Source organism: Hippopotamus amphibius, chromosome 10 (genome assembly GCF_030028045.1).
Source record: "Hippopotamus amphibius kiboko isolate mHipAmp2 chromosome 10, mHipAmp2.hap2, whole genome shotgun sequence".
Taxonomy (NCBI): domain Eukaryota; kingdom Metazoa; phylum Chordata; class Mammalia; order Artiodactyla; family Hippopotamidae; genus Hippopotamus; species Hippopotamus amphibius.
Genome location: NC_080195.1, coordinates 107,042,585 through 107,186,763, shown reverse-complemented (window position 1 = coordinate 107,186,763; position 144,179 = coordinate 107,042,585). Strand labels below are relative to the sequence as shown.

The window sequence follows — 144,179 nt, the reverse complement described above, 5'->3', positions numbered from 1 at the left end:
GGCTCACGGGCTTAGTTGCTCTGCAGCATGTGGGATCTTCCTGGACCAGGGATGGAAACCATGTCCCCTGCATTGGCAGGCGGATTCTTAATCACTGCGCCACCAGGGAAGCCCCCTAAAATCACAAGATTTTATATCTCATTCAAGACGTGACTTACCTCAAAGTGTCACATGTGCTCCTCACTACCTCAAAATTTCAGCAGTTATTAGATCCGCCTCTGGATTTTATTTGATGTGTTCACAAAGAAATACATATATTCCTTCATAGCTTCTTATATTTCTTCTTCTTTTTCAAATGTCAGTGTTTATTGTGTTGTTTTTTTTTTTGATTCATTTATTGGCTGTGTTGGGTCTTCGTTGCTGCACACAGGCTTTCTCTAGTTGCGGCGAGTGGGGGCTACTCTTCCTTGTGGTGACTGGGCTTCTCAGTGCAGTGGCTTCTCTTGTTGCATAGCACAGGCTCTAGGTGCACAGGCTTTAGTAGTTGCAGCACATGGGCTCAGTAGTTGTGGCTCAAGGGCTTGATTGCTCCCTGGCATGTGGGATCTTCCCAGACCAGGATCGAACCACGGATTGAAACTTCCAGAACCAGGGATCTGTCTGCCAATCTCATGCATTGGCAGACAGATTCTTAATCACTGCGTTACCAGAGAAGTACTATATTTCTTCTTCTTCCTATTTATTTATTTATTTAGTTAGTTAGTTAGTTAGTTGTCTGTGTTGGGTTTTCGTTGCTGCACACGGGCTTTCTCTAGTTTCAGTGAGTGGGGGCTACTCTTCATTGTGGTGCACAGCCTCCTCATTTTGGTGGCTTCTCATTGTGGAACACGGGCTCTAGGCATGCTGGCTTCAGTAGTTGTGGCACATGGGTTCAACAGTTGTGGCTCACAGGCTTAGTTGCCCCACAGTATGTGGTATCTTCTTGGGGCAGGGATTGAACCTGTATCCCCTGCATTGGCAGGCAGATTCTTAACCACTGGGCCACCTAGGAAGTCCCTATGTTTCTTCTTAATCACACATTTCTTCTTAATAATTGATAACTATATTTCAGTGTAATTGGCTTTCTTTGATAATCCTATGCACTTTATTTTTTTTAATTAATTAATTAATTAATTTTATTTATTTATTTATTGGCTGCATTGGGTCTTCGTTGCTGCATGCAGGCTTTCTCTAGTTGCTGAGAGCGGGGGCTACTCTTCATTGTGGTGCGCAGGCTCCTCATTGTAGTGGCTTCTCTTGTGGAGCATGGGCCCTAGGCAAGTGGGCTTCAATAGTTGTGGCACATAGGCTCAGTAGTTGTGGCTCATGGGCTTAGTTGCTCTGTGGCATGTGGAATCTTCCCAGGGCAGGGCTCGAACCTGTGTCCCCTGCATTGGCAGGTGGATTCTTTACCACTATGCCACCTAGGAAGTCCTGCACTTTATTTTATACATTAAAAACATTACTCTGAAAAGCATTCACCAGACTAGCAAAGGGATCCATAGCTCAGGAATGGTTAAGAACTCTTGAACTAGAATTTGTTTCTCAGTGGTATTTTAAATGAAACCCGTGTGCCTAGCTAAGTGAGTTACACAGGTGTATTAATTTGTCAAAGTTATACAGTTAATGAAAACAACCTACATGTCCTTGAACTAAGGAATGGATAAAGCTAATTCCATTCGTACGATGGAATACTTCTCAGCAATGAAAAGGCAGAAGCTACTGAAATATGCAACAACATGGATGAATCTCAAATGCCTGATGAAAATTAGAAGAAGCCAAACTCAAAAGGCTACAGATTCTATTTATCAAAAGGCTACAGATTCTATTTATACAACATTATTTCCCTAAAACAGACAGAAAACAGATTAGTGGTTGGCTGGGGCAGGGAGTAGAGTCAGGAATTGCTGACAAAGGGCACAGGGAATTTTAGAGAGCCGATGGAATCTTCGTGTTTCAATGTGTGGTAGTTTACCTAAAAATGCTGCAAATATAACCCATATGCTAGTTGCATGACTATCGCCTGTCTCCCAGCTCTCCCCAGGAGGTAGGTGGCTGGAAGCCCCATCTGAGCACAGAGGGCAACCCAAGGCCTCTCCTTTTGCCTCTGCCCCATCTCACGTGGTCCCCTCTGGCTCTGAGCACCTGTGTCTGCCCCACCCCCATCCCATCTCTACCTGCTGTTCCCCCCTCACCTCCTCATCTTGGCTCAGGTGAGCCCAGCCTCTTTGCCTTGGTTTTTCAAGCATACCTCCTCGCAGAAGGTAATTGGCATAATTGGGACATAGTTTATAGCCCAAACTTGGACACTTTTGAAAGTGAAAGTATCACGCTGAGGCTACAAGCATAAACCATGAGATTGCCCTGGCAATCTAGAACACGTGCCTCCATGGCGTGGGAGATCTCTACTTACGATTTAGGGCTGACGATGGGTAGTGGATTGGAGGTTGGTTACATCAGAACCACGACGGGAAAAAAATGCCAAAAAATTGAACATTAGACACACAGATTCTTAGAGCCCTTAGACCATTCCTGGCCCCAAGAATTTTCATTGGTTATACCTGTAACTGTGGTCCCACTCTCCCTCTCCTCCGTAGCTTGCTCACACTCAACTCCCAAATCCCTGTTAATCTATTATGCAAAGCAAGCTAGCCATCTCTCTGTTTCATTCCTCACCAGATCTGCCTATTCCCTAAGAGCTATTGTTCCAACCAAAATGGCTCATCAGGGGGCTTTTGATAATCAGTTCTCTCCCCTGATAGGATCCCTCCATCTGCTGGAGAACAAAACAGAGGCAGCAACATTAATAACTAAAGCCTGAATGTGCTAAACTCTGCAGGTGGCTTATCTCGCTCCATCCTTTCAGAGCTCCAGGAGACACCTGAAATTATCATCCCCATTTGCAAGATAAGCAGACTGAGATTCAGGGTATCAAATAACTCTGGAAAGCAGCAAAGCCAGTGGTCCAACCCGGGTATCTCAGACAGCACATGTGACTTCTGTACCCCTACAACAGGCCACCGTCGCCCTTGCTTCGTCCCAGGTGCCTTGCACAGTTGTCAGGCAAATATTTGCTGTCTGCCTGCCTACCTGGCTGCCTGATGTAATTGTTTAAACAACCAAATTAACTCAACAGCTTCCAAATAATCTGGCTGTTTCCATTGTATTCCCAACTGCTTGAGCTCAAATAATCAGTAAAGGTCAGTGTGAGCTGATGGACACAGGATCAGGAGTCAAGAAAATGTTCCTATTCTTGGCTTCTCCTGAGTGGTGATAACCTTGTTCAGAAGTTTGAAGTCATTTCCCTTCTAGACACCAAACCTCAGACTTGCCACCACATCGGGTGATTTCTCTACGGCTGCAGACCTGTGAATGCAAAGCTGAAAATGTGGATGAATTCGTGTTTTGTAATATTGTACGTCAACTACATTTCAATCAAAAAAAAAAAAGATTTCAGATTTTGGTTAACTATCCAATGGCATAAATACGGAGAGTTAGAAATACCCCCCAAGGCAGATTTAAATTTTCCATTTCAGCCAAATGCTTGATAACATGGTTTTATGTAATGGGTAGCCCCCTCTTTTCTAATGGATGTGTTGACAAGTCAGAAGCGAGGAAGTTGAGAGGCATTTTTCTCATGGAAATGTTGTAATAAATGGTGATTAGGTGTCCAGAGAGCTCCCTCATGTGAGTCCAGAGGAGAGAGGGCCTCCAGGGGAGGGGGAAGCAAAGAGAGTTTCATTCTTCTTTCCTGGACCCCAAATTAACAGACCATAAATTCTTGTAAAATGAGTGAGTTTCTGGAATCCTTCCCTCCTCTTCTGCCTCTTGGTTTTCTCCTTTACTGACATAAGGACGCCGGAGCATACCTTGTCTCTCTCCCCTTCTGTCTTCACCCCAATCACCTACCGTCTCCCTCAAATCAAAACTCTTATGCCCTTAGGGACTTCCCTGATTGCACAGTGGTTAAGACTCCATGCTCCCAAAGCAGGGGGCCTGGGTTCTATCCCTGGTCAGGGAAGTAGATCCCACATACATGCCGCAACTGAGAGTTCACATGCCACAACTTAGGAGCCCATGTGCTGCAACTAAGACCCGGCACAACCAAATAAATAATTAAATAAATTTTTTTTAAAAAAAAAAAACCTCTTATCCCTTAGTGTGGGTGAGTTCTAGTAAGTGTTCAGAAACTCTAACAGCAAACTCTTCTTTAGCACTGACGGTCTGCCAGGCACTGTTTTAAGCATAAAACTTATATTAACTCATACGATGCTTATGATAATTCTCAAGGTAAATACTGTTATTACCACCCTACATGAAAGGTGATGGCCTTGTGGAATAGAGAGGGTAAGTAATTTGCCCAAGGGCACCCAGTTGGAAAGCAGCACAGCCCAGCGATGCACCTAGACAGCCTGGCTCCGGAGTCTGTGAACTTAATCCTGTGAACTTAACCCTTCCTCATACTTGGGAGGCGTCGATCAGGTGCCAGGAACGGTGCGGTGCGTGCATGTCTTGAGCAGATATGCCCTAAGACCTGCTTGCGTGCCAGTCAGTGTGCTGGGGCCGGGGACACAGGGGTGACAAGGCCACATAGCCTTTGCCCTAACACTCCCGGGAGGCCTCAAATAGTTAGCCAAGCAATTACAACACGGGGGCAGCAAATGTTCTGTTAGGAGAGAACCACCTGCTAGGAACACGTAGGGGCAGTGCGCCACCCTGACTTGGGGCTGGATAGATGTGGAGTGAGGCTTGGTCAGGTCTAAGGAACACCTGAAAAAAGAATAGAAGTTTAGCTGGCAAAAGGAAAGAAAAGGAAAGAAAAGAAAAAAGAAAAGAAAAGAAAAGAAAAAAAAAGTGGGAGATAGCATTCAGCAGGGCAAAGAGCATGTGAAAAATCCCAGAGCAAGAAGTATGTCAGGAAAAAATCATCTCAGGGAGGATGGAGCAAAGCGTGGACGGCGCCGGGAGGCAGGCTAGTAAGGGGGGATCGCCCTTAAGAAGCAGGCAAAGACGGAGCACAGAGCGACCCCATGAGCCGGTCAGAAAGTCTGGGCTTTATCTGAAGAGCATTGAGGCTCCGCAAAGGGTTGTCCTCTGAGGGGTGATGGGAACTGATATGCATCTGGAGCGAACACTTGCAGGAGGCGAGTTAGGAGGACGAGGCTGTGGTCCAGGAGAGGGCACCAGCCACCACTCTCTCAGATCTCATGCACCTGCTCCCTGAAAAGTGGAGGCTCCAGCCTTGACGTGTAGGACTCTCACAGTTGCACTGAGCTCCATCACAAAGAGTAGCGGGGGTAGCGGTATCTGGAAAGGAATCACCCAACTGTGGGGGTGACTATCCATCAGCAGTTCTCAGCTGAGCGGGACATTTGGTCAAATCTGGAGGCATTTTTTTGTTGCCCCAGCTTGGGGGAGTACCACTAGCATCTAATGGGTAGAGACCAGGGACACTGCTAAACATCCTACAAGGCACAGGACAGCCCCCTACACCAAAGACGGATCCAGCCCAAAATGCCAGTAGTGTCCACGATGAGAAACCATGTGCTAAACAGATGACCCAAACTAAGCAACCTGTGAACAAGTCACCACAAGTGTCCCATGGGGCAAAGATGGAGGAACATTGCTCTCCGAAGTGGCTATACTCAAAAAGCAAAAGAAATAAAACAATGCTTTAAAGAAATTCCAAGCAGAAAAATAAACTAAATAAAATAAGTTAGCATGTCCCTGTGCCGGACTCTAAGTCCTGGTTTCAGCTTCCTGACTCCCTGGAGTAGGCCTGCACGGGGGTCACACCCAGATCCAGCCTGTGTAGGCTGCGGGACCCGGCACCCACCTGGGAGCCTCATCTCATAGGTGAGACTCTAATCCCTGGGTCCAGGATAAAGGTGAGTTGATAATGTGCTGACCCATGAGAAACGGTCCATCAGCATCAGCCCTCTCCCCCCTTCCCCCTCCTCCCTGTGAGTCTGGAACAGGGAGATGAAGGCACATCTCACCCCTCCCCCCACCTCCGAGATCAGGGGGTCCCAAAGGGGGTAAGGTGTCCACACCTCAGGTGCAAAGGAAGTAAATACATACTGAGACTTTGTGTTTGGTATTAACACTTCTAGTTTGTGCGGATCTTTGTTGCTTGACCAGGGATTGAACCTGCACCCTCCAAAGGGAAAGTGCACAGTCCTAGCCACTGGACCACCAGGGAGTTCCCTTAACACTCTTAATATCTGCTTTTTGATAGCCAGGACATGGAAGCAACCTAAATGCCCATCAACAGATGAATGGATAAAGAAGATGTGGCACATACATACAGTGGAATATTACTCAGCTATAAAAAGGAATGAGATGGAGCTATATGTAATGAGGTGGATGGACCTAGAGTCTGTCATACAGAGTGAAGTAAGCCAGAAAGAGAAAAACAAATATTGTATGCTAACTCATATATACGGAATCTAAAAAAAAAAAAATGGTACTGATGAACCCAGTGACAAGACAAGAATAAGGATGCAGATGCAGAGAATGGACTGGAGGACACGGGATTGGGGGGAGCGGGGGGTGAAGAGGAAGCTGAGACGAAGTGAGAGAGTAACATAGACATCTATACACTACCAACTGTAAAATAGATAGCCAGTGGGAAGTTGCTGTATAACAAAGGGAGATCAACTCGATGATGGATGATGCCTTAGAGGGCCGGGACGGGGAGGGTGGGAGGGAGTCAAGGGAGGGAGGGAATATGGGGATATGTGTATAAATACAGCTGATTGACTTTGGTGTACCTCAAAAACTGGTACAAGAGTGTAAAGCAATTATATTCCAATAAAAAAAACCTGCTTTCTGTGTATGTTTTGTAGTGTAACATTCTGTAACTAATACATAAAATTTATGAATAAAATAAATATGCAAATATGTGGTTAAATTTTTTAATTCATATATTTACATGTATTAGGGTACTGGGAGTACAGGCTCAAAAAATTTTTTTCCTGCTAATAGGGGCCGTTTCATCAAAAACTGTTGGCCTTGCCTATCGACTATTTGGGCTCTGAAATGGGGTGAGGTGGGAAGTTGCTCTTTTTCTTCCAATGCATTAATATTTTTTTTTAGACCAAAGGTTTCTAATCTCCCCAAATTAAATTTCTTCCCTTAGGAACTTTTTCATCAAATGTGGACTTGAAGCAATTGTACAAATAAGGAAGGTTTTCAACAACCGGCCTGGGTCTGGCTCCATCACGGTCCCAGGGCCTCACTCAGCTTTGCTTGGAGGCTCTGCAGTGAAGTGAGGGGGACCCCTCTGGCCCGATGGGTGGAAAGGAGTCCAGGTTAAAGGTGCCGCTTCCTGGCGAGAGCTGGAAAGGATTGTCTGTTCAGTCGAGCCCTTCTCTTCTTTCCTTTCCCACATTCCCAGAGCGGGCTGGCGTCTCCACGCAGGAAAAACAACAATATATAGTTACTGGAGGGGGAGTAAAAGTGGGAGTGAGTCGTTTCTCTGAATACTTTTTTAGTATGACTTTGACTGTTGATTCGTATACACTCAATTTATTATATTTAAAATTGATAATATTAAAAAGTATTGTTGCCACTTCAAAAATAATATTTAGGGAATTCCCTGGGGGCACAGTGGTTAAGAATCCACCTGCCAATGCAAGGGACGTGGGTTTGATCCCTGGTCTGGGAAGATCTCACATGCCTCAGAGCAACTAAGCCTGTGCGCCATATCTACTGAGCCCGAGTGCTGCAACTACTGAAGCCCACACATCTAGAGCCTGTGCTCCACAAAAAGAGAAGCCACCTCAACAAGAAGCCCTCACACCCCAACGAAGAGTAGGCCCTGCTCGCTGCAACCAGAGAAAGCCCACGAGCAGCAATGAAGACCCAACACAGCCAAAAAATTAATTAATTAATTAAATTTAGAAAATAATAATATTTAAGTAATTTTTTAAAAAAGATGTTAGCCACTCAGATTTCCAAATTTCTATCGCTTCTGAACTTTCTTTGCAAAGGCTGGATTTTTCTGATGACCTTTCTTCTTAATAAACCGGTGGCATTTTTCTCAAAACATCATGTTGGCTGATATTGCCTTCCTGTGAAATTTACACAGCGGATGTGCACCTTTTTTCTTTTAAAAGGCTCAAACTTCCCTTTAATCTTTCCTGAAGCCAAACAGCGGTCTGGTTTCAGTGAATCTTGTTTTGTTCCAGGACTGACCTGTGAAATGCGCTTATTCTACAGGGAAGCTTTTGAATGAATCGATCACCTGATCCCTCCCTGGTACCCACAGGCTCTGAGAGCTCAAGGTTCCTATTTTCTTCCACTGCTGCCTCCCCGTCCCTTCACAAGCCTTTATAGAGCCCACCGGCTCTTTAAGAAGGTGGATCATGTATCTAAGGTGTGCAAGCCCTCCTTTCAAGACACGTTTACCTGTAAAGGGATTTCTGGCAAGTGATCAACCTCCAAAGGAATATGAAGCCTCGACTTGCTACCAGAAGCCCCAGATCAGAAGGCCTAAACTCCCTGAATTAGGGGGTCAGCCCATGGAATGTATGACACACCCGTCTGTATCAGACAGGCTGTCCTGCCTCCACCACACCCAGACAAATGGAATTTAAACCCTTCCAGCGTTTCCAGGGGCTGGACCTCGGCCGGCTCTCTTTGGAGGTGATGTGAGGCAAAGAGGCTCCAGAGTCCTGGCTGGACCCGTAGGAGTAAACAAAAAGGGGATTTGATGCAGAAGGAAATTCAAGGTCCAGCGCAGGGGGGAGGTTCCCTTTTCCGCAGGATCTGAGGGACATGTGATGCCCTCTGGGGACACTCTACCACCAGAATCCTTCCCCTTGAAGACAGCATGAACTTTTTTCATTGAAATAATTCGAAAGTGTGATAGTTTTAATGATGCTGAAATAGCCAGCCATCGATACTGGAAATATGACACTAGGGCACCTTCGTAAATGCCTAATCACTAAGTAGCCAAATTGGCTTGTTTTCATACCTAATAAAGACTCTGATTCACAGACACCATTGAATAAAACCTGTAATGAGAACTAAAAGCTTAGTTTTGTCAATGTAATTTTTTTCTTAAGTGGGTGTGAGATAGGAGGAAAAAAATACATATATATATGTGTATATATATATATGTACTGGTCTCTGCCCCTGGTTCCCAGCTCAGAGCGCCTGAAACCCTGTCATTTCCTGGGCGACAGGAGTGTCTTTGTTCTAACGAAGCAACTCTAGGTGGGCTCCTGGACACCTCCTGGATGCAGGCTGGTCACCACAAGGAACAAGCCGCAATGAGAAGCTTGGAATTTTTGGCCCTGCCTCCCATGCTCTTCAGAAGGGAGAAGGGCTGAAAGTGGAGTTCATGAGTAATCATGCCCACTTGATGATGCTTCTGTAAAATCCCGATAGTAGGGGGTTCCGAGAGCTTCCAGGCTGGAGAGCACGTGGAGGTGCCAGGAGAGCTGTGGAAGCTCTGCGCCCCTCCCCCCACACCTGGCCCTACAGTCTCTTCCATGGGGATGCTCATCTGTGTCCTCCTTCGCATCCTTTTACAATAAACCAGTAAACGGAAGTAAACTGGTTTCCTGAGTTCTGTGAGCAGCTCTAACAAATTAACTAAACCCAAGGAGGGGGTCATGGACCCTCTGATTCATAGCTGATAGGTCAGAAGCACATGTGACAAGGTGACAACCTGGACTGGCTACTGGCATCTGAAGTGCGGGGAGGGGGGTTTGCGGGACTGAGCCCCTAACCCGTGGGACCCTACGCTCTCTCCTGTTGTGCCAGGACAGAGTTCAGTTGTAGCACACTCAGCTGGTGTCGCAGAAGTGCTGGGTGTGGGGGAAAAACTCACAGACTTGGTGACCAGAAGTGTCAGAAGTGACGTGTTCTTTGTGAAAGTAAAGGAGACACATTGGGGCGGGGCGGGGAGGGGGGGGCACCGGGAGACGATGGGTTGTTTTGTTTTTCTAACTCAGTGGGACACTTTGGCAATAAGTTCAACATAGAGCTTCAACATGGTTTAACAGCGAGAGAGAGCCAGAGAGAGAGAGAGAGAGAGAGAAATGTGTGATTCAAATGGTCTAACTCTACAGAGGAGGATTTGGTATTATCTAGCAAATTTATATATGCATTTGCCCTTTGACCCAGGAATCCCACTTCTAGGAATCTTTCCCAAAGATATATTGACAAAAAGCAACAGAGATACATGCACGAGGCCATTCACAGAAGCATTGCATTTAAGAACAAAGGCTGGAAACAACCCAATGCCCATCAATAGGGAACTGGTTGAGTAAGTTAGAAACCGGTTGAATAAACTAGGGCCCAGGTACACGATGTAGAAATGAATGAAGAATAGTTCCTATACCACTATAGAATGATTTCCAGAAGATTGCGTTAAATGAAAAAAGCAAGAGAGAAAAAATAGTAAAAATACACCCACATTTATTAATAGCTAACACCTGTTCCTGACACTGGGCGGGACCTGCAGATGAACAGAGCTCTTCCAGGTTCCCTGAAAGGTTCCTCTTTTCCTAGTGTGTTTCTAAACCTCTGGATTTCTCAATGGTAGTGCACTCTGACCATTGTCTCTGGATTCCAACCCCTAGGGCAACCATCTAGTTATTGATATCATGGTAACATGATGCTTTCCTTGATTATTATTAAATTATCACAGCAGAGCTCTTGAGAGGAAAGGATGTGAGAGGTTGATTTGTCCTATCAACCAGGCTTGTTTGCTTGGGGCATTTTATAAGAGCCTACATGGAAGTGGGCTTCGAGGGAAAAAAATGAACATATGCACGATTCTTCTGTTATAACATTTGCAACCTAAAATGGACCTGAACCCCCTATCTTGCATCTGAAGGGAAGTCCAGTGTGCTCACTGATAGCTCGATAAGTTCCCAGGGGTAACAGTCAGGCTATGGTTATGGTGGCCTCCAGTCCAGGGCTGAGTCTCATTCATCTAAGCTGTCCATGGTAGTCCCACCCCCCCCATCAAGGCCGATCCCAGCACTCAAGCACCAAAGATTAGTTCAGCCGTGGACCCACTGGACTCATTTAAAGGAGGTTTGCTGGGGGGCCTCTGGGGAAATTCCTTTGCTCTTAGAGAAAAACCACAGAAGGAAACGCTCTTCTTGTCCTCAGAATGCTGTCGTGCCTGGAGGTGAGACCTAGAACGTGACATCCACCTCACAGAAGGGCAGAACCAAGAGAACCATGGGACATGGGGTCTGACTGGCAGTTCGGTGAGTCGATAAATAAGCCACTTGTCTAAGCCAGTCTGAGATGGGCTTTCTGCTATTCACAGACAACACCATCCCAACACAGGGTCTTCTACTTGCCTGTTCCTGTCCCACCTGAAGTCTTGAACTCAACCACATCTCACCATTGGTGGCTCTTCTTCTCCACTGACCCATGTGTTCCACTGAACACACCTCCCACACCTGCCACCCTGGGCAAGTGAGCCCCCAGGGGCTGCAGGTTTGGGTCTGCCCAGCCAGGTATATGCTGGTACCATCAGCAAAAAGCCTAAAAGGAAGTCACTCTTTTCCTAGGATGTCCTTCAGCTACACATGCCCCCATCTTCCCCCATGCTGTCCAGTCCCCACCCCTTCTCTATGCCCTTCTCTGTGTCTTGTGAATAGAGGTCCCCTCTGGGGTGGGAGGTGGGTATAAGCGGGAGGGAGCCCTGCAGCTTCTAAGTTACTGGTCACTTGGGTGGTAGCTACATGGATATTTATTTCGTTACTCGTGAATCCAGACGGATACTTTATACTGTCATGTCTAAGATGCATCTCACAACAAAACAAATTTAAGAGGCCACTAGGAGATGAGGTGGGGAAGAGATCACCATAGCAGACCCCACAGTTCAGAGCTGAGAGAACCTCGCTCAGCCCAGCCCCTTCGGAGACCTGCTGGGCTCCTCTCTGCCTGCAGAAAGAAGTCCAAAGCCCTCAGCCTCAGGTCTCCTGCTATCCACCCACCTGCCTTTCCAGGCCTTCATCTTCCATTGCTGGTGTTTTTTTCCTGAAACTCCTGACTCACCATGGCCTTTAGCTCCACCCCCACCCCACCCCCACCCCCACCCCCCCCACCACACACAGATCTTCACCCAGAATGGGTCTGAGGGGCTTGTGCTCTCTGGACTGTGGTCGAGGTGTCACTGCACCATTTTTTTTAATATTTATTTAGGCTGCGCAGAGTCTTAGTTGCAGCACGTGGAATCTTCGTTGGGTGTGCAGGATCTACTTCCCTGACCAGGGATCGAACCCAGTCCCGCTGCACTGGGAGCGCAGAGTCTTACCCACTGGACCACCAGGGAAGTCCCACACCGGTTGTGTTTCCACATGCAGACAGCCACGCCCATCTTCCGCGGCACACATGATGGGCAGGCCCCAGAATCCGCCCCCCATTCAGGCTCCACCCCGGGGCTCCCTCCCCGCTGGGGACCAACCTGGGGGGCAGTAGGTTTGAGGACCCCTCTGAGTTGCCGAAGAACTTGCATTCACGTGCAAGGTGAGCAGGCAGCCACCAGCCACGGCTGAGGGAAGAGGGGAGTAAGGGGGTGAGAGCATGAGGGCAGGGAGAGACCCAAGCTCTACTGACTGCCTCTGACTCCTGGGACTTGCAGCAGAGACAGAAAGATCATTGATTCTGTGACTTTAACACCAAGGTCAGCTCTGTGGGTCTTTGGATTCAACCTGGTTCAAGCCTAGGCTTGGAGACCCTTGGACATTGTGAGGAATCGGGACTCATAGATTCAGGGCAAGTGGGGACTCGATTCCTTGCACCCAGGGAAGTATCGCCACCATGCAGCTGATACTGTGGCTGAGTAAACAGTTGGCTAATGGCTTTGTGTTCACATCAAGGAGCTCTGCCCATCGAGGGCAGGGACCACGCTCTGCTGTGAGTCCTGCATCCGCTCTCCAGCCCTCGGGGTACCTTTTATCTTTAATCATCCTCTCGGCAGTGGGCTTCCGTAGCAGCATCCTGGGACACGCTGGGCTACCATTCGAGGCAACGATTTTCTTCCATTCAGATACTGGGGGTACTGACTAGGAATCAGCAGGTTGCTTGGTGAACATGGACCAGAGCACAGAGAAGCATTTATCACGGGTCGTGTGGGACATCTGATGACACAGCACTGGCTACACAGCCCAGCTTGCACCTGCCACTTCCTGACCACCTCCCTTTTTTCCCCCTTAGACTCCATACTGGTCACAGCCTGTTTCTTTGGCTGTTAAAAATATTACAGACTAAACCACAGCTTTCTCTTAAATTCTGAAGCCCTAAGGTTTACACAGATCTCGAGAGGGAAGTGATCCTGCCCTTATAGAGGCCCTACAGACAGCCCCCTTCTCTGTTACATGGTGAGTTTACAATGTAGACTCCCAAGAGTGCAGTGTCATCCCCAGCATGCGGGCTACCTGTGGTAACCACCTTACACAGACTTAAACAATGAGTGCTCTCAAAGGAAGGATGGGCCAGACAGAGCAGTGGATTGGATGTGAAGGTCAAGGATTTGGGATTAACAGATAAACACAACTATATAAAAAACAGATAAACAAGGACCAGCAGGGAACTATATTCTGTGTCTTGTAATAACCAATCACGGAAAAGAATACGTACACGTATATATAACTGAATCACTTTGCTATACACCTGAAACATTGCAAATCAACTATACTTCAAAAACAAAATGTTTTTAAGTGATGGAGAATTTGAGTCCTTGTGATGGTCAATCTTATGTGTGGGTAGACTTGTCATGCGGTGCTCAATTAAATGTTATTTCTGGGTGTGTCTGTGAAGGGGTTTCTGGATGAGATTAGTGTTTGAATTGAAGAACTCAGTAAAGAAAGTGGCTCTCGAAAGAGGGCAGACAGCAGTATCAAGCAGTATCAGCAGTATTTCGTCTTGTGGAGTTGAAAACCACAGCCACAGAAAGATAGAGAAAATGATAAAGCAGAGGACTTTGTACCAGATGAAGGGACAGGATAAAACCCCAGAAAAACAACTAAATGAAGAGGAGATAGGCACCCTTCCAGAAAAAGAATTCAGAATAATGATGGTGAAGATGATCCAGGACTTTGAAAAAAGACTGGATGCAAAGATTGAAAACTTTACCAAAGACCTAGAAGAATTAAAGAGCAAACAAACAGAGATATGCAACACAATAACTGAAATGAAAAGCACACTAGAAGGAACCAATAGCAGATTAACTGAGGCAGAAGGGCGAATAAGTGACCTGGAAGACAGAATGGTGAAAATCACTGATGTGGAAAAGAATAAGGAAAAAAGAATGTAAAGAACTGAAGACAGCCTAAGAGACCTCTGGGACAATGTTAAATGCGCCAACATTCGCATTACAGGGGTCCCAGAAGGAGAAGAGAGAGAGAAAGGACCCGAGAAAATACTGAAAGAGATTATAGTTGAAAACTTCCCTAACATAGGAAAGGAAATAGCTACCCAAGTCCAGGAAGCGCAAAGAGTCCCAGGCAGGATAAACCCAAGGAGAAACACGCCAAGACATATAGTAGTCAAATTGACAAAAATTAAAGACAGAGGAATGTTATTAAAAGTAACAAGGGAAAAACGACAAATAACATACAAGGGAACTCCCATAAGGTTAACAGCTGATTTCTCAGCAGAAACTCTGCAAGCCAGAAGGGAGTGGCGTGATATATTTAAAGTGATGAAAGGGAAGAACCTACAACCAAGAATACTCTACCCAGCAAGGATCCCATTCAGATTCGATGGAGAAATCAAAAGCTTTACAGATAAGCAACAGCTAAGAGAATTCAGCACCACCAAACCAGCCATACAACAAATGCTAAAGGAACTTCTCTAAGCAGTAAACATAAGAAAACAAAACGACCTACAAAAACAAAAACAATTAAGAAAATGATAATAGGAACATACACATCAATAATTACCTTGAATGCAAATGGACTAAATGCACCAACCAAAAGACACAGACTGGTGAATGGATACAAAAACAAGACCCATATATATACTGTCTACAAGAGACCCAATTCAGACCTAGGGACACATACAGATGGAAAGTGAGGGGATGGAAAAAGATATTCCACGCAGATGAAAATCAAAAGAAAGCTGGAGTAGCAATAGTCACAACAGATAAAATAGACTTTAAAATAAAAAATGTTACAAGAGACAAGAAAGGACATTACATAAAGATCAAGGGATCCATCCAAGACGAGGAGATAATTATAAATATATATGCACCCAATATAGGAGCACCTCAATACATAAGGCAAATGCTAACAACTATGAAAGAGGAAATGCAAGGCAGAAATAGAGACACAGGTGTAGAGAACAAACACATGCACACCAAGTGGGGAAAGCAGGGAGGGTTGGGGGGGATGAATTGGGAGATTGGGATACCAAACTGTACACTCTAAATATATGCTGTTCATTGTCTGTTAACTGTATCTCAATAAAAGTTCTTAAAAAAAAAAAAAGAAAGAAAGTGGCTCTCACCAGGGTGGGTGGACGTCACCCAGTCCACTGAGGGCCTGAACAGAACAGAAGGTGGAGGAAGGAGGAACTGTGCCTTGTTGCTTCAGCTGGAAATACTGTGATTCCTCTTATATGAGGTACCTAGAATAGTCAAACTCACAGAGACAAAAAGGACAATGGAGGTTATGGGGCTGGGGGAAGAGGGAGAGAGAGATTTATAGTTTAATGGATACAGAGTTTACATTGAGGATGTGGGAAAAGGGTTAGGTGTAGACAGTGGTGGTGGCTACACAGCATTGTGCAAGCACTTACTGCCAGTGGATTGTATACTTACCCATGGTTAAAATGATAAATATTAGGTATGTTTGACTGCCGTTAAAAAAACACAGAAATTTATTCTCTCAGAAATCTGGAGGCTAGAAATCCAAAATGAAGGTACTGGGGAGGAGAAAGAAGGAAAGAAACGTAGATCAGAGATTTTATATTTTTTGGTGAAGTTTATACAAGCTACTGTGATAAACCCAACATTGTAAATCCCTTGCAATAAGGTGGGGTATAAGTACATGCATATGTACTTCCTCTAAGACCTCTGATAGTTTTAAAATGCACTGTTGCTCATGGACAGTAGTGCAGCTGTAAGAACTGATGTGCTTCCTGTCCTAGACAGCTGACCCACCTGAGATCTTGGAGAAAACAGTCCGTTAAGACTGCCTGGGCCCATTCCATCATTCCTCAGATCCCTCGGAAAACATCTTGAGACAGGTATTGAAAGATCTGTTCGGACTTCCTAGGCGGTGCAGTAGTTAAGAATCCGCCTGCCAATGCAGGGTACGTCGGTTTGAGCCCTGCTCCAGGAAGATCCCACATGCCGTGGAGGAACAACTAAGCCCATGAGCCAAAACTATTGAACCTGCACTTTAGAGCCCATGAGCCACAACTATTGAGCCTGTGTGCCACAACTACTGAAGCCCACGCACCTAGAGCCCATGCTCGGCAACAAAAGAAGCCATGGCAATGAGAAGCCCACACACCACAGTGAAGAGTAACCCCCCGCTAGCTGCAACTAGAGGAAGCCTGTGTGCAGCAACAAAGACCCAACACAGCCAATTGATTAATTAATTAATTAATTTAAAAAAAAGATCTGGTCATCAGGGAATTCCCTCATGGTCCAGTGGTTAGGACTCCAAGCTTTTCACTGCCCAGGGTGTGGGTTCGATCCCTGGTCAGGGGACTAAGATTCCACCCTCAAGCTGCACTGCACAGCCAAAACATCCAACGTGATGCAATGCAATGCATCAACAAGGATCTACTATACAACACAGGGAACTCTGCTCAATATTATGTAACAACCTAAATGGGAAAAGAACTTGAAAAAGAATAGATACATATACATGTATAACTGAATCACTTTGCTGTACACCTGAAACTAACACAACATTGTTAATCAACTGTACTCCAATATCAAATAAAAAGTTATAAAAAAAAAAAATCTGGTCATCAGATTATCCTGACGACCGGAATGCCTAAAACTGGTGAGTTCCAGATTTTAGTGTAATTTAAATCATCTGAGATTCTTATAAATGCATATCTCCAGAAATTCCAACCCAGTAATCCAGGTTAAGCCCAGGAGTCGGAGTGTTTAGCATGTATGCCCAGTAAATCAGGCGTACGTGGTCAATGGATTTGATTCACTAGGTCCTGCCTTTAGGTACTCATTGTCTGATGCGAAGAAATAGTGCACCACAGCATCAGTTTCATCAGCGTTAACACTATGACCACCACAGTCTTGGAAATCTCACGGTAGCCCCCAGCAACTCAATAGAGTGTCATAGGAGGTTATCTTCACCAATCACTGATGCACTATAACCGGGGTCATCTTCCTTCTCACACTCAAGAGTCATTTGAGTCCTGTTGCATACACAACTGAGGTATCTGGCCTGGGGCCATCGGAAGGTGACAAAACTCCAGAGCTTCCCCATCAGGGGAAGAGTCAAGTCCACCTGCCCTCAGGGGTTCTGACCTATTTCATCAGCTCCTGGTTGGTGCTGGCAGGTTTGAGTGCTCTGCTTCAGAATCCATTCTCTACAATCTTGAACCTGCAGGCACAGCACCGTGAATTCTTCCAAGATCTGGGGAGGGGTTGGTGTTCTTCAGCCCACAACTGCAGGCCTCTGGAAATTTCCAAGCTGTGTGTCTCTGAAAGAGGGCTGTCAGGCCCCAGATTCCACCAGGATCATACCACCCCCACCCACCAGCTCCTGGGTAAACTCAGAAACACAAAAATATATTTGCATCAATATCTGAAATGCAGAGCAAATGTCACCAGGCTTCTCACCAAAACCTGAGGCCTCTACCTGGCTCAGAGGGATGCTTCATTCTGAGCCCTGGTGTTTGGTGCCTGTGACAGCACCATGCCTCATATTCCATCCCTACTAAGTCAGCTTGCTAACCTGCAAGGCCCTGTGGTCACTTATCCTCTGAAGGTATCTCATCCCTTTGGCATTGTCTTCCCTCCACTGACTTATCCTCTGTCTTCAGGGACTACAGCACTTTGTAAATATGCTCCCCTACACTGTCCTACCTCTTCTTCACTGGGATCATACCTGGGTTCAGACACCAGGGGAGGCCCTTACAACCTCTAGGCCTTGGGTAGCTGTTCATCTTCCCAGGTCTCACCTGTGCAAGGGGTGTGAGAGTTCCCATCTGTTTCAGGCAGCATCCCTTTGCAGCTGTAGGAACCAATCTAGTTATTCTAAGCAGAAATAGATTTAATATCAGATTTATGTGCTTACAAAATCTTCAGGAGGGCTGGGGAAGTAGGCAGCATATAAGGCTTCCAGGAATGACTCAGAGAACTAACCTGCCAGGGGAGCTGCCTCTTCTACATCCAGCAGGAAGCTCCGGAATCTGAAGGCTGCACAGCCCAGGAACCTCTGCCTCCAGTGACAGAACGCCTGGAGTGGCCCCTCCATACCTATTAGATCTGCATGAGCAAATAAACAGATGAATAAGTAGGTGCCCCCAACTGTGCCTCTCTGTGCACTTAATCCCATTCCAAATTCAAATCTCTTCTGGCTACAGCTCATCTGCAGCTCCCGAATCATATCTGGAGCCCTGTTTGCAAGGCAGGCTGGCAAATGCAGTTTTAGCCTCCCCAGCCTCTGCAGAAAAGGAAAGCCCATGGAAGCAGGTTGGAATGAATGAATGAGATCTCTTACACCAGCCATACCACCACATAGAGGTGTTGGGAGGAATCTAGCCAGTGTATTCTGACATCCTCATCATTTCACTCATTCATTCATTCATTCATTCATTCAGTATTTATTGCCATTTATTGTACCAGGAGCTCAGCAATGAATGAGACACAGTCCCTGCCCTCAAAAACTTACAGTCTATGCTATGGACTGAACAATGTCCTCCCCCCGCCCAAATTCATATATGGAAACCCTTACCCACAAGGTGACTGTGTTTGAAGATAGGCCTTTTAGGCAATAATTAAAGCAAAATGAGGTCATAAGAGTAGATTCCTAATCTTCTAGAGTTAGAGTGACCCAGCCTTCTCTTTTTACCCCAGACTGAGGGGAATAACCCTCAGTTATTAATGATGTTATCAGGAAAGCTATAGAACAGGCTGCATACAAGCAGACTTCCAACAGTTGGCCCTTTATTGGGGCAGAAACAACCAAGCAGAGATCCCCCTTAACTTAAAGGAGCCCAAAGTCACAGACACACCAAACCAAAAGCAGCTCTGGCGCACAGGGAAAGGATGTCGTTCCTGGTGGCTTACTCTATAAAGCAATTCAGGCAGGGTGTTGTGGGTGACCCCCCCCCCCAAAAAAAAAGCTTGTTGAAGTCCTAACTCTCAGTCCCTGTGAATGTGACCTTATTTGGACACAGGGTCTTTGCAGATGTAATCAAGTTAAGGTGAGGGAGTATTGGATTAGAGGTCCCTAATCCAATGACTGGTGTTTTTATAAAAGAGGGAGATTTAGAGACAGAGACACACAGGGGAAAACCATGTAAAGATGGAGGCAGAGATTAGAGTGATGCAGCCGCAAGCCAAGGAAGGCCGGGAGTCACCGGACGCTGGAAGAGGCCAGGAAGAATGGTCCCCTGGAGCTTTCAGAAGGAGCGTGGCCGCCTGACACCTTGATTTTTGGCCTCCAGAACTGTGAGAAAGTACATTTGTGCTGCTGTAAACCTCCCAGTATGTGGTACTTCCTTTCAGCAGCCCTTGGAAACTGATATACAGGATAATCTGGGAAAGAGCTGTAGAGGCTGAAACTGGAGTCCCTTCATAGCAGGAATTTTCCTCCAGTAAAGCCACGTGGTCCCGCGTGGGCCACATTCACCTGCTAAAGTGTTTCACCAGGGGCTGCTGACTCTGCTGTTGCCGCAGCCTGCAGCAACGTCAGGGAGTAGCGAGCGCCTGCTCTCACTGCCTCCCTGCTTCTTGCCCTGTGGGTCTCCCCTGCACCTGGTAACTGCGTTCCTCTACACTTTCTCTCGGCCAGGAGCCCTGGGTCCCCCTCCCCCTGCTCCAGAACCTCCCACCAAAGTCTCCGTTCCTGCTCCCTTTTTTAAGTCAAAGGGATACATCTCTGGCACCCAGGAAGGAGGGCTAGAAGGCTGCCTATTTCCAGATGACATGGGAAGCCTTTGGGTATAATGTTCACGCCCCCCTCTCCCACTCCCCCCGCGAGCACCCACAGGAGTGCCTGGAGCAGAATAGGCGCTCACTAGAGACCCACTGAATGAAGGGTGGCTGTGCCTTTTGGACTTTTGCACCCTGTGGGAATGAATATCAAGAGGTGCCTATGAGCAGTACTGCATGGCAGAAACGTTTTTAAGCGAACAGATCCTGCAGTGCCTTTGCAATCTCTTATCTGTAGGAGCCTTCTGGGTTCACCTGATCTCATCCTTCTGCCAAGGTCAGTCTGTTTGATGGGAAATGCTAGGTACCTGACCACATGGGCGTCCCAGCCCTCCTTCTCCTTCTCATTTTCTTTCTCCCTTTGCTCATTTCTTCTCTCTCCCAGCTTTTATAAAGGGATGTGGGCCCTTCCACAGTGTTGGTGATCACATCACAAGAGTCTGACCAGTGCAAAGCCATAAGCCAAGCTTTTCAAAGTCTATTCTACCACTAGGTGGCAGTGTCTCCATGGCTTGCTGTCCCCTATCCTGCAACTTACTAGGAGCCCCAGCAGCAGACACAGGAGTTTGTTCTCTCATTGTTTAAGGAGGGAGAACACCCCCCCACACACACACAATTAGCTACTTTAAAACCAAATCATTTCTTTGATGTATGTTCTCCAATATTATCCGGGAGAGGTACAACTTGCAACTTGGGTTCTGGCAAGTTTACTTGGCTTTCTTGCTTTAAATCAGGTGTTTTGTGGCCATGTTATTAAGCAAATTTTTAAAATTTAATAGAATGTTTTTTAGATCAGTTTTAGGTTTACAGAAAAGTTGAGCGGAAAGCACAGAGAGTTCCCTTTTGTCTCTTCCTCACCCCCACACAGCACAGTCTCCCTTATTGCTAATATCTTGTGTCGGTGAGGTACATTTGTTATTATCGATGAGTCAGTGCTGATATATTATTATTAACTAAAGTTAATAATACTTTAACCGTACAGCGATTGATTCAGCAGGAAGAGTGGACAGGACTTGGTGACTGGTCGTCTGGGATGGGGGACGACGGGCCAGTTTTGTGTGTGTGTGTGTGTGTGTGTGTGTGTGTGTAAGACAGGGAGCAGTTTGCGGGATTCCTGGTTTCTTCCCTGGTGACCAGGCAGATTGCAGGGTACAAATTAAAACAGAGCAGAGCAGGATGAGCAGGTTTGATGAGAAAGGTGAGGACTTTCATTTTGGCCTTTTGAACTTGAAGTGTTTTGGAGGTTAGCCTGTGTTTCTAAACCCAGTGATGACCTAGGAGCGGGGAGGGGGCAGAACTCAGTAAAGCCCAGTAAGCCAGCCCCGCAGCCAGAAGTCACAGTTGAGGTCAGTCCAGGTGGAGGCAGCTGTCCTTGGTGGAGTCTTCTCCGTTCTGTTCATTTACTCTACTGGTCAAGGCCACTCGGTGCGGTGCATCAAGGAAGGAAGGAAGGAAGGAAGGAAGGAAGGAAGGAAGGAAGGAAGGAAGGAAGGAAGGAAGGAAGGAAGGAAGGAAGGAAAGAAAAGAAGGAAAGGAAGTAAAAGGAAGGAAGGGGGGGAGGGAGGCAAGGAGGGAGGGAGGAGGGAGGGAGGAAGGAAGGAAATTATGGTCTGTTGATCTGCTTTGTGGGTTGACCCAGGTGGTCACTCTCACTGCAGGAGCCAGACCGGCAGGTGTCACGGGGGTGCACCAGGCACCCTGTTGGGACATCTGGGGCTCCAGGTGGCATGGGTTGATGCCACTTCTCACTTTCCTTGTTCCAGAATTTTGCTGTTATTGAGGATCCCAAATTTCTATTAAGAGAATTTGCAGGTTATCTTATCTAGTTCGTAACTAAATGAATCCTCATGAAAATAGACAAAGATGCCCACTAAACAGTGGCATGAAGATATTTCTAAGGAAGCAAGCAGAGGTGGACCCGCATGAGGAGACCTGGCACTTCTCCCCTCCAGGTATGAGCAACTGTGAGCCAACTTATGAAGTCTGAGCCTTGGCGGGAGTGTTAAATAAATAAATCAACAAGCTTAACCTGCACCTTCAAGATCAAGGTCACATGAATGAGAAAGTAACCACTGCCAGGAAAGTGTGCTAGGGTGAGAACATTTTAAAAACAGACGTTTGGAAAGGTTTTTATCATTAAGTGATTTTATTGCCAGCAAATGATGTGTGAATCTATAAAAGCTCTCATGTCTCACATTTTAAAACTTGGAAACACCATTTTCTAACCTGTTAAAAAGCTTCCAAGGGATTCTCTGGGTTTTAAAACCCATTTGTGAAACATATAAAAACAAATAACTTCCAATTAATTTGCAAGAACCACTCTCTGACGTCAAGGAGCATAGAAATGTACTAACTGCACCTCAATAAGAATAAATTATAATAAACCTTTGCATATTTGGCAGATGGGATTGAAATACGAGTATTCTGATTTAATAAGCAGAGCACACACTACCCACTATGTTTTTCCAAAGGGATGAAGCATGTTCAATCACATCAGTCTCACTAAGACCTTGTTAAAAGTAATTGAGAGCAACAGAGATTTTTGAGAAAACAGAATTTTTTTGACTGTTGGTAAAGACTTTGCCTTCATTGATCTTCCAAGCTAGAGGAGATGAAGATAAAAACACAATAAACATTTAAATGTGTGTTTATTTTTCTTTCCTTGTACTTTTAAATTTTCTATTTCTATTTTTGTTTTGTAATCTGCATCATGTATTCTGAATTGAGTTGGGGAGACAGATAACTCACAAATAAATGTTTTAATTGTATCTAATATACATAGCTTATTAATGCGCTATTACATACATCATCTGCATGTATTTCTACACATACATAGATGGATGAACATATATTCATATACCATATTAAATTCGTATATATTAGATACTATTGATTGTAATATTTTGTAGTGTGTTATATTATATTATGCATATTATATATAAATATTGTATTTGTCTATACCTATTAATGCATATGTATATATTGTAATTATATACATGTATTTACAAATTGTAATTTACACATGTTATACTACATTTATGTGTATACATTTTGCATCTTACATACAACCTTACATTTTCCTAGTCCGTTCACTCTCCCGCAATCCTGGAAGACGTCTTCACATTTTCTTAACGTAAACTCTCAGTGCCCTCATCCTCACCCTCAGCTAATGGCTTTGCTTCCTATTTCACTGTGGAGATCTAAGCACCCACAGGGAACTGTCACCATTCCAGCCCCGCTATCACATCGCCCCGCCACCAGCACCTGTGCCGCGCTTCCTACCTTCTTTCCATGACAGTGAATGGATGTTAGTCTTCCTTCTGGGGCCCGCCTCTCCACTCGCACCAGGTGCCCTCCCCTCCCATCCGCAAAGAGATGGCTCCAAAAATGCCCCCTGCCCCAGCCGGTCATCAAGCTTTCCCTCTCTACTGGGTCATCCCCATCAGCATACAAACCTGGGGGTTCTTCTCCCATCCGTAAACACACACACACACACACACACACACACACACACACACACACAACAAAACAAAACAGCTCTTCCCTTCCTCCCACTTCTTCCAGGTACTGGCCCATTTCTCCATGCGCCTCTACTGCAGGGCTTCTTGAGTCACTTAAAGTCATTGTCTCCAATTCCTCTCCGCCCGGTGGCGCATTTACTTCCCACTATTTCTCCAAAATTTCTCTCCCCGAGGTCAGTAATGACTTCCAAACTGTGAAATCCAAAACTCACCTCCCTGTGGTCCTCAAAGCCAGGCTTTCGGCAGCATGGGACACAGAGGACCTTTCTCGCCCCCGTGAAGCCCTCTCTGGTTTGGTTTCCAGGCCTCCCCGCCCCCCGCCACTTGCGGGCTGCTGCCTGTCTCTCTGACCTACCTCCCAGGCACCTGGTGACCAAGCTCACTCCTGGCCTCACTCCGAGGGAATCTCTCTCAACAGCCTCATGCCTTTAAATCCCACCTAGAGCTGCATCCCTCCAATGTGTGACCCCTGCCTTCTCCCTTGAACTCCAGATGCGCTATCCAATTGCCCCCTTGACAACACCACTTTCAAGTCTAAGTGGTCTCTCAAGGCTAAGTTGCCCCACCATGAGCCCCTGATAAATGTTCCCACCAGCACCTGCTCCTCTCCAAGGTTAGAGGCAGCTCCTTCCTGGCAGCTGCGCACACCTAGTTAACCTTGACCCCCATCTTTCTCTTAGCGTGGTAGATATCATAACAGTCCCCCCAAAAGATTCCCACACACAAAAATCCGGAACCTGTGGCTATGTTACCTTTCAGAAAACAAGGACTTTGCAGATGTGATTAAGGTAAGAATCTGGAGAATTGGGAGAGAATCTAGACCATCCAGGTGGACACTGCAATGGAATCACAGGGGTCCTTTTAAGAGAGAGACAAAAGGGTCAAGGTCAGAGCTGGACATGTGATGGTGGATGCAGAAGTTGGAGTGGTGCACAGGAGCACAGCTCTCCTGACCCAGTTTAGACTTCTGACCTCTGCCGGAACAATAAAATAATCAATCGGGGGGTGTTGTTTTAGCCACTGAGTTTGTGGTGTTTTGTTACGGCATCAATAGGAAAAGAATACGCTACAGAAATCCTGTTGGCTGAACCTTCAAAATATAGAATCTTACCACTTTCTCACCACTTCAGGTCTTCCATCCTGATCTGAATCCCCATCACTTTTCACCTGGATTTTTGCAGTAGCTTCCTGACTGGTCCCCAGCTTCCACCCTGGTCCCCACACAGGGAACTGGGCACATAGCTCCTCAGTGAGCCCTGTTGATAGTCATAAGAAAGTCAGATCATGTTAGTTGTTTTCTGTTCAAACCCTTCACTGGCTTCCTGTCACAATAGGGGTGAAAGCCAAAGTCTTCACTGTGCCCTACAAAGCCTTTTAAGATCAGCTCCCACCACCTCTCTACTCATGCCCTGATCACTCTCCCCAGCCACACTGGCCTTTGAAAGGTCCCTCCAACAGGGTAAGCAGCTGCTGCCTCAGGACCTTTGCACTTGCTCCTCTGCCTGGAATGCTCTTTCCTAGAAGTGGGGATGGCATCCTCTCCCATCCTCAGGTCTATACTCATGGTCTGCCCTGGCTGACCTAGTTGAAATCCTTCCCCCCACCCCACATACAATTTCTACTCCCTCTCCTCTACTTTATTTTTTGCTTTTTAGTACTCATCATTGTAATCTACATGTTATATTTATTTAGAAACAACTGCATGATGTCTTTATTTATCTTCTTTATTGCCCACTCTTCCCCCCCTCCCCCCAACAATCACCACTAGAAAGTACATTTCATGAGGGCAGGGATTTTTGTCTGTTTTGCATAGCACCATATCCCTATCATCCCAATGAGAATGGGAGTTCCCAAAGTCAAAGTCAGGGTGGGGTTGGGCCTAAATGAGGCTGGCTTAATGTTGTCACCCCAGCTCTGCTCCTGGTGAGTTGATGAGCACCAAATCTCATTATTCAACATACCAGGCACTGTTAGGCATCACAGGCAAGTAACATGTGGCTCCTACACCATAGGGTAAAATCAAAGAAGGAACCCATCACAGTGGTTAAAACCGTCCCTGAGGAAGGGCACTGGGAGAGTCACCAATGATATTCTACCCCGACCCCTAAAACGAATAATGATGACACCAGCTAGATCTCAGGACAGGCTCACCCAGCACACACAGGTAGCTTGCAAGGACAGACTGTCAATAGACTGGGTGTGAAGTGGGATAAATCATGAACGTACTGTCCATCTCACAGTCTAAAGAAGAACTTATAACAATCGTGATAGGGCTTCCTAGGTGGCGCAGTGGTTAAGAATCTGCCTGACAATGCAGAGGTCACGGGTTCGATCCCAGCTCCAGGAAGATCCCACATGCCACGGAGCAACTAAGCCCGTGTGCCAAAAAAAAAAAAACAATCGTGATAGCTAACTGGTCCCCAGACCCAGCCCCTACCCTGGTTTCATTCCCTAGTAGCTGGCCAGAGGGGACGATTGATTTACCTGTTCGTCTTATGTTTAATTCTAACATAGAGGAGAAGGAGGTCTCCAAGTGGGAGACCAAGAGTAAAATTCTACTCCCTCCATTCTGAGCCCCTTCTGTGTACCAAGAAGTGGCTGGACGAGGTTTCTAGCCCCCGAAATACTTCTGAAAGGAAGCTATTTTTCCATCACCTATCTATACGTGAGGATTTGGAGACTCTGACAGGTCAAGTGACTTCCCCAAGGCCACCCAGATAATAAAGGACAGAACTGGAATTTAAACCATATGTACCTGGCTTCTGAAGCTGTAGAGGAGATTGTGTGATACTATTACAGCAGAGATTATTTTATGTCAAAACAAAGAAGGACATTTTGAACCATGACTGCTCACTGAAAATGCATGGGCTGCGGTCTTTCAGAAGTGGACACCCATTTGCGTTCTGAACTCTCCCCCATCGCTGATGGCCTCAAGATGGCCCAAATGACAGCGTGGCTTCTGGACAGCAGTTGAGGTCTGGTTTTAGGACCTTCCCGAGTCCTGGCTTCATTCCTGCCTTTGGCTACCGAGAGACACTCAACATCCTTAATTTAAAGCAGCTCCAGGGGTTTTGGTTATTTGCAAGCAGAAGAACCCTAAATTACATAAAAGCCACACAAGTGTCAGCAATTTTGAAAGAGAACTTAAGAGTAATGTAAAAATCAGTAAATTTTCTCTCTAAACCTGGAAAGGCAAAGTAACCAAATTGCAACATTTCCCTCAAATCCTAATTTATAACTCTGGCTTTCTGATTTAAAAAGCACCAGAAGACCATTAAAAATAACAGGGATTTTTAGGGGATTAAGAGGCACAAACCCTTCTATGTAAAATAAGCTACAAAGATATAGTGTATAACCCAAGGAATGTAACCAATAATTTAAAAAACAGGGATTTTTAAGAGGGGATTTTAAGAATGAAGCTTGAGTAGGGAAGAACATTCCTTTCTCTAAAACAAACCAAAACAACGACAACAACAACATAGCAGGTATTTTCATTCATTTGACAGGAGGTAATAAAATAGAAATTTTCAGTTGGGGTATTTAAAGGGTTCACTCGTTTGAGCAGTCTTTGGAAAAGGTCATTCTTTGTGAAAGCAAACACTCAGAAAGTCAGCTATTTGCCTCTATCTTAAGTTTTTAAATGTCTATAATTGCCCAGAATGTGCAGAAATGCCTTTGGTTCATTTAATAAACATTCAGCGGGTTCCTCCTGCACACAGCCCCCTTCAATTTCCACAACAAAATAGGAAGAGATTGAAAGTGTCCTACAGCGAAACTTTCCCACCTGGCAAATGAATAGGCTGGTTTATCTGCGCACAGACATGTTTGCATAACTGGACTGCGTTAGATGGAAGAGACAGGTGCTGAGAACAGAAATAACCAAATGTGGCTTTCTCAGCGCCTCTTCGCCTTCTGTATTCCGTAATTGGGATGGCTGACATGAAGGAAGTGTGAGGGGAAGAACATGAATGGGAGGTGGTAGGATAAACTAATTGACATGTGCACCCCTTCCCCTATTTCAAAAAAAATAAAAAATCACTGAGAACAGCTCTTTACCTATGTTGGTTTCCCTTTGATAAATGGAATATTGCCGTCCAGATCGGTAAACAAAGGATGTCACAGTCATCAGCTGCCGCCACTGGACAATGAGCTGGTGAGCCCTAAGGACACTCAGGACGCAACACCTCTCACCTAGCAGCCATCAGACTGCAGCCACTGCCTGTGGTGAGCCCTGAGGAAACTCAGGATGTGAAACACGGGATACTGGTCCCAGACTCTTGCATCTTCCCACACACGGAAAAGCCTTAAAGTCTTTAACTTGAGATATCTGGTTTTCTGTAATTAACAATAATCTTTTGACGTTCAGACTACCTGCCCTTTTGTTGCAAAACTCTTATATATCCTGGCTCCTCCCCACCCCCACCCCCATCACCACCTTGGAGCAGTTCTCTCAGGGTTACTTGAGATGCTGCCTCCCGGGCTTGAAGTCCTAAAACTTCCTGATGAATAAAACGTTAACGCCCAACTTTTAGGCTGTGAAAATATTTTAGTCGACATTTTCCTTTCCGGGTATCTGAGGATTTGGATCAAATCTGCTCCTTCGAGCCAAAGAGGAGGAAAGGCTCTCTGGTTAGAAGCCAAAGCAGGAAGCAGGGACAGATCTTAGATTCCACTGCCACTGCTCGAAAAAGAGGGACAGCTAAGAATTCCCAAAGGATGCTTCAGGAATTTTGTACCAGTTTTACGGTGAAATAGCTCTTAAAAGATTACCCTCAAGTTTAATTGATTTCATCCTTTGAAATGTCTGCACTCATACCTAAGCACCATGTTTCGCTGAGTTTCTGCCTGAGCTGTTGACAGCTAATATTTTCTGTTTTTTCCTCCTTGGGACAGACCACTGATTTTTTGTTTGTTAATTAATTAATTTTATTTCTGGCTGCCTTGGGTCTTTGTTGCTGCTTTCTCTGGTTGTGGTGAGTGGAGGCTACTCTTCGTTGTGATGCGCAGGCTTCTCATTGCTGTGGCTTCTCTTGTTGCAGAGCTCGGGCTCTAGGTGCGTGGGCTTTAGTAGTTGTGGCATGTGGGCTCAATAGTTGTGGCTCGCGGGCTCTAGAGTGCAGGCTCAGTAGTTGTGGCACACGGCCTTAGTGGTATCTTCCACGGCATGTGGGATCTTCCCAGCCCAGGGATCGAACCTGTGTCCCCTGCATTGGCAGGCGGATTCTTAACCACTGCACCACCAGGGAAGCCCGAGAGACCACTGATTGTTGATATTAATTGTTAGAGTCGGTGGGTGAAGTCATAAGGTACAGTGTTTGCCTTTCTCAAAGATGAAAGTTACCACAAAATTTTATATTCTAGTTGGAAAGGAGAATCTGACATTTTATTACTAAAGATGTCACCTGTGGTAGGGAAAGAACCTTGGGCACCCAGATGTGGAAGGTATGACACTAATTCTGTTGCTGGAAAGGGAACCCCTTCCAGGCCCCAAGAGTGGGCCCTTGTCTAACTCTCAGAAATGAATTGTCCGAGGAGACACAAGTGCTGACAAAGCAAGAGACTTTATAGGGAAGGGGCGCCCAGGCAGAGAGCAGCAGGGTAAGGGAACCCACGAGGACTGCTCTGCCATGCGGCTCGCAGTCTCAGGTTTTATGGTGCCAGGGTTAGTTTCTGTGTTGCCTCTGGCCAATCACTCTGACTTAGGGTCCTTCCTGCTAGCTTGAGCATCCCTCAGCCAAGGTGGATTTCAGGCAACAAGGATTCTGGGAGGTTGGTAGGACATATCGAGGCAGGTTAATAAAAGCAGGAAAGGACAAGGCAAACATAAGAGAATGCAAGCCTCAGGGAATAAGTAACTTATGGCCTCTTTCACAAGATCCTGCCATGGGCAGCCCAGACATCTGAATCAAGGAGATAAGGGAAAACCTGCATCTACACTCTGGCTTCTGTGCCTTGCTCCTGCATAGATAAACATACCTATAGGCTCCCAAAAAGCACGGGAACTGGTTTATAAAAGGAGAAACTTTCCTTTGGTTCGGGGCTCAGTCTTTGGATGTGAATCCACTGGGCCTGTACTGGTACAATAAACATTGCTTCCTGTATTACAAGGCTCGGTGTCCTGCCTACCTCTACCGATCCCTCCAACAATATGGACTGGAGTCTCCTCTCTCCTTTTGACCTTTCCCGGATTCTTCCAGTTGGTGATAGCTTGTTAACTCTGCATTCCTTACCAGGACCTCATGTTTAAGATAACTCATGCAAATGGTTACTATCTGCCTGGCCAGGGTGGGCGGTTTCAGTCAGTGGTTCCCTTAACAATTCTGTTTATTGAGAGTGTCAATGAAAAAATGTTGCCTGTCGTACCAGTAAACAAAGGATGTTGCCACCATCAAGCCATCACATTACAGTGGCCCAAAGTTGAGCCCTGAGGGAATGCAGAATAGAAACAGGCTGCCCACCATCAAGCCCTCAGCCACTGTAGCCATCCCCAACAGTGCACCCTGAGGAGACTCAGGATGGGAAAGGATAGGAAAGCTGATGCATCAAAGGAATGATTGCCTTGAGCCCAGACTCTCGCATCTTCCCATACACAGAAAAGTGCTCAATTTATTAACTCGAGATGTCTGGGTTTTCTTTATTTAACAGTAATCTTTTGATGGCCCAACTGCCTGGTCTTTTTTGCAGAGACTCCTTTATATACCAGCTCCTCCTTTACCTCTTTGGAACAGTCCCTCAGAGCAAGCTGAGAGTCTGTCTCCTTGGCTTAGGTCCTCGATATGTCCACTGAATAAAACACAATTCTCGACTTTTAGGTTACGCATTATTTTTTCAGTAGACAAGAGCTTCCATCATTTTGCTCTGATATGTTGAGAGCTCTCTCTGTCTTGAGCAGCTCTCCCAGGGCTGGCCCTGCATCTGTGAGAGTGGGCCCTGCCTGGCCGGCTCTTCCCGGCGTCATCACTTTGAACTGCCAGCACCTCTTACCTCTGCTTTCCATCTCCTTACCCCTCGCTTTCCCCTTCTTTTTCTCTGCTTTATTTTCCCTTTCTTCTACTTTTCTCCACCATTTTTCTTTGGTTCCTTCCCTTTTTCTGTTTCCTTTAGTCCCAAAGGGCAGAGGCAGTGCTGGGATAAGAGAAAGAAAGCTCGTGTCCTGCTTTGTCATTTGTTGCATGTTTGCTTGTGAGAAGATCATTCCATTTCTTTGAGCCTCAGTTCTAAGACTCTGGAGTAATAATAACTGTGTGTGAGAACCAGGTGAGCGGGTTTAGGTGTACCCCCATCAACTATTTAAGAGCCACCCGAATAAAATTGATGTTATTACCGGAGTCATACAAACAACTACGCGATGATACCCTCTTTACTTTGCTGCCTGGGGAGGGAGAGGAGAGAGAGAAAGATGGAAAGGTGGAATGGTAGGAATCTAAAGTCACTGAAGGAATGTGTGATGCTTTGTGTCTTAGTGATGACTCACTGCATTCCAAAGTCAATTACAGGTAACTTTGTCTTCACCACTTGCCTGGGGTGGAACTTGCTCTTCCCTCTCTTAGCTCAGCTTCTTTCCTTCACACTCTTTTATTTTTATTTTCTATTATTATTTTTTAATATTTATTTATTTGGCTGCACCGGGTCTTAGGTTGCGGCATGCATGCTGGATCTAGTTCCCTGTTCAGGGCACGCACTGCACAGTGCCTGGCACCCGATCGATGCCTCCCAAATATGAGGGAGGGTTAAGTTCACAGGATTAAGTTCACAGACTCCGGAGCCAGGCTGTCTAGGTGCATCGCTGGGCGGTGCTGCTTTCCAACTGGGTGCCCTTGGGCAAATTACTTACCCTCTCTATTCCACAGTGCCCGTCACCTTTCATGTAGGGTGGTAATAACAGTATTTACCTTAAGAATTATGATAAGCACCATATGAGTTAATATGTTATATGCTTAAAACAGTGGCTGGCAGACCGTCAGCACTAAAGAAGAGTTTGCTCTTAGAGTTTCTGAACACTTATTAGAACTCACCTACACTAAGCGGATAAGAGGGTTTTGTTTGTGTGTGTGTTTGTTTTTAATCTATTTATTTGGTTGTGCCCGGTCTTAGTTGCAGCACATGGGCTTTTTAGCTGTGGCTTGCATGTGGGATCTAGTTCCCTGACCAGGGATGGAACCCTGGCCCGCTGTATTGGGAGTGTGGAGTGTTAACCACTGGACCACCAGGGAAGTCTCTCCTTTGCACTCTTTGTCTGCCAGGCCCAGCCCGCCTGCCATCAGTGGTCCAGGGAAGGCAGGGATGGAAGGAGCTTGCTGTCTTAAGGCTGATGACAACACAGACCCACCTGGCCCTCCGCCTGGCTGGGCGCTACTTTTCAAAACTGGTTCCTCATCCCCTCTGTTACCTTTTCCAGAATATCTGGCTGAGCTTCCAGAGAGTTTTCGACTCTGTGACGTCAGCCACTCTGCCACACTTCCTCTAAGCCCTCACGGCCCTTATTATTTTCCCTTTTTGGTAAATACCAGCTCTATTGAGATACAATTCACGTGCCATAAAATTCCACCTTTAAAGTACAATTCAGGGACGGGTAGTCTATTCATGGAGTTGTACACACATCACCACAATCCAACTTTAGAGCATCTTCTTCACCCCCCAAAGAAACCTCCTACTCTTTAGCAGTTAAAAAATATCCACAACCTAAATGTTGAGCGTTACGTTTTATTCCGCAGGGAGTTTTAGGATGTCTAGCCTGGGAGGCAGCATCTCGAGTAACCCTGAGAAAACTGCCCTGAGGCAGTGAGGGGGTGAGCCAGGTTATATTAGAGTCTTGCAACAAAGGGCAGGTAGTCTGAACGTCAAAAGATTATTGTTAATTAAAGAAAATCAGATATCCCAAGTTTAGGAATTCAGTGCTTTTCTGTGTAGGGGAAGATGGAGGAGTCTGAGCTCACTGAAATCATTCCGAAGATATGCCCCTCAGCTATCGAGGCTGGTATCCTGTGTCTTCATCTTGAGTTCCTTCAGGGCTCACCACAGGGAGTGGCTGCAGTCTGCTGGCTGCTAGATGGAAGGTATTCTTTCCTTTCTGAGTTTCCTCAGGGCTCACCAGCTCACACTGGAGGGCTGCAATCCTGGTGACTGTGAATCCTTTGTTTACTATCTGGCAGGAAATATTCCATTTATCACTCCCCCTTCTCTATTCCCCCAGTCCCTGGCAACCACTACCTACGCTCTGTCTCTATGAATTTGCCTACTCTGGACATTTCATATTAATGGAAACATACAATAGGAGGCCTTTTGTGACTGGCTTCTTTCACTTACTGTCATGTTTTCAATGTTCATTCATGTTGTAGCATGTATCAGTACTTCATTCCTGAGTACTGTTCCATTGTATGGCTCTACGTCTGGTTTACCCACTCATCGGTTGATGAACATTTGGGTTATTTCTACTTTTTTGGCTACTGTGAATAATGGGGCTACGAACCTGCCTACATAAACCTTTTTTTAATATATATATATATTTATTTATTTATTGGCTGTGTTGGGTCTTCATTGCTGCACACAGGCTTTCTCTAGTTGCAGAAAGCAGGCGCTACTGTTCATTGCAGTGCGCAGGCCTCTCATTGCCGTGGCTTCTCTTGTTGCAGTGGCTTCTTTTGTTGCAGAGCACGGGCTCTAGGTGCGAGGGCTTCAGTAGTTGTGGCTCAAGGGCTCTAGAGCACAGGCTCAGTAGCTGCAGCCCATGGGCTTAGTTGCTCCTTGGCATGTGGGATCTTCCAGGCCTGGGGATCGAATCTTTGTCCCCTGCATCGGCAGGTGGATTCTTAACCACTGTGCCACCAGGGAAGCCCCCTACATAGACTTTTCTGTGGACATATGCTTTCATTTCTCTTGGGTCTATACCCAGGAGAGGAATTGCTGGGTCATGTGACAACTCTCTACGTTTAACTTTTTCGAGAACTGCCACACTGTTTTTCTGAAGTGGCTGCACCATTTTACATTCTCACTAGCAATACGTGATCATTTCAATGTCTCAAGATCGTCACATCACATTCTCTTTCATGAGTTACCTCCGCGTGCATACCACCACTCCCCTTGGATTTAATCTCCTAAAGGGCACGAACTGCACTGAGACTGTCATCATAGCAACCACAGCACAGGGCAGGTTCCGAATAAACCTCAGCTGTTAGGTGGATAAACTTTTTACTATAATCACATACTCACTTACAGTGTCTAACTAGAAGGTAAGTCTACTTCAGGAGAAAATACAGGTCTAAGTTCACATCTTCCAAAGAAGTCACAGAAACCCCACTGCCACTTATGGGGCCCTTCCTGGATTCTCACCATATACAACCTTATTTTTCAGATGAGGAAACTGAGATTCAGATTACTCGCCCAAGTAATTAATGGCAAAGCTGAAATTTAGACCCAAATTGTCACTGAACCACATTGCCCTTGACGCTGAAGGAATTCTATCTACTTTGCAGGAAACGGGGTAGGGGGGAGGGGAAGGGAGATGGGGAGGACACATTTGAGGGCCTCCGTTTTCGGTCTACAAACTCCCCAAAGGCGAGGACCAAGGTTTTACTGCTTTTGTTATCTCCTATTGTACACAGTACATAGTAGTAATTCAAAAAAGTATTTCTGATTATATAAATTTTGAACAATGACTAATAAGCTAAAATCTAAAGGTAAGGTATTGTTAATCATGATCTAGCTCAATTCCCTATTGCGGCTATATCTGACTATATACGGTAAGCATCTAACCACTTGCCAACGGCCACAGCCAGGACTATATCTCGTTTAAATCCCCCAAAGTTGGCCTATGTGCCTCCAAAACGTCACCTCACGGGAACCACAGAATCGACGCCTCTCCAGCTATCATCCCTGCGTCCCAGACACCTCCTGGCGCCTTCAGCCGGCATCCGCTGTCAGAAAAGCGGAACTGGCCAAAGAGACCTTTGCCCCTAACCAACATGGCCGCTCTGAAGCTTCACGCTGAGGGCGGTGCAATGAGGGTCACGTGAGAAGAATCCCGCTCCTCTATTGGCCTCCTCTCCTGAGCGGCAGGGGGACAATGACCCACGTGAGCCGGCATTAAAGGGCCCGCGGCTAAATCCGCCTGAGCTCCGCCCTCCGTGCCAGGCGGGCGGGACGCGGAGAAGAACGGGGCGGGCTGGGCAGGCGTTCCGAGGCCGCGTCTCCGGGAGCCGTGGTGACCGCCGCCGGCTGCAACGCGAGCCCGAGGAGGTTAACCCCGGAGTCGGCGGACGGGAGAGCGCGAGGATCCCGCGCGAGCGCGGCACAGCCGGCGGGGGCGCGCGGGCGCGGGGATGGACGACGGCTTGGCCGGGCCCCGGCTCGGGGCGGCGGCCGCGGCGGCCGAGGCGCGGGCTCAGCCCGGGGTGACGCTGCGGCCCTTCGCGCCGTTCTCTGGGGCGGCCGAGGCCGACGAGGGCGGCGGCGACTGGAGCTTCATCGACTGCGAGATGGAGGAGGTGGACCTGCAGGACCTGCCCAGCGCCACCATCGCCTGCCACCTGGACCCGCGCGTGTTCGTGGACGGCCTGTGCCGGGTGAGGGCCGGGCGGGGCGGCCGTCGGGCGGAGGGCGGACACTTGTTGCCGGGGGCAGGCAGCGCCGAGGTCCGGGCCGGTCCGGGGCCGCCCCTCCAGCCGGGCGCGCCGGCGGGGCGAGGGGCCACCCTCGGGGACGCCCTGCCGCAGTCCCCTCTGTCCCGGCTGGGGCGGGGTCGCGCTCCCCGAGGTCTCGGGTCCCGAGCACCCGCCGGGCCACGCGCTGCCCGCCCGGGGTGGGGGGGTTTCAGGGGCTCGCTTTTCACCCGGGCCGGTAACCTGCTCCCCGTGTTACCTCGGGTGGGGAGGGGGGCGACGTAGTAGGAGGCAATCGGAGGATGAATTAGCCGGCCCAGCGGCCGGGGAGCTCGTCGCGTCACCCTGGGGCTTGCTTGGACCGTGCCAGGCACTTAACGCCTTTGGGGAGGGGGTCGCTTCATTCACGGGGAGGAGGAAACAGACCGTGAGCGGCGACGTGACTCACTGTTCGTAAATAGGACGGCGTCCCCGCATTCTCAATCTGCACGCCTGGAAGGAGAGCCAATGTTTGGGTGAGGATCCGCGGTTGCTCACTACCCAGCGCTTGGCCAGTTTTGGTCGAATGGTGTTGGGGGGAGAAGGGGCCCATGTTTTAGGCCTTTAGGATGTTTAGTCAGGAATCTTGCTCCTGTAGGGATGACAGAGGACACTGAGTACAGGGGGAGCTGGATTTTTTTTTTCCAACAGATGCCCACGGTGTAGACCCTGTTGGAGGGCGAGGGGGCATGTATGAGTAACCAGTGGTGGTGGGGAGGAGGAATTTATTTCCAACCTGCAATTAGTGTGCAGGATAAAATTTGGACAGTGTAGGCGGTGCAGAATAAAGCCTGTCTTTGAGAAAGATGCCCCGTTAGCAGAGCAGCTGTCAAAGAAAGTGCTGCTTTCGGTGCTTGGCTCTGAGTCTGCGTTTACTGTCAATGAACTGTAGTCGAAGACCGCTGCCAGGAGGAGCACTGCTGTGGAACAGAGAACGGTGTGCTTAAGCCCCATTTATCTATAACGCATAGGCTCTCTACTCTCCCAAAGGATTTAAAACAGCTGCGTGCTTAGATAAGGTTCATGCATGCTTTCCAAAGCAACAATCCGCACAGATACAGGATCTCACTCGTTTTACTCTAAGACTTTTTCTCTTCTTAAGGCTGAGGTCTAGCAGCCTATCAAGTCTCTTTCCAAAGGCTCCTAGGCTGTCGTGTTAAGGGAGCAAGATTAGATCATGTAAGATGCTGGTCGTTTGCTTGGATGTCTAGCAGTTCATAGTTTTACAGCCTTCCCAGTAAATGTCAGGGACCATCCTGAAAGTGCTTTGTCTGACATGAGGTTTATATTTTCACAAATGAATATTGAGCTTCCACTACAAGCCAGGCACTGTTGTAGGCTCTGAGGGCACAGCAGTGAGGAAAATAGCATTCCTGCCTTCAGGGCTGGCACTTTTGTTGGGGGAAACAGACAGTAAATAAATACATATCAGGAGGTGATGGTGCTACAGGGAAAAGTTGGCCTTAGAAGATGGGGTGGGGGGGGGATTGCTGTTTTACATAAAATGGTCAGGGAAAGGCTTACTCACAAGGTGCTGTTTTGAACAGAGACAACGGGCCAGCATTCATTTATTCATTCATTTATTCTTTTGCTGTTTATCAAATGCTTACTGTGTTCCAGGTACTGTTTTAGGCCCAGTGGATAGAGTGGTGAACACGGTGAGCTTCCTGCTTGTGTACTAGTGGTTGAGAAAGAGATTGACAATGTAAAAAAGTAAGTGAACAAGGGAATTTCAGATGGTGATCAGCGCAGTGGAGAACATACCCAGGATGGTGTGATCAGGAGTGACCAAGGAGAGGACGAGAACTGGGGTGTATCAGTCAGGGCCTAACAGGGGCGCTGTGGTGGCTCAGGAGGTTTTAATGAAGAGCAGGTTAGTTGGGGCAGGACTGAGGGAGTCAGCAGGGAGTGCTGGGTAGAGGGAAGGAAGTTGTATTGCTGGGACCCCAGGAGAGGAGTCTCCTGGCAGGAGCTACAGACATGAAGGGGTGCAATTGAGATGTAGAAGCAGCGAGTAGCAGGGAGGAAATACCCCAACTTGCCCCAGCTTTCTGATCTCACTGGCAGAACCCAACTGGCAGAACCCAGCTCCCAGCCCAGGAGGCGAGGGAGTCCAAGCCACACAGTCTGAAGGTGGGGTCAGCCTTCCAGGGCCCAGAGAAGGTGGAAAGGGCAGAGAGAATGGCTCTGGGATCAGTGCAGGTAAAGAGGACAAGCAGAGAGGGTCAGCGTGAGGCCACTTTAGACTGAGTGGCCCCAGAAGGCCGCTCTGCACAGCTTGGACTTGGCTGGCAGGAAGAAGCTCCTCGTGTAGATTTTGTGTGGCTGGCGTCCAGGCAGAGGGAACAGCAAATACCCGAGTTCCAGGGCAGGGATGAACGAGTGTAGTCAGAGGGCCCACTGAGGGCAGTTGTGGTGGCTGAGGTTGGACGCAGCGGGGGGACCGTTCCATGGGAACCTGAGAGGCCCTGGGAGGGATTTGGACCCTATTCTAATTGCAAGGCTAGGTGGAGAATGTCTTTTGGGGGAGGAGGTTGGGTGGGCAGGAGAGGAAGCAAAGAGGTCCCTTAAGAGGCTCTTGAGTTTGGTTGTCACGGGAGCCGTGAAGGTGTTTGGGTTAGGTTTGTGGTGTTGGAGACAGTGCCTGTCCTCTCCCTTCAGGGGTCAGGAGCCTCAGAATGTGGGCAGGGGGAGCTCTGTGTCTTGGTGGCCCATCCCCAGGGTCCTGAAGACCATTGGTAAGCCTTCCAGGAGAAAGGTGAATTTCACATTTAGCTAAAGCCATCCCTTCAGGTGAGAAGATGTGGCTTCTGAGATTTCAATCTGACAACCTTATTATTTTGAAGGCCATTCTTCTTATTAAAGCTGGCGTGTCACCTTTGGGTGGCATAATGAAAAGGTGATCCTACTTCAGGTCCATGGTGTCTGACCCTTGAGTAGGCGGACTATTAACTGTGTTGCTGACAAAAGTCCCGGTGCTGGTGGTTTGGCCATACACTCTTTAACCAGTCTGTGGGAGGGGCACCTGGAGTGATGGTATCTTAACCTGGGAGGGCTACTGTAACAAAATACCACAGCCTGGGTGCCTTATAAACAGCAGACACTTATTTCTCACCGTTCTGGAGGCCAGCATGGCTGGGTGAGGGCCCTCTTCTGGGTTGCAGACTTCTCGCTGTGTCCTCACATGGTGGAAGGGATGAGAGAGCTCAGTGCGGTCTCTTTTGTTAAGGGCACTAATCCCATCGTGAGGGCTCCACCCTCATGATCCCTAATCACCTCCCAACACTGATACTTCATCTTGGTGGTGGGGCGGGGGAGGGGGGTTAGCACATCAGTATATGCACCTGGGGGAAAACACAAACATCCAGACGATGGCAGACGGTGTGAAGGAAGAAGGCTGTGTCAGTGTCCTTTGCATATGCTCATATCATTCTCTAACCTTGATCTTAAAGAAATTGACCTGAACTACCAGTTCATTTGGGAGTTTATATTGGAAGCCTGCTTTCTAACTATAACAGTTGGATCTGCTATGTAAAATTTGTTTTTGTTCGCTGGGTCAGCAAATTATTGTAAATAATTGATAATGAACATGTTCATTAAATGTTTATCCAAAAAATAACTGAAACTGTATCGTCATTAATTTCAAGTGATATTATGAGAGAGATTCACACCATGACAAATGAAGGAAAACTTTTGTGAAAATAAGATCATTTTTTGTTGTACTGATATTTGCTTAGCATGGTCCATTACTGTACTCTTTCTGTGAACCTTTTTTCTTTTCACTGAGAAAGCAAAGCCGTGCTTTGAACCAGTAATTACATGTGCTTCGGCTTGTTGGCAGTGGTTCGCTGGTTCCCTGGAATGAGAGTTCATTCAGTTGTCACCAAGCTCACCAGAAATTTAGAGTTCTCAAATGATATTGTTAGTTTCCAGGCAGTAGATATAGTTTCATAGAGTAGTGGAAATGGATACCATGTTTCTGTTGTGTGAGACAGGAATGTGTATTTGACTGACAGAGCTTTGCCGGAAGGCTAGTTTGGAAAATGCTCTTCTAGTGAAAAAACTCACCTTTCTTAAAACCAGTGACTCCTCCGCCATGACTTTCTTTTAAAAGCATGAAATATTCTGATAGGCATGAAAGGCGTTTGAGTGGTGTCCTTAAATTCCTTGTATCAGTGCCGACCCTGAGAAGCTGCCGTGTCTGGGCCCCTCCAGTCTCAGGCGCTGGGAACTACCTGGAAATCTCCCCAAGGTGATTCTGATTGGGAGCCAAGGTTTAAGGACCATTGTCGAGCCAGAAGGGGTCTAGCCCGACCAGAGTCATTGTTGTATCCTGAAAAGGTCATCGAATCATTGATCATTGGTTCCACTTTCAGCCAGCTCTGTGCCTTACTTTCCTCCAGTCCAAAATGGGAGTCAGACCACTGGTCCGGAGCCCCCCTTCTCCTAAGCGCCGTTTGACCTTGTGGCTGGAAGGCTGTCAGCTCCACACTCTGGGCCGGTGACACTGAGATAAGAACACTTCTTGAACGTGGCGTTGCCTCATGGCCCTTGTACGCATCCTCTCGTGCTGCCACCCGCTCTCCACCAGACGTCAGATCCCGGACTTGTCCTCCCAAAGCTTGTATTTCGGTAGACGAGATATCACTCAATAGTAATTTGATGATTGAAATGTTTTGAAGATCTAAGGTGACACAGCTGAGACGCACAGTTTCCGCTTGTACAGTTGGACAGTGTATGCTTGGCCGTGTATCTGCCCGTTCCCATCACAGGTCACTCGGTGGCAGTGTGTTGTAAAATGTGACATTCCAGCAGGAGAGTAACAGTTGGGTTCTATTGCAGTGTAAAATCCCTGCGTTCCTAGGCCATTTTCACTTTTCATCCTAGTGTCACAGGCATGTGATTTCTCAGACGTCAATCAAGCATAAAATTTCCCCTTAAACCTCCTCAAGGGTGGAGAGATATTAAACCAGTATGGTATGGTTTCATTTATGTGGGAAAGTTCAGAATGTTGAAAGTTTAAAGAAAGCCCACCTATTATATATGTGCAAAGTTTACTTTAGATGTTATCCACTATTTCCCTAATTTTAGAATTTTGACTCTTAAATCAATCTATCTATCTATCTATCTATCTATCTATCTATCTATCTATCTATCTATCTATCTATGTTTCTATTTTTTTTAACGTCCATGAGGTTCTTTTGACCTCTCCTCTCCACTCCCCTCCCTACCAAGGGTTTGGTCCCCTTTTCAGCTCAGCCCGCAGACACCATCATTGCTCAAAGCATCTCATCCTCAGCAGCGATAGCTTTCAGCGCTATTGCCAGCAACTCCCAAGACAATTACATAAGAGAGCCGAAAAAAGAAGAAAAAAAAAGGCTTTGTGATCGAATTGCTAAAGCAGAGGCTGTTTGATTCCAGTGTTTATATTTCAGGCTCTATTCTTTCTTTTCTTTCTAAAAACGCCATCAGATGACACAGGCACTCTTTTGCATAACATGCAGGGGGAGGGGGGGTTGTCCTGTCCTGTGAATGCACCACTCCTGTTACAGCCACGGCAGTGGTACACACATCAGTGTGTGTGCTGGGGGTGGGGACGGGGAGTAGCCTCCTCCGTGTGCATTTTCTGTGCACAATTGTTAGGACCCATTTCAGGGGCTTAGGGGGGAGTGCCGGTCATTTGAAATACAATTCAGTTGTGACAGAATTTTTTCCTCTGTAAATACTAATCACTGTCAAAACATGGGGACGCTGACAGTTAATGAGACAGCGCGTGACTGCTCTGTTCTCTGAGCAGTGATGGGCTCTGCCATGGCAGTCAGGAGTAAAAATAGCTCTTCTACCCTTCTTGGGCAGAACAGAAACATTTTCAAAATGGAGCATCAGGAAAATATTAATGCCCTTAACTCAAACTTTGACGTGGAAGAAAGGGTTGGCTTCATGTTGTGTAGATTCCAGTCACTTTATTTGATTTAGTTGGGGTAGAGTGTTTTTGTGTCTATTTTTAACCTCTAAAGATTTCATTGGGTTTCATATGCTCACATTCCCCTTTGACGTGTGTCCGCGAGGAGCCAATGCAGCGTGATGGTTAAGGGTGTGGATCTGAAGTACACCTTTACCACAAACACAGTGTGACCCTGGGGAGGCTGTTTTCCCTACTGTGCCTTCACTTCCCTACCTGTAAAATGGGGGTGCTAACAGTACTTACATCTTATGATGTACATAAAATGCTTGTCACAGGAACTAGGACATAGTAAACACATAATGTAAGCTGTGTATTAGTTACCTACTGCTGTGTAACAAACTAACTCAAGACTTAGCGATTCAAAACAACAGACATTTATTACCTCACAGTTTCTGTGGGTCAGGAGTCCAGGGATGACTTATGTTGGTGCTTCTGCCTCAACGTCTGCAGTAAAGTACCAGCTGCAGTGTCATCTGACGGGCTCCACTGAAGGAGCGTCTGCTCCTAATGCACTCACGTGGTCTTTGGCAGGATTTTATTTCTGGTGGGTTGTTGGACAGAGAGCCCCAGTTCCTTGGGGGCTGCTGGCTGGAGGCCTCCCTCAACTCCTAGCCACACAGGCGTTTCCGTAAGGCGGCTCACCCCCTGGCCGCTGGCTTCCATCACAGCAAGTGAGAAAGGGCATGCGTGATGGAATGGAACTCAGTCTTCTTGTGACCTAATCTCAGAGTGACACCCACCACTTTTACTGGATTCTCTTCATTAGAAGTGGGTCCGTAAGTGCAGCTCCCACTCGGGGGTTGGCGGGGTTATACCAGGGCCGTGAGTCCTGGGAGGTGAGGACCGCTGAGCACATCTTACAGGCTGCCAACCACAGTCGCTATTTATTAGTACATCTTTTCCTTTGTAAACTTTTTTGACTTCTTGGAGCTGTTAATGTTCAGAAATGTTTATTAAGGTATTTTCTCATCTGATTCTTTTTTTGAGCTTCAACTCTATGACAGAATACAGTTTTAGACTCCACCACTTAACATAAAATACCTCATGGATAGGTTTATAGCTAGGTTTATAGCAAAAGCTGTCAGCCACGACACTTCTGAACCGAGAGCTCAGCAAACTAAAGCTTTTCTACGCTGGGAAAGTTCAGTACTTTTCCTTTCATCCCTCATTTCAACAGGTGCGGTATGAAGTTCCCATGTGTAATCGTAATATAACACCATAGAAAGAGGTGTTTGAGGTTGGCCTGAATGCAGAATTAAAAGACAAAAATGTTATTTGATTCAGAAAGCTAATTGTGGCTTTTTTTCACTCAACATAACAATAGTTTGTTTTACTTTATCACCTTAATAATTTTTGTTAAATTTTCTGCTTTACAGATAGTAAAATAGTTTCTGTTCATTAATGTGAAGTGCTTTATGTGTAATATATATCATTTCATCTTTTTATAAGAACTCTATGAAATAGGTACTGTTATTCCCATTCTACCGATGTGGAAACCGAGGCCAGGGGAAGCCAAGTAACCTGTCCCAGGTCACATAGCCAGTAAGTGCTGGCCCTATGATTCAAACCTGGTTTTTGCCAACTCCACATTCTGTGCCAGAATCATCTTGCAGTATGTAGTGATGCACCTGAATTTTTCATATCTTTCAGATCTTATTTAAACCCTAGGATATCTCTATGAAGAAAGTTCTTTTGTCCTCAGGAAGCTGAGGTTCAGATGAGTTACAACTCTGTTCTTCTCTCAGCCATGGATTTGTATGTAACAGATCTGTTTGAGAGCTTTTGGTACCCCAGTGGCAGCCTTGGTGATATTCTCGTGTTCAAGTGGAAGGCAGTGCCCAGGCACGGGAGCCAGACAAGCGCGGGTTTGAATCCTAGCTCCATCACTTCTCATTCATTCATTCACTCACTCATTCATTCAGTCAGTATTTCCGAGGGCCTGCTGTGTCTGAGCACTGTGCTGGTTGCCAGGCCCAGGTTAGTCAGTCAGTCTCCCTAGGCCTGGTCTCCCCCATTGCAGGAGGATGGCGACCCCCAGCCCACAATCATGATGAGGTCAGCGTGAGGGGGCCACAGCCCTTGGTGAAAGACAGACACCATCTCTCCCTTTGTGGCACTCACAGGCCAGCAGGGAGGACGCATACTTTTTTTTTTTATTGTGCGTGTTATGTAAATATAACCAAACAGCTTAATAGATCCATAACGAACCACACGTCCTTCGGCAAGATGTTCACCCAGACCTCAGTTGCTTCATCTGTGAAGTGAGCGGGGTGAGCTAGGTCATCTCAGGGAGGTCACTCCCAGCTCTTCTATCCGTGGACCACTTGCTCCCCTGCAGATCTTTCCCAGTAGGAACTGACTCAAGAAGAGAGTTTTTTCCTGTGTGACTCTAGTTCTCTTCCATCCAGCTTCCCAGCCTTCCATTTTCAGGGAAGACAGAACTTTACCTCCGCTTCCTAGGTTTTCAGCTGCGGCTCTTTAACAAAAAGATGGATCACAAGAGAAAAACAGATCGTCATTAATGCGTGCAGCGCATGTCAGGCAGGAGAACCCTCATCGCGATGTGGAGGCTTAGAACTCTCGGCTTATTAGCCTCTTCAACAAAGAATAAATTGATAGAGAAACGGCAGAAGGGAGGAAAGCAGTTTGTGGCTTCCATGCGGTGGCAGCACACTGCGGGGGAAGTAAATCCCTGGGAGGAAACTGATGGGTGCGTTTGCAGATCCCTCCGTGAGAGTCTGGAGGCATCATCTCCATTAACTGGGACATCTATATCCCACCTGTAGGCAGGAAAGGGGGAGAAGACAGAGCTTTCCTGCCTCTGTGCCTCGTAATTGCCTTCAGCTCCAAGTACCTTTTATGTCAAAGAGGCACGTTTGGGGTGACATTCTGGTTTCCTCCATCCCACTCCCCTGCCTTATCCTGCACTGGTCCATGCGAGGCCTGTCTGCTGGTATATAGAAGAGAGAAGGTAAATTTCAGTCACTTACGGGTGTGTCTGTAATTGGTCTTGGAAATCTCATTGATCCAAGAGGAACCTGTGCCAGAGACAGTCTAACTGACCCCAGCGCTGGTCCTGTCTGGTTGCCATCTGAGAGTTTGCCAAAGATACAGCCTCACAAAGCCAGAACAATTGAGTGAAACTTTTTTTTTTTAAGTTTGTCCATTACTGGGGACTTTTCCCAGTCGCCCGATAGCTGTTTCTTATTGATAGGGTGACCGTGTGTCCCAGTTTGTCCATCTGGTTTATGCCTGTCATCCCAGGAAGGTTACTAGTAGTCCCCTCCTTCACTCTGAAGTTTGGGTGATCTGTTATATGTATCATTAATAATTATAGAATTCACGATAAGTACCCCATTTTCTTAGCACATACCATTTGCCAAATACTTCATCACATCATTTCATTTCGTCCGTCTTACAACCTTTTAAGATGAATACTGTATTTGCCCATTTTACAGATGTGGAAGGCTTCTGCTCCCTTTGCAAAACTAATCAGCACATAGAATCCCATGGCAACTGGGCATCTGACTGAGCGCAGCTTCAGAACCACGGCAGAAAGGGCCTCAGGCTCAAGCCTTCCATTTCTCCAAGGAGGAATCAAGGCTCAGAGCGGTGGTCACGTTTCCTCAGGGGAGCTCACTAGATACTGGCAGAACCAGAATTTTGTCCGGGCCCGCTGGTTATCCTGCTCATCTAATTTCCTGTTGAAATGATGTCCTCTCCTGCTCCACCTCCCACGCCCCACAAAAAACCCAGCGCCTGCAGATAGAGAGGATGACGTCGCGTCTCACCTCAGCTGGGACACGCAGAACTGTTCCCTGGACCACCGTTAGGGGGCTGCCGAAGAGCAGGGTATCTGTGGGCCCTCCTGGTGGAGGGGCAGAGGGGGCTGGGCCCTGGGAGCTAGTCCGGGGCTGTTCAAACACCAGTGCCCGCCACCAGGGGGAGGTCACCTCACATAAGCTCTGCGGTGGAATCTGGTGGTTGCCTTACACTTTCTTTCAGGCATCAAAGACAGAACGTGCATTTTGAGAAGGAGATGTCACTCCTTGTGCTGCAGAAGAAGCTGTTATCATAATAAGTGTGTAATTGGAACTTTGTGGAGAGACACTTCCTCTCTTCCATTCTCCCAGCAGAAAGCCAAGGGAGGGGACTCGCCCTGCTGCTTGGCTGTGGGGCCCCTTTTGGTTAGAACAGGAAACAGGGATGCTGTGCTCACCTCAAAGAGTGACCCTCCTTTTCCACTATGCCTGGTACACGTTTGTGACATTCTCTGCCCTGTGCCCTGATTTTTTGTGACTTATTTGGACTATGACTCAAATGATCAGAATAAAGAAATATAAAGAGGGACTTGCCTGGTGGTCCAGTGATTAGTATCCTGTGCTTCCACTGCAGGGGGCCCCGTTTCAGTCCCTGGCCAGGGAACTTATATCCTGAAAGCCAAATGGTGCAGCCAAAAAAAAGAAAAAGAAAAGAAAGAAACAAAGGGAGGGAGGCAGGGGGAGAGAGAGAGAGAGAGAAAGGGAAGGAAGGCAGGCAGGAAGGAAGGAAGAGGGAAAAAGCTCACTCAGATGAAGCAAACACTTTATTTCAGAGATAAGAGGAATTTTCTGAGTTGGCTTCAGCTATTAGGTTACTATGGAGATGACTTTTAAAAGGCGAAGCTTGTGCTGGTACAGACATTGCCAGACCCGTGTGGTGGACCCCTCCCCTCAGATGAATTACCTACTGCCCAGCCATGTAGTGACAGTGTTCTTCTGGGCTGGAGTCAGTATCTGGGGGAATTCGGGTAGATCTCAGCTCTGCTCACATAACCACCTTTGCTTCCTAAGCTGCAGATCTCAGATGGTGATGGAGACCCCTCAGGTCTGGGACAGCAATCTGTAAACCCCTAAAAACACACTACACATCAGCAAAACTCACTGGGTTACCAACAGTTCACGAACTGGCCTGGAGACCCTTGCAAACGTTTGGCAACATCGGTTGGTTTGTATCTATATATCTCTCTCCCTGGAACAGCCCAATCCAAGATGTATCTTTCAAACTCAACCACCTGTTTGACCCTGACACAACATTTCCAGAGTGGATGTCATTTTTAACATCCGTCCTGAATTTGTATATTTCTTCGAAGTGATTCAGAAGTTTTCAGAGGGCACTTGGACCCTAATGTGCTCTGTGAACTCCTTGTCTCCTTGAGGTATATTTGGGACATACCATTAATGGATAGTCAGATACTTTGTAACCTCCACATTCAGGGTATTTCAGTTAATTAGAACACATTCAGGACCATGACCTGGTCCTCAGCACCACCAGCCTGCCTGAGATGGTGGCACAGGTGAGGTGGATGGGGTAGAGAGGTTATTTGTTGGGGGGATGACTTCCTGCATTTATTGCAGGGTAGTTGTGTAGAGGACAGAAGGGAGCCTTATGTGCTTCAATTCATGGCCTGGAGTGAAGCAGTAGCAGCCCTGCCATGGCTGAGATTCTGAGCACATTCTTTATCTGACATCATAAAACGAGGGCTGGGTAGTCCTTCACCTTACTAGGATGCTGTGACGATTAAATACAGCAGGGTCATGTGATAGGAGCTGAAGGCAGGAGATGCCCCTAAATGATTTGTTTAGTCTTTATCAAGGACTTCGTTTTAATGTCATTGACTATATGACTAGAGATTTTTATACTGAGTAGCCATTTAATTTTTGATGTTCATTTCCTTTCTTTTTCTCCTTTCTTTTCTCTGCTAGATAGCACAGGGACCACACTGGCAGTATCACCTGCTTGTAGGCTTTCTTCTTGCTTGTTACTCATCTTATTTTGATGGCTTAGCCGGGAGTGCACATGTGTGAGAGAGGATGCACGTGTTACCTGTGAGTGCCCACCTTCTTTGTGGACATATACCTGCCTTACTTTGGAGTTGTTCGTGTTCAGAAGGCAGTAAGATGCAGCAGTTAGGAGGGTGGACCCCAGAGCCAAGTCAGTCTGAATTCACCTCCCAGCTCTGCCAGCAACTAGCTGTGCGCCCAAGTAACTTAACTTCTCTGTGCTTCAGTCTCTTTGTAAAATGGGATGATAAAATTACCTAGCTCGTGGGGTTGTGAAGATGAAAAGAGAGCATATAAATAAAGGGCTAAGAATAATACCAGGCTTGTAGTAAGTGATCCGTAACTGTTAGCAATTTTAGTTAAGTGATTATTAAAATGCAAAGACTACAGTATCTATATTGCTTACAGCTGTAATCCTGTGCCTAGGACAGTGCCTGCCACATAGTGGGCACTTAGATATTTGTGCAGCAGTGGAAGTAAAACACGACATAAAAAGAAAAGTATTGCTCTTTTAAGTTCATTAAACATTGTCTTATTTTCCCAGGAGTCATCTTAGGCACCTCCAGAAGTTGCATAAATTATCTCAGGCCAGTAGGCTCTGCAGCTTTAAAATCATTGCAGTGATTGTGTGTGTGTGTGTGTGTGTGTGTGTGTGTGTGTGTGTGTGACATTAACAGGCTGAGATGCTGCTGAACATTTAGAATACATTTAGAGCTGTATTACACCAGAAGACTAGCATGCCTTGTCATCACCTGCAATGCTTAGAAAATAATGTTTTAAGATGAATGAGTGTTGCTACAAAGTTGAAAACAAATGAAAAACCTAAGCACTTTAAAACGTAAATCTCAATAAGATAATGGTTTTTACATAAACTTTCTCTAAAGAATAAAATCATTATTTGTGATGGTAAGAAATCCTAGACGTCCCAAGCACAATTAAAAAAAAAAAATCTGTAATTGAAAAATAAATGTCATGTTTGCTGGTGAGGTTTTCCCCTTCCTCCTTCCCTCCCTGCCTCCCTTTTCTCTCTCTCTCTTCGCTTTTCTTCTTTCCACTCTCTCTCATTGTTCTTAGAATGCCTTTTAGGGAACACATAGATCCTTTCAGAAATTCAATGTCATCTGCTAAATCCCATCTACCAGGCAGCCTCTAGCACCCTTGATAGAAGGAGGCTGGTCATTCTTGGCCAGATCTCATCCTAAGAGGGCAGAAATCAACTTGTGATCTTCTTATCTCTGCATGCTGCCCTGTTTTCCATTAGATTGTGCCAGGAGAGATGACCTTCCTTAATGAAATGCATGATGTCTGCTTAGTACTCAGTGGCCTGCTGTGCTTTTAATTAAATGAACCAGTCTTTAAAAACGCGATGCCTATCCCTGGAGCAGCATGGCACCCACAGTCTGTCCCCAGGTCAGTCATTCCACATGGTTACATCATAGGGCGGCACCAGTGGGGACTGAAGATCGGATCAGCGGACTTTAGCATGGTGTGATCTGGGCTCAGAGTTCTTGGAGTCATTTCTCTGTGCTTTTGGTCCGGGATAACTCAGCCTTTATCCAGCCTTCCAGCCAGAGAGCACAGCCATGACTTTAGCAAGAAGTTACCCTCTGTTGAATTACGTCTACACTGTGCTGCGGTAGGGGTATTTAGTGGCACTAGGGAGAACTTTATGAAGATTACAACTCAATCAGTATTATTTGCTGCGTACCAGCTATGGGTCATTACATTTGTCTAGATTGCTGTGTGCTTTGAAGAGTGATTCATTATAAAATTTATAATTTGGTCATTAAATAAAAGCATGAACCAAAAATTCCTTATCCTTTGCTCTCAACCTGTTTCTTAGAAATAACTTCTAAGTTTTACGTGTACTCTTTCATGCATATTCTATATATACCATGTGTATATATCTATAAATATCATATTAAATACATTCTTCTGCTGCTTGCCTTCTTAAAATATTGTGGACATCTTCCAATAGACTCAATGTATTTCTTATGATGACTGCCTGGCATTGCATTATAAGAATGTAACATAATTTAACAAGAAATTTCTATTGAGAGACATTTAGTTTGTTTCTAGGTTGTTTTGTTTTTTGTTTGTTTGTTTGTTCTCTCTACTATAAACAATGTCGCAAGCAGTATCCTTATACAGGCCTCCCTGGGTACCCATAGGGCACCGGTTCAGTGACCTGTGGATACCAAAATCTGCAGATGCTCAAGTCCCTTATAGTAAAGGACATAATACTTGTATAGAACCTGTACAGTGTAAATGCTCTGAAAATAGCTGTAAATGCTATGTAAATAGTTGCTGGAGAACAGCTAATTCAAGTTTTGCTTTTCAGAACTTTCTGGAATTTTTTGCTTCCAAATGTTCTTGATCCATTGTTACTTGAATCTGCGGGTGTGGAACCCAAGGATCCAGAGGGCCCACTCTACGTACATCTTTGTTTACTTGTGTAAAAATATGTTTGCAAGATACATTGCTAGAAGTGAAATTTTTGCATCATAGGGTATGGCTATTTTGCATTTTGATAGGTACCGTGAATTTGCTCTCTTGAATGTTTATACAAATTTTTATTACCACCTGCACTGAATGAGAGCTCCTTTTTCCCCACGTTCTTGCCGGTACAGGAGATTATAAATCATTCACAATCTCTGCCACCGTCTTCGACAGGTGGGAAATAGTATCTCTTTGTTTTAATTTGCTTAAGGTTGACCATCTTTTATGCTTATTGGTCATTTGTTGTTGTTTTTGTTGTTATCCTGTAAATTGATATGTTTATATCTTTTGCTACTTTTGTAGTAAGTTTGACCTGTATTTATGAATTTTTTGTTCTATATTATAGAAATTGGTACTTTGTCACATGTTACAGACATTTCCCCACTTTGCCATTTTTGACTATGGTGTTTTTACCCCACAGACATTTATATTCTTTTTGTTTGTAGTGCTGATGTAGAAATTTTGCCTTCCTGTTTTCTGGGCTTATCTCATACCTGCACAATCTGTATAGGTGTATTTTTTCTTCTAGTACTTTCGTATTTTTATTTGTCATGTTTGCCTTTAATTGACTGGACATTTTGGTATAAGGAGTAAATTCAGTTTCTGGTTTTCTTTTTTTGCATGTTACCTGCAAGTTTCAAATCCTGCAGATTTGAAATACCACCTAAATGTCAAACATACTTGAATCAGGGCGCTTACGGTGAACTTTTTGTCCATTCCTTACCCAGTTTCATACTATTTCAATGAGTGGGCCTTATATTTTAGCCTTATTTAATAATTAATAGGCCTGATTCTTCTGCATTCTCTCTTTCAGAATTTCTTTTCCTGGCCAGTTTCCTTTGCTTATCTCCTTTGCAAACTTTAAGAATGATTCTGTCACCTTCAAAGTATTGTCCACCCCCTATAAAGAAGGAAAACAAAATGCAACAAGCAAACCTGTTGGTATTTTGAGTGAGATTGCTTCAGGTTTATAGAGTTACTTAGGTAGAATTGACACCTTTAAACATTATGTTCCTATAATGTTGTTCTGCTTATTTAAGCCATCTTTTATGCCATCTGTACAGTTTTGATGTTTTCCATATACGTACATATGTGTGTATTCTTCATATAGACTGCTTATATATTTTTTTAGGTTGTTTTTATGTTTTAGATGCTTCAGTATAAATATTTTTATGTAAGCTTAAGAAATGTATTAAAATATGAGATCTCTTTTCCATCACACTTACTTTTACTTTCATATAAAGGAAATTGTTGCTTCCTATGCATTAACTTTGTAACCATCTGCCACACTAAAGCCTCTTACTGTTTCTGACTATGTATCAGTTGATTCTTCGGCATTTTGCAGGTATTAAATCCTATCGTCTGCAAATAGTGACGATTTTGCCGTCTTCTTTACAATCCTTGTGTTTTATTCTTTTATCCACCTGACACCTGGACACTAGATTATAGCAGCGACAGAGGGCATCCTTGTCTTGTGGCCAGCTTTTAAGGAAAATGTGCTGATGTTGCACCATTGGCCGTAACCTTGGTGTGGCAGTGTGGTATTTTAACTCATTTTCCGCTATCTGACGAATACTTTCCTGGCCTAGACCTGGTTACACACAACAGACACGTCCAGCTCTCTCATTGCTTTTATGTAGGCTCTTACCTAGCACTCAATTCTCCTTTTAAAGAAGTGACTTCAGCCTTTCAGCCAGAATCATCATCTTCCACTAATTCACCAAAATGACCAATACAAGGGAAAAGAGGAGAGGCACCTGCTTTATGTTCTCTAGGCCCCTTAGAAAACATGGAGTTGTTCCTTTGGCCACATACGTGCGAATTGACGAGAAAGGTGATATTGTAGATGTCAAGGGAGTGGGCACTGTGCAAAATGGAATGCCCCCCACATGTTCCCATGGCAAGACTGGAAGCATCTACAGTGTGACTGGGCATGCCGTTGTCATTGTTGTAAACAAGCAAGTTAAGGGCATGATTCTTGCCAAGACAATTAATGTCCACACTGAGCATATTAAGCACTCTAAGAGTCGAGCTAGCTTCCTGAAACACGGGAAGGAAAATGATCAGAAAAAGAAGGAAGCCAAAGGGAAAGCTACTTGGGGTCAACTGAAGTGCCAGCCCACCTCATCCATAGAAACACACTTTGTAGAAACCAACAGAAAGGAGTCTGAGCTGCTGGAACCCATTCCCTATAAATTCGTGGCATGATAGGTGTAAAAAAAAAATAAAAGACCTCTGGACTATAAAAAGCAAACAAAGAAAAAGAAGCGACTTTAAGAACATTAAAAAAAATTTTTTTTTGAATTTTTTTAAGCTCTGTGTTGGCATAAAATTGCTTTACGCTCTTGTACCAGTTTTTTTTTTTTTTAATTTTATTTATTTATTATTTTTTGGGGGGTACACCAAGTTCAATCATCTGTTTTTATACATATATCCCCGTTAAAAATTTTTTTATTGAAGTATAGATGTACAATATTATGTTATAGGTGTACAATGTAGTGTACAATTTTTAATTTAGTGTAATAAATATACTCCAGTTATACTTATTATACAATATTGACTCTGTTCCCCATGTTGTACAATGTATCCTTGTAGCTTTTTTATTTTATACATAATAGTTTGTACCTCTTAATCCCCTACCTTTTTCTTGCCCCTGCCTCTTCCCTCTCCCCACTGGTAAACACTAGTTTGTTCTCCACGTCTGTGACCTGTTTCCTTTTTCTTACATTCAGTAGTTTGTCTTAACTTTTAGATTCCACATGTAAGTGGTATCATATAGTATTTCTCTGTCTGACTTATTTCACTTAGCAGCATAAGGCCCTCCACGTCCATCCGTGTTGTTGCGGATGGCAAAAGTTCATTCTTTTTTCATGGCTGAGTAGTATTCCATTGTGTGTGATATACCACATCTTTCAAGAACATTTTTCAAACCATATGTCTCCACCTGCACAGTCTCAACACTGCCAGTGGAACCCCCTGCATTGATGGAAAAATGTTCTGTGACTGCTCTGCCCAGTGCAGTAGCCACGGAGCATTTGAGACGTGGTGGGTGTGACCGTGAAGCTGAATTTCAAATTTTATTTCATTTTAATTAATTTAAATCATGACCAGCTATTGAGAGCTTAAAATACGGCTAGTACTACTGATGAACTGAGTTTTTAATGTATTTTAATTGAAATAGCCACATGTGACTATTAGCTCCCAAATCGGTCAGCACCAGTTCCTCAATGATAACATGAAAGTTTAGGACAGCACAGAAGGGACCTAGTGGCCGGTCACTGTGCCCAGAGAGGGTGAGATTGTCCGCAGATCACACAGCAAATTCATGATTAAACTGAGGTAAGAAGCCAGGCTCCTTGTTCTTGTGTTGGGCTTTTCGCACTGTGCCCGGCCCTCCCCTTACGCCTCCCTTCCCACGTTCCTTCTTTAAGTGACAACCCAGGTCCAGGTGTGTACAGACCTATACGCCTTTGGTAAACATGTCATACTCCACTGACTTCTCCACTGAGTTCCGGTTGTGCCCCGGGCTGGTGCAGATGTAGAGATTTCAGCTGTGTCGTCTCGCTCTGCAGGGCAAAGGCTCTCCCTCGAGAAGGGCAGGTGCAGTGGGCCTGGGAGGCCAAGCCCCACGGCAGTTGGTCCAGGTTCTGTGTCTGGCCTCTCTGCTGGTGGGGTTAAAGCATCATTAGGCACCGTATTCCAGCATCCTCAGGAATATTAGTTCTGTGCCCTTTCAGTTCACATGTATTTTCTAGTCCTTTTCTTAAAAGACTGCAACCACCCCTGCTTCCAGCAAGACAGCGGGGTGTTGCTTCTCGCCCCTGTGACTCATCTAAACCTTTAGAGAATTCAGGTCCGGTGAGTCAGGGAGTCAGAGAGGAGGATAAAGAAAGGAGAACCTTCGAGAAGGGCCTCAGCTGGGGGCTGCAGCATAGAAGGGGGGCGTCTCAGTAACAAAGCACCCACGGCCTTGCTCTTGAGGCACTTGGCATTCTTCCTGCCTCCGCCAGCCCTGTCTCTTTCCTGGGGGTCCCTGGTCAGTCCCTCGGGGTCACTGCTGGTGTCCTCCTTAGCTGTCCCCTCCAGCCACTCGTTCAAGGGAAGCAGGAGTGACCCAGCCTGGAAGGAAGTCTTCAGTCTTTCTGGCCGATAGGAAGCCCCTTCCCCTTGCGTCTGAGGGTCACTGGTCAGCTCAGCGGTTAGGAGTGCCTGCCGGACCGCCTAGGGTCCAGCCCAGCTCTGCCGCTCCTTCCACGTGGCTGGGCGACTCACCACCCACTCTGTGCCTCAGCTTGTCCATCTGGGAAGGTGGAGGGGTCAGACTCACACCGCTTCCCAGGGCTCCGGTGGAGAGTCCGTGAGTCCATGGATGGAGAGTGCTTAGACGGCCCGGGTCGCCAGGACGCCCTCCACAGAGGGTCACTCTTCTTCACCCAGGAGAGGTGACAGCTCTCCCCACCCTGAGGGCAGGTGACCTCCAGGCTTGGTGCCCCTCTGCCCCTCCATGGGAGCTCTCGATGCAGGCGGATTTGGGGAGCACTGCCCAGGTGTGTGCGGACCACGGCGCTTGTGGCCCCAGAGGGTCCCCTTTCCTGGCTGCGTGACACGTTATGTTCTGGTTCTGTAGAGTGGCGGCTGGTGTATCTGACAGCAGGGTCCCAGGCCCTGGGGGGCAGCTGGTCCAGCCCCGGTGACCCCGTTGGAGCTGTTGGGCTGCTGGCTCGAGGCTCGTACAGGTAGCATGTTGGTGTTGGGAGCAATACCAGTGAGATGGCCAGTGAAGGCGCGTGCGTGTCTGAACCTGTCTGCCAGTGATGAGCTCAGCCCCTCAGGTGGGCAGAGGATCCGCCTCCAGGAACCTGATCACGCCCCTCTGTGTTTCTTTCTCAGCCCAGGGCTTGCGCGGTGGCTCAGATGACAGCACCCACCTGCGGAGCCCCCAGGTGCTGGAATTTGTGATGAATACATGGGTTGTGTACACTCATCGCAGAGTCAGTAATTTGTTAAAAGGTCAAACGCAGCTTGATCAGAACACAACATTTCTAGGATTCTATTCCTTCTGGGGGCGTTGCTCCATTTTTTTTTTTTTCCCCACGGTCAGGGAAGAGTCTTGGAGGACTTTCATAAAAACTGGGTAGTTTTTCCTCCTCCTCTGATGACCCTCTTTCCCTGTCTCTTAGCCCCACCCAGAGAAGGGAAATGGCTCTGGTGACCTTCCCCGCCATCTACTCAGCACCTACTATGTGCCGGTCCCCTTAGCAAGGGGCTGTGTGTGTGCTGAAGTGAACGCGTGTGTGGTGTTTATGCTGTGCCGGGCACTGGTGTACGTACTTAGAAACGTGGACAGATTCAATCCTCATACAGACCCTGGGAGGGAGAGGCTGTTATTGTCCCCATTTGCTGGCTGGAGTAACTGAGGCCACGGAACCTGCTCATTCTTGCACAGCTAAGTTGCGATGGGGGCAGGATTTGAACCCAGGCTGTCTTATCCCAGAGTCTGTGTTCTTAACCACTCCCCGCCCCGCCCCGCTGCCTCTCCGCTCTGGTCCCCCACTTTGTTTGAAGCCAGCATCCCTGGGAGGTACACACTTGTTGCATGACGATGCCGAGGCCTGGAGAGTTCGTGTGCAGGCCGGTAGCCTACCTGGGGTTCCGATGCCACACCCCAGGTCCTGACTCCGAGCGCTGCTCCTCCCCGGGGTGTCTGTCGGCCTGTCCATCTTGCCATCCCAGCCCCTGGTCTCTGCCTCACCCCCTGCCCCTCCCATTGCCTGTCAAGTGCAACCAACTGACTTCAGGGGGCTCCAGGCTCCCCTAAAGGGGCACCTCTCTCTCCTTTCCATGGAACATTCTAATTTGTTTTTCAGCTGTGTCTCTGACTACAACATTGTTCTGCCTTCCCGCATGCGAGTCGACTGGTTTTGCTTCCTCTAGCTCATTTCCTCTGGACAGTTCATATCCTTTGCCTATTCAGCTGCAGGACTGTTTATTTTAGGCAGGTCCACTGTCCGACTCAAAGGTCAGGACAGAAATTCCTCTGAGCTTATCCGTCGATAGATAACATCTCTGTCCCTTTTCTGTCCTGCAATGACTCTGAAAGTAATCACGTGCCCCTAATGCTAAATAAAGGGGTGGGAGTGTAGACCTGTCCATCCCCAGCCCTCCGGCCTCACAGTAAAAAGCAAGTGTAAACTTGGCAGTTTTCTCCCTGCACATATTATAGACGCATACGTCTGTCTGGGGCAGTGGTCGCCCAGGGCACAAGCCAGTCCTCTAATCTGTACACCCGTTCCTTGAGGGTGGGGCTGTACCTAGTTCACTCTGTACCCCAGCCTGAGCCCAGCGTGCAGGAACCTTCTACAAGTGTCTGTCTAGGGAATGGCTGTGGGGAGTTCACATATATTCAATGGGAAGACTCAGGAAGACAGAAACTGGCCCCGAACACTCCATGCCCACAGCAGTTTTCTTCTCAGTTTTCCAGACATTTCCGCATATGTGTATTTCCTGAACCTATTTCCTGTTCTGAACACTGTGCATACCTTTTCTCTGTGTACCAATTGGCTCCGCAGCCAGAGGGTCCCTTAGCCCATCACATAACTCACTGAGGCCCAGCTCCCCAACTTCTGGGAGGCTTCGTGTCTGCGTCTATAACACCCACAGTTGTTCCCCCTCTCGCTCTGTCCCCTGCCTAAGAGAGAAGCCAAGTGGGCGCATGCGTGAGAACCCTTCACATCCTTAGTAAATGCAAGAGACGAGACAGCGGAAATGCGGTACTAGCTCACTTAGCATCCCTTCATAACATCCCTAAAAGGAAGCTTGTGATGCTCGGTGTCACCTCAGCCCATGTCACAAGCCAAATCTTATTCATAACAATTCGATTATTTTATAATTTGTGATGATGTATCTGGGGATCAGCCCAGCAAGGCTGAGCTTTGCAGGTGGTAAAAATAGGCTGTGCCTCGTCCGCCAGTATGGGCACTGTGTAGCACGTGGTTGTTGGGTGGGAGGGCTCATTAGCGTTATGTCGAGACGACATTGCCGCCATCTGAGCATTTTTTGACCTTAACATATTGGTGCTTCACTGCTACGCCTCCCTCTGTGATCAGGTTTCTCTTATGAGACCATCTCATAATGAACTTCTCCACATCAAGGGCAGGATTGAGGTCATCGTATGAAGTCCCGGCCTATATAAACTCAGGTGAAGTTTTACTGTAGTCTAGGTCGGGGAAGATTTAGCTCATTTCAGAGTGAAAGCCAACCCGCCCAGTGCTGGCGGGTGACTGTGCTCGCGAGTCCTCCGTGTGTCGAAGCCCAGGGCCCAATCCTGTCTGCATGCTTCCGGATGCGCTTAAAAGGATCAGCCCCATGTCCCCTTCCCAGGGCCTCCTGGCGCTCCAGTGAAGTCATGCCATTGAGGTTTTCCTATGACTGTAGATGGACTTCGCCGATAAATCACTAAGTGCGTAGAAGTCATGTAGGAAAATCTGGTCGGGGACGAAATGACCTGAGCCAAGAAATGTTTCTTCTTGGAATCAGAAAACACAAGAAACAGACGATCGGGTTCTGTTCGCTTCTTCAGGCCACACAGTTCAACGTGGGTCCCTGATAAATGGTTGGGCTCCTGTAGGCTGTGGGTCCGCGGGGTAGAACAATGACAGGCCCCTGGATGGCCCCAGAAAGGTGGCCGGGATAGAAGAGGAGGTCAGGGATTTGGTGGGTGTGCGGGAACAAACTGTCCCATTGTGTTGACTTACCAACTAATCCCCGTGCTGGGAAAACGGGACTTCCCCCTCCCCCACCTCCCCACCCCAAACTTTAATCACCTCCTGACGGGTGTTTATTCAGAAGAACAGCAGCCTAAATACTGAGCCTTGGGTTTTATCGAATCTTTTTTTAGCCTGTCAATCGGGGACAGTGCCAGCCGGGTGTGGCCATGTGCTTGGGTGCCATCACCCTGAAATAATGAAGGCAGGGCTGATTGGGGAGCGGGCCCTAGGCCGGCAGGAGCGCTACCCGCAGATGCGGCCAGCGAGGGGGTCCTGGCTCATCCTGACACCCGGGTGCGCTGAGAGGCTGGGAGTTCCCGCTTCCCCACCACAAGCAGAACTTCTCTCCAGAATGCAAGTTCAGACATTTGGGTGAATTGGGTTTGTCTTCTCAGGTGTTCTGGTTCCCCATCATTTTTCTTTCATCTATCTAAAAAGACAGATTTGGTAAAGACGGTGGGCTCTGGAAGCCTGGCAGGGTGCCTGGTGGCATTTTTACAGCTGGAATCCAGGTCTTGCTGCCGTTTGCTATGTGACCACCTGTGTTGTAGTGGGGGCGGGGGAGGGGGGATGGTCAGATTAGATGATGGCTCTTCCCGCCAACTCGCATAAACCGATAGCCATTTGGGTATTAATTCGCCTGACAATCATAAGATCCAGCTCGTGGGGATCACAAACCCTTTAGGTAGATCAATGAATCGAATTGGAATTCCGCGGCATTTAAATGACTTAAACTCTGTGTAGTCTCAAAGTAGTCGTGTCTGAAGCTCAGCTTTAATTTCCACCCCTTTATTCGCAGCCTCCAGGGTCTCCCTTGTCCCTGAGTCCCAGCTGCGTTCCTGCAGTGGCCGGTCCCTCTCCGCTGCCTCTGCGTGTCCTTTGAACCTATCATGTTCGAGTCCCCACCCCAGGCCCTTGGGCTTGCTCTTCCCTCCTCCTGGAGTAGTTTTCTTCCAGAAAGACATAGCTGGCTTCCTCACCTCCTCTGGGTCTTGGCTCAAATATCCCCATCTCAGGGAGCAGGTCTCTGGCCATCCTATTTCAACTGCACCCCCTCCCCTGCACCTGTGCCCCCCCCCCCCCCCGCCGCTTTGTTTTCCTTTGTGCGGCCCTTCCCCGCACGCCACGCCACGTGTCTTATTTACCATTTATCGTCCACCTTTTCCTACCTGCCTGTGAACTGTGCACGGGAGGGGGTTTGTTTCATTTTGTTCACTGCTGTGTCTACATCCCCAGCTCCTAGAGCTGCACCTGGTACACAGTAGGTGCCTAATTAAATACATATCAAATGAGAGAAGGAATCCTCCTGACAGATTTCCCCCCCGGTGTCAGCTGGGCAGCATCTTGGAGGTGAACACTGGGCCTGGTTCTCTCTTGACTCCCTGCTTTTCATGAGGAAATAGCTTTTGTGTGTCCTGGTTTCTTCTTCTGAGCACCGCACGGGTATCACCTGGACACCCATTATAAGGGTGCAGCTTGATGGATTTTTACTAAATAAACAAATCCTTATCATCACCCCCCAACCCCAGATCATAACAGAAAATATATTGTGCCCAGACCATCCAAATCTAATCATTCTGATCACTTTATTTTACAGCTGTAATTGTCTAGGTGGACTTTATGTTTTAACAAGGACATAGTGTTTCTTATCCTGGAGATTCCTAGCTTCTCAAGTGTAGGAGGTGTGTCTTCTAGTCCTTTTGTAACTTTCATTTGCAGCCTTGCACACAGGTACAGATCAGCCCTTAGCCCTGGCTCCACCATAGGAGGAAACATTGGCTAAAATCACATGGCCTGGTATATTGGAACCCTCCAGGGTACCAGGTGCCGATCAGGTGCTGGGTGAGGGGAGGTTTCTTAACCTGAAAAAATGTGTGTCAGGACAATGTGGAGAAAAGACTCAGTTGAAGAATGCGATTTAGAAAGGGAATTCAGAATGTTTTTTGTTAGTTTTCCATTCTCATCCCCTTTTAGATCAGAGTCCTGAGTTTGATATCCTGTGAGCCATGCCTTTGCCATAAGGGAATGTACATTTTCATGGCAGAGACAGATAATTTTTTTTAAATGTCTTGGTTATAGATTATGATTACTGCTATGAGTAAAGCAAATGGGAAGCCGTGAGGAGCAGTAACAGGAGGGATTTCTTGGGGGCCCTGAAGGTTCTCTGAGGAGGGGACATTTAAACTGAGATCTGAGGGGTGCAAAGAGCCAGGTAAGGTCCAGGCAGGGGAATGGCTGGTGCAGAAGCCTCTGCAGAAAGAGTGCGGGTTGTTCACGCAGGAAGCCGGTGTGAGCAGGAAGTAGGGAACAAAGTGAAAATGGCTAAGTGTTGAAAAGTGTTTGCTGGACTTCTGTATTAATCAGGGTTCTCCAGAGAGGCAGAACTCGGGGGAGACATCTGTATCTTCAGGCAGACCTCAGACCCAGTGTGGGTCCACTTCCAGATGACGCTATAAAGCAAATGATTAAAATAAAGCAAGTCACACGAATGTTTTGGTTTCCCAGAGCACATAAAAGTTTGCACTACACTGTAGTCTATTAAGTGTGCAATAACATTATGTCTACAAAAACAAAGTACAAACCTTAATTAAAAAATGCTTCATTGCTAAAAAATGCTAATCTCATCTGAGCCTTCAGTGAGTCACAGTCGTAACATTAAAGATCACCGATCACACGTACATAACAAATATAATAAATAATGAAAGAGTTTGAAATATTTCGAGAATTACCAAAATGTGACACGGAAACACAAAGTGAGCAAATGGCCGGAAAAATGGCACCGATAGACTTGCTCGAGTCAGGGGTGCCACAAACCTTCGATTTGTGAAAAAACGCAGTCTCTTGGAAGTGCAGTAAAACGAGGTCCGCCTGTGCCTGTACGTATCTATGTGCCTGTGTATGTATACAAGCAAAGCTAATTTGCATATTCATAGCTATCGGTATTAGATAGCCCTGCCCACACATCATTCCTCAGGAGAGCTTCCTTGAATCTCTAGCTAGAGCAGCGTGCTGTGCCCCTACCCCTTCCCATCTGTCCTCACCGTTGCCTTCAAAGAACTATATAAAATTTTAAACCATTGCCCTTTTAGTTTGCGGAACTGGTGTCCACTAAATGCATATCAAAGCATGACCCTTGAAAAAAGAAAAAAAAAGAAAAAACCCCCAGAAAACAAAGCATGACCCTCAGATAACAGATAATTCTTGCCTCCATTATCTAATGTCACACATTTACATGAGGCTGGAGGGACTAGTGCCTAGTGTGCATTTAATTTTTGTCATTTGCATTCAGGATGGTCTTATGAATTCTCTGGTGAAAGTCAGACTTAGAAAACATAGAGGCTTCTTTCAAAAAGACTCTGTCCTCAGGCAAGCAGGTACTTGCTTCTGCGGTGGTTTGAAGAAGCTGGCCTGTGAGCATTTTTTAAAATTTGTAAGCACATGATCCAAAGTTAAAAACAACTCATGATCTTCTCACTATTTACCTCCTTTGGACTGATGTCCTTTGCATCCTTTGTAATTTTGCCTCTGGCTGTCCCTAATTACGCCAGCTCACCTAGCAATTTGATGAAAATCTTAATAGGTGTTAATATCAACAGGATTATATTTCGTAGGGGAATGTAATTTTCCACTGCAGTCAGCGATGAAAGAAGAGGAGGTCGGTAAAAGAAAACCCTTTGCAAGAAGGATGTATTTGAGGAGGTTTTCACAAGAACACACTATAATTATGAAGGTTTATTTTTACCGAGTCCAATTTTTTTTTAACTGTGGTAATGTCTGTTTTCTTAGATTTGATAGAAACACTAGGAAAGAGAAATACTTTTGATGTTGGAAGGCTTGTTTTTCATCATTATTTTGCTGTGAGGTTGTTAGGTGCATTGATCCTGAATGAAAGAGACATTCTGGACATTTCGAGCTGAGTTTCCGATTTCCATTTGGGTTCTTAATGTCCTCTGAGGGCCAGGGAGGGATGTGAATAGAGATTTCTTGAAATAAGATGTGACTTTTCTGCGTCTAGAAGTTGGATAAAGGTGAAACAACAAATTGTTGCCTGATGGCGGGCAGTGATCTGGGCATTCCAGAGGGCTCTTGCAAGCTCTCCCTGGCCAGCCCTGTCCTTGGGAATCTGTACAGGAGCCGGAGTCACCACGCCCTTCAGCAGGAAGTTCAAAGAAAAGTTGTTTTAAGGTAATTAGGAATAAACAGGTAGCTCTTGGTTAGACTTCTTAATCTGTTTAACTTTGCCTGCCTCTTTGTGTGTGTGTGTGTGTGTGTGTGTGTGTGTGTGTGTGTGTCTGTATGTGTGTGTACTTTGGTTTCTTACTGGTCAGCCTGCAGGTCTCTGCAGTGGCTGATCTACTCACGGGACCTCTATAAAGTGTGGTTAACTTTATCAATCTACAGAGATTTGAAACAACATCGAGGCTCTTGGTATTCGTTTGCCAGGGCTGCTATATCCAAGTACCATGGACTGGGCAGCTTAAACAACACACATTTATTTTCTCACCATTCTGGAGGCTGGAAGTCCAAGATCAAGGTGTTGGTGGGTGTGGTTTCTTCTGAGTTTTCTCTCCTTGGCTTGTAGACAGCTGCTGCTTGCTCTGCCTTCATGTGGTCTTTCCTCTGTGCGTGTCCGTGTCCTAATTTCCTCTTCTTCTAAGGACACCAGTCAGATTGGGTTGGCGCCCACCCCAAAGGCCGCACTTTACTGTAATTACCTCTTTAAAGTCCCCATCTGCAAATATAGTCCCACTCTGAGGTACTGGGGGTTAGGATTTCCACTTACGAATTTGAGGGGTGGGTCACAATTCAGCCCATAACAGTGTCAGTGTAATCTTAGCTCTCCAGCTGAAACAGAAGGTAGAATGGTGGTTATCAGGGCTTGGGGGATGTGGGGAAAATGGGGACATGTTGGTCAAATGGTACACACTTTCAGTTATAAGATGAATAAGTTCTGGGGACCTAATGTACAGCACCGTGGCTGTCGTTGACGCCCCTGTACTGTATACTTGAAATGTGCCAAGAGAGTAGATCTCACCGCACACACAGAAAAGGGGATAACCGTGTGACGTGATGGATGTGCTAATTAGCTTGATCCTAGTAATCGCTTCACACTGTGTGTGTATATCAGGTCATCACGTTGTACACCTTAAATACACACAGTTTTTATTGTCAATCAGACCTCAGTAAAGCTGGAGGAAGAAAGGTACCCGCAGGAATTTATGGCACCGTTGTTCCTAAAACAAGCAGCAGGTGTTCTGTCTTTGATAGGCAGCTGCTTTCCCCACGCCCAGGTGCCAGGTCTTTGGTCTCTGGGTGTCGCGTCAGATGATGTTCTGAGTTCAACTGTTTTTCAGCTCCATCTCCCTCTCCCCGTCCGAACCAGCATGGTTGATTGCCTGGACTGTTGCAATGTCCTCCTAATCCTCACCTCCATCCGTGCCCCTGCTGGAACTCTGGCTCTCCACAAAGCAGCCAGTGATGTTTTTATTTTTATTTTTATTTTTTTTAATTTTAATTTTATTTACTTATTTATTTATTATTTTTTTGGGGGGGGGGTTTGATGTTTTTAAAACAGAAATCAAATCCGGTCATGCTCTTGCTCAGAATTCTCCAGCTGCATCCCAGCACATTTAGTACAAACTCCAGAAAGCTTTCCTGGGCCTATAAAGTTGTCCATGAACTGGCCTCCATCTGCCTCTTCTCCTGGTCTCTGCTTTGGCCATGCACCCACCACACTGCCTTGCTATTTCTCTAATGCACCAAGTATGGCCCCTGCCCCAAAGACCTGGAACCCTGAATGTTCTTCCCGATCTACACATGTGGTTTACTCCTTCTCTTCTAGGTCTCTGCCCAGATGCCACCTTCTCCGAGATCTTCCTTGAGCCCCTGGCTAAACTAGCACACTGTCCCCCCACTACCCACTCCCACCTGTCCTCACAGTTGTTTTCAGAGCCCTTGTCTCCCCACCCCCACATCGGGTACATAATTGCTTATTTCCTGTCTGTGCTGGAATGTAAGCTTCCTGGCAGCTTCTGTCTTGTTGACCCCTAGATCCCAGCACCTAGAACAACAGTGCCTGCTAATGAATGGGCGGGAAATCATCACTGAAATTCCGGGGCCGGGACTTCTCTGGTGGTGCAGTGGTTCAGAATCCGCCTGCCAATGCAGGGGACACGGGTTCGATCCCTGGTCTGGGAAGATCCCATATCCCAGGAGCAACTAAGCCCGTGTGCCACAACTACTGAGCCCACGAGCCGCAACTACTGAAGCCTTCATGCTCTAGGGCCCATGTGCCACAACTGCTGAGCCCAAATTCTGCAGCTACTGAAGCCCATGCACCTAGAGCCCGTGCTCCACAACAGAAGAAGCCACCACAATGAGCAGCCCTCTCACTGCAATGAAGAGTAGCCCCCACTCTCTGCAACTAGAGAGAAAAGCCCATGCACAGCAACAAAGACCTAATGCAGCCAAAAAGAAAAATAAATTCTGGGGCTCATGGGAACCTGCAGGCAAAGGCTGAGAAGGCAGAGCACCTCTGCCAATGAGCAGACCACCCCTCTGGTCCAAGGCGGTCACACGCACCGTGCCTGGGCCAGTTGTTGAGAAATTCACTGCAAGAGTAAAGACTGCTCTGACTTGAAAGAGAGCAGCCCTGTTGGCACTTTGATAACAAATTCAGAGCTGGGAGGTCACAGACAGTCTGGTTCTAATTCTGGGGCTCGATGGAGAGGCACCCTCTTGGCAGGAATGAATCAAAGACCTGGGAGGCGCCCGCACGCTGTCATACTCAGCCAGCATGCAGGCCACTTCCCCATCTTCCTAACTTTCTTTTTTTTATTAATACCCTATTGAAATTGTCATGCAAGTTATCCTGATTGTGCTTAATATTTTTAAAGTTGTGAAAGCAATAGAGACTTCATTTTTAGTGATTTTTGTCACATATGATGGGATTGCCGTCTGAGAACGACCAGTCTTTTTCTTCGGGGCTCTTGGCTTCCAGAACCAGAATTTAGCACATGGCACCAGGAGGGTTGGGGGCTTGCAGGGGAGGGAATTTTCTCTTCCTCCTTCTTCTCCTCCTCCTCCTTCTTCCTCTTATTTTGCTTCTTCTGTTTGAGGAAACTTTTCAAGTAAGAGGAGGGAGGGAGTATGAATAAGACTTTCTCAGATCGAAAAGATCTTTAAGGGGCGATATCAATTCATCTTTTGACTCAGAGATATTCATTTTTGTTTTGTTCTTTTTTTAAATGTATATTACTCTTTTTATTTTTGAATTAATTTATTTTTGGCTGCATCGGGTCTTAGTTGTGGCACATGGGATCTTCATTGAGGCATGCAGGATCTTTCTTTGCAGCGTGCAGGCTTCTCTCTAGTTGTGGCAGGCAAGTTTTCTCTTCTCTAGCTGTGGCGCTCAGGCAGCAGGGTGTGTGGGCTCTGTAGTTTGCAGCACAGTGGGCTCAGTAGTTGTGGCACACGGGCTTGGTTGCCCTGCGACATGTGGGATCTTCGTTCCCCGACCAGGGATCAAACCCGAGTCCCCTACATTGGCAGGTGGATTCTTTACCACTGGACCACCAGGGAAGTCCCTTGTTCTGTTTTTAAGAAGCGTTCACTCCTCACCTTCCTGGCTCTGCTCGGTCCCGAGCTATCTAAGCAGAGGCAGTCAGGACCCTAGAACAGCGACGTGATTTGACTGAGACGTTAGAACAGGCATCTTTTGATTCTAAGACACTCTTGATGAAACGATGAGGGAGGCTCAAACATGTTGGTCACTTAAGCGCTCCAGCTTGTGCACATGTCCATTTGCTCTTTCCCACAGAGATGAAGACAGCTGCGGGGCAACTCTGGGCCCGTCTCTAGAAGGGCCCAGATCTCTGGACTCACTGCTCCGTGCTTTTGTTTTTCGCAGTTCCTCTCCTAGTGCTTGTTTAAAGGCCATGTTTGACGTTTTGGCCTAAAACTCCACTCCGTCCTCCTTACCTGTCCTATTGCCAAGCATTCCCTGTGCCACTGGCCTTTCTCTGGCTCACAATGATCTTTTTTTTTAAAACAATTTCCTTTATTTATTTATTTATTTATTTATTTATTTATTTACTTATTTTTGCTGTGTGTGGGCTTTCTCTAGTTGCTGTGAGCAGGGTCTACTCTTCATTATGGTGCGCGGGCTCCTCATTGCCGTGGCTTCTCTTTTTGTGGAGCACGGGCTCTAGGTGTGTGGGCTTTAGTAGTTGCAGCACACGGGCTCAATAGTTGTGGTGCACGGGCTTAGTTGCTCCGTGGCATGTGGGATCTTCCCAGACCAGGGATGGAACCCGTGTCCTCTGCATTGGCAGGCGGATTCTTAACCACTGCGCCACCTAGGAAACCCCACAATGATCTTTTATACCCGTGTGAGTGCAGCACAAGCAGAGTGGTGGGAAGCTCCCAGGTCTCAGGCTTCAGACCCAAAGGGCTTGGGATCCCTGCTCCGTGCACCCTCAGTCAGGTCACTTAATCTCTGTGGAGTTGGACTCTTTCCTCCATGCAGTGGGGGCGCATACTGCTCCCCTCTTGGGATCACGGTGAGGCTCCCAGCAAGGCGAGCGACCTTGGAGAAGCTTCCAGAGCCCTGCCAGGCGCTTGGGAGGTGAGGCGCGCAGGCGGCCACCGCACCCCCGGCACCTCCCCACCTCGGTTGCCAGGAGCCCGTCCCCTGCCTGCTTTTGCAAGCGCTGTCCCTCCAGCTGTCTTGAGCCGCAGCCCGTAATTCCTGCAGCCCCAAAGGACGTGCCTGGATAATAGCCTGTCAAGTGAGCTGCAGTGATATTTGAACACGAGCCCCGATCTGATTATTCTTCAGTCATTCAACCCCAGGCAAGAATGGATTCATACTTTCCACTGCCGCCTGCGCCAGCCGGTTTCCATATCAGCTGGAGCCTCAAGAAGATGGAAGGACACGCTGTCATTCTTTCCATCCCCGCTGACCCTGCTCGCTATGGGGTGAATGCCAGCACGTTTGGCCAGAGGAAGTTGCAACTGCTGACCGGGGCCGTGCAGGCTGGCCTGTGTTTCCAGCACACTTGCGGAGAGATAAGCTGTCTCTCATTGTTCTAAAGCTGGACTCTACTTACCTGGGAAAGCAAAACGAACAGGGCCTCCTTTCTCCTTGGAAATTCTTGGTCGGGTTCTCTTATTTTGAGCTGTTGACGTAATTGCAGCGCAGACGCTTTGGGCCTGCAAGGAATACAGTGTGACATTCTCCCCTGTGTTCCCTGGTGTTAGTTGTAAAGAATGAGATTGATAGCAAATTCCATATGGATTCTTCCCAAGAGCCCTGGGAGACAGATTGGTGGTTATTTCCATTTTACAGAGTAGAAAGGCAATTTAAACATAACAAACCCCCCAAACTTCTTCTGCTCAGGGTCATCACTGCAAACCCGTGGCCGGGGTGGAATTAGAGTTCACGGTGCTGGACCCGCCAACCCCCCACCTCCCTCTTCTGAGCTCAGGGATGTTGGTTGCTGAGATTCTGTTTCAGTTTTAGAAAATTTATTCAAGGGAAATGAGAGACGGGTCTATTTTAGGACCCCTGACTAATTTCGTTTTATTCCGTTTTCTCTAAAGCAGAGAGTTATTCATCAGCAAGCGTAAGTGATGTCTGAGTAATGCAAGCACACTATGTTAGGTTTGGGGTCACGGCTCTTGAATTGGTCATGAGCATTTATTAAATACATGCATTGAATCCTATGGTGTAAGAGCTGGGAGAGACTTCGTAATCATTTAACCCGGTGGCTCCCAAATCGGGCTGTTTATCAGAATCACCTAGAGAGCTTCTTAAAAATACAGGTGCCCCAGAACTACCCCAGGTCCCAGGTCAATGTCCTGGCCTCTGTCTTTAGCTGCATTTCTGATGAGCTCCGCAAGTAGTTCCTAAACGGCCAGCCTAAAAATCTCTAAAGGATGCACCTTTGAGAATCACTAAGTATACATCCTTCTTTTTCTCATTTGCTTATTGTTTGCTTATTGTTTTTGTTGTTCTTGGGGTGAGGAACCCAGGGCCCAAAAGCTAAGGGACCATGCCTGGGGTGACACGACTAGTCAGGTGTTAGAGTTGGGTCTGGAAACCCAGTTCTGCTCTTCCCAGGGTATCAGTGTGAATGTAGCCTGACAGCGTGGCCTGCAGAGGCTGGTGGCCAAGGCTCTGTCTGCAGAGCCACAAAGACCACTCCTGGTGACATGTGCCCCAGGCTCCTGCAAAGTTGCTCTGGCCAGGATGGACCTCTCAGAGGGACCTACTCAGTTAGGAACTTCTTCCCCAACACTTCGGAAGCATTGCTTGTGAGGCTGTCTAGAAAGCCTTCTTGCTCTCTGGGCAAGCCCACCTCCCCAAGGCCCAGATGGGGACCCACCAAAACTGGAGCAGGTACCAGGGCTTAGCCCTGGGATAGAGCTGGTCAGTCTGTCCAATCTACATGCTGCCCTGTGACAGCAACCTCCCTGGGAATCCTGCCGTTACACAAACAATTCAGTTGTCATAGACAACGAACTTCACTTCTCAGTGGCTTCAATTATATGGCCCATTTTATTTTATTTTTATTTTTTAAATTTTTTAAAATTAATTTATTGGCTGTGTTGGGTCTTCATTGCTGCGAGAGGGCTTTCTCTAGTTGCGGCGAGTAGGGGCTACTGTTCATTGCAGTGCATGGGCTTCTCATTGCGGAGGCTTCTCTTGCTGCGGAGCATGGGCTCTAGGTCCGTGGGCTTCAGTAGTTGTGGCACACAGGCTCAATAGTTGTGGCTCGTGGGCTCTAGAGCACAGGCTCAGTAGTTGTGGTGCACGGGCTTAGTTGCTCCTCGACAGGTGGGATCTTCCTGGCCCAGGGATTGAACACATGTCCCCTGCACTGGCAGGCAGATTCTTAACCACTGCACCACCTGGGAAGTCCCCCATTTTATTTTAATAAAAACTTTTTTTCTAAAAAAAGCCCCACTTTTTTCTTCCAGTTTTGTTGAGATATAATTGACATACGGCACTAAGTTTCCAGTGTACAGCATAATTATTTGACTTACATACATCATGAAATGATCACCACAATACATTTAGTGACTATCATCTCATATAGATACAAAGTAAAAGAAAAAAATATTTTTTTTCCTCGTGATGAGAACTCTTCGGATTTACTCTCTTGACTTTCCTATATAACATACAGCAGTATTAATTATATTAATCCTGTTGTACATTGCATCCCCAGTACTTGAAATGGCCCATTTAAAAGTGATTGTCCAGTAGGCTTTGGATGGGGCACCGGCTGTCTAACTATTTATGTGGCTCAGTGGAGAGGTGATAAGTATATGTAGTTTGGTCTGTCTCACATTTCCAGGGGGTCTGGCTAATTGCTACTCAGAGCAGGAGACCTACTAACCTATGATGTAATACATTTCTTAATTTCCTCCTGCAAGATGATTCTGATGTCTTTCTTCCGTCCCTCCGCCTTCTTGGAGTTTCTCAATCTAATATTCTAACTTATTTCCAGATCAAATAGGTAGAAGTTTTCAAGATTGTACCCACCCTTGGTACTCATTTAACATGGATTCCAGTGTGATGTCCTCTTCAGCTTACGTAAATTATATATGTTGGTGTGTGTCAGGGGATCATGAGGTAGGTAATCGGAGAGATACAGGGTCAAGGGCAATGTAAAATCATCTCTTTCTACCACACGTGGTTTTTTTTTTAATGTCTATTTCTTTATTCCCAGATATAAATACAAACTTTTCTGTTCAATTAATAGCAAACATACCAGTGTATGTTAATAACTAAAGATGCCAAGGTCTAAGAACCACATGACCTGAATTCTGTCCTTGCCATGATGTGAACTTACTGCCACCTCTAAGCTAGCCTCTGCCCCTGCCTCTCTGGATCTTATATTTATATTCTCCATGTGCAGAATGAATGGCCGACTAGATAACGGCTAAGATTTCCTCTTACTCTAACGTTGATGGTTGCATCTCTCTAATGATGCAAACAACCCTACAAAAAGCCACACTTTTTTTTTAATTGATATACAGTTAACATACAATAAACTGCATATATTTAGAGCATACAATTTGGTATCCCAATCTCCTAATTCATTCCCCCCCAACCCTCCCCACTTTCCCCATTTGGTGTCCATATATTTGTTCTCCACATCTGTGTCTCTATTTCCGCCTTGGAAACTGGTTGATTTGTACCATTTTTCTATAGTCCACATATGTGTGTTAATATACGGTATTTGTTTTTCTCTTTCTGACTCAATTCACTCTGTATGACAGTCTCCAAGTCCATCCATGTCTCTAGAAATGTCTCAGTTTCCTTGCTTTTTACAGCTGAGTAATATTCCATTGTATATATGTACCACATGTTTTTTATCCATTCATCTGTTGCTGGACATTTAGGTTGCTTCCATGTCCTGGCTATTGTAAATAGTGCTGCAGTGAACATTGGAGTGCATGTGTCTTTTTGAATTACGGTGTTCTCTGGGTATATGCCCAGCAGTGGGATTGCTGGGTCATATGGTAACTCTCTATTCAGTTTTTCAAGGAACCTCCATACTGTTCTCCATAGGGGCTGAATCAATTTACATTCCCACCAACAGTGCAAGAGTGTTCCCTTTTCTCCACACCCTCTCCAGCATTTACTGTTTGTAGATTTTCTGATGATGCCCATTCTAACTGGTGTGAGGTGATACCTCATTGTCGTTTTGATTTGCATTTCTCTAATAATTAGTGATGTTGAGCAGCTTTTCATGTGCCTCTTGGCCATCCATATGTTGTCTTTGGAGAAATGCCTATTTAGGTCTTCTGCCCATTTTTTGACTGGGTTGCTTGTTTTTTTGATATTGAGCTGGATGAACTGTTTATATATTTTGGAGATTAGTCCTTTGTCTGTTGATTCATTTGCAAATATTTTCTCCCATTCTGAGGGTTGTCTTTTCGTCTTGCTTATAGTTTCCTTTGCTGTGCAGAAGCTTTGAAGTTTCATTCGGTTCCACTTATTTATTTTTGTTTTTATTTCCATTACTCTAGGGGGTGGATCAGAAAAGATCTTGCTGTTATTTACATCGAAGAGTGTTCTTCCCATGTTTTCCTCTAGGAGTTGTATAGTGTCTGGTCTTACATTTAGGTCTTTTATCCATTTTGAGTTTATTTTTGTGTATGGTGTTAGGAAGTGTTCTAATTTCATTCTTTTACATGTAGGTGTAATTCCCATTCAATTGTAAAAAAAAATTGCCCATTGAAGTAATGAGAATGAAATCAAAAGCAGAGATATGTGTTTACAATCGTCTATTCAAAATGCAAATTCAAATGTCAACAGGTGACAGGCTTGCATATAAATGGGTAAAGCCGACCATAAGCAGGTATTTTGGGAACCAAGATGCTGTGTCTGTAGGAGGCAGCTTGTCAGCTCCAGTCTACTGCCGCCAGCCATGCAGGAATGCATCACCATATCATCAAGAGAAGTCAGACATCCAGACTTTTCTGTTAGATTTCCTGATACTTCAGTCTCCACCACACGACCTACTGTTCTGCCTTTTTGAATCATCAGCTCCATGTAGGTTGCCCTCAGGACTCTGACTTTAGCTGGCTCAACTTGCTCATCCTGTTCACCACTCCCGATGGTCTGCTGACTGATGCATCCGGACGCCTCTGCAGGGCTGCGGACCCGGCTAGCCACCTTCCTGAGGGCTCTCCGCTTGGACGCTCACAGGCATTCCAGCCTCTTGTGTGTCCAAACCCTGGTCATTGTCTTTACCCCTGAACGTGCCACCCCTCTTTTGTTCCCTCCCATCCACTTGGTTGTTTGTGCCAGAAACAGGGAAAATGCTGCCACCTTCTCTCTCATCCTCATTTAAGCAGCCAAAAGTTTTGTAGATTTCACATCTGAACATGCTTTCCATCTGTTTCCACTTTCCCATCTTTCCCGTAACTGCCTCAGTTCTCAGGATGCCTCTTGCCTTCGTTACTGCCTCAGCCTCCTACCCCGCCTTCCTGATCTGCTCTGGCGACCTCCAGTCCACCTCTCGCCTGCTCCCGAGGGATCTTTCTGAGATCTCCTCCATCATCACTACACGGCTCTTAACGACTCTTCCCCGCTTTTCCCTGGTCTGTAAGGTAACGTTCAAAAGCCCAACAGGGCACACGAGGCCTTTCGTCCGCGCCTGCTCACGTCTCTGTCCTGTCCCTGCCGTCCCCTGATGCAGCTCATCGAGGAGGGGTGCCGCACCACTCGGGGTCCCCGGAGCGCAGCGTGCTGTGTGGTGGAGACTGACGTCGATGCCGCCTGGGATGCCTCACTCCCCTTCTGCACCGAGCAGACCCTTTCCAGTCCTTCTGATAGTCTTTAATTAAAAAAAAAATAGACTCTAGAGCAGTTTTATATTCACAGTAAAACTGAGCGGAAGATACAGGGGTTTCCCATATACCCCGTCCCCACACATGCGTAATCTCGCCCGTTATCAACATCCCCGACCAGAGTGGTGCTTTTCTTGTACTGGATGAACCTACATTGACACATCATAATCACCCAGAGTCCATAGTTCGTATGAGGGTTCACTCTCTGTGTTTAATTTTTACTTTTATACTGGAGTATAGTTGACTTACAATTTTTGTATTAGTTTCAGGTGTACAGCAAAGTGATTCAGTTTTACATATGCACACATCTATTCTTTTTCAGATTCTATTTCCCATATAGGTTATTACAGAGTATTGAGTAGAGTTCCCTGTGCTGTACAGCAGGTCCTTATTGATCATCTGTTTTATATATAGTAGCGGGTATATGTTAATCCCAACCTCCTCATTTAACCTTTCCCTCCCTTCCTGCTTTGGTAACCATAAGTTTGTTTTCGAAGTCTATTTTGTAAATAAGTTCATTTTTATCCTTTTTCAGATTTCACATAAAAGTGGTATCATACGATACTTGTTTTTCTCTGTCTGACTTAAGGGTTTGCCCTTGGTGGTGTGCATTCGATGGGTTTGAACAAACAGATAATGACATATATCCACCATTGACAGTACCATGCAGGGTCTTTTCATTGCCCTAAAAATCCTCTGTGCTCTGCCTATTCCTCCCAAATAGCCTTTCTCCTCCCAACTAACCTCTGATCTTCTTAAATGAAGAAACAAAGAAACTCTGTAGTATTGCCAGCGCCTAGTGCACTTGCTTGCCATGTTGTGATTATTAATAAGTGTTTGGTGAATGAATGAATGAGTTAGCGAGTCATTTACAAGCCAAGTCATAGAACTGACCCAAAGGAAAAAGCGTGATTCACTAAATATCTTTGCGTCTTCTCCACCCGCCTGCTCGTGTGTATGATAAAATTCATCTGACAGCAGTAGATTTCCTGCCCAGCAGCAATTAGACCCCTTGGCAATCTGCCCAGTTTAAACTTTAAAACATTCGTGTGCATTTACCGCTAAGTGTGTGCAGATTCTCCCGTGTGCGTGCATTAGTCTCAACCTGCTGTAATTTGTTTCTTCTAAAGTTGATACTTGCTGGCAGCTTTGAGTTTTGTTTTTAATAAAATTCATCACTCTTCCTTAAAAAGGAAGGCTGTTTGAGAGCGCACAAGAGAATCAGAGAGACTGATTTAAAGTAAAAAAGACTGAACCCCTGACAACCGCCCACCCGCCGCTCGCTTGTTCTGAGTTGGATGGTGGCCAGGGGCTCTTTTCTCCTTGTCACAGCTTGTCTGGAAGGCGGCCAGAGAAGAGCCCTGCCCTTAGAGAGGCCCCATTTCTCGTTGCTGGAAAGAACAGGTCAGGGAGAGGGCACGACTGAGGCTCGGGGTGCAGGTGTGAGCCTGCAGAGCTGGTGGACTTGGTCATCGTCCTGCTCTGACAAAGACAGTGCAGGACCATCCTGGGGTTGGGCAGTGGAAGTGTTGCTGAGTCCAAGTTCACTCTGCTCGCCGCACAACAGGCCGATGCATCGGAGACGAGGTGTTGAGGCAAGGAATACGATTTTATTCGGAAAGCCGGCAGACTGAGAAGGTGGCAGACTAGTGTCTTCAAAAAACCATCATTTTGGGGTCTGGATGCCAATTTGTTTTGTAGAACCAGAGAGGGAGGGGCTGTGGGGAAGCAAAGGGAGAGGGTCATCAGTGTTACAAAAGATCTCCGGGAATAACCAGCCTGGGTGAGGGGATATGTTAATTTCAGCCATTCACACAGGTGGGCGGGGCAGAGTGTCTGCCTGTGAGCTGAACAGAGCCACTTTAGTTCAACATTCAGGCAGAGGGGCAGGGTTCCCGGAGGCAGGCCATCCTGTATGATTACAATAACAAAAGCAGCGAAAAGCAAAGGTTAAAGTCAAAGAAACAGATCCAGCATGTAGTCCGATTTAGCTCTACATGGTCACAGAAGGAGGAACCTGGGGGCCAAGTGTATTGATAGAATCATGGAGTTTTATCTTTGGGTGGTTCCTAGGCCCCATCTACATTGCTGAGTTCATGGATGCAAATCAGAATCTGCCTGAAGCCCTTGCACACGTTGTCTGTTTTCTCCTCTAGTCGTCCCATCTGGGGTGCAGCGTTTTGGAAACACCTGGAGGGCCCTGGCTCACTCACTTACTTGGGGTAACTGAGACTTAACCAACCATCTCAGACAGTGTGATGGAAAGAACCCCAGCTCTGCTGCTACACAGGCTGGGTTGGGGCCTCCTCAAGTCCTTTAAGTTTGTTTCCTCATCAGTGAAATAACACGTACTTCAGACAGTTGTCCCAGGGGTTAATGAGCTGGTGTGTCTGCGGGTCACAGAGTGGCTGCCTGTCTCATCTGCTCTTCTGGGTTTCAGTTGGTTTTTTCTGCATGTCCTTGGTTAGTGGAATTATGCTTAATAAGTTCTGATACTGCTCCTTCTATGCTAAATGTTTTTAGAAAACACATCTACTTCACATCTCTGTCACCTCCAGGCATAGTCTTCAGGCTGCAGGTGTGACCTTATTTAACACCGGCTCATCTCAAGAGCAAGACTGTCTCAGCCTTGATGTTTGGCAGATGCAGGACGCTTCATGATTGGAGAGGAGAGGGGGCGGGAGGGAGAAGAGGGAAAAAGAGGGAAGAGGGAAAAAGAGGGAAGAGGGGAAAAGAGGGAAGAAGGGAAGTTTGTCACTAGCAAGTTGAGTGGGTGGTTCCAGGCAGGGCCAGGGTGCAGAGCTGTGTTTGCTTTCCTGTGGAGTGTTGCCGTCCATGCTGAAGTGGGCCCAGGCCATTTGGGGCCACCCAGGCGTGGTGGCAATGAGGGGCTGGGTACGGGTTGCAGAGAGTGGCTCACACTGACCGCACCTCTGCAAAGCCCCACCACTGATTTTGGTACCAAGTGATCCATGCTGCTGTTGGAAAACTCATTTGATAGAAATTGGCCAGTTTTAGCAGATGCCCTCAAATTCTGGAATCACGAGTTTCCACCTTCCTTTTCCCCTCATTTCTTTCTTTTTTTTTTTAAATAAATAAATTTATTTATTTATTTATTGGCTTATTGTCTGCATTGGGTTTTCATTCCTGTGCATGGCTTTCTCTAGTTGTGGCAAGTGGGGACTACTCTTCATTGTGGTGCGTGGGCTCCTCATTGCCATGGCTTCTCTTGTTTCGGAGCACGGACTCTAGGTGCGTGGGCTTCAGTAGCTGCAGCACATGGGCTCAGTAGTTGTGGTTCATGGGCTCTAGAGCTCAGGCTCAGTAGTTGTGGTGCACGGGCTTAGTAGCTACGTGGCATATGGGATCTTCCTGGAGCAGAGATCAAACCGATGTCCCCTGCATTGGCAGGCAGATTCTTTTTTTTTTTTAAAGAACTTATTGAGATACAGTTGACATACAATAAACTGCGTATATTTGAAGTGTACCATTTGATATTTTTTTTCTTATTAGTAATATATATATGGCAATCCCAATCTCCCAATTCATTCCCCCCAACCCTCCCTGCTTTCTCCACTTGGTGTCCATATGCTCCCCTCATTTCTTCTCGATTCCCTTCTGCCTGTCTATTTCCACCTTCTAGCAGTCATAATTTTACTTTTAGGTGGTTAACATTTGCCATGTTTTATTCATAAATTGATTCTAAAGCCTGTATATCACTACGCTATTACAGCTATAAGAATACTCTTCAGTGCTGGGCCAAGCAGTTGGTTAGTGTTACATTTCCTTCTAAGTAGGTCCAACTTCATGACCCAGAGGTACTTGAAGAGAATGTATTTAGCATCAAAGGCAAATGCAAACTCTTTCTACACACTCAAAAAGCTGCCAGTTTAAAATCATGTCATGTTATGCTTTACTTCATATTTGGACCTGACTTTATTGATAGACTCTTGTTTTTCTTAGAGTTTCTATTATGTTTGTTTTTAAGCGTCACGGTGCTTTGTTACAGTGTTGAGTTTGCAAGAGTCTTGTGTTTGCATCTGTGCAGTGATGGCAAACGTTCTGTTTTTCACATTTTGCCTTCTGGACTTACTCTTCTCAATATCTGAGGTTTACCTGGGGAGTTTTCTTCGCTCCTTCCCTGCTTTCTCTCGTGTGATTTATGCCTTCATTTTGCTGGACTTCATTCACATTAGCTTCTCCCCTTCCCTAAAGAAACAATAAAAAGTAAGTCGTCTGAGTTCTTGAAAATATCTTGAAATACATGTATTTTTGTTAAACCATTGCACTTGAGTGCTAGTTTCTCTGCATGTAGAATTCTCTAGGGAACATTATTTTCTCCAGAACTTTTAGGGAAGCTCAGTGTCTCCTGGGGTCTAGTTTGGCTGATATCACTCAGACTTGTACACCTTTGTAGGTAACTGTTTTTTCATTTCTCTTCAAACATCTCTCTTCATCTTTGAGATTCTGAGATGCTCTACTGAGATTCTGAGATGTGTCCACGTGTAGGTCCTTGTTCATGGTAGTCTTCATTTGGTGAGTTCTTTCCATCTGAAGATTCATCTCCTTGAGACCTGAGGATTTTTTTTTTTTTTAAAGCATGCCTAATCTCTTCCCTTTCATTTATTCCTCTTCTTTCTGGAATCCTAGGAATTTAATACTGTATCTTCTAAATTGTTACTCTATTATCTCATAATTTCTATCTTTGTGTTCTTATGACATGAGTAATTTCTGCATTTTCCTACTAATTAGAGAAGCAATGTGTATTGTAACAGCAACAATAAAAATGACAAGTAGGAGTAATTATAAGATGGAATCAGGCCTTGGGGGAGGCAGCAGGGAACAGAATTGAGGGAATGAATGAAGGCTTTATCTTTGGGAAGGAGGAGGGATGCTTCTTACTGACATGATAGCCAAGGAACCAAGTGAAGATACAGAGAAATGTTGTAGTACAGAGGGGAAGTGTTGATTCAAGTTTCTGGGCCTCGATAATCTTATAAATTAGCAGTTGAGGTCATCTACTTAGGTATGAAAAGGGATGAAACATCTGCTGAGGCAACAGATGGTGAATGGAATTTTGACCCAGAAGCCCTGACCCATCTGACACACACAAGGTGTACTGGTAGTGGGACCCACTGGCCAGGTTTTGTAACCTCCAATACTCTAGGGGCCGTGAGCAGGAAGGGGATTGAAATTTGGCAGCAAGCATGGTAACAGGACATGGATGAGAGGACGCAGCCAAGGCAAAATATTTTCATCCGTGATGTTCATATGAGAGATGAGCTCAATAATCTTGACTTTATCCAAGTCGATGACTCAGTGTTCTCTGGGTCCCTCCCCGCCCCTCGATCGCCGTCACCATGCCAAAGTATGTCCCGGAAGAACTGAGACCAAGAAGAAGCTGGGAAATTTAGGTCCCCAAATTTGAGGGTCTCTGCTGCAGTCTCTCCATTTACATCAAGTCTGTGTCCAAACATTGTCCTTGGATCACCATCATAAAACCAGTCATTTCTGCTCACTCACACAATTTCCAGCTTGGACCTAGGGGTGGAGTCCAGATAAGCCAGATTCCACCCATTTTCATGGACTTTAGAATGTTGAAGCTGTTTAGAGGTCGAGCTCAGTGGTTTTGAAATGTTGTTAATGAAAAATCGTTTTTAAATGAACCTCTTCCACGGAACCAAACCCATAGAGCAAAGTGCAGCTGCCCCCTTGTGGAGCAGGGGTCTGCCCTGTACCATCACTCAGACCCACAGACCCCTCATTTTATAATTGATGAAATTGAACCCAAAAGAGGACAGGCGAGATCAGAGCTGCAGCCAGGCCCCGAGGGTTCTGTTCTCTTGTGCTGTCTCCCTGCCACCGAGAAGCAGTGGGATCTGGACCTGAAAGAGCTGTGGCTAAATCCAGACCTTTGACATTCTAGCCTTACAGGGATGAAAGGAGATCTCTCAGGAGTCTTAATCCAAGGCTCTTTTACCTTAGCCCCTTATGAAATCTCTCGGTCCTGGGGGAGTTAACTGCTCGTGTTCTGGTCCCACAGTTGCCTGCCTATGTGCCCTTCAGATAAACTTCATTATGAAGATTTTCCATCCTACTGTCCTTGGCACCACTGGGTACCATGTTTCCTTCGTGATAAACAGGGCTCTTGCAGAGAACAGTGATCGTTCTTTGCCTTTTCTTGGTCACCATTACGTTAGTGATCATTAAATTAGGTCTTTGATAGGCATGCAAGTAAAAGCAGTTTGTTGTAATTTACCAAATTAAGTGAAGTGTCTTAATGATTCATTGTAAAGTCATTTTAAAATTGTATCTGTATTCTCTGTATAGTTTTAATTGACAATGCATTGATTGGCCTTATTGGGGAAATTGGATTTCATTAATTAAAAGTGCATTTGTGTTTTGGCCCAATACTTATTTTTAAGAGGTAGATGTAAGCTTAATTTTTATAGAATACACCTAATCACTTTTTAAAGGGTGATTTATTTTTTTCAGGAGAATCTTGTCAAAAAAATCAAACTATGTTTTGGCATACTTAAACATGTTCCAGTCATTTATAAAGCAACTTCCCTCTGAGAACTCTTCAAAACCATGATTAATTTTTATGGGTCTTTGCTAAAGTTTGCAACTTGCTTGAGTCTGTGTTTGGGGAAATGGTTTTTGAAAAAATATATATTTTTATACAAAGTCATGTAAATCTCTTTCTAGCACTGTACTTAAAGTAATTTGTACGTCTTCTTTTCAAATTGTGTTTGGAGCAAGTCCACTAAGTACATGAGAAAATTAGTTGGTTATGATCACATGCTATTTTTGGCTTCTAATAATGTTACTAGGTTGATCATGTACTTCATGTACCAAATTTTGGTTTCAAATTTTCAAAAAAATAAAAACGAAAGAAAGAAAAGAAACCAGATCTGCCATCCTTAAAGGACAGAGATGTATCATCAGAAAGATGTGTTATAGATGATATGGAAAATGTGTTATAGATGATGTAGGCAATATGGAACGTGATTTCCAAAAGAGTTTTGAGCCATGAAGCACGAAGTACTTGGACAATGAGCTTCATATATTTCAGTGGTGCAGTGCTAATTCAAGACACCAGCCAGGCTGTTCTACAGTTTGTTTTTTTTGCTTGTTTGTTTTCAGATTTTTATTGGAGTATAATTGCTTTACAATGTTGTATTAGTTTCTGCTGTACAACAAAGTGAATCAGCTATATTTTTATATATATATATAAAAATATGTATATCCCCATATCCCCTTTCTCTTGAGCCTCCCTCCCACCCTTCCTATCCCATCCCCTAGGTCATCACCAAGCATCGTAAACTCTTATTGTTACCAAACCCAAGCGCCACAAGACAGGCCAATAAATCAGAGACGAGGTGTTGAGGCAAAGAATATGACTTTACTTGCCAAGAAAAACCTGGCCTCTGTTCACCGATGCTGAATAGAAATACGGAGACAGAGCTTTGGAGGAGTAGAAGGGAATCGCTTTATTACTTTGCTGGGCAAAGGGGGAACACAGGGGCTAGCGCCGCAAGAATGGTGTCCCCCTCCCTGGGGAATAGGGAGAGGTCTTATAATCAGGGCTTGTGGTCAGGGGTAGGCAGTAGGATCAAGGCAGTAACCGTCTTGCACTCTTCTGATGGGTGGGTGGTGAGGTAAGTAGGAGTCAGCATCCTTAAGCTTCAAGTCCAACTGGTCTGGGGTCTACATGCTTGGGGGCAGCATGCCATTGTTCATCATTAGTTTCTCCCACCTGGAGGGGGTTTCAACTTCTGCAAAATAGCTCAAAGATACTGTCCTGTGTATTGTTGATGGGGAAGCAGGACCTTGCCCCAAGGCTGCTCTTGCCTGTTTCTCCCAGGTCTCACGCATCCCCTCCCTTCCCTCATTAACAACGGCTTGAATCTGCCCACTGGAACTCAGGGAAGGTCATGGAGGCTGAATGAAGGCTGTTTCCTATAATCAAAGAAATAGGGGACACAGAAAGGCTTTGTGCCCAGGAGCCCCATGGGGCCCTGCTCAGTATCATTTGGAAAGCTGGCAGACCAAGAAGATGGCAGACTAATGTCTCCAAGAAACCATCTTATCGGGGTTTGGATGCCAGTTTCTTTTATAGAACAGAAATGGGGAGAAGATGAGAAAGTAAAGTAAAAAGGCCATAAGATTTGCAAATGTGCCCTGGAATGGCCAACCTCAGGGAGGGGATGTGTTAATTTCTTCTTTCCTGCAGCCATCCACAGGTGGGCAGGGTCAGGATATTTCCCTGAACAAAGACACCTTTGTTTAACATTCAGGCAGAGGGGCAGGGTTCCTATCCTTTTAGTGAACAAAAGCAAGGGGAAGCAAAGGTTAAAGTAAAAGAAAAATAGATCCAACATGTTTTGGCTCTTCCCTGTTACATTATTGCCTAAGAAGTTGTCATTTACATCCTGTTCTTAGGATGTTTTTCCATATTCACAAGGTCTCTTACACCACTGGTACTTAAATTAATGGACTTTACACGCAGAAGCAAATCATCTAGTCTTCTGGAGAATTCTTGAACCAAAAATCTTGCTCATTTCATTACCTTCCTCCCCCCACTTCCTCCCCTCACCCCTTTCTTTCCTTCCTCCTTTCTTTTCTTTCTTTCCTCCTTCTTTCCTCTTTTTTTTTTTTAATTTTCGCTTACTTGATTTTTCTTTTTTATCTTCTCCAGAGCATATTTTAGCTACATCAATTTTTTTTTTTTTTAACTTTTCATTTTTAGAAGGGAAAAGGCCTTTTTCATTGTCTGGGATCTCCTAGATTGATGGGTTTTCTTTAAAATCTCTACAGGCAGCACACTTACTGAAAACTCAACTCCTGTGAAAACTCAACTCCTGTGAGGGCCTGGGGGCGGCCGTGGGCACAGGCCCTCCCCTTCCCTGTCCCCTGCTCCTTAGCTTCAGTTTGTGGTTGGATTGTGCCTCAGGCTTCCAGGAGAAACAATGGGAACGCCCCCTCCCCCCCTCCTCCAGCCTCCTCCAGGCCCTCTCACCTCCCTTAGATAGCTTGCCCTGAGCCCAGTGATCTTTGGCTCCAGGAAGGAATTAACTGATGAACTCAGACAAGGCTTTAACCTCTTTGAGATTGTGTCCTCCTCTGTAAATGGAAATAAAATGTATCAAGATGAGAAATTTTAAAAGATAATATATATGAGCACCTACGCACAGTTGCTGGCACATAGGATGTGCTCAAATTGTTAGCTGCTTTCCATTCCTTTTCTCGGCTTTTCCCTCCAGCTATCCCTCCACTCCCACCCTCTCACTTCTTCCATCCTAGAAGCTCTGCCTCAGGACATCATCCTGACCCCAAGCAGTGCCTGGAGGGCAGAGGGCGTGAACAGCAGGACTGTGAGGGAGGGAGAGTCACCTGCCTTCTGTCCGCAGCTCTGGAAGTTCTTTCCTACTAGATCATAATCAGATTGGATTTCTAGTCTAAGATATGTTAACGTGCAAAGAATCTCCACACAATAAAGGTAGCAATCGTTTTTTTAGTATTTGTATTAAATTATTTTAAAATGACTTAAGGGAAATGGGCTCTTTTTTGAGTTTCAGTCTTGCAGGATTCATGGCAATTCCTACACAGCAGGTCTCCCGACTTCAAAAATAAGTTATTTATTTATTTATTTGCCTGTGCTGGGTCTTAGTTGCTGCATGCGGGATCTTTAGGTGAATCATGCGGGATCTAGTTCCCTGACAGGGATTGAACCCTGGGCCCCTGCATTGGGAGCTCCAAGTCTTAACCACTGGACCACCAAGGAAGTTCCCCCAAGATAAGTTTTATTCCAAACAGTTCTCTCTGTGAACCCACCGTTTGGGACTTGGAAGGCATTTTCCCACGTGCCCCTGGAAAGGCCGGTCCAAAGGTATCCTACTCTGTGGGCTCCACGCCAGCAGTCCATGAGCATAGCAACTGAGAGAAGGAAAGCTCCCTTCCACTTAGAGCCCCTCACCCTGAACTAGCAATCAGCATGGGATTCCTCCCGTTGATGTAAGGAGACCCACCTAAGGAGCCCCATGTACTGCCAACGGCAAGGAACTAAGGTGGCACGAACACACCTTCGAAGGCTCCCTGACATCGCTGCCATTCCGCACTAGCAAATGCACATTTTAGACTCAGTTGCAACTTCACAGCATTGCGAAGATGGAAAACAGAATTCTCAAAGTTAATGGAAAGGTTAAAGCCCATTCTACTCAAGGTCAAGCTCTTAACAGCCAATTAGATTATGTTAGCAAGGTCTTTGGATGGCTCTGGTGGGGGAGGAATTGCATCACATGTAGAGTGCCTTTATTCACCCTTTCTCCTGCCTAATGTGAGCACGGGGGTGGGGGGTGATGAGGCCTTAGCTAAGCGGAAGCTGGAGTCTGCTCTCAGTGTGCATATCAAACTTCCGTTAAGAGGGCCATGGTGCGCTTTCAAAGCTGCGGCTCAGGTCCTGAGTGGAAGGCTCACGTCCCCATGGACGCTGCTTTAAGTGCATTGCCACACAGGTCTGCCAACACCTCCCCTGCTCTCAGAGCCAAGACCCTTTTCTGCCGTTATCCATGATGTGGAATTTGGTCCTGACCGTGAGACCAACGAAATGCACGAGAGACATAGGACAGTATCTATTTCACCCCGATTATCTTCTGCCCGCGTAGCAGACAACTCTGGAATATAAACGGCAAAAGAGAGACACATGCTTCCTCCCCCCTTTTTCCTGTTATGTTACTGTTTCATTACACCAGTAGCAGCAGCAAGAAGTAGGAAATTCCAGTGAAGCCCCTACTTGCTAGAGATGCCTTCAGTTGTATGTTTAAACCTCGCAAAGATTTCCCTAAGCATTTTCCCTGTCAGTAACTGGGCTGAAGTTTTCAGTTTCAAAGTTGATTTGAGATTAGTCCGAATGGCTGGTTACCTTTACCTAACAGAAGGATACCTCTTAGAGCTTGTGTTCTCAACCTTTTAAGTATTCAGGGTTTCCTTTTTACTGTTAAGTATTTGCATTGTGCCTACACAGCCTCAAACTGCAGAAACACGCAGAACGCTAACGGGATTTGGGGGCGGCGTGGGGGTGGGAGGAAGACAAAGCGATACCATTTATCGGATTTTTAGTTTAAAGCCTTCAGGTCAAAGAATGCTGAGGTGAGGGTGCTTGGTAAGATTCTGACCTTTCCTCGGCTCCTTCTCCAGGTGCTGATGAGGCTGACGGGTCCTGCATGTCCCCTCCGGGTCAGATGCTCTCTGACCGCATCCTGCTCCACCTGGGGAGCAGTGATTGGTCCAGACCTGCGTGCGTGCGCTCATCTGCCCGCACACCTGGGATGTGCACGTGTCCCTGTGTGCCTGGTACACGCAGTGGGAAGGGAGAAAAGAAAAGGAGCAGGGAAGAAGCAGTAAAGAGAGTTTGGTTCCTTGTAACTGAGAAGCTACAGGACAAAGGAACCGTGTTCTTTGGGGGTGGGGGCGGGGGGGAACCTAGGGGCGGGGAGGAACCTGGCGGTGCTTGCCTTGTAATCAGGACCTCGGTAGACCCCGGCAGCGGCACCGGCCATGGACCCAGTGCTTCCCCACAGTAGCCCTCCTGTGTCCACACCCGCATGGCCCCAAGGGGACATGCCACCCAGACCCAACACCCCTCCATTAACGCCACATAGGACCCTGCAGTTCCCTCCCCAGATGACCCAAATCCACTTCTAAGGCGTGTATGGGCCTCTTCCCCAGACCTGAGCCCTCGCCACCCCAACCACCATGGAAGTGGAGCCGCAGCCCAGATTTGGGGGGCGCGGGGTGGGGGGAGGGTGGGATGGGTGCTGAGAGGCACTGCTAGCGGCCGGTTGGAACCGGCCGGCCTCTGAGAGCCCCCAGCTGTGCGGTGCTTTTCAATCCGCATTTCTCAGACTGTCTGTGGCGCTGACCTGCATTGTTTCAATTTCCAACCTCCTGCCAACTAACAAATACAATATAATAAAATTAAATTCCTAGAAGAATGAGGTGGACCGGGAAGACATACAAAACACGAGCCTTAATGTTTTATTATTAGATGCAACAGATGCACCGTTTTTCTGATACATTGCTTTGAAAGTTTCTCCACACCCCCAGTTTCTGTTCTGACCTTATTGCAGACTGGCTGCTGTCCACAGACCACGCTTGGGTAGCACATCGTAAATGACAAGTAGGGTCAAAGCTTGGACTTGAAGTTATAAATATGTGTATTTATCATTATGAGGTTTGCATACGCTTTTTAGAGAAAAAGAAAATCAGTGACCATTATATTCAACTTACATCGCTTTAAATTTATTTTAAAATCTTTTGCGGTGAACAAACACACATTTTACATAGTTGTGATCCTTAACTAGGTTTTTATTCTGCTTTTACTCACTGGCCCTTTCCTCATGTGTGCATCCCCGGTGCTACTGCCTGGGTCCTGGCGCTGCCCCAACCTCCACCCTGTTCTCCCCTCTCACCTCTGTTCTCTGTTCAAGTCAAGCTCTACAAGGTGCCCAGAGCAGTCTTCCCAAGTCACAAACCCTGTCTCGTTCCTTCCAGTGGACTCACAATTCTTATGGGACTGTGCCTACATCCCTCCAAGGCCTCATCTGGCCCCTGCTTGCCTCTCTCGCTTCATTTCGTATTCATTTCCGGCTCTTCCATCCTTCTCACAGCACCATGTGTGCTCAGTCATGCTGAGTTCCATGCAGTCTTAGAAGGTCCCTGCCTTTTCACGCCTCCCATCCCGTGGCCCTAATAAACCAGCCCTCTGCACCCAGTGCTCAGTGAATGCTAGCTGTTAGTTCTTGCAGATAACAAGCTCCCTACTTTGCTGCATTTCCCCAAATATTTTTCTACCGTAAACAGCACTGACGTAAACATCTTTATACCATTTGTCTTGTTTAAATATAGGAATTAATTCCCCCAAATGGAATCATAGAGTCCAAGATTATGGACCTTATAAACATGGTGGCATATTCCCGACTTGTTTTCCAGAAAGGCTGAGCCACTTTTCAGTGTCAACAGCAATAAATCCTGACATTCAACTCAGAAATATGGTGCCGGTATTGGCTCCAGGTTAAGTTTTACACTAGAATGTACAGTGAGTCCTTAGATTTGTAATAGCTAATGTCAAACACATTGGCTTTCTGCTTTGGAGGTTAGTTCTGCAAAGGCAAGGGCCTGTCTTCCCGCAGTCTCGGTCCCTGAAAACAGTGGACACCTAATCGGTACATGATGGCAATGGTGATGGTGACACCGAGCCTGATGCTGCGGTGAGTACACGTTAAGATAAAGGGTTTCTTGAAAGGGGGCTTCCCTGGTGGTGCAGTGGTTAAGAATCCGCCTGCCAATGTAGGGGACATGGGTTCGATCCCTGGGCTGGGAAGATCCCACATGCCAAGGAGCAGCTAAGCCCGTGTGCCACAACCACTGAGCCTCTGCTCTAGGGCCTGTGAGACACAACTTCTAAGCCTGCATGCCACAACTACTGAAGCTCGAGCACCTAGAGGCTGTGCCCTGCACAGGAGAAGCCACCCCAACGAGAAGCCCTAGCACTGCAACGAAGAGCAACTCCGGCTCTTGGCAACTAGAGAAAAGCCCACTCACAGCAACAAAGTCCCCCCCACCCCTGAAAAAAATAAATAAAATTTAAAAATACCTAAAATAAAAATAATTGAATTAAAAAAAATTTGTTGAAGGAAGATGACCCTCCCGATGCGTCCAGCAAAGGTGGAGCTAAAGAGTGACAAAGATAGCCAGGATGCTGGTGGCAGAAGGTTACCATGGATGTGCCATCACTAGCATCTTTGATTGTTTGGGGTGAGGCTCTCCAATCAACACGTGTGCTTGTTTTAATAGTACCAGCACTGTGAGCACTTTACACGTCTCCTGTTGAATCCCCATGACAACTGTATGAGCTCGTACCTGGGTGTTCTTATCCCTTTTTTATGGATGAGAAACTAAAGCCCACAGAGATGAACTCACTTGCCCGAAGTGGCGAGTACACAGTGCACAGAGGGAAACTGGGGTTCAACTCTGGGTGGCCCGGAGCCCTAGTACCACCGTGTGACAATGCCATGTTGAACTTCTGCATTTGTCTCACTTGTGGTACTTTTCTGTGGTTATTATTGTTAATGTTATTATAGAAAAGTCACAAGTTCGATACAAGTAACTTTTTTTCTGAGCCAGCTGAAAGTAGTTGCTAACGATGCCCAGCACCCCGAATACAGTAGAATATCCCCTAAAAAAAGGACATGCTGCTGAATAAGGCTAACAGGATCAGGACATAAACACTGATACATTACAGCCGTGTAATTTTTGAATACAGTAGAATATCCCCTAAAACAAGGACATGCTGCTGAATAAAGCTAACAGGATCAGGACATAAACACTGTTACATTACAGCCGTGTAATTTTTCTTCTATAAGTCTATTTTATTTACTCATTTATTTATTTTATTGGCTGTGTTGGGGCTTCATGGCTGGGCTGTCTCCAGTTGCGGTGAGCATGGGCTACTCTGCTGCGGTGCACAGGCTTTTCATTGTGGTGGCTTCTCTTGTTTTGGAGCATGGGCTCTAGGTGTGTGGGCTTCAGTAGTTGTGGCACATGGGCTCAACAGTTGTGGCTCGTGGACTCTGGAGCGCTGGCTTAGTAGTTGTGGTGCACGGACTTATTTGCTTCACTGCATGTGGGATCTTCCCAGAGCAGGGATTGAACCCGTGTCCCCTGCATTGGCAGGCAGATTCTTAACCACTGCGCCACCAGGGAAGCCCCCAGCTGTGTAATCCTGAGACTCCATTCAAAGCTCTCCGTTTGTCCCAGTGGCATCCTTTGGAATAAAAAGATCCCGTTGGGGCTCACGAGTGGCGAGTGGCTGTCCTCTCTCTTGAGTCTCCTTCAGTTTAGAACAGCTCCTCCACTTTTCCTAGACTCTCAGGACCTGGACATTTTGAAGGTACCAAGCCTGTCATTTCATAGAATGGCCATCAGTCTGGATTTGGCTGTTTCTTTGTGATTAGATTCAGGGCTCATATCTTTGGCTTTCCTTTTTTTTTTTTTTTTAAATACAGTTCATCAGTGTTAAGTATATTGATGTTGTTGGGCAAAGATGCTGCCGTCCTAGACATTTCAGTTATAAGAACGCCATGGGAGCATGCGGGCTCTGTTGGCACCGTCGTCCCTCCTTCCTGTTCTCCCACTGGTGTAATCCCTCTGCCCTTTGCGGGGCCTCCGTAGGGCGTTGCCACGTACCTTTCTTCCTGTGCCACCCGTGTGTCTGTCTCCCCTAGAAAGTACGCTTTCCTGGGAATGCCTGGCCCGTAGTAGGTATTCAACCAGGGATGACCAAATACTCCAAATATTCAGGGGTAATTATGGAATAATAGATTTTTCAGGAGCATGAGAATATGTCCCCAAACTGATGTCCCTGCAGATGAAATCAGGGCTCCGGGAAGTCTTTATTTACAGCCAAAATGTGACCTTCAGAGATTACCGCTACGGGGCGTAGAGCAAGATGATTATTTTATGTGCCTTCATGATGGAATCCACAGAGCACTCGATCAAATATTCTTGAAGCGCTTGTTCTGCCTGACATCACAGAAAATATGAGGCCGGCCTGGGAGTGGCCCGCTTCAGTTAATGCAGTCACATTTAAGAGCACGTAATGGAGTGTAACACTAGTGTACCGGAGTGACACACGACGTGGAATTTTCTGGGTAGGTCCGTGAATTGGAAAAGACAGGATCTTGAGCCTTTGAAGGAGCCAAATCCTGAATCCCGTGTGCCTGTGGAAAATTGAGTGGGCCAGGAGCCAGCCCAGTGTGCATCAGCTATTTCCAACAGTAGAACCATTGTGGCACCATGACATGGGGCCAATATTGACAGAATAGTTCTGAGTTAAAATTCAGGTTTTATTGGTGTTGACACTGTATGAATTCCTGTTTAGCTTCTTTTCGTAAACAGATGACTTCGGTAACTAACTTTAATGTAACCTAATCCAGAAAGAGGTAAACATCTTCCAGAGAGAACTCGTTCTTGCAATTCTGCTGTCAAATATTCCATCCAGCCAAGTAGAACTAGCAACAGTATTTTTAACTCTTGGAGGAAAAGAAAACTATTCAAAAGTATTTTTGTTTACATAGAGAGCATCAGAATGGTATTTCAAGTAAATAGGATATGCAAGCGGATCACTATTTTCGACATCAAAAATAGTCCAACCACAGCTTACAAATATACTTTTTTGGGGGATTTTTTTTTTTTTGGTACTAAAAATAAAAAGTTTTAAAGTAATCACTTACCAAAAAGAGTTCCTTAGTGCTGGAGAAAATGGCATAGATGGGAACCTTTATCCTGTATTTACCCCTATCAGGATTTCAGCACAGCATTAGTTTTTAAGTATCCTCAGAGAGGCTTTGCTGGGTATTACTCTTTTCTGTTTCTCTGTTTCACCATTAATTCTCCATGTAGCTTCCCCCAGGCTCTCACTGTGCTCACTGAACAGATGTATCATTCTTCTGATGTCTTTGTGAAATCATGTCAATATTTACAGTTTTTGACATGTTGTTTTTGTTGTCCCTTCAACCAGATTTTCTTCTGGTACATTTCAAATTATTATATTAAGTATTAAAATTATTAAAGAATTGCAAAATAGTTTCCATTATAAAACCCTATTTTCATTATGCAGAATTGTACAACAGCCCTCCTTTTGTGAAGATATTTTCCAGTAGATGGATGCCTCACAGAAATCAACAACCTTGAGAGGAACATCAATATGGACCTTCATTGTCTGCATCTGTTCCTTTTCATCAGTTTTTATTCTTATTCTCTGTCACCGGTCTCTTCTAAGTGTAAAAGATGGAGAAATGGTAAAGGAAGATCCTGCTTTTTAAGTTCTTACAGAAGAAGTCTAGGTTGGTATCCTTAAATGGAGCAATTCTTGGAGGAGTTTTTTTTAATTCTATTTTTATTGAAATATAGTTGATTTACAATGCTGTGTTAGTATCCAGTATACAGCAAAGTGATTTGAATATATATATTTGTATACATATATATGTATAAATATATAATCTTTTTAGATTCTTTTTCATTATAGATTATTATAAGATATTGAGTATAGTTCCCTGTGTTATACAGTAGGTCCTTGTTGGTTATCTATTTTATATATAGTAGTGTGTGTATTTTAATGCCAAACTCCTAATTTATCCCTCCCCCTCTCTTTCCCTTTGGTAACTATAAGTTTGTTTTCTATGTCTGTGAGTCTGTTTCTGTTTTGTAAAGAAGTTCATTTGTATCATTTTTTTAAGATTCCACATATAAGCGATATCATATGATATTTGTCTTTGTCTGACTTTCTTGACCTCGTATGATAATCTCTAGGTCCATCCATGTTGCTGCAAATGGTGTTATTTCATTCTTTTTTTATGGCTGAGTAATATTCCATTGTGTATATGTACCTAATCGTCTTTATCCATTCATCTGTCAGTGGACACTTAGCTTGCTTCCATGTCTTGACTACTGTAAATAGCACTGCTATGAACATAGGGGTGGATTGGGTTGGCCAAAAATTTCTTTTGGGTTTTTCTGTAACATCTTACAAACTTTTTGGCCAACCTAATATTTTTTTGAATTAGAGTTTGGAAGTGGCATCACTGGATCGTATGGTAATGCTAATTTTAGTTTTTTTAAAGGAACCTCCATACTGTTCTCCATAGTGACTGCACCAATTTACATTCCCACCAACAGTGTAAGAGAGTTCCTTATTCGCCACACCCTCTCCAGCATTTATTATTTGTAGACTTTTTTTTTTAACAGAGGGGCTTTTATTAAGAACTTTATTTATTTATTTATTTATTTATTTAGACTGTGTTGGGTCTTTGTTGCTGTGTGTGGGCTTTCTCTAGTTGTGCCAAGTGGGGGCTACTCTTCATTGCGGTGCACAGGCTTCTTATTGTGGTGGCTTCTCTTGTTGCGGAGCACGGGCTCTAGGCACATGGGCTTCAGTAGTCATGGTACACGGGCTCAGTAGTTGTGGCTCGCAGGCTCTAGAGCACGGGCTTAGTAGTTGTGGAACATGGGCTTAGTTGCTCTGCAGCATGTGGGATCTTCCCGGACCAGGGATGGATCCCGTGTCCCCTGCATTGGCAAGTGGCTTATTTGTAGACTTTTTGATGATGGCCATCCTGACCGGTGTGCGGTGATACCTCATTGTAGTTTTGCTTTGCATTTCTCCACGGGGGAGTTGTAAAACTAGTCTGCTTGCAGAAACCTCCAGCCGTTTCCAGTGTGGGTGCTTCCTCTCTGGCCCCTTCATGGGTTGCTTGCATCAGCCAACACCTTCAGACTAAAGCATGCTTGTCAGATACATAAATCACGCACCTCTGTTAACAGTTTAGGCAGATTCTGGGTTTGTATTAGAGTACAAGGCTCAAGAATGCCTAGAACCTGACTTCTTGGATTAAAAGATAAATTGGGGAGGGAGGGGATACGGGGATATATGTATAAATACAGCTGATTCACTTTGGTGTACCTCAAAAGCTGGTATAAGAGTGTAAAGCAATTATATTCCAATAAAAAGCTTAAAAAAAAAAGATAAATTGGGGGGTGGGGAGTGGGGAATTCCCAGGTGGTGCAGTGGTTAAGAATCCACCTGCCAATGCAGGGGACTTGGGTTCAATCCCTGGTCTGGGAAGATTCCACATGGAGCAACTAAGCCCAAGCACCACAACTGCTGAGCCCGTGTGCCACAACTACTGAAGACCACGCGTCTAGAGCCTGTGCTCTGCAACAAGAGAAGCCACCGTACTGAGAAGCCCATGCATTGCAACAAAGAGTAGCCCCTGTTCTCCACAACTAGAGAAACCCTGCACGCAGCAACGAAGACCCAAATGCAGCCAAAAATAAAAATTAATTAAGTAATTAATTTAAAAAAGATAAATTGGGGGGGGGAAACTTTAATGGTCTTAACCCTATCTCAGTTAAGAGCCTAAGACGTGAATAGGCTTACTGATCAACGTTCCCTTTAAGTCACATTTACTGACTCACCACGGAAATCTGTGGGGATGTGCATATACTTCAACTGTGCCTTTTTTTGGTACTGTCTTAAGGATTTACAAGAAGGCCTATTTGGGTACAGCCATCCTGGGTAATAAAGTCAAAGGACATGAACATGCATGTAGATGTTGTCATTAGGAGCTACGTGACCTTGGGCAAGCGATCTGAGCTCACCGAGCCTCATTTCTGCAAAGGTAAGGATAAGAATGCCTTCCTATATCCTCCAGAGGATTTCGGGAAACTCAAATGAGTTAGTACATGTGAAAAGACTTGTAAACTGCAAAGTGTAGGTTGAACGTAACTTAAAATTATTATTATTATTCAGAGCCCACATAATAAACTGCAGAATGGGAGGTACGTTCTCAGAAGATCTTTGGGACCTTCTATGGGGCCTGGTTCTGGATACTTTGTCTGACTTAATCCATGGAACAAGGGGATATTTGAGAGCATGGCATCTGAAGCACTAGGCTGACTAGACCATTGCCAGCAGGACGTTTGTGCACCTTACAAACAAGTTCTTTATCTTCTCCCTTGCCTACAAAAGTTATAGAAACGCCTACATATTAGGATTCACCATGGCGCTTATTAACTTGAACTTGTCTGAACGGATCATTCACAAGCATGCCAGCCACTGTCCAGAACAAACAGGGTTAGACAAGGGTTCTACAGAAAGCATCCTGTGCTTTGAATCAAACACAGATTATATGAAACTTCCTGACAGTACTTAATTTTTCAGGGAAGTTTTCTTTGTTTTCTCCCCCCCTTATCCTGACCTTGTATGAGTTTTCCAACGATTCCTGAAATAAGTAGACTACATTTATCCATCTTTGCGTTCTCACAATTTCCAGTGCCTCTAATAGGAATTTCATGCAGCTAGGATGACAGTAATTTATGATTCAAAAAAAAATTATTATGATTACTCAGAAGCCTATTTTTAGTATTCAGGTGAGATGTTTTTATAGTGCTCCGTTAGCATAGATATTAATACACTTGAGTGTTAATATCTCTGCCTTGCTTTTCCACAGTTTTTTTCCATTATATAAGCTGAATTATGATATAGGTGATTATGATCCTTCTTGTCCCTGCTGTCATCCTTTTGGAGCTCCTTTACCATTGATTTTGTAACAGATGAGACAGATCCAGGGAGGTGAAATGTTCAGCCTGTCACAGCACAACTTGTTTTTGCCAAAGCTGGGGCTAGAGACCAAAACTGACTCCTGGACCAGTGTCATAAGATGCCATAGCTCCTTGGTAAACCAGAGTAAAACCTCTGCTCTTCAAAATCCTTAGATAGCCAGGTTTTCTATAGAAAAAAAGGATATAATATACTGATCATTAGAAGTTTAATGTTTATTTGGGCATCAGTGTCTAAAATGGACAGTCCAACCCTGCCTTAATCTTAAATAGGCTTGAAAGGATTCTTCTTGAGAATTTCCTATCTTGGTAATTCTTGATCATGCCTTTCCTAGATCATGCCAGCTCATCAGTCAGTCTGGGCCTCAGCGACTGTGTTTTGCTGTCAGTGGAGGTGGTGTGGTATATAAGGTGAAAAACAGGGCCTGAGCCTACGGTCTGCTTTCTCACTGGCCTTGCAAACCTTTTGATCTTTGCCTTTCTCTGGCGTGTTCCTTTGTCAGCCTGTCAGTGCAGGATGCCCGCGTGAGGTGACATCTTCCCTGGAGTGGCCAAATGTCTTGTGAATTGTCAGCAGCATTAAGAGAATTAGCCTTTTTCCATCTGTAGTTCACGGAACCCCAGGCATCTCCTTGACGGCTTGATCTTGTCAACGCAGTTGGCCGCCGGGTACGATGGATCATTCTTCACTATTTTAAGAATTTGTGTTAGGCCAGGTACAATTTCATTGTCACTTTGCCTCCGATTTTGATTCTGACTCAGACATCCAAGAGAATTAGGCATGACGTGTCGCCTCAGTTCCTCATCTGTGAAAAAGCAATAACGCCTCTCTCACAGAGAAGTTTGAGTAGGAAGAGAGAGAACAGATGCCAAGTACCTGCCCCCGAACCTGGTAGCTAGTAAGCTGCCAATTCGAGGGCTGCTCTTTCCCCTCCTCTTCATCCCATTGTCGGCTGCCAAGGCTATTAACGTCATCTTCTCCCATGAAAAACGGACACCATCTTTCTCATCTTCTAAGTACGTTCAATGTGACAGCTGTTTTCATGTTTCTTCTTTTAAAAAAATTATCTGGAAACTTAAAAACCCACCACCTGATCCGTGCTAATATGCATCTTAATATGTCACTCAGTTCAGCATCTTCTCCAGGCTTGGAACTAAGTATATCGTGATGGTTAAAGCTGTGTGCCAGGCTTTCCAAGTGTTAGGTTGGGTTTTATTTCCGGCCTTCCTCTTGAGTCACTCTCTGTCTTCGGGGGGGTCATGTGATCTGCATCGGTCTTTTCTTTTCCTGGGTGAAATAGAAACAGTTGCCACCTCCACACCTCCCTGGATTGTTGTGGGAGTTATGAGTTAGTGCCTTTGCCATGGGGGGCAGGAAGGAGCCTGCAGGCATGAGGTGGCCACCTGGTGTGTCTGGTCAAATGGACATTATCCTTACTGAGGGCTCTGGTGTGGTCCTCAGAGCTTTGAAGTACTATAAAACATCCAGTGTTTCATCAACCATGCAGTAAGAGCACCCTTCCCATCATGGCCCGTAGACCTTTCAGGTCACGTGACCTGACCCAGGTCTGTTACATAGTAAGACACAAAAACTTCGATAATATTGGGTCCTCATCTGAAAAGTAGACTGAGATGTTTCTTTGTACCTATTTTCCCGCATTTTGAAAGTTATTCTAAATATTCTTCCTGTTGTCTGTATGACAATACTTGCAAAAAAATAATGGGCCATGTCCAAGAGAGTTCTGTTGTATACTTTGTGTCCGAGTATGAGATTTTTCATCAGAGACCTCGCTCTCCTGAAAAATTGCTAAAAATTTAAAATTACGTACTTGCAACTTGTGTGAATTATCCGTTTTATTAGGAAAGCCATCTTATACCATGTCTGTTCAGCATTAACACAGGTAGTGCGACCTTATCTTAAACCCCTTATCAATTCTTCATGACTTTTTAAAAATAACTTTTATTTACGGAGGTTTTCAAATGCTTACAGAAGCAGAGTAGATAGTCTAATGAACCCCATGGACTCAACTCATCACCCAGTTTCAACATTGATTTCCACATGGAATTCCCCCTTCCCATACTCACACCATGGGGTAATTTTAAACATACCTCCAGGCATCGTATCATTTCAGTGGTATGCGTCTCTAAGAGATAAGGACTCTTTTCTTTAAAAAAGATAAAAGTACTTTCCTGATATGAAATATCAATTATGTGTTCAAATTTCCCAAATTTCCTCACGAATCTATTTTTGTACTTAGCGTGTATGGATCAGAGTTCAAATAAGATGCATCCAATGCACTTGGTTGACGTATCTTTACTGTCTGTTAGCATCTGGGTTCCCCATCCATAGTCATTTGTATTTGAAGACTGGGTCATTCGTCTGGTAGAAAGCCCCTTTTTAGATATTTTTGGGCAATTGCACCCTGTTAGCGCATTCCTTTATCCTTCTATTTATTGTAAACTCATAGGTTTGGGAAAGTGGTCAAATCAGAGTGTTTGTTAGTTTTGTTTTTGGTTACATGAGATGTCCTGTTACTGCTGCCCATCGAGAGGTGCCGAATGTCTGGTTATGTCAGATCCGTCCATCCCTGAGTAGCATTGTGGTCAGCCTGATCCAGCTTGTAAAATTCCCCATCAGCTTTTCACCTGATGGTTTTAGCCGCCATTGGCCTCCGGGGTCATCACTTCATGAGGGTTTTAGCACCCAATGCGTAACTCATTTTGAAAGATTTTCCAAAAATATTCTTTAGTGGGTATTAGAAATGCTGAATGATTCTAATAAAATAATGATTTTTTAGGAAAAGGTGGTTGCATGATTCAAAATGTTTTCACGTTTTTATTATATCGAAACATACTTTTCAGGATGCTAACTAGAAAAATAAAAATAATTCTAAGTGTCAAAGATAGAAGATGAGAAATAATTAGTAAAGAGTTGGCTTGTTTACTCTTTTCCCATAAACTCCAATTAAAGAGCTGAAATGTGCATTGTTACTGAGGTTTTTTTTTTTAGAGAACACAAGTAATTTTAAAGCATTTATCTTCCTTAAAACATGGGCAAATCAAGGCAATGTAAAGTATTTCATGTTATCTACTGATAATTTAAAATCTTGGCTACTTGTTTCAGAATTTACCTCATTCTTGTTGAACGTCTACTTGAACTGTTTTTTTGGATGTGAAGGTGAGCGTTCCTGATTTTTATTTGATTTTGTGGAAAAGCCTTGGTATTTTACATTTTGAAAATTCACAGAAGCTTAATTTGATATACAGTTAGCATTATACTCAGGAAAAAGCATCTTGTAGTGTATGTTTTCAGTGTATATTTGTCCTCATACAGAAAGTTCTTCATTGATTTTACAAAGTCAATGTATGCTTGATATTTTAAACTCATAAAAGTCTTATGTTTTTGAAAAGAAAAAAAAATAAAGTATTCCATGTTAAAAGAATAAAAAATGAAATAAAGTACTCCATATTCCTTTCGGTAATAATGTAAGAAAATTGGGGATTAACGAGTGAAATGTCCTTTTAGGTAAAGCACGATGGTGATCGTGTCTTACAAAACAGAAGGGCCTGTGCTTCTTCTAATCCCTTTTGCATCCTCTTCATACTTCATCTTGACTTCAAACCTCTTTTTGGTCTGAAAACATTTTTGCTTTATAGTTTAATCTGTTTCATGAAAAGTAGATCTGATCCTGAACTGAATTCAGTAATTTCGATTGTGAGCCCAGCTTCATCTACTGGAGTGTGTGATGTCCTTGTGAAACCCAGAAATGTGGGTCCATGTGATGAATTAATGACAAAAGTTTATATGGGACTTAGAGTTAAGATTTTTAAGTTGTACTTAGGTTTCTGGATTTTATATATCATTCCACTTTTTATGTGGAATAACCTTCATCAGAATCATTTCAGGAAATGAGAAAAGTAGGATATGGTTATGAGTCAGCCTTGGAAAACTACAGCATGGAATGAATTAGTCAGAAGAAGGGTTTCAGTGGCCAACATGAGCTGTGTGCTATCAGGAAGTGGTGTGACTTTCCATGATTTTATGTACTGCAAATCATGTGGCACAACGCTCCAGACACCTGGAGTGTTTTTTTTTTTTTTTTTTTTTCAATCATAAGTTTTGAGATAAAATTGAAAAGTACCATGGAGTGAAAGCACAGCCCTTTCAGTAGTTCCGCATCCCTACTGTCAACTCTAATGCATTTCCACTCCACTCCCACTTCATGGGGGATACGGACCTTCACTCAAAAGCCCATTGAGGCTGCTAGGTCAAGTCAGAAAAGCAGTTGGTCTTGACAGAGGCACTGCTACAAAGGGGTGGCATCTGTCCTTTTGTTTTTAATACTTTTTTCATACTCTTGGTGTCACTGCTTATAAAGCAACGTCATTTACAGTCTGCAAGCGGGTTGCTTCTCGCTGTGTTGTGCTGTGCTTTAGAAGGGTGCTCAGGTCCAGAATGAGGCAGCGTGATCTGGCCTTCTACCATCCTGTTAAAGAGAAAAGAGAATCTGGTGGAAATTGAGTGGATTAAAAGTTTGGATCATGTAAGTTTCCTAAAGCTACACCGCTAGAGGAAAACGTTGTAAATGTAGTCAACCACTAAAACTCAACATGGAGGGAAATAAGTTTGTTGTTTTATTGGCGACAGAAGTCAGGTAAAGATAATCAAGTAATCAAGTCAGCTCTTCCCTGTCTGCTAGGCTTGATAGGTACATATAGCATTCAGTAATTACAGCTTGGCAGATAGATGTATAGAGAGATGCATATAGATACACAGAGAGATAGAGATATATGTATAGAAATATAACATGTATATTTTAACCAGCATATCTATTGGAACAATTCAATTAAGAATGAAGCCTGCACGTGAATACCCAACTCTCCATTAAACATTGATGAAAATCCAGTTGACTCTGATGCCCTTGGCAACCTGGTAAACCCTCCTCTGGAAGAATCCTGTCAACCAGGTTTGCCTGGTTTGCCATGTGTGGCCATCTGGCAAGATTCCTATGGCGAATCATCTGTCCCCAGGTTAACCCAGGATGGTTTCATGTCCTTGTCACATGATCTCGCTGAGCAATCAGATGGTAACAGTGGGCATGTTCTTCCTCCCCTTCCAGCCTAGACCTCACTGTGTGCCACAGGTGAGTGCGGGTCTCCCCTGAAAGTCACGCTTTAAAATCCTAACCGCCAGTGTGATGGTATTAGGAGGTAGGACCTTTGGGAGGTGATTAGGTCAGACTGCAGCACCCTCACGAATGGAATTAGTATCCTTAGAAAAGAGACCCCAGAGAGCTCCCTGCCCCTTCCGCCATGTGAGGACACCGTGAGAAGATAGCTCTCTATGAACCAAGAACTGGGGTCTCACCAGATACCAAAACCTGCCGGCACCTTGATCTTGGACTTCCCAGCCCCCAGACCTGTCAGAAATAAACATCTGTTGTTTATAAGCCACCCAGCCTATGGTATTCTGTTTTAGCACCCGAACAGACTAAGACAGTACATGTGGGCATCCCCTGGGAATCACGTGAAAACGCAGACTCTGCTTAAGTGGATCTCAGGTGGGGCCTGAAGTTCTGCGTTTCTCACAAGTTCACAGGCAAGGCCAGGGCTGCTGGCTCAGGGCCACCCTGTGAATATCTAGGCCGTCCGGGCCAGTGCTGTGTAAATGAACTACGTCTGCAGAGTTAGCAAGAAGCCCAACCCTAAAGGGTGTCACCACCTGATGCTAATACCCACAGAGCCCTGTGTGACCATGAGCTTGAGTCTCTTTACATGACATTCATACCTCGCCCATCAGGACTGGGAAACACCCCAGGATGGAGGGACCCTTGTAGGCACGTGGCAGGAGTCCCCTGCTGGCCTCTTCACCTAGCATCTCTTTCTGCACTTCATCCTCTGAGCACACTTGCTATTGTCTGCCCTGGACTCTGCCTTGTAAAAGTCTGATAATTCCTTCCTTTTCTCCACTGACTGGACTCTTTCTTAGCATGAAGAAGACTTCTAGAACTATTGGTCATCTGAGTCTTCTCATGGGACCCAGGAGCCCTACTCTTAATCTTCATTCTAAGATTTTTGTCACAGCCCACTGTCCTTAACCACCAATGTGCTGGGCTCAGAAAGTTCAGAAGAACAAGAAAGGATTTCAACTTTAGTGGCCAATGGAGAAATGCTAGAAGTTAAACGAATGAAGATTTGAGAGGTTTAGGAATTCCTTAAGGCTGATTTAAAGAAAGAAAGAAGAAAGAGTGTTCTCCAGGGAGGATCCCAGCCTAGGCACTTCAGCAATTCCTTTATTTCAGAACCACCCGTTGTCAAACGTGGGTTTTGGACTCGCTGAAGAATCCTTAAGCCAAAGTGTCAGAGCAGCTTTCTGCCGCCTCCTTTTCCCTTGACTGCGCTGATGGAAATAGGTTAAATCTTTAATTGGTTATTTTATTACCATGGAATTTTCAAATAAACCAGCAAATCGACATCATTATTTTAAGATCTTAGGAAATGTGATTCAGGGTTTGTCATTATTTTTTCCAAGGAAGAAACTGTTATAGATATTTTCTGCAAGGGTAAATTTCTGTGACTTTTCCAGTTAGAAGGCGGCCAGCAACCTTTCACACAGCCCGTTTGAAAAGAAACAGTGTTCAGAATGTAGGCGTAAAAATAGTTACTCTTGGCACAAGTGCATCCTCGTGGATGGCTTCCCTTGGTGCAATGGGTGCCTTTGAAAGCCTTTCCACTGTTTTCCTTGGGTCTTTGTTTAGGAGGGGATAAAAAGCCCCATTCCAAATGATTGCCAAAAATGTAGCATTTGAAAAGGTGAGTTTAATCATTGTCATAGAGTTGCCTGTCTTACTTTATCAACATCAGAGAGTTCTGTGGTTTCGCATGTATGAGTGACTGACTTACAGCTTGGTACTGGACGCTGGCAGGATGTGAATTCCATCAGACACATGGCAAAGCTCTGCACACACCACTAAATGTGTCTGAAGGTAGCTGGGTGTGCGTTCCAGTGGTGACATTCCTGTCTAATCGTTTTCTTCCAGAGCCTTTTGCTTGAAAACATTCAGGCACACTGCAGACAGGAATTTGTGCTTCTGCAAAGACCTTAAATGAGGATTTTTAGTAAGAGTGGTTGTTCGAGATGGGCATCATTGTGGTTATATATTCTTAAGTTGGAGGTTGTATTAGTTTCCTAGGCTGTGGCTGCTGTAACAAAATACCACAGGCTGGGTGGCTTGACCGACACAAATTCATTTTCTTACAGCTCGGGAGGCTGGAAGTCCGAGATCAAGATGTCAGCAGGGTTGATTTCTTCTGAGACCTCTCTCCTTGGCTCACTGATGGCTGCCTTGTCACTTTGTCCTTGCATGGTCCTTTCTCTGACTTGTGCACCTTGGTGTCCTGCTGTATATCCACATTTCCTCTTCTTATAAGGACACAGTCTTATAGGATGAGGGCCCACCCTAACAGCCTTATTTAACTTTCATCACCTCCAAATACAGGCACATTCTGAGGTCCTGGGGGGTTAGGACTTCAACAGGAATTTGGGAAGGGACGCAATGCAGCCCATAACTAAGGGCATTGAAACCACTTTGAAACTGCAAAATTCTTACTTAGGCTTGGATTATTTTGCAGTCCTTCCATTTCTTTTCAAGAATGGTTCTGTCTTCGCCTTAGCAGAGAAATGGCAGATCTGGGATTTTACTGTGGAAGTAAGAATTGCGACAGCAGTATCATTCTCTAAGTCAGCGATCCCCAACCTTTTTGGCCCCCCGGGACAGGTTTTGTGGCAGACAGTTTTTCCACAGCAGGGGGTGGGGGAGGTGAAGGGGGATGGTTTTGACGGTAACGGGAGAGATGGGGAGCGGAGATGAAGCCTCACTCACTCGCCCGCCGCTCCTGCTGTGTGGCCTGGTTCATAACAGGCCGAGGACCAGTAGCGGTCCATGGCCCCAGGGGTTGGGGACCCCTGCTCCAAGTGGTATTTCCAGCCACTGGAGGGGGTTTTACTCTGGGAGAAGACGGATTTGGGAAGACGTCTGGGATGCTCTGCAGGTAACACAGTGGACCCCTGCCACTTCGGAGTCTTGGCTGTGCCTCCTCTCTTCTCATTTGCCGACCTTGCTGCTGAGAGGCTGTCCTGTGGCTGCAGGACATCTGGGGGCCGGCCCTCAGAAATACACCTGCTTTCTGTGTTCAGTTGCTCCTGGGGTCAGTTTGGGTGGCCAGGTCTGCCCTGCCGGCTCCTTAAGGAACCACAGTAGAGTCATTTCTGGGCCTTAGCACCTGGCCTGGGCAGTGCCTGGCCCATGGTAGATATTCAACGAGTGGATGAATTTCAGAAGCATGTGAGCCATTGAGGCTACGGACCTCGCAGTCCCCCGTCATTTCCTCCACCCTGTGCAGCCCCTTTAGGGGCTGTGGCTGTAGATCCCACTCACGGGGTTAGCCCTCACCTTTTGCTTTAGGTATGTTGGAAGCAAGGCGGTCTGTGCAGTCCTGTTTTAACCCGGACTAGAGGGGCACCGGCACCACCCTGGCCAGGAGAGAGTATTAATTTTCCAAGTTTACCTCTGTAATTGGTCCTTTTGGGGTCGTAGGCACCCACCACTAATACAGATTTTGAGCAACCACAGCACGTCATGTAGTCAATGCGTCTTCAACCTCACCTAAACCGCCAGGTGCAAAGATGCACACTGCTATGAAGAAATAAAAATAATAATTATACAGAGTCATAGGCTGTCCTAGAAAGTGCCTTCGAGGCAGATTTCACCTTTTCGAACGCAGACTGCCACAACCGTGGCTGCAGCCGTCTGACTCTCGACTTTCCGCCCGTACCTTCGAGAGCCACTGACAGCCTGAGTCAGAAGACGCCGGGACCCAGACAGAGCAGGCATGGACACAGTGCCTTAGTCACTGGCCAAAGACACATGGCTTCCTTTCATCATGTAGGATGGAGATGGTAAAGACCATGAGTTAGCAGAAGACAAATGAAGGAGAGCTTCAGACACGACCATTTGGTCTTATTCTGGCATCCAGCAAACGAAATCTCACAGTCCCTCTCCTGCTTGTTGACCACAAGACAGTTTGTTGGCAGCACAAAGTCAGCAAAATCATGGAAGCTACACAAAATAAGAAACAAGCACACAGAATAAGTGCAGAGAGGAAAAGCATGCATTATTTTTTGTAATTGCTTTATACCGTGATAGTCCTTTGCTTGAATTTACAATATAAACTTGGAAGAAAGTTTTCTTTAGAAGGCACCAGGAGAGAACTTAACACTCTTCTGCCAGCCCATTTTGCTCTAGACATTAGTAGATTTACTGAGAGATGTAGACATTCATAATGGCTTTTTAAATTATCACGAATAATGTTTTTCAGTTAAAACATTATTTCTCAGGACTTCCCTGGTGGCGCAGTGGTTGAGAATCCGCGGGCCAATGCAGGGGACACAGGTTCGAGCCTTGGTCTGGGAAGATCCCACATGCTGTGGAGCAACTAGAGCCCTCGAGCCACAACTACTGAAGCCCGTGCACTTAGAGCCCATGCTTCGCAACAAGAGAAGCCAGGGCAATGAGAAGCCTGCGCACTGCAATGAAGGGTAGCCCCTGATCGCCACAGTTACAGAAAGCCTGTGTGCAGCAACGAAGACCCAAGTTAATTAATTAAAAAAAAAACAGTATTTCTCATGATGTTAAACAGAATATCAATTTTATCACAATATAAAGACAAAGATTTTAAAAATGCCATAATGGTATTTGAATTATATCTCCATAAAGCTGTTTAAAATGTACTATGCTTGACTCACTGATCTAGAGAACAAACTAGTGGTTACCAGTGGTGGGGGAGGGGCAACATAGGGGTAGGGGGATCAGAGGTACAGACTGTTAGGTATAAAATAAGCTACAAGGATATATTGTAAAACATGGAGAACACAGCCAATATTTTATAATAACTATAAATGGAGTATAACCTTTAAAATTGTGAATCACTATATCATACGCCTGTAACTTATATAATATTGTACAGCAACTAGAATTCAATTTTTAAAAAAAGTACTATGCTCATATTTCACACATTTCAATACTGCAGAGAATTTAAATCCTATGCAGGTACTGACTGAACCTTTTCGATCACTTTTACCCTTTTGAAACTTGCACATCCCCAAGTTTAAATTCGAAAACTCAGCTTTCCCAGTTTGAGGTCATTAAAGAGCTTTTTTTTTTTTTTTTTTTTTTTAATTTTTATTTATTTATTTATTATTTTTTGGGGGGGTACCCCAAGTTCAATCATCTGGTTTTTTGTTTTTTTTTTTTTCCCCATCTCTGGTGGTGAGAATGTTCTCTCCCTCTTGGTACACAAAGGGCACCTTTCTCAAGGGAAATTTTTTTTTTGTTTTTTGTTTTTTTGGTTTTGTTTTGTTTTTAAATTTTATTTATTTATTTATTATTTTTTGGGGGGTACACCAAGTTCAATCATCTGTTTTTCTTTTCTTTTCTTTTCTTTTTTTGGCACATGGGCTTAGTTGCTCCGTGGCATGTGGGATCTTCCTGGAGCAGGGATCGAACCCATGTCCTCTGCATTGGCAGGCGGATTCTTAACCACTGTGCCACCTAGGAAGCCCAATCATCTGTTTTTATACACATATCCCCGTATTCCCTCCCTCCCTCGACTCCCCCCCCCCCCGTCCCAGTCCTCTAAGGCATCTTCCATCCTCGAGTTGAACTCTCTTTGTTATACAACAACTTCCCACTGGCTATCTATTTTACAGTTGGTAGTATATATATGTCTGTGCTACTCTCTCGCTTCGTCTCAGCTTCCCCTTCACCCCCCGCCCCCTCCCAAACCTCGAGTTCTCCAGTCCATTCTCTGCATCTGCGTCCTTGTTCTTGTCTTGTCACTGAGTTCATCAGTATCATTTTTAGATTCCGTATATGTGAGTTAGCATACAATATTTGTCTTTCTCTTTCTGACTTACTTCACCCTGTATGACAGATTGTAGGTCTATCCACCTCATGACATATAGCTCCATCTCACCCCTTTTTATAGCTGAGTAATATTCCATTGTATATGTATGCCACATCTTCTTTATTGCAGAGATCAGAGAGATGTCATTTTATTAAGAGAACTGATTTGACTATTCTATGTTAATTTCAGAAATCTGAATCATCCAGCTCCTATCTAACCTTGCAAAACAAATTCCATATGTAGCTTTGAAGGCAAACAGCACCTTGTAATTAAATGCATTGAATGTCTTAATTCAGTGTTTCTCACAAAGTGCAAAAGTGCAGTTCTTAAGAACACAAACTTAGAATCCATAGACTTTGGTTGACAGTCCTGGTTCCAAAGCTGAGTGATAGTATTCTGAGCTTGGGCTGCCGTAAGGACATTCCGTAGTCCAGGAGGGCTGAACAACAGACACGTTATTTCTCACAGTTCGGGATTCTGGGAAGTCTGGGATCAAGTACACGCACGGCACAGGTTCTGGTGAGAACTCTCTTCGCCTTGCTGGTGAGGCCATCTTCTTGCTGTGTCCTCAAGTGGCAAAGAGAGAGCAAACTCTGGTCTTTTCTCCTCTTAATATCTTTTTTTTTCCTTCTGGCTGAGCTGCATAGCATGTGGAATCTTAGTTCCCTGACTAGGGATCAAACCCGTGCCTCCTGCAGTGGAAGTGTGGAGTCTTAACCACTGGACCACTAGGGAAGTCGCTGGTCTTTCTTCTTCTTCTTGTGAAAGACCCTAGTCCCATCATGGGAGCTCCATCCTCATGGCCTCATCTAAATCTGATTATCTCCCAAAGGCACTGCTTCCTAATACCATCACATTGGGTGTTTGGGCTTCAACATGTGAACTTGCAGGTACACGATTCAATCCATAGCAGTGGGAGAGGTACTTAGTTTCTCTCATTCTCCCGGCCCTTTCATGACAAGTTTTTACTTTTTCTGCTGGGACCGTTTTTTTCCCAAATTTTCTGTCTCCTAGGTGGTATTTGCCTACCTGGCAGGGAGCAGGTGAGGGGAGAAGTGTGGGAACAATAGATCACCCATGAAAGCTCTTCTCTTGGCTCCAGTAGAAATGCCCCGATCTCTCAGGTGTTCTGGGAGAGTCTCGGTGCCTGGGCTCAGGTCCTGAGATGCCCAGGTGCTGGAGACCCTAGCCCTTCCCTGACACCACTGCCCCTTGGTTCTGGGGGCGGTGTGGCTACAGCCTGGTGGGAGTCTTTCTGTGACCCTGTGGGTTCCAAAGAAAACACCGCTGCCAAAATCTACTGTCTTGCTCACTACGTAGGCCTTTCGAAAGCAAGGATCCCAATATAGAGGTTGTCTTTTTAATAGTCATGCACTTATGACTAATCATTCCTCCACCTTTTAAATTTTCCAGATAGGACATAGTAATGGGGCAAGCCACTTATACCCTTCCCGTTTCCCCTTTTAGTGGGAAAAACACACTATGTTTCCATATCTAAAATGGAATTGAACATTTCTTGTAAAATATACATCTCAGGGAAAAACCCAGCGCTATTTTGAACTTGCTTCCTCCTATTCTTCAGTTCCTGGTACGGTGGACATGGCTTATGCCCTCTGACTTCTACTTTTTGAGCTGGCGAGTAATAATAACTTAGTTGCTTATCGGCATTTGAGAACACTGTTTATCTTCAAACTACAAAGACAGTTTTAAGCTACGGCGATTTTTCTTTCCTGTTCACCTGTGTGGCGCTGTCCTTGCACTGGCTTCTAAAATAAATAGTAGTTACACATCTGTTGACGATATATTAGCAGCATTATTGGGATTTTTCAAATAATTTAATGTTCAATTATCCCAGTAAATGATTCTAACTGAAACCCTCCTTAGTTTGAAACAAAGAAAATAGTTTTTACATTTAAAACAAAACCTAATGGAAAGGAAGAATCTGTGAACAAGTAATTAAGTCAGTGTTTTTATGTCATTTCCTCTTAGAGCCAAAATTTCATAAGTTCTCATCCTGCTGGCAAATGTTTGGACCGGGAGGTTGGTATTAGGCAGAGTTTTGGGGTTGTTTTAATGGAAAAAAGTGAACTTTTGCCTCATGTGATTTCTAGGCATTTTCTGAGTCACCGAAATGTTAGTTGTTCATTTTATTTCCGTAAATCACTTTCTTTTACCATCCTTCCAAGGATCAAAGACCATGTCTTATCTCTGAGGAATTTCATCTTACGTTTAGGATGGACTGAAATCTCCCAACATTTTTCCATGTGTTCAACCGAGCAGTTGAGACTCGGACAGTATCTCCTTTGAACCCATTTGAAATGACATGTTTCAAAGGAGCTCTCTATTAAAAGAGGTCATTCTTTCCTGATGACCAAGACATTAAATGAATGTGTTTGGCGCTCTGGGGCTGTTTTTAGGACGTTAGAACAAACCTGCTTGTTTTAGATTCCAGAATTATTATCCTCCCAGGGATGTTTGCAGATCTGTGCACGACATTGGGGTTGCATCAGCCACTAGGGGAGAGCTGCTGGCATTTGGGGAGGGGTCCCTGAAGCAATCTAGAATGCAAAGGACAGGACCGCACAGGAAAATTTGTTTCATCCAAAATGTCCTGAATGCAAGCGTTGAGAAACGCCGAGACAAGTCATAGCCTCGCAGACTCTTAGGACATGAAGGATCTTCCCATGCATTCGACTCCCTACTTCTTCACAGGGACAGGCTGAGCGACCTCATGGCTTTTCTCAGTGTCACCCGTGTCCCACATTGCAGCAGCTTTCATCAGAAACCACAAGGAGACCAAATTCACTTCCTCATTTCCAAAATGAACTGCTTAGTCATGGCTCAGATCAGTTTCTGTGGGGACCCACGCTCACGTACGTCACTAGCATAATCTTTTAGTGGAAAACATCAGATTGTCCTCCGGCTGGGTTTTGGAAAAGTGGGTGACACGTGCTGACCGGCCCACGCTGTCCATTGTGTGATGCTGTAGTCTCCCCACCAGAGCAGGAAGCAAACTTGAGGTGACATGGAAATAAGGCTGGGGTGCAGGGGGGGATGGCGCTCTTGTGACTTTACTTTGCTCTCGCCTCCTGGTTTAGTTCACGTCACACTGAGAAGTCCCCGGGGCTGCTGAACCACAGGGCCAGTCTGCCCACCCCCAATTTCAGGCACAGGGCACAGGAAAGGTGGTCCCAGCAGCTCTCACACTGCTATTGGGGGTGGGGGGTAAACTTTGCCCACATAACCAATGCCTCCATCTATCTAACTGCCCCCTGGCCTTCAGGGATGGATCTTGGAGTTCATGTGGCACAACGTTACGAGGCTTCCTGCCTGCACCCAGTGGTACCCTGGGCTCCCTTTCTTCTTCATGCATCACTCATACTACTGTTTACTAAGACTTAAAGGACAGCTCCGAGTACTGATCTTTTACTCCAACCTAAAGCGGGTGCTTGTTGAGAGCAGGGCAGTGTCTCACTCACTCGCTTTCTCAGGGACCAGCATGGTTTCTCAGACGGGGAAGATGTTCAGAAAAATGCTTGTTGAATGACTAAGGAAAGGAATGCCGAAATCAGATTTTCCCTCACTCACTCATTTACAAGTCTTAAAAGGCGCCAGGTATCTTTTCCTTTTTTTTTTCCCCTAAATTCCTCTTTTTAGATCAGCATTTTGGAGCTGACAGAGCACGTGATCATTCATTCATTCAGTCACTCAGTCAGCAGAGGGTCTCTGAGCCATCTCCCGGGTGCTGGGACCTGGGCGAGATGTGGCAGTATGGCCGGCAGCAGGAAGGTGATTTTCCAGCCCTAAACCCCAGAACAATTACCGTTTTCATATGTGCCAGGAAGGAAAAGGAGTGCTTAATAGAGAACTTGGCCGTGTCTGGGGGGCCAGGGACAACTTCTCTGAGGAGTGACACTTACATTGCTATTCAAGTGGGACTCAGCCTGGAGCAGATGCGGGAGGTGCCCCAGCAGAGAGCAGCCCAGCTAAAGGTCCTGAGACCTGGTGACCTGCTTGGGCAGCATTGATGAACTGGGACAGACAGCTGGAACTGGGACAGTTACTGTGTTGAGGCAAGGACCTGCACCAAGAGGTAGCAGGAGCCACTCATGGTCACCATGCTGGGTTTTCTCCTGAGAGCGAATGGAGGCCATAGAAGGGCTGACAGGGAGAGAAGGACAGGCCGTTTCCTAATGCCCGGGTTGGGAACATCTCAAAGAGGAGGGCTCGGCGGTGCGGTTTTCTGAAACTCACCTTCCAGCATCCTTCCCAAGACGCATCCTCCTTCCTGTGCTCCAGGTCCCGTCTGTGAGCATCCTGCAGAGAACTGGGCGGGGCTTCCAGCCATGCCTTCAGATAAACAAGCTGCCCTAAGCGCATGTAAAATCATCCCTGGCCATCCACACACGTTACCCTGCGCCAGGACCCTCAGGACAGCCCACTGTGAAGGAGTACTCACAGGAGTAAAAGGGAGTGAGGGATGACTCAGGAACCAACCAGAGAGATGGAAAGAATGATGCAGGGGAAGAAACAGGCAGGGATTTTAAAAGAAGTGAGAAATCGTAACAAATATGTCAGATATGGATCCAGCTAAACCAGTAAGCACTTTGAACGTCAGTGGTCTAAATGCACCAGTTAAAAGACAGAGATTGTGAGAGTGGATCAAAAAACAAGGCCCAACCATATATTGTCTACAAGAAACCCACTTTAAATATAAAGGTACATATAGATTAAAAATAAATGAGTGGAGAAAGAGAAACTGTGCTAACACTAATCAAAAAAGAGTCAGAAAAAGAAAAGGCTGGGAGAAGTGAGAAGGACGCAGAAGGATGAAGCGGAGGAAGATGGAAAAGGCAGGACTGGTCCCCCTGACTCTGCGTCCCTGTGCCAGGCCCTGTGCTGAGCCCTGGGTGTGGCTTTACAGCCTCACGACCACCCTAGGACGTAGGTCCTGCTTTTATAGGCTCACGACCACCCCAGGAGCTAGGTCCTGCTTTTATAGGCTCACGACCACCCTAGGAGGTAGGTCCTGCTGTTATAGGCTCACAACCACCCTAGAAGGTAGGTTCTGCTTTTATAGTTTCAGAAACTCGGGTCAACCTGCCCCTGCTTGCAGCCTTTCAGAAGATGGAATGTCGTCCTGCCTTCCCTGGCCCCACTTCCCTTAGAACTTTCCTCCTGCTGCTGCTTTATGGGTATCAGCTCCAGCTGCCCTGGACCCTTCGGTTAAAGGGGAACAGGGAAGCTTGCATGGACCCCTTGTCTGGTGTTTGCAGAATGTCCAGTGATCAGTCTGATCTTATACCTGAAAAGGGCAAATCTGGAAGATTGTGTGTGTGTGTGCGCGCGTGCGCACGCTTCTTAAAACTGTTGCAAATGCAACAAAGGAGCGGGAAGATCCTTAGAATATACCACAGGACAGCTGCAGCTGCCACTCACCCCACCCAATGGCGCCAGGCTCTGCTGAGTGGGCCTTTTATGGACACCAGAGGTGCTCAAACTTGAGCATCCCAGTCACCTAGAGGGCTTGTTAAAACACAGAGCGTCTGATTCAGTAAATAAATTCTTAGCTGCGTAATGAAATACCACAAATTGAGTGGCTTAACACAACACCCGCTTATTAGCCGAGAGGTCTGTAGTCAGAAGTCGGGGTGTGGTGCGGCTGGCTTCTCTGCTCCAGGTCATGCAAGGCTAGGATCAAGTCATAGGCTGGGCCGCCTTCCTTTCTGGAGATCGGGGTAAGAATCTGCTTCTGCGAACAGATCCCTGTTTCCTTCTGGAAAGTGGCCACCCACATCCTTGCCACTTGGCCCCCTCCTCCTTCAAGCCAGCGACAAGGGCGCTCTCCTCGCACACGTCAAATCTCTGACTTCAGAAAGAGCCTGGTCACTTTTAAGGGCTCAGCCTGTCTAATCTCCCTTTCACTGACTGTGGTGTGTGGGACTTCCCCGGTGGTCCAGTGGTTAAGACTCTGTACTCCCAGTGCGGGGGCACCAGTTCGATCCCGGGTTGGGGCACAAAGACCTGGCATGCCGCACGACCCAGCCCCACCCTCCACCCCCCTCCCCCCCGCCACCCACACAGACACACACAAAAGCTTAAAAAAAACCGAAACTGTGCTGTGTAACATAACTTAGTCATGGGTAAAATCCGTCATGGCCATGGTCCTGAAATTGTGCCTGGTGTGTCCCCGGGGTAGGGGGGAGAGAGGGCCATTTTGGAATTCTGCCTGCTACAGTAAGTGTGGCACAATTTTGCACTTCTAACACATTCCCAGGTAAAGAGAGGCTGCTGCTTTGGAAATCACATTGTGAGAACTACTTACCTACGTTAATTCCACCACCTTTGACTTAGATTGTGCCTCATTTACAGAAGAGGAAACTCAGAGTTTTAAGTCCAGAGGTAACATTCAAAATTTATAGCAACTAGGACCTCGCGGGCACTGACCAGTCCGGAGGGATGTCAAGCCAATCAGGACAGATTCTGGCCGTGTATAAGCACTGTGGTCTTGCTGGCCGGCACCCACTGATGGACGACCCCCAGGGAGGCAGGCCGGAGCCAGTCTCATACCAGAGCCCAGGCTTTGGCTACTCCACAAGCTACGATTAAAGAGAAAATGTCCCACCAACGCTAAGTCAGGAGGAAAGGAATAAAGAGATGTTTTATTGACTCCAAATCCCATCTTCTTTTCATCCTATCTGCTCCATGTTCTGTAAAGCCAACTTCCTCAAGGTTAAAATCTGGATTAGTGTCCTATTGCTGCTGTAACAAATTACCACAGATTTAGTGCATGAAACCACACGGATTTATTATCTTACAGTGCTGGAGTCAGAATGCCAAAATCAGTCTCAGAGGGCTAAGATCAAGAATCTGTCTCCCTGCCTTTTTCCAGGCTCTAGAGGCTACAGCACTGGTTCACAGCCCTACATCCCCGCGATCTCTGCTTCCCTCATCACATCTGGGTCCACCCCTGCCCCTCCTGCCTCCTTCTTATAAGGACCTGCCCCCAGATAACCCAGGGTCATCTCCCATCTCAAGGTCCTTAACTTAATCACACCTGCAAAGTCCCCTCCGCCATGTCAGGTCACATGTTCAGAGTCTCAGGGATTCGGACGTGGGTGTCTCTGAGAGGCCGTTCTTCAGCCCACCGCACGAAGGCCCACATTTCTGTGGTTCCCAACAGCAGACACTTTCCTAAAACTTCCTCTGTGCCAAGTCCTTTTTAGACATTAGGTCATTAATGTCACAACCACCGTATGAGGTGGGTTCTGTTATTGTGATCCTCCTTTTACAGACGAAGACACTGAAGCACATGGGAGTTAAGAACGTTGCCCAAGGTCACACAGCTAAGAAGTGGCAACACCAGGGCTCCAACCCAGACAGACTGGCTCCGGAGTCGGTGCTCTGCCCCCACTCTGTTACGTAACTGTCATCGATGGACAGGTGAAAAGGAGGCCACTTTATATAAACGGCAAGAAGCCAACGTCACCATCCCAGCCTCCACCCCTAACCCCCCCTTCCCCTAATTCCCACTCTGCCTGTTCAGAATCCTGCTCTCCGTGGGAAAGCAGTCAGTCACTTCGGTCTTTCCTGCCTTGCTTTCCAAGTCTAATCAGTTACGAAGGCCTTGTCACTTCTGCCATCTCTGAAACGTTGTTCCCGTTACTACTGCTGGGAAACCAACCACCCAGAAGTTAGCGGCTTAAAACAGCGACAATGCTTTATGTTGCTCATGAATCTGCAATTCCTGCGGAGATGAGATGCATCTTCCCTCCTCCCTGTGACGTCTGCTGGGTCTGCTCGGCTGGACGCCAGGGAACCCACTCTCAAGATGTCACACTCACATGGCTGGCAAGTCGTGCTGGCTGTTGGTTGGGAGCTCCGCCAGGGCTCTGGGCCAGGGGCCTCCGTTCCTCTCCACGTGGGCCTCTCCACGTGGGCCTCTCCACGGGCCGCTCGGGCTTCTTGACGGCATGGTGACCGGCTTCCAAGAGAACAAGGCGGAAGTGCATGGCTTTTTATGACCTAAACTTGGAAGTCATATGGTGTCGTTTCTACTGTATAGTGTTGGTTGAAACATTCCTAAATGCCTTCCTACGTTCAAGGGTGGGGGATACACACCTCTCCTCTTAATGGGAATGGCAAGGTTCTCAAGAGCATGTGGGATGGGAGGTTGGTGCCAGTTATCTTCAGAAAACTCCATCTGCCAGAATTGTCTTCATAGTACCTCCCTGCATACCACCGCCACCCCCCCCAACACACACACACACACACACACACACACACACACACACACACGGATGCATTATTCCCCAAGCCCCAGTGTGGGTATATGAACTAACAGAAGGTTTTGTCTAATATGTTAATTTATTTTGATATTTTTACCAATATATTAAAAACATAGCCACACATATTGCACGGATCGTTTGTATTTTAGAAATCAATCAAAGTAGCAGAAGTAGGATTTCCTAAGAAATCCAGGACATCGGATTAGCAAATACCAGCGCTTAACCAATGCCGTGCCAGAATGCAAGGCACTCAAAGCAATTTGTTCAAAACGAACAAAGGGTATATGTCTTAATAAATGCAGCTCCTCATTTGATTCTGCGTGATAGTGGGTGAAGAAAATGTTAACTTTTCTAATACCTTTTATCAAGTAGTAATGAGAAAATACAGGGATATATCCTTTTCCCACCCATTTAAAATCTAAGGCCTATTTTCAAGGCCTTAATCCACAGGACCTTCTGTAACTGGACAAATTGGGTATTGAGACAGGATCATCAATGATCACCACCCTCCACCTCCAATATCCCAAGCTCTTCCTGCCTGCAATGCAGATGGGGCTCATATATGTTATCACATCACTGGAGTTGCAGTCTTACCTCCTAAGGTTCAAAGGTAAGCCCCTGTAAAGGCAGGCACTGTGTCTTAGGCTTTTGAACCCTAACCCTCCCTGCCACCACCACACCCCCCATAGAGTACTGAGCTCCTAGTAATGGAGAATTTTAAATTCTTAATAAGAATTTCATGATTGATTTGACTGTGAGTTTGAAGGAATAGTCACGCCTTACTCCTCTCTGTATCTATAGTGAAGAACCAGATACTTAGCTGCATGCTTTATTCAACAAATATTTATGGAGGGTCCTAGGTGGAGAAAACCAATTAAAATGTCATAAATACTAAGAACTAGAGGTTCCCAGTGTTATGAGAATATGTCATAGGTGTAACATGACCCAGGGGTGGAGTTTGAGAAGGCACGGAGTAGATCCTTGATAAATGTGGTTGAAGGATAAACAAATGAGTGATTTTCTTTAGACATGGAAGTCTGTTCTTAACTCCAAACAGCCCATACAAGAATCTGCTCGGTGTAGATGCTCAAAAAATATGTGTCTCATCTCCAGGTAGGTAACAGCTGGCCCCGGAAGAGCCCACCTGTCCGAGGAATTTTCCCCTAAAACTGACTTGCTGCCTGGAATTTTCCCCTTAATGATGCATTCCTTTGGGCTGAGACTCATCTCCAGAAGTTGCTGATTACATACAAATTCTCTGAGAGGTCTTAGACATTAAACAGCTGTCACTGTTAATGCAGTCATGGGGAAAAATTCACTAGGTACCTTCCAACCTTGTTAGAAGGGAGATGCAGAGGGCAGGACAGTCCCAGGGAGAAAGAAAGACCTGGATGTGATTCTGGGACAGAGGAACAGAAAAAAACACAGATGAGGAAGCAGTAGATTTGGGGACATGGCAGTGACAGGAAAGAATTTGATAGCTTTTCTCTGAGAAGGCATCGTGCTGGGGAACATTTGAAAGACCTGGATGGGAGATTTTCCCCAAAAATCAGATATTCTCTGCTGACCACACTCTGGAGGCTGCAGAATATGCTATGTGAGGTCTGCTCACACAAAGGCACTGCCTAGCGACTCGCGCTGGGCAGCCAGACAGAATCACAGGATGCTGTGCTGGCCAGTGCATGACCTTGACTCCAGGGAGACTGGCTCAGTCCACACAACTGATTCGTTGGGCATTTCACCAGATAAAGATGGTTGGCAGGAGACCTTATCAAAGAAAAGCAAAATAAATATTTTCTGAGGAAATCTGTCTTTAAGGATATTTAGAGGGAGTTCCCTGGTGGCACAGTGGTTAAGAATCCACCTGCCAGTTCAGGGGACACCGGTCCCATCCTGGTCCAGGAAGATCCCACATGCCCAGGAGCAGCTAAACCCATGCGCCACAACTACTAAGCCTGTGCTCTAGAGCCTGCGAGCCACAACTACTGAAGTCCGTGAGCCTAGAGCCCAAGCTCTGCAACAAGAGAAACCACTGCAATGAGAAGCCCACGCACCACTGCAAAGAGTAGCCCCCAGCACCGCAACTAGAGAAAGGCCTTGTGCAGCAACAAAGACCCAATGCAGCCAATGAATAAATACATAAATAAAGATGTTTAGAAAAGAAATGGGATTCTTCCAACAGTTGGCACTCCAAACTATTAATGAGCTTAAAACACCAGGTTTGGGAATGGAGCATAACTAATTAAAGGTCATGACACCTGACTGCTATGCAAAAGAAGGAGTAGATGTCTTCTCCGACTAACCTTCCACCTTGCCTAGTGTATCTGTTAACCATGGTTTCCATGACCATTGGTAAAGAACACATAGTGCAGGGAAGGGAAAGAGAAAGGCCTTTTTGTTATGACAAAAGTGATAAATGTGCATTGTAGAAATTCTGGTAAGTCCAAAGAAGCAAAAAAGGAAAACACTGCAATCATCTTTGACACTAACATGCATAGTGTTCCTTTTCACCAAAATAGAGTCACAACAATAACCCTTGCTTTGTAACCTGCTTTTTTTCTCTTATCAGCAAGTTGTGAACACCTTTTTATGTCATTAAATAGTTTCCACTTCCTTCCTGTGAGGTGTGAGTGGCTCTATAGTCTAGGGATTCAGCATATTTATTAGCTGGTCATTGATTGGATGATGAACTTGTTCTAGTGTGTTATTTGCCTAAAGAACATTGCCAGGAAATGTATTTGCATCTAAATCTTTGCCCGCAGCCCTGAGGATAAACTCCTTAGAATAAACTCCTAGGAGGGAAACGGCTAAGTCAATATTCAGGTTTTTAGTTTACCTGGTTTACACTGAAAGTTTAAACTGTTGAGTTTACTACAGCTTGCTACCATATTCCTTTAGAAGTTCCTCAGCTGAGGAAATGAGCGAATGATTCAGAGTGGAATCAGCAGTATTTTCATGGTGTCCCATTTAAAGTCTATCATATTTGTGAGAAATTTCAGATGATTAACGTAGGGTGCAAATCTTTGAACTTGGGTCTTGTTGATTCGTTGATTTTGGGTCTGGTTCATTGGTGGGTGGTTGGTTGGTTGGTTGGTTGGTTGGTTGGTTGGTTGAGGGACACAGTGACACACTCCAGGTCCCTTCAGGAATCGTGGGTTTTTCCCCCAGCTGCCCTATCAGTTGCCCGCTTCCGGGATTACTTCAGCCAAGAGCCACCACCTTAAGTCCCCTCCTTCTCAAGGCTCCCCCTCCCTCCCCTCCTGTCCCAGAGCTGACCCATGTCGGAGTATTAAGGCCCAGCCCTTCTGCTCCAACAAGGGTCATCCCATCTTCAGAACACCCCATAGGGCCAGCGAGGCTCCAACTGGGACCACTTGGTAGCTCCACTCTCCCTCTGCTCAGCCTCTTTTTCTTCCCACCCCTCCCTCCCTTATCCTCTGCTTTCCTCTCCTTCCCTGGGTAGGGGATCAGCAGACACTGGCAGTTGATCACTGCAAGTAATGTCACCTCCGCAGGGAGCAATAGTGCCACCACCATGTCCCTCGGGATGGAAGAGCCAGGGCAGCTCAGACTCAGGATGGAAGTCGGGCTCCGTCTTCCTGAGAGTTATTTCAACAGAAGATTGATCAAACTGTATCCTAACCTAGAATCTTATAAGGCTGGCTTAAAATGCTGGCTTCTCAAAATGATCTTTTGAAAAACTCTCTTAAAAGCCTCACCCTGAGAGTACCTGGATCTCTGTCTACTTTTAGATCATCTTTCCAACACTGTCGTCGAATATTGGTGCTGACAAAACCCTTCTGTCTCCATTCATCATAAGCCAGTTCTGTAGAAATCCCTAAGTTCTGATTCTCAGCTGTGCTGTGCTGTGTGCCTCCCTGGGATGGCCCAATCATGTCGCCTTGACGATTGCTAAAGAAACCAACTGTGGTTTGTAAACGTTTGAGCAGAATCTAGGTCATCCCTATAATAACGTCCCCACCATTCACTTGCATAAGAGTATAATTTTGGGAGCGGAGAGAACATTCAGCAAATGCCCGGGGAGTCACCCATAGAAATGTGTTGAGCCGGAAAAAAAAAAAAAAAGAATTGCTGTGTAAGGAGCGAGGGACATGCTCTCTCAATATATTACTTGGAGTAGATTATTTGACACAGAACATTTTGAGCCACGGGGAAATGGATGGGTAAGCTGCTTTGTGTGTATGCCTACCTCTCAGTGGCTGGCTCAAAGCAGGTGACTAATCTATTTTTGATGACTTACTAAATTAAGCCAGAGGCCAAAAACTCAGATGCCGTTGGGGTCTGGAGTGATGGGACCGATGGTATTTGAAGAGCAGGGGCTTAGCCTCGGGTTCAGCCATTGCCACGTGGGCCTCTGAGCCCTGAATTGCCATATCTTTTTTTTTTTTTTAATCCCCAAGAAACCAGAAATTCTATTTCTATGTGAAACCTCCCAACTTTTAAATATTGACAACTAATATTTTTATTTGGGGAGGGGGCGTTGCCAGTTCACAGCCAGTTAACAAATCTGGTCATTTTAAGACCTGATGGAAAGAAGGCCGCTCTTACTTCTCAGATGCGCTGGTGCAAAGATGTGCGTGCAAATTTTAAGTCCCTTGACGTAAGCACCCAAATTTTCCTAATGAGCAGGGTTGTCATGATTGTTCTTGTTTTCCATGGTGACTGTTAATATCCAAGTTGTGGTGGTGTCTTGTTTGTCCGGTGTTTATAGTTAACTGTTTGTTAAGTATGTTTTGAACCATGGAGGTGACAGAATGTACTTCCCTCAGTCGACTTATCATCAGACTTTTAAATAATCCTCAAAGAAAGCAATGTAAGTGTGAAAAGACAGCATACGCTGTGGTGCCGTTGGTAACTTCCCAACTACAGACATGGAAGTGGGGCCTGTGGGTGGTAATGGAAAGAGTAGGTAAGAACAACATAATACTTTTCTCTTCTCCCCAACTTGGCAAAAAAACGCTTTCTGAGCTGAGATCCTGAGATTTAAAACTGGGTGTGGATACAAACGCTGTGTAGCCAAGTTATTGAAAACTGCGTTGTATATCTGGTGTTACAGATGTACAGGTTTCAGCGTAACCTCATTCTTTTTCCCTTCCTCTTTTTTGACCTTTGACTCTGGTTGGGCCAGTCACTCACCCGGTATTGATGGGGTGTCTGCATGTCCCCAGGGCTGTGCCACGTTCCCTGGGAGAAGCTACTAGAACCAGAACAGGATCCAGCCCTGCCTCGTGGCAGCACACACATCAGCCAGGGTTTTAGTTGTGTCAGTTCTTCCGAGATGAGCACGGACCGTAGAATGAGAGGAACGAGGCTTTTCCATCAGCGTTCACACGGCCGTGTCGAGCTCATCCTCTGAATGTAAAGGGATTTACTGGGTGGGAATGAATCAGTTCAGGGTTCTGAAAGCTATTTGGATCTGGAATGGAAGATAACCAGGTCCTGGTGACCCATGAACACGGGAGCGACCTGTCACCAGCCCACCCCTGCACAACTGTTCTTGTCCAGGATTTTGTCACTGCAGGATTGTGCCCTGACTTGAGATCAGCTTCAGAGCAGAAGTGAAAATCAATCATTAAAGCGAGAAAGGAATAGACTAAAGAGAGCAAATAAGCAATGATTAATTAGGGCGTCTCTGGCCCCAGTTGGCTCTAAATAAATGTTACCTCCCTTAATCCGTGACTGCTGGTCTCCAAGTCATTAAGTACAGTTTTGATTTGCCTATGGCTATTTCTCCATCTTAAACATTGCAAGCAGCGCATTTCCAAGAAGTGACAGAGGGGTGGTTAACCTTCATGTGCAAAGGAAAGATTGAGGTAATAAGGAAAAAAGAGTTAATGGGATTTCAAGTGCACATGGAATTTAACAAACGAGATGAAATCTTGGATGAACTGTGACCTTTTTTCTTTTCTTTCTTTTTTTTTACTTTTGGCTGTGTTGGGTCTTCTTTGCTGCACTCAGGCTTTCTCTAGTTGCGGAGAGCAGAGGCTACTCTTCATTGCGGTGCACAGGCTTCTCAATGCAGTGACTTCTCTTGTTGCGGAGCACGGGTTCTAGCCGCGTGCGCTCAGTAGTTGTGTCGCACGGGCTTAGTTGCTCTGCAGCATGTGGGATCTTCCCGGCCCAGGGATCGAACCCGTGTCCCCTGCATTGGCAGGTGGATTCTTAACCACTGCACCAGCAGGGAAGTCCTGTGACCTCTCTTTTAAGCTATTGATTTGAACACACTTTTCCTCCCTACTTTTTCCCTGATTGGTTGGTTATTTTATTTTATTTTACTTTATGTCTTTTCATTTTTTGGCCAGGGGTTGGGGAGGATGATTACAATTTTTTTTTCTTATTTCCACCATAAGCTTTAACAGAGCATGATTGCCATTCTGCTAAAACATACTTTTAGCACGTTCACCATTACATCCCTTATTTTTGGCACAGGTATTAATAAGCCACTTTTAAAAGAAATGTAAGTAATAGGAAGTTCTATGTTATCTCAGAAATACAAATTATTTGTACACTATTTTGTACTAACGTACAAAGTATCAAGTGATAATTCAGGCTTTTCCATTTTTTTTCCAAAGTATCAAAAATGACCCAGGCTAAAGTTCAGTATTAATATCATTTCTGTGTTAGACTAGGGATTCAGAAGATTAATGGTTAGTAAATATAAAGGTGACTTTCATTAAAGATGGTTTTCTTGGACCTCCCTGGTGGTGCAGTGGTTAAGAATCCGCCTGCCAATGCAGGGGACACGGGTTTGAGCCCTCGTCTGGGAAGATCCCATATGCCGCGGAGCACCACAACCACTGAGCCTGTGCTCTAGGGCCCGCAAGCCACAACTACTGAACCCGTGTGCAGCAACTACTGAAGGCTGTACACCTAGAGCCTGTGCTCTGCAACCAGAGAAGCCACTGCAATGAGAAGCCCATGCACCGCACTGAAGAGTAGCCCCCGCTTGCTGCAACAAAGACCCAACGCAGCCAAAAATTAAAATTAAAAAAGAAAAAGATGGTTTTCTCAGTTCAGATTTAGAATTCATGGGCATCATCCTCTGTAGCAGGAGAACCAGCACTTTCTTATCTAAGGGGTTCCGGTTAGAACCTTCCAAGTCCATCACAAAGAAGGTTATCAGCTTTGTTTTACATTTTCTTGCAGCTGACAGCCCCTGCCTGTGGCCGGGCAGATCTTACCAGTAATAAAGCAGTTCTGTGAGGAGTAGACTCCTGAGCCCACATCTGGCTCTGCGTGCTTCCCGCCCATCCCCTGATTACCCCTTGGAGAGAAAAAAATGGAAACGCCTTGAGAGCTCAGAAAGAAGGCTATTTTCCTGCTCTCTTCCTTACACGTGATCGTCACGAAAAAGCAGAAAGTTGGGAATTTAATCACACGACTGCTGAGACCACAGGTCTCCAAACATTGTTGCTCATGAAGCTCATGGATAAAAGATTTTTGTGTACATCTGCCAGTAAAAGCATTTTATTTGTAAATTCTGTACAAATTCTACTCTACACTGCGCACCTGATAAAACACACCCTAAAAATAGGCATTTAAAAGAGACAAGTGAAATATTAAATTGAACATGTTCTGCCCAAATGACAAACGGTTGTCAAGATCCCGGCCATAGACCCCTAAGGAGAATCACGATCCATTTGTTCATTCTTCCTTTGTTTCTTTTTTTCTCTCTCTCACTCTCTCCCTTTCCCAACTTCACTATCCCTCATCTCTGCCTTATTTCCAGCACTTACTACTATGTAAACACACTGTATATTTTATCCATTTATCTCATTTCTTTCCTTTTTCTTTTTTTCCCATCTAGAATGTACACTCCATAAGGGCAGAGGGTTTTGTCTGTCTTCACCTCTGAACCCCCAACACCTGCAACTGTGCTTGGGTGAAAGAACAAATGGGTAGATGGATGCATGAGTGGATGAATGGGTGAATACCAAGTGAGAATCTTCACGCTTAACCTACAGAGGGATGGGAAGTACGGAAATCTTTATAGGAGGTGAGGAAGGTGATCAAGCTCAGCTTTGGGAAGTTTTATGTTGTGGGGATTATGCACTATTTTGGAGCAATAAGAAGCTGGCCACAGTTAGAAAGGTATTGTGGTTGCAGAGGGCTGCCGAAAGTGGTGTGCGGACATGCCAAGTGGAAGGTGGTACAGAGAACCTGGAGACCTTTCCATTGGCCAGCGGGGCACAGAGAAGAGATGCCAGAAGGACTGAGAGAACGGAGATGGGGAAATACCAAGGGGCCCTGCTGCGAGGCAGGCGTAGGTCCATGGAACAAACATGGAACCTGCAATCAAAGCATCAGGGTGGGTCCTGACTCTCCTCAACACAGGGAGCCCCTCTGAACCTCAGGATCGTTATCAATGAAATGGGAACCAGAAACACAACGCACAGGCGTCAGCCACTGACTGTGTTTCAGGCACTGTACTGGGCACTCTGCCTGTGTCAGACCATTCAGTCCTCCCCGAAGTAGATATTAACCCGGTTTACAAGTTGAGGATGAGAACTGTCCCCTCAGTGAACAACACCTTTTAGCCTTGGGACGTGATGACGATGAGTCAGAGGCCCCTGTGTTTTTCTTTTGTACAGTAACTTAGGTTGGGGGAACAGCACTCCACATTATAGAGGGAAGGGTTACAAATACTAAATAGCAGTAAAGCTATCCTGTTATCTCGGACGCTAAAAGCGCCACTAATAGGCAGGTTTCATTGCCATCCAAGATAAACACTCTATCTTTGATCTCAATCAGGTATGTAGTTTTCCCTCCCAGGAGATCTTTTGCAAATTTCTTCTTCGCTCTGCTTTGATTTGCACAGGGGTCAGAACTCAATTTCTCTCGCTGGTCATTCTGTGGAAGGCCTCACCTGTGCCACATTCCTGGCATAGCTATAGACTCCTTGGGGTTTAGGATGGGCGTGCTGAGGTCATCCTCACGCCGCTTTAGGAGTGTTGTAATGGGAATGATGGATTTCAATATAAACCTCAATTTTTCCTCACTGAAAATAGAAACTTCTTAATGAAAATATGCTCTAACTGCTTGGAATCAGAGGAGGCAAATGCAGGTTGAAGAGATTCATTTAAGGTTTTTAATGATGTGCTTGGAAGAAATGCAAAACATCTAAAGCTTTCAGTGGACTAAAGCATTTCATTTCTTCTCTAACTTCTGGTTTCAGTTTTACTATTTTAAGTGCAATTTTTAGTATGCTTTTCAAGAGTTCTAATGAGACGTTGCCGTGGGCACTGCTTTCTTCAAATCGCTTACATCCAACTGGCAAACAAGAATCAAGAAGGTACTTTTCTTTCAAACTGCAAGGGATATACAAATACCATAGGACGTTTAGAAATGTAAGTTCATGTGTAATAGATGTACTGTTGAAGAATGGACACTCCTGAAAAGAACTGTCAGGTGAGTGGATGAAGGGAAGTCTCTCTGGGTTCAGGGACAGGTGTCTGTCCCCTTGGCCAGCTGGGGCTTTGGAGCACCATGAAGGGTCCATGCTCTGCACCGCTCACACCGTGGGAAGCCTGTGCTGTTGGACCTTAAGTACCAGCTCTCCTGGACCGGGGCTCAGGTACACTTTGTGACCCAGTGATTTTTGCCAGCATCCAGTCCAGCCCCTCTACAGTCGGCCATCACTTTGAGCCCCCTTCCCTGATCTAGACATGGAAGCACTCAAGTTCCCTAAATATGGTTCAGAGGGAACTTCCCATCAATTCAAAGTCAGGTAGAGAATTGCGTGTTTTGGGAGGCTTTCTGGACAGCCTAAGGAAAGATCTGTCATTTATCATTTATTTCTATGAGCAAAGACAGTTGAACCATCTTCAAACACCTCACTATTCCTTTTTTTTTTTTATCCGTATAAGGAAACAATTGTAAATTTGGGTGAGTTCAGTGCTGTTGTCTCAGATGAACAGAACATTTCTATTTGCCCACACAACTGAGATGGAGCTTCATGTCATGAGTTTTAATGAGGAGGAGGAGAGGGTGAAATTAACCTCTTCTTCCTCCTCTGATCCCCCTTTAACTCTTATTCGCCAAGGTGGGCTCCAAGAGAAAGAGAAAAGGAGGGACAGAGCTCTGGAGGAGTGGAGTGAACTTCTGTGTCTTCTCCGTCCCTGACCCTTTCCCCTTAGCCTCCCTCCACCAATGCCTCCCATACCCACACCGCCACCACCGCCGCCACCACCACCATAGTCCCTGGAGCCAAGCGCCACCCAATGTGACCATTTCCTCTTGGCGTTTGATGCATACCATACTATTTCAGAGCATTCGAAGCTTTTCTAGAACATATGCACTTAGATCTCTGGGGTTGGGAGTTATGGGTAATTTGGCAAAGCAAACACCATAACTGGTCTCTTACATAACCCTACACCTGGCAGCAGGACACCACGCTTGGAGATTAAGCAACGCTCACTCATCCAAGAAGACTCTGTGTTTCCTTTTATGGAGGGATAAATGCTCTGGTTTGTTCTTTCCTGTTGCATATATTCTTTTTATTATTGGCTGACTTTAATGATTCTTTGAAGTTAATTTTTAAGTGTGAATGGCAGGATTCCACTTAACTTTTGGAAGCTTAAGAGGCGTCCCTGTGTGCCTCTAGACTAGAGAATGTTTTTATAAATAACATGACTGCGTTTAGGTGATAATGAAATTGGAGAGAGTGGGAAGGACCTAAGACTCAGACTACCATAGAGACCTAAACTGGCACAGTACTTGGAAGTTCAAAGAGTTGCAGCTTTTTAATGGGATTAACATATACACGCTACTATATATAAGATAGATAACCAACAAGGACCTACTATATAGCACAGGGAACTATAGTCAATATCTTGTAATAACCTGTAAGGGAAAAGAATCTGAAAAAGAATAGATATATATCACTGAATCACTTTGCCGTACACCTGAAACTAACACAACATTGTAAATCAACTATACTTCAATTAAAAATAATAATAAAATAAAAAGCTGGAAAAAAAAAAAGAGTTGCAGCTTTCAGAGAACTGGTATCCTGCCATCCCAGTATGCTCCTCCAAGACCAGACACCTCACCTGAAAAAAGGCCAACTGAACTAACTTTTCAGTTGTAGTGTACCTTCTTTCTATTTCTTCTTTCCTATTTAAAACAAACCCAAAAATATTCAGTCTATGAGTCTCTATGCAGACAACCTCTTGATGTTTCTTTTCTCAACTTCAGAGGCTAGAACCTCTAAAATGTTTCAAATCTTTTTCCGAATTCAGTGGCTGTTAGAAAATGATTCAGTGGCTGTTAGAAAATGATCGAAGTGCCGCGTATTCCTAGTTCTCAAATTACAATGATAAAGTTTTCCAGTGAAAATCCTAGGATCTCTTCCCACACTCTCACTGTGAAATACAAGTGGGAATTAGGACAGTCATCCAGTAAAGTTTAATCAGAAAAAATAAAAGGCTACATTTCAAAATGAATTCCACTTTTTTCTTTAAAAACAGAGTTCATTGACCAAGACAGATTTCAAAATGTTTTCTCTAATACCCCAGTATATGAAACTTTGATTTAAGTGTTCAGGAAATTACAAAGATCAAACAACTCGCCAAGACTTCGGTTTCCAGGTTTCTCCAAGCCTTGAAAGTTCCCTGGAGATTAATTACTGTTTACTGCTATAGACCTTCCTCCTTTTCTTCTGTAACATTTTCCATCTTAAGAAGGGTCGTCCCATTCAGCCGCGCAGCCTGGTGACTGAGTGGCTGAATGGAATTACTACCAGTGGAAACTATGCTGCAAGAGGGGTAGATAAAGCAGCTGCAGAGCAAACCTCCGCTGTTTTTTCCATCCTCCCCAAGCAAAGTTAATTAGCATAGGGAAAATGACTAAGGTGTTGACGTCACCTCTTTCCAGTAGAAACTTACACTCTGTCCCTGTCTGCCTGCGAGCAAGCAGGACTTGACTCAGGAATTTGGTGTCCAAACAGGATGCTCTGGAAGCCGTGCTTTTTTTCCCAGGGGGGGCTGGACCTTGACGCTTTATAAGCGCTGGCTCAAGAAAGAACCTACAGCCTCTGGTAAAGGAACCTCACTTGGGGCTTGACCGCGGGAGTCGCTGTAGCTTTCACTGTAAGAAAGCAAGATGCACTTTAGAAACTTTAACTACAGTTTTAGCTCCCTGATTGCCTGTGTGGCAAACAGTGAGATCTTCAGCGAAAGTGAAACCAGGGTAAGGCTTCTGATATAATGTGATTTTTTTGAGAGTTTTCAAAGCATTGTGTTAATTAGGACTTCTAGCTGAAATACCTGGAGAGCCGTGTGTGGCTCTCTTGTGGATTTGGGGGTTTTGAAATACATCCAGAATGCTTTGAGCCTTAAAAATCGAAAGGTGTTGCCTGAAGAATTAACTGTGAAGGAATTTTTCAAGCTCTCAATGTTTAAAAACCTCTGTGTCTTGACCAGTTAGTAAGGTAGGGTTTGGCATGGTGTTATTTTCATTCTGTGTAGGTTGTAAGTAAACTTTTGGAGGGAGGACTTTTCTGACAGTGAACAGAATGTTTCACTTTGACTTCTAGAGTTCAGGATACTTTGATTTTTATCTTAGGAAATCCATGTTGTAAAGATATTTGAATGTTTGCAGTAATTACAAGGGCCTATCTTCAAGTTTCTAGATTTCTCTAACTGGAGAAAATGCAGCCATAGCAAATAATAAAACTGGATAAATAACTTGTGTGGGATAAGTATACCTCCTGGGAAGCAGCTCTCATTGATGGTTATTAATATAATTAGTCATTTTAATTACTGTGCCTTTCTTCACTTGATTAAAATGTAAGATTTTCATCAGTAGCTGCAAAGTTATCTAATTGATCTCTGACAATATTGTATATGAATGATTTCTGTATGTTTTGTTTGGGGGGCAGTGATCATGTTATATCTTTATACCCAAAGCCATAGTGAAACATGGGAAGGTTTCTTTCTTTCTTTCTTTCTTTCTTTCTTTCTTTCTTTCTTTCTTTCTCTCTCTCTCTCTCTCTCTCTCTCTCTCTCTCTCTCTCTCTCTCTCTCTCTCTCTTTCTTTCTTTCTTTTTTAATCAAACTTAGCTCCATAATTGTGTACTATGCTTGCAAGCCAGGACTGTAATTTTTGAACTAAATATTAGAGCATGATCTAGGTGTAAAAGTACTACAAAGTCTGTGTATTTAATATTAGCCTTATATGAGTAAAATCACTGATTTACTTAAGTAGAGATACCATCCAACAACTATAATAACTAGGTATCAGTTATTAGAACAAATAAGGTTATTTTATAAAAGAATAATAATAGCATAATAGCAACATGAAGTTAACAAGATAATGTGGGTTCTCTTGGGTTCTGGTCCTAAGCCCTGATTTGTATTCTAAAAATATTCATCAAAGTCATCTCTCTTAAATTATGAATCATAACTTTAAAACTTAACAGTTGGTCACAGTGCTTATGGATGAGGTCATGTGAAACTCCAAATCTGTGCAGACATCCTTACGCCCCAAACTTGCTCGTGCTCGGGAGGGGTGGAGAACACGTCACATGCAGACAGATGAAATTGCAGCTTAAACATCTGCTATGCATTTTTTTCTCATTCTTTGCCTCTGCAACACTTCTCGTGGGAAGGTCACAGACACTTCCATCAACTAAAGAAAAGCCGAAGAATTCGAAGAGAGAAAGTTTCTGAGCTGAGCCACCTGCCTGGTGGACACACCAGCCAGAAGGGAATGCAGGACCTGCCCTCAGCCCTGCCCCTTGAAGCAGGCACAGAGCACAGGGAGGCCCACCCCCTCCGCCACTTTCGAGCACTTAAAATTCTCCAAGATGTTCTCCCCTCTTGTTGGTAATCCTCTCTCCCCTTTGCAGAAGCCCTGTGCTCTCCATAGGTCTCCAGGATACCTGTGGCTTCCAAGGCCCCCTCTTCTCACCAGTCACCTGGGTAGAAGGCATGCAGTCCCATTTGAGCTCTCAGCCACCCCCATTTGCCTCTCATCATCCTCAGAATTTAGTCTGAAAAATAAACTTAAGAAAGCTGGGTGCTTAAACGTCCCCGCACAGTCTTCCTGGAAGTTTCGAGACTGTCCAACAAATCCCTCTCTGGTTGGAAAGATTGCAGTGGCCTCCCAGTGCCCTCCAAGGACACCCCCCCTCAGGACCCAGCCCAGGGGGTGCTCCCCAGAGCTTTTCCCAAGGGCTGATGAACGCTCTCCCGAATCTAGGCTTTTAATCCTTGAACTTGGGCATTACAATTCTAAGAGCTCATCTGTTTCATAATGTTCACTAGTTCTTTTAACACTAGATCTAGATCTGTACATATAATAAGCCAGCGTGCAGAAATGGGTTCATTGGCAGAAGGTTAATTTTTGAAACCAGTACTATTTTAGAGAGTTAAAAAGTAACAGATTGAATGGGAAAATAATAGTGGGAATTTTTAAAAAACGGTTTCCTTTATGTTAAGAATTGCAAGGCTTTTTATTAACTTCGTTGTTTCCCAGTTCAATAATAATGGCTTTTTTTTGAAATTAACTCCAGTGCTTTTAAGCCCTAAAGCAATATCTGATGGACAGAGCAATGTCCTAAGCTGAGTGGTGGGACTGGAATTTACTAGATTAGGGAAGATCATGGGACAAGATGGTCTGGCAGGCCAGAAGGGTGACAAATGACCAAATGAAAATGTTCATTCTGCTTTAAAAAGGATGTGTCTGTGACTGTAAGAAGTGTTTAAGTATTGGTGATTGTTCAGCTGATCAAATGAATTTAGTAAATCATACATTCTTACTTTCTTATAAAATCACCTATATTAAATCCAAAAGGCAGAATCTCCCTAGAGGAGAAAGGCAGGTTCTCTGTCTTCTCTAAGAAAGAACTTGGAAGTTCTTGAAATGATTAAATAATTTGGTTCCTCCATAAGAAATGTAATGAAGTCATCTAGTCAAAGGTCATATGCAGGTACATTTCAGTTATTTTTATTTTTATTTTTCAGGCCAAATTTGAATCCCTCTTTAGGACATATGACAAAGACATCACCTTTCAGTATTTTAAGAGCTTCAAACGAGTCAGAATAAACTTCAGCAACCCCTTATCTGCAGCAGATGCCAGACTCCAGCTACATAAGACTGAATTTCTTGGAAAGGAAATGAAATTATATTTTGCTCAGGTGAGTCGAGTTCATTGATAGGCACGCTTCTCCCTCCCACCCACCCATAAAAGTAGCTTAGACATCCATTAGGTTTAAAACTCCAAGAACTCGTCTTGAAAAGGGCAAAATTCATACTCGAAATTTTTCGTGTCACCTATTTTGAGAAGACATCGGGGTGTATTTGAAAGTGACCTCAGAGTTGACCTTCTTGGGTTAAGTGATGACGGGAGAAAGAGACACTTTCCTGACTCAGGAAGGTGGAGGACCACAGGGTCGTAGGCGTGGCTACACTTGAACCCAGGACCAGAGCAGTTCCGGCTCTGTGCAGAGCTCCAGCAGCCCGCTCACTCTTGGAGAGCAGGTAATTGCAAGGCGGTCCTGCACGTCAGCATCGGACTAACAGGCCCGGCCCAAAAGGAAAGAAATAAATGGGTTAACCTGTCAGGTAGCAAATGCTAAAACATCCTCCCGGTAAGCAGGGGTTCCGGCCCCAGGGCATTCCAGTGGGGGTGGGGGAGGCGGGTTTGCTTTTTCTCCTGAGCACCACCCTTCCAGCTTCCCTCCCACCACCTTTGATGATAGAGCACCCACGTCTAGGCAGCTCACAAAGTTCCATTCGACGATGTTACAGGAGTCTAACAGCTTAGCAGGGGGTGAGGCAGGGGCTCTTCGGATGCTGCTCCCTGGTGAAAGAGACCCGCACTGGGTCCCTGAGTTCCCCACCCAGCGCGGGAGCCGACCCTGTAGAGGGGCTTCCTGACCTTGCGGGAAGATGAACTTGGGGGCCGATCCAGGGTATATTAGAGCCGGGATGCCCTGCCCCCTGGTGGTGAGTGCGAGGCGCAGGCTCCAACCCTGAGTTCTTAGCAGCAAATTCCTTTCTGCTTTCGGTGCGGTTCCAAGTAAGTATCTACTGAGTACCTCCACGACTTTTTCTGGTTTATTGAAGTACATGCATGTTCATTGTGAAATGTTTGGGGCGGGGGATACTAAAGAACAAAGGAAATCCAAACTGGTTAAGATTTTGATGTAAGATCTCTCTGAACAGCCCTCGAATCACTGGTATAATTTTTAAGCCCAAACTAGGATCTTGGTTATTGTTTCTTATCACTATTCTTTTAAATATGTATCCTTGAAGGTGGATATATTTTCCTTCCTCACTTTTGGCATCTGATTCAGAGTTGGGGGGGTACCCTGAGAGCATGGTGGGCAGGAGTCCTGAGTCCCTGTCCCTGCTTTGCCCCCCGAAAAACGATGTCATCCTAGAGATGTCGCTTAGCCTTTGGAGCTTCTGTGATATGATGTAATGCCTCTGTAATATGAGGAGCTGAAAGCAACTGATTCTGAGATCCCTTCTGACCTCAGCGACAGTGCTTTATTTTTTCCATTTATAGAAAAATTATCTCTGTATATTTTCTATCCGTCTAGGTCAAGCATAATTACTTGCAGTCCTGGTGCCTGTGAGTCCAGTCGTGAATAATGTTTGCACCATAATCCAACTTCCTTCCCCCCACCCCCGTAAACCATATTGCAATCCATCCTTGGGCTGCACCTGTTCTGCGGTCTGGATGTGGATTTGTCCTTCATACCTGTGTTCTGCAGGCTGCCTTTAAGTGCTGTTGCATTGCTTCAGTTCTTCCCTCAACAAACACCCACCTGCATCTCTCTCTCCTCAGACTTTACACATAGGAAGTTCACACCTGGCCCCACCAAATCCAGACAAGCAGTTTCTCATCTCTCCTCCTGCCTCACCACCGGTCGGTTGGAAACAAGTGGAAGATGCTACTCCCGTCATAAATTATGACCTTTTATATGCTATCTCCAAGCTGGGGCCAGGTAAGCAGTGCCCTCAGCTGGGGAGAGGGCAGGGAGACTTGGAGAGATTGTGCCCACGGCACAGAGACTCGCCTGCAGTGGGACCAGCCGTATCCCCATTGCTCTTTCCACCTCTCACGTGATCAGTGCTGGTGTGTGTTGTGATTGTCTCCATTTGCTCTCTTCTGAATCAAAGTAACCCATGTGGCGGTGGGGCGGGGTGCATGCACGCCTGCCTCTGGCCCTATCCCTTAGGAAGGTGTGCAAGCTGATCCCGGGGACCAGGTACTGTGACCCCTCTGGGCCACATCACCTGAATCCATCGCCTCACCCACTGAGCACAGCCTGTGTGGGGGACTCAAAACCTGGCTTCACGTCCTGTTGCTCCAAGTGATGAGTGATTGGACTTTGGAAAGGGAAACAGGCCTTCCCCACTTTTAGAAATTTCATTTTCAGTCAAGGTAATGTCATCTCTTGATCTGATTCTCCCCCACCCTTTTGAATGTTTGAGGGAACAGAGGCCCATAGATCGTAGTGGAGAAAGAGCCCCAGTCACAGAGCCCCTTAGGGAAGGGTGCTCCCCTGCTGAGCTTGGCAGGGAAAGAAGAGGTTCCGGTCCTTTGAAGGGGCAAAGGGCTGAGCGTTTAGGAAGAAAGGTACTCTGGCTTCAGGCTTCTCATCCAGAAAGTGGATATTACCCAGTAGAGCAGTAAACAAGATCATCGTGTAAAAAGCACTTCATACAGTGCCTGGCTCATCTGCAGTGCTCCATACATGTTTTCTGGAAGCAATAGAATGTTGGTGGTTCCTCTCCTATCTGAAAGGGTTTAGGTGAGTTAGCAGGTGCAAGTGGGGGTCTTGGAGTAAAGAAGTTTGAGCCCCCCCTTCTGCCCTCTCCGTGGAGCAAATGCAGTAAACGCTGAGGCCATCAGCTTTCTCCTTGACCAACAATTTGATGTTCCTTTGAGTGGAGGGTTTTATTTTCTTGGACCATCAGCAGTTTCATGCGAAAAAGATTACGTTTCTGTAAACATCACTCCAACGGAAATTCCCTCTGTGGTAGAAAGCAAGAATCACATTACTTACTGCTCATCGTGGCGTGAAGGTCAAGGTGGAAGTGGCCGATGCTCCTCCTGGCAGCTCCAGGCCAAGGTGCACGAGGGAGCAGAGATGGTAAAGAAGGGAGGAAGTGGATGTCCACCCAGGGGAAGGTGGCAAACTGCTCCAGAGGCAGGAAGTGCTGCCAGTGAACATTCTTCACATTCTAGAACCTACCCCTTCTTTACAGACAGCTCGTCTGAGAAGCCCTTTCAGAAAATCGGCATAAGAGGATCAATTTGCCCTTAGCTTACTTAACAATGAGCTTGAATAGTATTTCAGACTTCAGCTGTGCTTTTCAGCCAGCAAGATTGCAAAGATTTTGCAAATATGATCCTGTCCCCGTGCTTTCTGGACTGTGGCTCCTTGGCAGGTAGATAAGGATGTGTAAAGGGGATGGTGACCAACATTTCGAGTGATCTCTCTGACCCTCCGCCTTAATTTTTTTCTCCCGAGAATGCTGAGGCTCTTTCACCCTTTCAGACTCAGTCACAATAACATTCCAATCTCACGTGTGGGGTAGGGAAGAGGCAACACCTTTTTCATGAGTAAAAGCGCCTTGACTGAACCTGATAAAATTCAGGCTGACATAGACCAGCATGACACTCTTGGTTCAGGGAGGTTGATAGTTGTATGAAGAGGGATGCTGTGATCCAAGATGTTTTCGGAGCCCCTGGTTCAACCAGCACAGCTGTGTCTTTGTGTAGGCCCTCCCTATGCTTCCTATCCCTAGTGTGGGCTGCTCGCTCCTCTAGGAGGAGGCTTAAGAGGTCCTCTCCTAACGTCTTCATTCATGCAATGTCTTTTCCCGAATGGGTGCTCTTGCACAACACCAGGGAACTCCACTGGGTAGTTTAGAGGGCCTGGTGGACATTCCTTCCATACCTTTCATATGCCTGGACTCAGAGTGTTGGATTGAAAACGGGGTCATTTGCAATGGTGAGATATATAATCAGCCACCAAAGAAACACGGCCCAGGGTGCGTCTGGCTGTGTCCCTCAGTCCCCACCGATGCCCACAGCAGCTCAGCCGCGCTGACCCCTACATACGCATCCATTTGCTCTCTCTCTCTGGCCCTCAGGTCCTGGCCCGAGTTACCCTGCAATTATATTCTCTCCTTAGGGGAAAAGTATGAATTGCACGCAGCGACCGACACCACTCCCAGCGTGGTGGTCCATGTGTGTGAGAGCGATCAGGAGAACGAGGAAGAAGACGAGATGGAAAGAATGAAGAGACCCAAACCCAAAATTATCCAGACCAGGAGGCCGGAGTACACGCCCATCCACTTAAGCTGAACTGGCATCCGGACGAAGCAGTGTTCCAATCACACGCACGAGAAGGAATCTTTTACTGTGGAAGTGGCCGGTCACAACTTTGGAGGCGGCAGCCGTGATCGCTGTGGCAGAAATTCCAGTTCATGTTGCTCAGAAGAGAATCGAGGCTTTGTCTTCTGGTTCTAACGCTGCACATCAGTCAATGTTCATGGCTCCTGGGAATGTCCTGAGCCAATCACTGAGTCTGGGGTGATCGCACAAGGACATCTGGGACCGTCTCGAGAAAACCAATAACGATAGTGTTTTGTACTTGTTCTTTTCTGGTAGGTTCTGTTTTTGCCAGGGGCAGATTGATCAGTGGGTCCAGGGAGAGCCTTCTGTTTCTAACCAGCCTATTAAGGTAGGCTCTCTCTCCTGGTAGGAAAAGGCACCACGTGAAGCCACATGGTGTCTGGTGCAGAAAGGTTGTGAAAACAACAATGCAATGTGGAAATTGTAGTGTTTCATTTTTCCCCTTTATGTTCTAATGTTTGTGCATGTATATTACTGATTTTCAAAACTAACCTTTGTTCGTATATAGAGTTACGCCATTGTTGTTTTACACCTTTTGGGAAGATAGGAAAGCACTTGCAAAATCTATCACCTTTCCAGATTCATGACTGTCTTTGCAACAGCACCCACAGGGGTGATTCTACCCGGAACACACCCACTCAGCATCCTGTCTGATGCGACCTAGAACTTGTGCTTTTGCAAAAGAAGCCAATCTGAAATTCCTATAATGTTTTGCTTATAAAATTCAGAGAATAGCATTTTCACTGCCAACTTTTAGTGGGTGAGAAATTTTAGTTTAGATGTTTTAGGTCAGATGATAAATGGGTTTCATTTCTTTCTTTTACATGGTGGTTTATGTACATGGATCATAGCCAAAACCCTTTTGGGGGGAACCATCAGTTGAGATCATTGATTTTTTTTTTAACCCCACTAAAACATCAAGATAAACTTGTAAATAAAGCTGATAACGTATATTCATACCTGTTGTGCACTCGGGTGAGAAATATGGCCGTGGAAGACTAGTGTAAGATGTATTAACCTCCCTGTGAACTGTATGTTGTAGAAAACGCCTTTCAGATGTTTGACAGGACCTGAATTCAAAGCATGTGAAGTGGACAGTAGATGTGTGGTGGTATAAGAAGGATGCAGTGCCTTTCCCCATTAATTCCTGATGGAATTGTCACACTAGGTTAAATGTTTGTAATTTTTTTCTAGTCGTCATGTGTATGTCTGGTCAATAGGTATTCTGTTTTGGCCTTATGATACCATAACAAGGTTTGTCTTCTTGAAATACCTAATGCCAAGTAACAATGCATGCTTTGGAAATGTGGGAGATGGTTTTCTTTAAGAAGCAAAGGCGTTTGGCTATTCATGTCAAGAAATTGACCGAATGTTCTCAAAACCCTGTTTACAGTACTTGGTGGGGCGCGGGGGCAGATGAGGGAGAGACCATTGCCTAGCTGTTCAAGTGTTCTTAGTTAAGCGCTTTTAAACTGGAGAGGCTAACCTCAAGATATTTTTTTTAACTTCATTCTATAATAAATCAACCCAATATGCTCTTTACGGAAAAAGTTATCTGTTTGTCATTCTATTTCTAATTGTCAACCTGTGAACCCTTTGAATTCTGCAGTCTCAGAAGGACGCATCCCTTCATCAGTTTGAGTTTGGAAACTCCCGGTTCCTTACTGTGATTCACAGAGGGTCAACCACACTAACAGTGCATCTCCTTAGGAAAGGGAAAAATGGATAAAATTGAAATCAGAAGGCTGAGTATGTCCTTTGTCCAGGGAGAGGATACTCTGATGAAAACTCTTTTTGCCAGCAGCTCCGCTAACAACATCTCTGATTCTTAATTTGAAGAGTTTTCTTTCCTGTTAGAAAAGATGCCCATGGAAGATACTAAATTACAAAGGCCAGTTATGTTCCGAAAGTCTATATAAGCCTCCTTTTTTGAATCTCACCTGGAACTCTTATCACAAATGGTGAGATTCCTGGCAAGCTGGCAAAGATCTAAATAACCCCATGTTTATTTGCTGAACTTGAACTAATGGCATTAATCTTCATCAAGATGAACATCAGGCATTTTTCCATGAAAATTCACATGCTCCTCTGTTTCCCTTGTACAAGGAGCCTTGTTCTGTCATTCTGCAAGAGCATTTGCGTATTTTAAAGTCATATATATTTGAGGTTTAAACTTGTTGGAAAATCCACATTTTCATCAGATTGGTTGAATCTGATTGTTGAGGAGTTTCACTATTAGCCACAGGGAGGGGGTGGGGGCCTGTTATTTGTCATTGTGTTGAATGACTAGGAGCCCCTTCAGAGCAGAACTGCATTGAGAAGTGTGCTGGTCCAGGATCCTGTTTCATAAATAACTCTGGAGGGAAGTTCCCTGGTTGCCTAGTGGTTAGGATTCTGGGATTTCACTGCCGGGGCCTGGGTTCAGTCCCTGGTGGGGGAACTGAGATCCCACAAGCCATGCGATGCGGCCAAACAAAACAAAACATAAGTAACCCTGGAATAAAGTCGAATTGTGTTGTCAGTTAACTCAGATTTCCAACAGGTCCCCTTACACAACTGGGGAAATACAGGTGGCTTGTCCCACTGTCTGGGAAGCCGTCAGACCCTCGTGTAGAAATCGCGAGTCAACAAACAGCCTCACTCCTGATGGATAATGTCTGATGAATGGTTCTGTGGCAGGTACAGCCTCACCTGAAATTCTGAAGCCAGGAGTGCTCGCAGTCCGGTTACCAGGCAGGTGGCTCTGAAGGGCCCCTCATCATGAAGGTGCCGAGGACTCAAGCATCTCTTTAGCTCCAATAGCAAGAGGGCTCAGTAAAAAGCAAAATGACAGACACAAAACAGGCAGAATCACGCAGAACGCATCCTTTGCCATTGATTGGGTGTGTTCCTTAAATAGATTTTGATAGAATTTATTTCTCATCTGATGGTAAGTAGCTTAGAGCCATCCACCGGAGAAAAGAAAATCAGCCCCTCAAAGTGTATGCTAAATCCAAGTGAAGGGTAGTAAATGATGAGAGAAGTATAACATTTCATGTGGTTATTAATACTCAGCTATAAACACTGACTTGCAGTCAGCGAGCACTTAGGATTTTTCATGTCCAGAATGTTGTGAGAATTAGTGCCCACAGGAGATTTGGGTTTTTGGAGAGCTTTAATTTTAGGTGAAATTGTACAGAACTCACTACCAACTAAATAGATTTTCTCAAGTATTCATTGCAAAGGATTAAATACACTATGTGGACATGTTATGACCAAAACTGAATCAACAGCTGGGGTATGTCATATTTTACAGCAATTAAAGAACCCCGTGGAATATTTGCATTACATGCCTGTCAGGTAAGGTTCATCTAAAGGTCAACAGTTCAGAAGGAAACTACATAAATAATTTAGCTTAAAATTATTTGAGAAAGAATATAAATAAGAAATACATTTTTTCTTCCCTAATACTTGTGTCTTCTGATTCTAAAGTAGGACACGTAGGGAATTTTCTTCAAGTATGCCGCCACTCTTGGCAATCTTTAATTCACATCTGAAATTCTCACTCTCTGACTCACCAAAAGCTACATGGTAATCAGGTAGATGGATTTTATTCTCACATACCTCATTTTCTTCAGCACTCCCTCCCCGCTGTTCATGAAAGGTCGTTTTAATCATGGCTACGTTTATGAAAGACAGAGAAGATTGTTTGCAAGTGATTGAGATGTGGTGACTACATTCACCATTTCTCTCTCAAGATTCTGGTTAGGGATCCCATGACCGTTCTACACAGCGATTGGGAGCCAAGCAATTGCTGTAGCCCCTGCTCAGAGTTCTATCTTTCAAGGCCATCAGGACCCCCCCCTCCTGGCTGACATTCATAGTCTGGTCAAGTGGAATGTGCAGTGATTCTAACTCACTCTGTTCTCTCTTCCCTGTGCTCCACTGAGCATGTTCCCTAAAACATTAACCCACTGCCCTAGCCCTACCTGGGCTAACTTTACAATGACATGTATCCCATGAGAACAGTCGCACGTCTGCCCTACTCACCTCTGTCTGAATCACTAGCAGCTACCACTGTGCCCAGCCTGCAGTGTTCAATAAATATCCCTGAGATAATTAACTGACTCATTGATATTTGTCATTAATCATTATTAATTAATGTCTCTTCCCCTAAGAATCCTTCCCAGCTACTCCTGCTTTGTCACCCATTGTGTCCCATACTTCCAAGTTGTAATACGTATTGCCTTTTTAGCATAATTTTTAAATTGTCTGTCTTCCCTGTTAGAACATACATCAAGTGGAGGTGGGATTCCTGGTGGCCTTTGGCTCATAGTAGACTAACAAAAGTTGGATGGATGGATAGGTGCGTGGATGAATTGGTAGATGAATGGGATGGATGGATGGATGGATGGATAGATAGGTGGGTTGGTGGATGGATGGATGGATGGGTGGGTGGATGGATGGATGCATGGGTGGGTGGATGGATGGATGATGGATAGATAGATGGGTTGGTGGGTGGGTGGATGGATGGATGGATGGATGGACAGGTGGGTGGGTGGGGGAGGGATGGATGGATGGATGAAGACTGCAGAGGATGAGGAGTGAGAGGTCACTAAGAAAAAATAGAAAAAAACAAGGCATGTTGCCCTCTCCTTAGTAGAGCCAATAATCAGCTCAGTGCTTTAATTCAACAAATTGCCAGGCTGCTAGAGCAACAAGAATAAAAGAGAAAGAAAAGGAGATATAATTGTGTTGGAGTAAAGCAATAGATGAGAAAGGAAAAAAACTCTGCTTTTAAAATTTTCTTTTCAAAACAGATTGATTGTCTAAGAAAAGAGTCAGAGTGAAGAATCTGTGCTCAGAGCTGGGAGGGGGCAGGACAGGTTGTATTTGGGCTAGGAGAAGCAGAAGGGAGGGCTGTAGAAGGAGAGAGCTGAGGGGAGGGGAGACACCCAGGCCCCCTGTGTTCATGGAAAGAGCCACCCATGTTGACCTCCACTGAACAGCCAGCCAACCTCAGAAGCCAGGTTCCTGAGCAAATTTCATTTTATCCTGTGCTGGGGGTGTTTGGTTTTTTATATGTTTTGTTTTGCTTTTCATTTAGACAAAATGTGCCCAAATCCAAAATTTCTTTTTTATCTTAACTTCCACACAGGACCCTAGGCCTGTCCCTCCTCCTGTGTTCCTTGTCCCCATCAGTGGCAACACCACTTACCCAGCTCAGCCAAGAAACCCTGGTGTCATCCCCTGACCATCCTCTTCATCTCACTCCCATCTCCAATCCGTTAGCAAAAGTTCTTACCTCTGTCTTCAAAATACATCCAGAATCTCCCTCCTTCAGGTCACTTGACCCTCCGAGGTCTCTGCCCTGGGGCACTGCAGAACTTCCTGTGTGGTCACCTGCTCTGCCCCACCTCCTCCAGTCCCTAGTCCACAGCACCAGAGGGATCCTTCTTACAATACATCAGATCCCGCCACGCCCTTGTTCATTGCCCCCCACCCCATGACTTTCTGTGTGATGGCCTGGATGGTGGACCCCAAAGATATCCAGGTTCTAATCCTTGGGACTGGTGGATGTGACCTTACAGGGGAACAGGAACTTTGCAGGTGTGATTAACACAGAGATTTACACATGGGGAGATTATCCCAGTGGGCCCCACTTGTACAAGAGTCCTCATAAGAAAGAAGCAGAGGCAGATCTGATGACAGAAAAGAGATGTGAAGATGCTACACTGTTGGCTTTGAACATGGACAAAGGGACCATGAGCCCGGGGTGTGAGAAATACAGCTCTTGAAGCTGGAAGAGGCAAGAAAAAGGATTCTCCACCAGAGCCTCCAGGGGCACATGGCTCTGCCCACACCTTGACTACGGCACAGTGAACCTGAGTTTTGATCTTGGACCCCAGAACTTAAGGAGAGTAAATGCTATATTAAGCTACAGTGTGTGTGATAATTGGTTACAGCAGGAGTAGGAAGCTAATACCCCACCCCCAGCCCCCGACTTAGAATGTAATTTAAAATCCTTGCTGGGCTCTGAGGACCTCTGGCTCCTGGTCTTTGTCCTTCATCTCCGACCTCCCCGTCTACACTCTCTCCCTGGCTCGCACTGGCTAGTGACACGAACATGCTAAATACAGTGCAGCACCCAGGGCAAGACTGAAAGAAGCGTAGATGGTGATTTTCAGGCCTTTGCCTTGGGCCCAGAATACTAGAAACTACTGGATTTCTTCTCCAGGTGGAAATTACACCCTAGACCAATATTGCCAGACACCCAAGGCAGGAGATGACCCGTACTGCCCTAACCTGGTTGTGCCACGTGGGCTAGGCAGCAGGTGGGTGCCCCAGCCAGCGATGTAAACCATGAATAGTTTCCTCCCCAGGAAGCAAGTTGGGATCTTGATTGGGATACACGGCTGACTCCAAGGATGGTGGTTCTCAGGGGGGCAGAAGCAAGTGACTGACAGATGGCCTTAAGGGTTCAGGCTTTGGGGACAGTCCTGCTCCTAATGCCTAGTCTTTAATGATTGTCTCAAAGAGCCCAAGGTCTTCAAAGCAGGGGGTTGGGCAGGCCGAGAACAGGTGCTGCAGACATGGTGATGGGCTGTCCCCCATGCCTGAGGGTCCTAGACTCAGGCCGCGTGGCAAGGGCATCTAGAGGGACGTGCTTTGCTCTCCGCTCAGCCCAAGTGAGTTGAGCCCCACTCCTAGCTTCCAACTGCAGAAGCTGATGGAGACTGGGCAGAGGGAAAGCGGAGGGGAGGGTGGGGTAGAATAAAGGACGGTCACGGTGCCAGGAAAGGCTTGCGTGCAGGGACACAACCGTCCCTCCAGAGACAAGACAGGGACTGGAGAGGGAGGCAGCAGAGGCCCTTCTTCAATTAGGGACCATTCTGCTGCAACCTCCATCCTCACCGCCACCGCCAGACCACGGACGGAGGAGAAGGCGTGCTCATCCGCCGACAGGGGCCTGGCCGTGCACTGCCACCCTCCCCGGGGCAGGGCTGACTCCCCTGCAGAGACCCAGGCTGGGAGAGAGGAGACCTCAGGCATAAGCACGGCCCGCCTTCTCCCAGGAGAGAGCCGGGAATCCAGGAAGATGCGCATGGGCCTGGGATGCGGCTGAGCGTCAGCCTCCTGGGGCTGCCCGCCAGGCAAAGCCAGCAGCGCCCCCTGCTGCCCGCTTTGAGCTACACACACTCAGGGAGTACGGAGGCGAGAGATACAGCAGAGAGTGGGGACCAGAAGTTCTGAGGTGGAGGCTGACAAGAAGGATGGGAGGGGAGGCAGAGGCGCGACCTGGACAAGCAAGGGGGCTCAGCAGGAGGCTGAAGAGATAGCTCCCTTGTCTGAAGAGATAGTTCCATTGTCCTCAGTCGTTAGAGAGTTCCCAGAGCTTAGCAGAAGTCCGGCTGCGGCCATGATCCTTGGGGTTAGAAAGGATGGGATTGGTGAGAATGCAGTTGTGAATTGGGGTTGAGAGGTTGTGGTTGGCCGGCTGGCCAAGTTGGTCCCCAAGATTCCCACCCCCACCCCAGGGGAACAAGACCCTCCCATGAGTGTGGGCAGGACCTGTGACTGTGATAGGCTGTCACCCATATGAGGAAATCACTTTATATGGCAAAAGGGACTTCACAGATAGAATGCGGTACCTGACTCAGTTGACTTTGAGTTAATTCAAAGAAGATGCTCCCGGGTGGGCCTGGCCTAATCAGGCGAGTCCTTAAAGGCGACCAGAGCCACAGCAGTTCTCTCTTGCTGCTGAGGAGGGCCGTGTGCCTGGCTCCTGGGGGCAGCTTCTAGAAGTGAGGGCAGTCCCTGGGCAACAGCCAGCTAGAAAAGAGGATGTCAGTTCTACAACAGCAAGGAAATGACTTCTGCTAACAACTGTGTGAGTTTGGAAGAGGACTCTGAGCCTCAGGTGAGGCTAACACAGCCCTGGCTAACATCTTGACTCCAGGGGAGTCTCACCTGGGGAGAGACCTGAGCAGAGGTCCCAGCCATCATAGACCTGGATCCTGCTCCAGTGAAACTGTGAGGGGGTAAATGTGTTTTTTGAAACTTCCACGTTGGTGGTAATTTGTTGTGCAGTGATAGAAAACTAATACAGAGGGGTAAGGCGTAACCTCATAGGGGAGGTGTGATGTCTTCAAAGTGCCAGACTCACAGTGCCACATGGCCTGCTCAAGGCCAGCACCTCCAGCAGCCTTTGTGGCCCTGTAAGCTGTCAGTCCTCAGTGGACCTGAGCTCTCCTCAGACCGTCCCTTTACTACACGCTGTAGGCCATGTTGACTTCAACACTGATTTCTTGACTCCCTTTTAATGATGCATTTGTAAATATATTTTAATAGTTACATTAAGCTCTTTCCTAAGCAATTTTGCAAAAATTGGGTGGGTCTTGTTTTCAAGGATACAATACTCTTGATACAAAGCGTTGTTATAAAAAGTGCAAAATAAGATTACTATGATTTTAAAAATCAGACTTCCCATGATTATCAGAACCAGTGGAAGAGCGGAAGCCCAGACAGTGCTGCACATAGGCCACTGCACTATTGTATTTCATTCAAGGCTCACTCAGGAAGTATTTATTTAGCATCCAGATGTGCCAGGCAGTGTTGGCAGAGCTGGAGAGGAGGTGATTCAGACCAACATAGAGACCACTCTCTCAGAGCTTAGTAAGAGAAGTTAGACAGGAAACGTACAAATAAATAAATAACGCCAGATAGGGAGAGATGCCATGAAGAATATCAACAAGATGCATTCGTTTCCCGTGGCTGCTGGTAACAAATTACCACAAATGCAGTGCCTTGGAATCACATAAACTTATGACCTCAGTTCTAGAAGTCAGATTTCTGTGATCGAGGTGTTCCCAGGACTGCAGTCATTCCGGAGGCTCTAGGGGAGAATCCTTGCCTTTCGCAGCTTCCAGGGGCCATCTGCATCCCTTGACTCCTGACTCCTTCCTTCTATCACTCCAACTCTTGCTTCTGTTGTCTGCTGTAATCACCTCTGCTTCACCCCGTCCACGAAGGAGGGATTCCTGCCCCAGGGTTATGGGGATGGGTGGACACACAACACCCAACACAGGACAGATGAGATCAAAAGTAGTTTATTAGTCACATATACTCACTGTCCGGGAGAGGGGGTTATTGCATACCAGGCAGGAGCACAGAGGGGTCACACTCAGAACAGAGTGAACCAGCGGGGCTGTGGGAAGCAGGCTCTGTAGTAACAAGAGGATGGGGTGGCCCTTGGTTCCTATGGGAGGATGTGCTAGGCTTGTTTGAGTAATTCCACCAGCTGGGAGGGAACTGAAACCCACCACTCAGACGTAAGCAGGAACTGAGCCTGATCTGTTTGAAAAGGAGGGTATTTAGCTGGGGGACCTTATCCACAGGAGAAGTGTAGGGAGGGAAACTGCAGTTGGGACATAAAAGGGCCTCCCGTTTCACCAGATGTCAAGGTCACATAATCTTTAGTCTCATTTTATGCCTTACACCACATGGTCACATCTGTTGTCAGGAAGTGGTTGAGTCAAAATTTCAACCCGTATTAGTCTGACTCCAGAGATGTGGTTCTTACCACCTCACTGCTCATGCATCTCACACTGTGAGTGGTGGCAGCCAGCGTGCAAACCTGGCCCCCAAGGAGCCGCACCTGCCAGTATCCATGCCCTGGGGATGTCTGCTCCTGCACTGAGTCTGCATTGGCCCTAAGACTTGATTAAACCCATAGAACATGGTGAGCGTGACACTGTGCCCTTTCTGGACCTAAGGGGGCCTGGCAGCCTCTGCTTCTCCCCTCTTGGCAGCCAGCTGCCAAGTAAGAAGTCCAGCTGCCTCTCGTGGAGAGAGGCCACACGGAGAGGGCCTAGAGGGTGAGACCCTTCCATGGAGACAAAGGCACCAAGATAGCAGAGATGTCATCTTGGAATGTTCTAGCAAAATAGAACCCTTGGAGACTGTAGCGCTAGCTAACCTCATGGAGCAGAAGAGCTGCCTACTCACACCATCCAGGCCACAGCCTATGAGAGAATACAGTGGCAGTTGTTTTAAGTCACTAAGTTTTGGGGTGATTTTTTACTCCTACATAATTAAAATTCCAGTTTACATCTTCTCTTAGCTAACTGTGTATCAATTCCATTAGCAAAGCATAAACACTTAAGACCAGGTGCTGTAGTAAGAAATATGACCTAATTCTCTCTGTGTGTGGGAAGAACACTTGGGCAAATACACTTGTATATCAATAAAAAAGGATGAAGAAAAACCTCTAGCTGTACTGCATTTTTACCATATATATTCACCGATGTAAAAAAATATATCTGTATTTTTATAAAGGTGTCCAGTGACAGCTTCCTCACTTTTTGCATATTTCCCACATTTTAAAAAACATATTCTGTCCTAATGTTTTACTATTCTGAAGTCTTTCAAGAGAGAGTTACCTCATAGATGTCTTTCCAGAAACACCAAAGCATGAGTGAAACCAATTAGCTAACCCAGACCTGAGGAGATGTGCTAGGCTCTTTGTATGAAGAAAGGTGGCCCGTGATTCTAGATGGTGCTGTCATTGTGCATAGTCCCTGTTCTAAAAGCATTCTGAAAGACAGAGTATGTGTCTCTAAATTTTTTCAGATGCCAAAGCTGCTGGTCACTGGTGGCCCTCTCACCTCTTACATGGTTTCTGGTGCAATGGAGTTTTAAGGCAAAGCATTGTATGAAGCCGAATATGACCTGCTCAAAGTTTCCTGCTCATCACTGACTTAGGTCCTCTCATGGGCAAGGGAGAGCCTGGGATACACCATCCCCGCCACCATCGTTTAATCCCCCCCAAGAAAGATATTCGAGGCCGACACTCTGTTGCGTGTTTATGTCTCGCGCCATCAGAGATGTGCTTCGCCATCAGAGATGTGCTTTCCTTCTTTCAGAAAGAAGTCTTGACATGCTTGTGTGCATCAGGCCCTTGTTCCCTGCACACTTTTCCAACCAGCCCACTCTCGGGAACTCCAGAATCATGTATCCGGTGGGGCTTGTTGATTTCCCGTCCACATTTCCAGATCTCAGACCTGTCCACCCAGTGACTCAAGCTAGGGCCATGGAAGGTGGCCTCTGTCTCCTTATCCCCCACTTCAGTAACTTTCACAAGTCCTGGTCCCTCTCTCTTCTATCTTTAGGACGTGCCCCCTGTGTCCCAACCTTCAGACCCTTACCCTTTCTCACTTTATTATAGGCAAAGCCTCCCCATCCATTCTCCACACCACAGCTCGAGTGAGCTTTCTAATGTGTGTGTCTGATCTTCATACCTCCTTCATCTTCATCCTAAAGTCCAAACTCCGTCTCCTAAGGTGCATCCATGTATGCTGGGAATTCTCTCTCGCCTTCTATGGAGACAGCAAGCACAGTGGGTACCTGTGCTTCTCTGTGGACATGTGTGCCATGCTTCTACCTCTGTGTCTTCGCCCGCAATGCCTTTCTCTGACTTTCCAGCTTCTAGTTGTTCTCCCGGAACTTCTCAGGCATCTTGTCCTTTGGGATGACTTGCCTGCCACGTGCCCATCCCACCAAACAGACCTATGTGTCCCTGGGACTTGCCTGGCAGTCCAGTGGTTAAGACTGCTCTTCCACTGCAGGGGGCATGGGTTCAATCCCTTGTCGGGGAACTACGTATCCCTGCTCTGGCTCCTGCAAAGCCGCTGCGTCCCCAGCATAGCTCTCACCTCATTGATCTAGACCCCAGTGGCTGGCTTCCCTTCCAATCCCCAGTCAGTTTGCCAGCTCTTTTGATTTATTTGTCTCTGGTTTCTCAGCACTTAGCAGAGGCTTGGAATGAAATCATCATTCAATAGCTATTTGTGGGACTCCCCTGGTGGCACAGTGGTTAAGAATCCGCCTGCCAATGCAGGGGACAAGGGTTCGAGCCCTGGGCTGGGAAGATCCCACATGCCCAGGAGCAACTGAGCCTGCGCTCTAGAGCCCGAGAGCCACAACTACTGAGCCCATGTGCCACAACTACTGAAGCCTGGGCACCTGGAACCCAAGCTCCACAACAAGAGAAGCCACTGCAATGAATAAGCCCCGAGCATGCAATGAAGAGTAGCCCCCACTCGCCATACCTAGAGAAAGCCCACGCGCAGCAATGAAGACCCAACACAGCCAAAAATAAAATATATAAGTAAATTTGAAAAAAAAGAAATCTAAAAAAAAAAAAAGCTATTTATTGAATGAATTGCTTACTACCCAACTCGATTCCCTTTTCTTTAACTCTGTATGGACGAAGTTCCCCCAAACACTGTGGAGCAGGCTGTGTCTGTGTGGGAGTGTAGGACCTGAGGCAGGTGATACGCATGGATATTTCACAGGGGTGTTTTCCCAGCAGGGACTCTGTGCCAGCATGGAGACGCGGGCCTGGCTTTCCCCAGGTGCGTCCAGGAGAGGCTGGTTCTTATCTCCCCGCTCCCAGCTGTGTTCACACTGTGATCTGTCTGATCTATCCAACCAGCGGAGATAAGGTAAAACAGGAAGTCACTGAGTGGTGAGAAAACATTTCAAAGATATAATTAGTCTAGATACCCAGCAGTTTTCTGAAAGGTTGTCCCCTTGGGATCTGTAAGGCCCACCTTAAAGAGCTGGGACAGAAGTGACATTCCTCAGTTTTTGACCTTGACTTGCAATATGGAACCACTGCAGCCACGTAATTCTTTTTTTTTAGAAGAAAATATTTATTTTTAAATAGATAAGGGTTTATTTATTCACATATACTCAGAAGCCCAAAGGTTGGCAGACCAGATCTGGCATGGTGGCTTAGATATCGACTGGGGCCCCAAACACTTTCCCATTTTTCTTATTGCAAGGCAGTCTCTATTGTGTCTACTCTTGCACCGTCTTCCACATGAACAGCATAAGTTTGGAGCGCTAGTTTGATTATGACGTTTATTTCAATTTCTAATAAATTGAATACGTAGCATCACATATATGGCATGAAACTGATGTGGCCATCTTTGTTTTTTAGTAAGGCACAGTCGTTTGGTCCTAGGTAAATAATGTACTCTTAATATGTTAAAACTCATGAGAAGTACGACCTGTGCGTCACCATTTGATGGGCAGGAATAGCAGTTGTAAAACTTGGTTGCTGAATTGAGATGTTCTTTTGTAAGTGTCAAAATGGGAAAGAGTACACGTTGAGGCGGGGGTGGGGGGTGGGGAGGAACGTGCATTAAGAATTGTGTGACTGTTGGGCTTCCTAGGTGACGCAGTGGTTGGGAATTCGCCTGCCAATGCAGGGGACACGGGTTCAAGCCCTGCTCTGGGAGGATTCCACATGCCACGGAGCAACTGAACCTGTGCACCACAACTATTCAGCCTGGGCTCTAGAGCCCATGAGCCACAACTATTGAGCCCATGTGCTGCAACTATTGAAGCCCACGTGCCTAGAGCCCATGCTCCACAACAAGAGAAGCCACTACAATAAGGAGCCCGCGCACCACAATGAAGAGTAGCCCCCGCTTGCAGCAACTAGAGAAAGCCCGTGTGCAGCAACGAAGAACCAATGCAGCCAATAAAAAAAAAATTAAAAAAAAAAAAGAATTGTGTGACTGTTGCTGTCTAAATAGAATGGAATAAACAGGTTATGAAGACTTGCATTAATAATGATAAAAAACAATGCAGCCACATAATTCTGAATGCGCAATAGTGA

The 144,179-nt window shown here is 45.8% G+C and overlaps 1 protein-coding gene across 3 annotated transcripts; it reads left to right on the top strand.

Moving 5' to 3' along the window:
• The first annotated feature begins 34,770 nt into the window (after positions 1-34,770).
• Positions 34,771-132,052, top strand: RCAN1 (regulator of calcineurin 1). Of its 3 annotated transcripts, none has more exons than XM_057696879.1 (4): positions 34,771-35,180; positions 126,096-126,269; positions 127,928-128,087; positions 130,287-132,052. In XM_057696879.1, exons 1-4 carry the CDS (start codon positions 34,938-34,940, stop codon positions 130,457-130,459), a joined length of 750 nt encoding a protein of 249 aa, XP_057552862.1. In that variant the 5' UTR covers positions 34,771-34,937; the 3' UTR covers positions 130,460-132,052. The 3 variants fall into 3 exon arrangements, with proteins under 3 accessions (XP_057552862.1, XP_057552864.1, XP_057552863.1); XM_057696881.1 differs by lacking the exon at positions 34,771-35,180 and adding an exon at positions 123,020-123,166; XM_057696880.1 differs by lacking the exon at positions 34,771-35,180 and adding an exon at positions 123,027-123,318.
• Positions 132,053-144,179: the final 12,127 nt, after the last annotated feature.

Excerpts from the sequence above, each read along its gene's own strand:
- RCAN1 (XM_057696879.1), top strand. The coding sequence starts at position 34,938 with ATGGACGACGGCTTGGCCGGGCCCCGGCTCGGGGCGGCGGCCGCGGCG. Across the intron at positions 35,181-126,095 it reads TCGTGGACGGCCTGTGCCGG|GCCAAATTTGAATCCCTCTT; the intron begins GTGAGGGCCGGG and ends TTTATTTTTCAG. Across the intron at positions 126,270-127,927 it reads TGAAATTATATTTTGCTCAG|ACTTTACACATAGGAAGTTC; the intron begins GTGAGTCGAGTT and ends CTCTCTCCTCAG.